Source organism: Diplotaxodon limnothrissa, linkage group LG8 (assembly GCF_057381915.1).
Source record: "Diplotaxodon limnothrissa isolate DT_005_m linkage group LG8, D_limnothrissa_male_GT1.1, whole genome shotgun sequence".
Classification (NCBI taxonomy): Eukaryota; Metazoa; Chordata; class Actinopteri; order Cichliformes; family Cichlidae; genus Diplotaxodon; species Diplotaxodon limnothrissa.
The window spans coordinates 10598041-10742219 of NC_140603.1; the positions used below are offsets into that span (position 1 = coordinate 10598041).

Here is a 144179-nt window from a genome sequence, read left to right on the forward strand (position 1 = left end):
TTGTTGATCAATGGTCATGAGAATTTGCATAATTATGATTAAGGAACTGACCTCCCAGCCCATTGTCCCTTCAGTGGGCTGGTTTCAGTCATTATGCAAATGTACTGTTTATAAGATTGGGGAAACCTGCAGTCAGCTGAGACTGAAGAAGTCACTTGGATGAGTGACAAAACGTTTCTCCCACAAAACGCTACGTCCAGATGAACAGAATCAACTTTTGGAGAGAGTCTATTCAGTCTTTTAAATCACGTCTTAAAATTCACTTTTTTACTTTGGCTTTTAATTCGAGTTCAGCATGAGTACCATCAGGCCTGTTTTATGTTTTTATTGTTAATTCACTGCCTTCTTATCTACCTGTATTTGTTTCTAATTTATCTACATTTGTTTCTCTGTCATTTGCTCTTGTGTTTAACCGATTGTGAAGCACTTTGGTCAAGTCTGTTGTTTTTAAATGTGCTATACAAATACATTTTGAATTGAAACACAAACTACATGAGAAAAATAAATAACATAGAATAGAAGCATATAAATGCAGTGAGAGTGGTGGCAGTCAGTCTAGGCTTCACCTTAACTTTGACTACAATGGATTTATTTTGTCACGTTTGTGAATTTTAGAACATTTTTAAAGCAACCATATAGAGGGATAATGTAGTTTTGTTGTTAATTGTACAAAGATTTTTTTCTTTTTAATCTAACCAAGCTAGCTAGCATTAGCTGATAGGCTAGCACCCAAACACACACACACACACACACACACACACACACACACACACACACACACACACACACTACTTAAAAAAAACACAATACCCATCGTAAAAGAAGCAAAGATCTTAAACTCAAGGTTTAAAAGTGCTCTCCACACAGCTACTTTCATCTTTTATATACAGTCAATGGCTCTGATGCCCTGTTAAAAATTTGTATTCCTCAATCATCTGATACAAACTAGCCACGGCGGTCTACATCCCACCCCAAGCGGACACAGGTATGGCTTTGTCCGAATTACATGATGTGCTGAGCTCGCTTCAAAACAAGGACCCGGGCGCAGCCCTCATTGTAGCAGGAGACTTTAACAAAGCGAACCTCAGACAAGTCATGCCAAACTTTTACCAGCATGTCTCGTGTCCAACGAGAGGGGATCGGATTTTGGATCACTGCTACACGCCATACAAGCAGGGCTACAAAGCTGTCTCACACCCGGCTTTTGGGAAGTCTGACCACAACGCCATCTTCCTCATTCCCCAGTATAAACAAAGCATACGGAGGGAAGACGTGACCAAGAGGGAAGTAAAACGGTGGACTGCCCAATCAGAAGTACAGGACGCACTCAACGACGTAGACTGGGACATGTTCAGAGCATGCGCAGTCGACATCAGCGAGTTTACGGAAGTAGCAGTATGCTTCGTCAATATGCTAACGGAGGAGATTATCCCCACTGCGACAGTCACCACATTCCCAAACCAGAAACCGTGGATGGACAGATCGATCCGCACTGCAGTAAACGCCAGGACCGCCTCCTACAACGCGGGTCTCGCCACTGGCGATATGAGCGCCTACAAAGCGGCCTCATACGGCGCGCGGCGCGCGGTGAGAGATGCCAAACGCCGGTACCGGGAACGTGTGGAGTCCCGCTTCCACCAGGGCGACACACGGAGTATGTGGCACGGACTACGCACCATTACGGACTACAAAGCCAGGGACACTGCGCCGATCAACGCCGACTCTGCATTCACCAACGAGCTGAATCGGTTCTACGCCCGTTTCGAGGTTAGCCAGGCGGCTAATGCTATCTACCGCCTGACTACCGAGGACAGTGACGTCATCAGCGAGAGACCGGTGACCAGCATCGCGGAGCATGACGTCCGAGCGGCACTGAGGAGAGTGAACACAAGGAAAGCGGCGGGGCCAGACGGCATCACCGGCCGTCTGCTGCGCTGCTGTGCTGACCAGCTAGCAGGTGTGTTCACTTACATCTTCAACGAGTCCCTGGCGAAGTCTGTGGTCCCCACATGCTTCAAAAGATCCACCATCATCCCTGTGCCCAAGAACAGCAAACCCTCATCCCTGAACGATTACCGGCCAGTTGCACTGACCTCGGTAGTAATGAAGGTGTTTGAGAGGCTGCTGAAGAACATCATCTCCTCCTCCATCCCAGACACCACAGATCCGCTGCAGTTCGCCTACAGATCCAACAGATCCACAGAGGATGCCATCGCCCACGTCCTACACACCACTCTCAGCCACGTGGACAAGAAACAGGGTAACTATGTGCGAATGCTGTTTGTTGATTACAGTTCAGCGTTTAACACAATAGTGCCCTGCAGACTGTTCACAAAGCTGAGGGATCTGGGACTTAACAGCCGTCTGTGTGCATGGGTGTTGGACTTCCTCACTGGCAGAACTCAGGTGGTGAGGGTGGGCAGGTGCTTCTCCAACAGCATCACCATCAACACAGGAGCACCTCAGGGATGTGTCCTCTCGCCACTGCTCTACTCCCTCTACACTTCAGACTGTGTGGCCACCCATGGCTCCAACACCATTGTGAAGTTTGCTGACGACACAGTGGTGTTGGGTGCCATCTCCAACAACGATGAGGCGGCCTACATGGATGAAGTGAAGAATCTGGCATCGTGGTGCCAGGACAACCACCTCCAGCTGAACGTCAGCAAGACCAAGGAGCTGGTGGTGGACTTTAGAAGGGGTCAGCACAGAGACTACAAGCCCATTATCATCAATGGAGCTCCAGTGGAGAGGGTGCAGTCCTTCAAGTATCTTGGTGTCCACATCTCCTCAGACCTGACATGGGCTGCCCACATTCAGGTCCAGACCAAAAAGGCTAGGCAGCGCCTGTATCACCTACGACAACTGAGGAAGTTCAGGGTCTCTCCAAAGATCCTCAGGATTTTCTATACAGGCGCTGTGGAGAGCATCCTCACACAGAACATGACATCGTGGTTCGGGAACAGCTGTGTGAAGGACCATAAAGCTCTCCAGAGAGTGATCCGTACAGCAGAACGCTGCTGCAGGATTGCTCTCCCCCCGCTTCAGGACACCTACACCAGGAGATGCCGGACTAGAGCAGCGCAGATACTGAAGGACCCGTCCCATCCTGGCAACAAACTGTTCCAACTTCTGCAATCTGGTAGAAGGTTCCACATCTTCCGGGCAAGGACAGAGAGACTCAAGAGGAGCTTCTATCCCCAAGCCATCCGTGCCCTAAACACACACACCCGCCCTCTCACATCATCTATAATTGACTGAGACAGGACTCTCTTCCAGACACTCTAAACCAAGGCACAATGTACATTTCAATTCCTTTAATTTTAAATATGTTTATATTGTCTATCCTGTAAAATAGTCAGATGTCTATTCATATTAATGTACAGAATTCACCTGCTTGCTGCTACTACTGCACATTCACCCATACTATATGTATATATATATATATATATATATATATATTAGGGGTGCAACGATATTTGTATCGATATTGAACCGTTCGATACAGTGCTTTCGGTTCGGTACGCGTATGTATCGAACAATACAACATTTGTAATTTATTTTATCAACTTTCCTTCTGACGATGCTGTCTGTGTGGAGCGCTCAGTGAATCTGCGTTCGACTACTCCGCCTAGGCTGCACTGTCGAGCGCAGATCCACTGAGCGCTCAACACAGACAGCATAGTCAGAAGGAAGAGCGCAGGGCACCTCCCCCACCCTCATTCAGATCTGGCGTTTGGAATTATTTTGGTTTTCATGTGACGTATGACCCTGAAGGTAAGCGAGTCATGGACTAAAGTAAAACAGTATGTTGGATGTGCCATGCAATGCTCAATTACATGGGTGGGAACTAGTGTGTTAGCGCAGTTAGCTCGTTAACGTGTTGGCCGTCTAGCCCCATGCACGGGGTGATCGGCGGTAGCTCGTTAACGGAGATTTGCCATGTTGTGGTGTTAAGGTCATTTCAACGAGATTAACCTGAAAGCACTAGTGGGAACACAACGAATATGACTGCACATTTACGCCGACATCATCCTAGTGCAAAGACAAAAACAACAAGCATGCTACTAACTTTAGCCGAGTCATTTAGACAGCTGTTAGCACATGATTCTCCTTATGCTGCTGAGAATATAACCCAGAAGAAGCGGATAGTATAGCTTTTATTTTGGAAAGAGACATTTCTCTGTAATAAACTCTCTTTTCCAAAGATGCATGATTCCTCAATCAGATACAGGGCTTGCAGTATCGCTAGCCTGACGTCCTGGGGCTAGCGATTTTTTCAGTCGGGCTACCAAAATCTATCTCTTCCCTGCCCGTCGGGCTATTGTAAGAAGGAAAAATATATGTCAATGCTTTTGCATTCTTTCAGAAATGTAGCTGGGTAATTATGTCATTGGCATCGGTGAGCCACTGTCAATATGTGACATATTGAAATCGTGTTTGAATTTGTGCTTGTTTTTTTGCTTTCACTTTGCAATCGTGCGAACTGTGTATAGAGAGCGACAGCACTGATCTGTGAGTGATGATAATTTGTGCACCAATTCCTCTGACATCGTCTTATTAATCGTTAGCTTACTATGCAAACATGACTAGTGAAATCTCCCGCAGCTTAAACATGTGAGAGGTTGATCGCGCAGAGAATCGCTGAGCTTATGTGAGTCCGTGTGTAAAAGCAGCAGGATTTATATTTGACTACGATGACCTGGATGACTGAGGACCTTCACAGACAGATATATATTTTAGTTCTGCTGAGCCAAATAAGACAGGTCAGGGTGAAGTGACAGCCAAAGAAAAGCTTACCACAAAACGGAGAAGTTATGACAAATCAGACTATAAGGCAAAAAGAAAGTGCAGCTTTATGGTTTCATGGACAAAATAATTTCTGTGGCTGCAATATGACAAGCTAAATAACCAGGGCTGCACATAAGTGGTCCGCAGGTGCGCATTCGCTGTCAAAATAAAAAACACGCACAAGGGTTAGGGTTAAATTTAAAAACTGTACTTTTGAGTTAAAATATATATTTATAATTTTAATAAATGACAAATTAAAAAGGCATGAACATTTTTTTTGTATCGAAAAAATATCGAACCGTGACACCAAAGTATCGAACCGAACCGTGAATTTTGTGTATCGTTGCACCCCTAATATATATATATAATGTTCTTCCTCTACACCCCCCCCCCCCCAATTTCTGCACATGTCGAGGAGCGTGTCAGGCTACATTTCACTGTGTGTTATACTTGTATAACTATGCATGTGACAAATAAAGAACCTTGAACCTTGAACCTAGCTCATAAATAAATAAGGTCTTTAAAAAAACCTGTTGTTTCCATCTTGAAGCTCTGACTGCCATTTTTCCTTGGTTAAGTGGAATTTCCTACAATCCACAATCCCAGAAAACACCAAAAGAACCATAAAGTTACATAAAGGCATTGAATGATTTCTGTTTCATGGCTGTTGCTCCTGCTGAGTTTAAAGCATTTAATTTCAGATCCCATTCACCCCTTTTCTACTGTTTCCATCTTCATCTTATCTCAATTCATGAGATTTTTTCTATTTTACTGCTGCTTTTTTAAATACTTTGATAGTTTGATTATTTTTGTCAGACAGCAGAAGAAGTTTGCAAATAAAATGTGTTTCATAGCAAAAGTAAACCATTCAAAAGTGGTTATTTTCCTTAAATATGGTGGGTTTTTTTGTTTTACTGGCAACACTAATCTGCTTTCTTGTTAATTCTCCTCTCAGCTGCTCTGTCATCAGTGTCATGCTGGTTTGCTTTACAACAGAACCTGCCATTGTGGCCAAACACTGATTCCTTTCAGTGTAAAGCAGAATTACAGTGAACCTATCAGCCGCACTGACTTACAGGAACTATAGAGGTCATTCTTGAGTCATCAGGATGTTTATCAGAGGAGTGTCTGCACTCCCTGTGGGATAAATACAGGGAATTGTTATGCAAAGCAGACTTTCATCCAGAATAGATGAAGCTCAATCCTCTCAGCGCAGAGCTTGGTGGCTTGTGTGTGTTTGGCTCTAGGTATTGGAGGTTTTAAATCAAATCCCTCTTTAACTGGACCCTCATCCACTTACCTAACGCTCACCTTGCACACACAGCTCACGCCTAAACCTCCTCTAATTCTATGTTATGTGTGTGACTCACCTACTATTGCGAACCTGGTCACCCCATGGCCTGACAGACACGTCACAGCACCCACTTGGAGCAGAGTCAGCGAGAGGTGTTACAAGATGACGAAGGTTTCCAAAGCTTAGCGCTGTACGAAGCATTGAACGATTACTGAATGGGTCGTCATAGGCGCCATGGGTCTGGGGATCTGGTCCACAGCCTTTGTTGGAAAGTCAGTAAAAACTGCAGGCAAGCATGTAGAGAGAGGGACATAAATACAAATAAAAAATCATCACAAATGACCACAAGCAGATGATATAAGCGACCCTCGAAGACCACAAGCAACCACCATCAGAGAACAAATGGCCGCAGAGATATAAGAACAGAGAATGTCCACACATGCACAAAACTATCCAAAGAAAACAAAAAGGAAACATCCGTAAATATCCGTGAAATGGCCACAAACATACAAAGTATATTTAAAAAGTCTGCAAAAAAATGCAAAATGTCTACAACCAAATTCAAACAATCACAAACATACACTTGCTTTATAAAGTACACCTGTCAAGCTGCTCATACCTAATGCACTAGATATCTAATCGGCCAATCACATGGTAGTCAATGCTTTTAGACATGTAGCAGTTGTGGTCAAGATGGCCTGCTGAAGTTGGTCTGAGTATTTCAGAAACTGCTGATCTGCTGGGATTTTCCCACATCTCTAGAGTTAAAAGAAAGAATGAAAACATCCAGTGAGCTGCACTTGTCTGAGTGAAACAGCCAGATTGCTTCAAACGGAAAGAAATTTGCCATCAGCAGCATGAAAGCACGGATCCATCCTGCCTTGTGTCAACATTTACGTCTGGTTGTGGTGGGGCGAGTATTGTTGCTGATCATGTCCATCCCTTTTTGATCACAGTGTACCCATCTTCTGATGGCTACTTCCAGCAGGATAACACAACATGCCACAAACCTAAAACCATCTCACACCTGTGCTTTAAACGTAACATTAAGTTCCCTGTATTCAAATGTATCTCCACAGTCACCAGATCTCGATCCAATCAAGCGCCTTTCGGATGTGATGAAAAAAGAGGGTTCACGTAGAGCCAATAAATCTGACCTGCAGCAACTACGTGATGCTATCAAATCGACAAGGATTAAAAGAACTGTTGCATCCACGTCACAACAAATTTGCTCTGAAGGCATGATGTGTACTCAAAATGACCTCAAAAGAGAATATCCACCAAAAAGATGCAAGGAAGTCACAAAGACACAAAAAAGCCACATCAAAAGGAGCATCACGTGTGGTTATCTGCATTGCCAGGTCATTGAAAATTGAGATTGTCCATCCATCCATCCATCTTCATCCGCTTTATCCGGGACCGGGTCGCGGGGGCAGCAGCCTAAGCAAAGAGGCCCAGACCTCCCTCTCCGCAGCCACCTCCTCCAGCTTATCCGGGGGAATACCAAGGCGTTCCCAGGCCAGCCGAGAGATATAAGACTGAAAATTGAGATTGTTCACAAGGAAATCATTTCTGACAGCTTATGTCACCTGCACATGTAGACTTCTCACCCCATAAGTAGAGCTGGGCGATAGAACGATAACGATATGTATCGCGATATAACTTTTACTCGATAGAGAAATTAAGCTATCCGATAGACCTCACCGCTCTTGTCCTCTTAAAAAAAAAAAAAGGTCAGCCAATCCAAATTAAGTAGCGCAGAGCCGAACCAATCACAGCCGCAGCATCACGTCGCGTGGCTTGTTAGGTACAGCACAAGTGCCAAGCCGCACGTGTGTTTGTTTGGGAAGCAGCCAGCGGGTAATGGAGCCAGCGCGTAATGGAGGAAATGAGTGTGCCGACTAGAAAAATCAACCGAGCGTGACCGAAGAGAAAACAGATGATGGTTCCAATGCCGGAGAGATTGTCAAACAGAAGAGCCATAGAAGTTCCGTAGTGTGAAGGTATTTCGGCTATTTCAAGTCTGACAAAAAACAGAGTAGCATGCACTGTAAATTGTGCCGAAAGCAAGTCTGGAAATACAATAAACTGGTGCATGCATCACACTGTGCGCCACGTTATTGTTTCGGTGAAATGAATTTCTACAATACTGTTAATTCTACTCTCTGCAGTGTTTAAATGCTTACATATACACACAGTTACTGTCCCTCCACACATACGACTCTGTTCTGCTTCTATGCCCCAGCTTTGTTTACTTTTCCCACCGAGGCTTCTAGACTTCTGATTGGCCAACATTTCTGCACGGTTAGGAATGTAGCGCCACCTGCTGCTTTGGCATGTTCATAGCAGCGTTTTCCTTCATTTCTGCCTTTATGTGTGGACGGGATTATTTTTTAAAACGAAAACGGAAAATCTCCGTTTTCAAAAACACCCGTGTACGTGTGGACGTAGCCTCAGTCTCTGACTGGAAGCGCTAATTCATCATTCGGCTTTTGTCAGACTAAAGTAACTGTTACAACTGTTTGAAAAGCTCAGCTATACAACAAGGAGAGATTGAGAATTTCCTTTTAGTTCTCAGTTTATTTGATATTGACAAAAGTTAGTCAGTTTTGTCTGTTCTTCTGTAAAACAAACTAAGATTTATTTTTAGAATTAATATTTTGTTTCTAAGTGGAATTGACAATTTAGTCTGTTTCGTTTGTTCTATTTTGAAACTTAAACGCTTTAGCGGCTGCCTTTTGTGTAGTTTGCAATATTTGCCTTTATTTATCTGAAAAAGTCTCATGTTCCTTAAGTACATCTACCCTGTTGAACTTATTATGGGAAATAAATATTTAAATAAAAACAAGCTGCTGATTATTTCACATTTTACTTGTGAGCAACGGCACATTTAAATCTTACAAATATAGTTATTTGGCTTATATCGTGATAGATATCGTTATCGCCTGAAATGAAAAAAACATATCGTGATATGAAAAAATCTCATATCGCCCAGCTCTACCCATAAGCAGTGATGTTTGTGGGATTCATGGAGCTAAGTTAATGTTTCCATAATGTGTTGTTAGTGTGCTCATTTTAAAAGTGAAAATGTGTTTCTTGAAAACCCTGCAATACCAAAATCAGAGGCCTGGGTGAAGTGAGACGGCGGCAGATGGAGTGCTGGATGTACATTCCCACATATACAGAGCACATAAGGACATGGACAGCTGCACATGAGCAGGCATGTTTGTAAAGCCAATTAGGCGTACTCTGTTCGCAGAATCAACACACTGACTAGACCAGCCAATAAACCAGATCCGCTGTAATCAGCAGACTGTCAGAGCTCTGACTGTACCCGACTGCAGCTTAGGTGAATCTCCCGTGGAGCCACAGGGTATTAGATGCTGATATGAGTTCTGTCAGAGGAAGATTTTCCCAGACCTTTGACTGGAAGTCTGGGGAGTTTGATTTATTTTCTGAAAAATGAAAAACAGAAATGTTTCTCTCTAATATTTAAGAACCTCAACCTGTGTAATTGTGTGTTTTTGAAGTTAGTCTGTCTTTGCACTGATGTTCTTTAAGTGAACTAGGGTGCCATGATAGCCTGGTACTCAATGATAACTGGGATATTGTGATAGAAAAAAGGAAGGAGAAAAAGATACATGTGTTTATGAAACTCAAGTTTCAAGTCTTTCAAGTTTTCTGTAATAATTTTTACAATATTATACCTATATTATCAAGTTAGATTTGCTGTTAGCCAAATTTTACTTACTCATGTTGGTTGGAAAATAATCTGAAGTTTATTTTTCCCCTCATAACAACTGTGCACAGGATGATTTCTTCAGATGACTCTTCATTTAAAAGGCTTCGATGCTTACAGTTATGCAGAGTCAGGCTTGGAAAGGCTGCTCTTTGTGACAGGTGGGTGCTCTCATACATGGGTGTAGCTGCCAGATGTCATCTAGGCTTCACCTCTGCTAAACCCGTGTCTCTGAGCTGGACCTCGTCAGTGTTTGTGGCCTCATAAGCTCTCCTGTGATATTCAGTTTGCATACTTGGATTATTCAAATGAATGATTAATATAATATGCTACATCTATACAATTTTTCCCACATTGGATATGACAGTAAGAGTTTGTATACCTCTATTAAAGTCTCCCTCTACAGCCTGTTGTTTCTTAGATTGTGCAATGAAACTGAATTTAAAACAAAACATAGATCGTCTGTCGTCTAGGCAACCACCAAGATCCCATTGCCTACAGACATTCAGTAAAATGTGCTGGTCATTGGAGAGTGTTAATAAATATCTTTAACTAAATATAAAAGTTTACATTATGGAAGAAGTTATGAATGAGAAGGTCAAATACTTTTCCACTAAAAAGTCATCGTCTACTTTGACTAGGGTTGTTTTTAACAACCATTTATTAAAACCTATGTTTTGCTTTTATTTTATTTTTTACTGCAATTCTGTTCGAGTAGCTTTTATAGTTTTAATTCAACATATACTAAAAATAAAAGTCTTTCCTTACAGTGGGTTTGTGGGCATATTATTTTGAAATGTATCCAATCACAGCACTACAAAAGGCACAAAACCTGTGATGTCATCACATGGACACAAAGCATTTCACTACATGTTGTACCCCGTATGATTTTGTATGTGCCAAATAAAGTTTGTTTATATGTTTTTTGTTGTTTAAATGCATAAAGTGGGGAGAAATTCGGCCAACTTAAACAACTTGGTTGTTAAAACAAAGATAAGGCAGACGCAGAGAAATGCGGACGCAAACGCTGAAGCATCTAAAATGGCAGAAGCAAAAATGGAAACGGCCGTCAGACCAAAAATAAGGATTTTGCAAAGACCGAAAAATTAGCATGAAAACCCCAAAACCCCAAATCCTGAAACATGTCCTGTGGCACAAGCTCAAACACAAGAAACACAAGAAAAAAAAGTGTCTGAAGAACCCAGAAGACCGATTACTCGGGCATATGCTCAGGCTCTTCTAGAAGCTCAAAACAACACGGCTGATGGAACAAACCAGAGGAATGAAGAAATGCAAGAAAACACCGAAGCAACTTCCGATAGGGAAGACCCTGAATCCCTCACAATTTCAGAAGCAAAAAATGAATATGGAGACAAAGGGAAATGCGAATAACCCCAGCCGGCAAAACCCTGGGCATAATGGATGGACTTGGCAACATCAGCCCAATCCCAGATTTAGACCCCATCAGGACAGACTCCAGTTTAATCCATGGAGTGAGATTGCTGCTCTCAGACATCAACTTCAAGCCTCCCAAAACCATCAGAACGAGCTTTATTGGAAACTGGTAGCTGCTAATAAGAGGGCTTCTTATTATCAGTCTAAGGTGAACAAACGTCATGCACAGACAAACTACGACAAAAAGAAAGCATGAAGAAACAATTAAAGAGCTCATAGAGCAGCTGGAGGAGGCTTTGTAATAATAAGCCTGATAACAGGGAAAAATAGGTTTGCACAAAATACAACCAAGCAGTTGTCATACTGGATGACATTATCCGTGTCCTGCACGAAGATGTCGGCAACCCTACCACAGAGCAGTGCGTGGATTCTTCAAAGCAAAGCACAAAGGCTTCACACATGGACTCCGTAGGCCTGAAGGAGGCTGAATTTGAGGTCCAATGCAGGACTCAACAAGAGCAGATAGAAATGCTCCAACAACAGCTCCTAGAAGCTCAAAACCAACTCAAAGAACAGGCGGTTAAACATAGGCAGGACCAGGAGACACTGAACATGGAAATCAGTGAGCTTAAATCCCAGCTCTGCTGCAACAAGGCCCTTCATGACATGAAGGTAGAGACTGATCGAGAGCTGAAAGCAGCCAAAGCGTCCTACCTTAAAATCACACAAGAGCAACATGAACAAAATTCCACCATTGCAAATGAAAAATCTGAGCCTCTGGTGGAAAAAGACGCTGGAAAAAAGGACAAAGAAGAAAAAGAGGACTCCCTGCCAAAGACTGCAGTGTCTGTACATAACTCTTTACAACAAACAGAAGACAGACAGAAAATGACTACTAGCAAGCCAGCTGAAGTCAAAACTGAAGCTAAGACTGTGCAAGAGAAAAAACCAATATCATCTTATATCCTTCTGCCTTGCTTCACATATTTACTGCTGCTTGGCTAGCTTTACTCATGCTTGCATCAGCAAAGGTAGAAACAGCCATGCATCGGCCAGTCTAAATACAAAACATTAGCTAAGTTATTGGCTAATGAGTGAGATGCTAAACTGAGGGGTAAAAGTAGAACATGTAATTTAAAAAAGAATGGTTGTAGCCACCAGACGCTAACAGTCCTCCTAGTAAAGACCAAACCAAACAAAAAAGCCTTTGACTGTTTTTGAGAGGAACATCGCTGTTTAGTAATGGGATGCAGAGTCATGATGCACTTCACTCAGTTTTATCACTCTCTGTGTTTATGCACCACTGTGCATTAGTTAATAATAACTTATGATTAAATTAGTTAATATTAATCTCTGTCTCTCCTTCACAGTGCATCTTTATCCCATGTTCCTCCCCTTGTGCTCAACCGGTCGTGGCAGATAGGTGCCCCTGTCTGAGCCCAGTTTTTCCTGTTAAAACTGAGTTTTTCCTTCCCACTGTCGCAAAAGCACTTTCTCATAAGAAGTCATCTGATTGTGTGATTTTCTCTGTATTATTGTAGTTTCTATACCTTACAATTTAAAAGTGCCTTGAGGCAACTGTTGTTTTTATTTGCTGCTATATAAATAAAATCAAATTGAACTTAATCTTTCCATAATTTATAGAAAGCCTCTCATAGGAACATGACAATTTATGAGGAAAGATGAGGTCCTATCGCTTTGCCCCTGCTGTGTGTTTTTGTCATTCTGTGGTTTGTGATGACATCTGACTGTCACTGTGGATTTGAAGCAGAAACGGTATACTGGTGTTTCTCCATTTGTGCATTATTAACATGAATCTTTCTACATCTTCACATCTGACTAAAAATTTGTCAATCTTCTTTCACAGGAAATGATGTAGGTACAGTTTGAAGTTCCAGTGAAGTGTTAAATTAGATGCAGGAAAAAAACCACAAACTTCCTTCCTTCCTTCCTTCCTTCCTTCCTTCCCTGGTTTTATTTTATCAAGAATTTTGGTGGGTTTGCAGGCATCTTTGTTTTGTGTTGCTCATTACTTCATTGCTCACGCTTCCCCACTGCTGATAATACCGACACTACAGCTCATGGTTTCTTGTGAAATACATTAGTGGTTATGTCACGGCCAGAATGGCCAGTGTTTTTGTGGAGCAGACCTAAAGGCAGACAAGCGAGAGACGGAACTGAATCATTAACAAAAAGTGAGCCGTTTATTTTGGGCTGATGTCAAAAACAGAGAACAAGGCTAAACGTACTGGGAGCAGCTAAATTACTATGATAACTGGAACATGAAACCAAAACTGAACAGGTATATGCGAAACATGAACCTGAGCAGTAGAAATAAAACTCTGTGACCAGTCGTGACTTGACGTGGAGACAACAAACAACCTGACAAAGAACAGAGAAGGAAAGAGGACTCAAATACACAGAAGGGTAATAAGGGAAGTGGAAACACCTGGGGAAACACAGCTGACACAAATGAACCTGAACACCACAGGGGAAACAAAACTAAACACACTGAACATGGAATACGACACACCTTCTCATTTAATGTTTTTTCTTTACTTTCATTCTACATTATAGATTCTCACTGAAGGCATCAAAACTATGAATGAGCACATATGAAATGATGTATTAAACAAAAAAGTCTGAAATAACTCAAAGCACCCCATCACTCTCCTTCCTGGTCAAACAGCCTGGAGGTGTGTTTGGGGTCATTGCAAACCGGATTGGATGGTATGTCGCTGCAGGATGCTGTGGTAGTCATGCTGGTTCAGTGGGCCTTCAATTTTGAATAAACCCTCAAGGTGTCACCAGCAAAGCACCCCAACACCGTCACACCTGAATTTGCAGTCTTTCTGCTTTTGCTTCAAATACAGGGACCAGGTCTGCAACCACTTGCAGTCTTCAAAGCAACTTTGGTGACAGTACTAAAAGTCCTTTGTGATTATAGGGGGATTAACCATAGAAGAAAAAATCCACTGATGAAACAACCCAGACATTCAGTATGTTCAGATAGCTTCATTTTTTTGGACTCATAATGTTGGACCAACTGAAGGAGCCCTGGATCTTAACGATGACATCATCGGTTTATATAAGGTAGGCACTGGGCATCACTTCACATGCCTTTTTTCCTACCCAGGAACAGAGTAAATCTGGACTCGTCAGATCACATGACCCTTTTTCCATTGCTCCAGACACTAGTCTTTATGCTCCCTAGCAACCTGAGGCCTGTTTCTTTTTTTCCAGATTAGCCTCACTGAGAAGTGGTTTTCTTGAGGCTTTTACTTTCACACTGAAGACGTTGGTTCACCACTTTTCTTTCTGCTATTCATAGTGTGTTGGGCTGTTCTTAATCTGGTTTTAGTAGTTTCAACAACCTCATTAGTTGTCTTCTTTGCTTGATGCATGCCAGTAGTTTGACCCTGAGATGGTTGCAACCGAAACACTGTTGTTTAAACATGATCTGAAACCTGAGACTCTTTATTATATCAGCACTGATTACTTCAGTTAAATGTCTGGCAATGACTTCTCCATTTGCTTTCTAGGGGCATGATGATAGGATGTGGGGATTTGTGCAAGCAAGGCTTCCAGAAAATATGGAAAAGTGAGGGACATGAGTGCATTTGAAGCATGAGAACGGAGCAAGCCTGTGTGTGTCCTGGCTGTGCAGCTAGCTGAAGTAAATGCTGTGTAACTGTGAGAAATGTATCTGATCCCAGAGTTTGGTCACATCATGTCTCCTGTGTCTTTATACGTGAACTCACCCGCTCTTCCTTCCAGTGATGTGAAGCTTTTATTAGGAAGTGGAGGTCACAGTGGACGTAGATTTATTTAGTTACTTATTTTCTGAATGGAGAGTATCAATGATTTCCTCAGAAGCAACATTTTATTTTCCCCACGATCTTTAATCAAAAGAATATTTTTAATACAAAAACTATTGTAGTTGAATTGAATGTAAATCATTTTCATATTTCAAAAAAATGAAAAAATATATTAAGATACAAAATGACAGCTACTTACTTGCATTCCTTAAAAGAAAAAAAAAATAGTTTTAGTGGTTGAATATTAAATTTGAAATACATATTGCTTGTCAAGGAAATACACAGACTTTAAAAACTTTTTAAAACTTGCTTCACCCAATTAGTGTCTTTTCTATGAACATAATTTTTCAGACATGTAACTGGTCAGTGAGCAGTAATTTCATATCTACTGATCTTTTATCATGAACCTGATCCAGTGCAGGTTAGGTCTGCAGTGTAAGTTATCATTACACTGGTTTTAAAATGCTAAAGACGCAGGCTTAAAGTGACCTCAGTACGCTCAAATCTGCTGTAGTACAGGCCTCTGATGAGGTCATGCAGTGATAACACACATAAATATCACATTCAACAGCTGAAAATAACATGTAACCCATGAGCAGTACAATAACTGCTATTTTTCAACCCTTTCTAATTGCACCTCTGCAGCACAATTCTGTTGCTCTATGGCAGCTTTTAATGAAACCGTCTTAAAAAATAATCTAAATGCACACAAATGATTTACTCCAACCACAAATGATGTCAAATCAGAATCAGCTCTTTGCACATTCACTGGTGAAAATAAATTTACAACGTTACTGTACTTAAATCCAGTTTTTAAAGTATTTTATTCAAGTGCTTCTATTTTACTCTTCTTTCTTCTAGTATATCATTATGGTGTATTTTACACTATTGATACATAACATATAATATTAAAGTAATCCTGCAGATTGCAGACTTCATTCTGCTTTATATGTGCTAACAAAATGTCTGGACATTTGTTTGTAGTAGCTTTGATACCATGTATTTGTGCTTCTTCCATCACTGGTCAGAGACCTTTAAGAAAACAACTTTAGAGAATAGATGATAGTTTTTGAATTGCTTCACCGCCATCCTCCACCCCCCCCCTCCCACCATCTCATTTTAAAACCAGGCCACCCTCATTTCTCTTGATCCCTGAAAACAAGCTCCATGTGTGTGCCTGAGCGTGTGGAAGGAACACGCTGTGAGCTCTGTTTATGCTTCTTGTCGGGGGGGTTGCAGTGTAATAAAGGGTCTAAGGTACAATCAAAGCCTACTGGAGACAGTCTGGGTCAGACCAACCTGAACACAATGTAACAATGTTACAGTAGCAATCGTTTTATAACTACACTGTGACTGGTGCTACATGAAAATATTATTCTATAAGTTTGCTGGTTTGGTGCTTTTTAGAATCATTACAGAGAACTTCCATAGCTCATACAGAGCTGTTATAGTAGTATAGATAGTGGTGAAAGGTAATGGCAGAGTTAGACAGACACTACAAGATCGCGAGCACATGTAATGTGTATAACTGAGGTGGTGGAGGTAAAGGAGAAGAGGTGGAAATGGAAGGGGAGGGTAGTCTGTGCCACACAAGTTGCCCCTGGGGCCTGAGCGGTCATGTTGGCTTGGCAGAAGGAGAGAGGAAGCACAGAGGGGGGAGTGGGGCATGTGGGTGTGTGGAGGGAGGGCAGCTCCGGGTGCCACGTTTGCATCACAGGACTGTATTTCCTTTCACCTCAGAGCAGAGCCGGCACAGTGGCTGCTTCACTTTTCTTCTTTTTTTTTTTGACTTACTTCGACCAGTCGTTGCTCAGCTGACACCCACAGAGGGACATTTTAACATCAGAAAATAGCTTTAGCATTTTTAGACTATGACCGACAAAAGTGGGCTTTTCTTTTTTACCCAGTGACCGTGAAGTTTGCCATTTAAAATGACTTGTTCTAAAAGTTTGCACGTGGGGTTTGGACAACCAGGTGAATGATGGGAAACTGAGGTGCGTGAATGTGATTGTTCTGAAACATGTACAAATGTGCAGATGCTATCAGGCTAATCTTTGTTTGGCGGCTGATAGAAATAGTGAGTTGTGGGGGTCAGAATTTGCTTCTAAATTGGGGCAAGCCAGAAGGCGTTTGAGAACCACGTTGTTCACAGGAGCTGAAAACATATTTGTTGCTTTCAGCTGTGCGTAGGAGTCTTCCCTTCCTTTGGTAATGGTAAATGGCCTGTATTTATATAGCGGACCCCAAAGCGCTTTACATATCCAGTCATCCACCCATTCACACACACATTCACACACTGGTGATGGCAAGCTACATTGTAGCCACAGCCACCCTGGGGCGCACTGACAGAGGCGAGGCTGCCGGACACTGGCGCCACCGGGCCCTCTGACCACCACCAGTAGGCAACGGGTGAAGTGTCTTGCCCAAGGACACAATGTCCGAGCCGGGGCTCGAACCGGCAACCTTCCGATTACAAGGCGAACTCCTAACTCTTGAGCCACGATCGCCCCATTTGGGGAGCAGGATCCAAAGCAAGAGACTTGCACATGGCACAAAAGTGGGAAGTTTGATAGTTATTCATAACTATTAATTATTAGTATTAGTTTAGTAATAGCTGACGGTTTTTATGTTACAGTTGTAGATTCTTTGTAGAGCTGAGGACTGACCCATTGTGAGTTATGATAACAAACACAGCTTAATGCGACAAAAGTACATTGGAAACGAGTTTGATGTATTTGTGGTTGGTGGAAAGCGAGTGGACCCACACAAACACATCTGACAGGATGTTCCTAACTGTCATTTCTGTTGCTACAAAGACGGGATATTGTACGAGCTTGCAGCCATCATATCTTGATTAATATAAAGAGTGTGGAAGATTAAATTTAAATGCATTCAGGACGTTTTAGTAAACTGAAGGTAATATACACTAATATATTACTTAATACTGGGTTGGAGCCTCTGTTGCCTTTGGAACCGCCTTTAATTCTTCCCGACATCCATTCAACAAGGTGCTGGAAACGTTCTTCAGAGATTTTGGTTCACATTGACATCACAGCATCACATAACTGCTGCAGATTTGTCAGCTGCACATTCATGACATGAATCTCTTGTTGCACCAAATCCCAAAGGTGGAGAACTGGACTGAGATATGGTGACTGTGAAGGCCATTTGAATGCAGTTAAAAGAGTGAATTGGCGTGTTCAAGAAACCCGTTTGAGATCATTTAATGAGAACACTGTGGTCATAAAGGGCTGGACAGCAACAATAACTCAGGCAGGCTGATGCATTAAAACCATGCTCAGTTGCTACCATAGTGTGCAAAGTATATCCCCCACACCATTACACCTTCACCACCATTGTTACAAGGCAGGATGGATCCATGTTTTATGTTTAAGTATGCCACATTCTCACCTTAACTTCTGAATGCTACACAAGAGATCGAGACTTATCCACTCTTACAATCATCCAGTTGTGTGTGATTTGTAATCTCATTTTCCTGTTCATAGCTGACAAGAGTGGCACTGAGATGCTCTTCTGCATCTCTGAAAAAAGTTTGATGTAATTAATGGTTACTTGAGTTACTGTTGCCTTCTGACCATTCTCCTCTGATCTTTAATATCAGTGAAGCTTTGTCACCCAGAGAACTGACACTCACTGTTATTTTCTTCTCTTTTTCTGATTGTTCTCTGTAAACCCTAAATATGACTGTTTGGGAAAATCCCAGCAGATCAGCACTTTCTGAAATACTAACACCCGCCTGTCTGGTCCTAGCAACAATGGCACTTTCAAATAGTGATGGGATTTCCGGCTCTTTTTAGAGAACCGGCTCTTTCGGCTCGGCTCACTAAAAAGAGCCGGCTCTTTAGGTTGTTTTGTTGCTTTAATTAATTTATTATTAACAACAATATAAAATTATGCACAAAAGGAATTACTAATGTAAAAAAAGTGGTTTTATTTATATATGTTTGTATATAAATATATGCATTTAACTATTTAAATTTTCAGCTTTTTCCTTTTAAACATATTTAAAATGAAACAACACAAAACACTGCAAACCACAACACAATTAAATATAAATTAAAATATGAAAACAAACAGAAGATGCATATTCTCTATCATATGGACCTGCATGAATAAACTTTCTGAATCGTTTATCATCCGCAACTGAAAACAGTTGTGGATGATTACTATACCTTTCTAATGTGACGTTGTTGTCCCTGGCTCTCTTTCTCTCTCTCTCCCTCCTGCTCTGTTCCTGTGCTACTGCGAGTGTAACTACGGCCCCTCCCCTTCCCAGTGCAAGCACAAGGCTCGTGTGCGGAGTGAAGCGGGACAAAGTGCGAGAGAGAGGGTGAGAGAAAGAAGAAAAAAAACCACACAGCTCGCGATAAGGAGCCGGCTCGCGTCGTTCACGTCAAAGATCTGGCTCTAAGAGCCATTTCGTTCGCGACCGACACATCACTACTTTCAAAGTAACTTAAATCACTTTTTTTCCTCATTCTGATGCTCGGTTTGGACTTCAGCTTCCATTAATGCATTGAGTAGCTGCCATAGGATTAGTTTATTAAATACATGTGTTATTGCTGAACTTGCTAAGTGCTAAGTGGCCAGTGAGTATATATGATTTGGCAGACATAGATCCAGACACTGGCAGTTGTTACTGTGGGGCATGATTAGGGATTAGTGTTAATACAGTAAGTATAAATGAAAAGAGTTGAATGAAAGCCTGAAATCAAATTGAAAGCCGAACACACACACACACACACACACACACACACACACACACACACACACACACACACACACACACACACACACACAGTCTTGTAGCAGTATGAGTCAGCAGTAGCTTCCAGTGGAAGGTTGGAGCAGCCTTCTGTGACACTTGGGGTTTTCCAAAGTCCACAACATCACCAGTGCTGGAAAACTCCTTCAGAGTTGACGGCCAGGTGGTCTTTATTGAACCGATCGCGGGATGGCTGTCGCGACCTTCAATCTCAGGCTGAAAGCACAGATATTATGACCCCAGCAACGTGCACTTTTGATATATGATTCATATTTCCAAAATCGTGCTGGAGGTCTAAAATTTAGCTTTTTTTTTCCTCTTTACGATGCAACTCAAGTTGTCAATGCTGAGTAAAAAAGCGACATTAGAAATACGCTATGGCTAGATCTTTGTAACAAATGTATCCCCACATGCCCGCAGCAAGAATTGTGATTTAATGGGAAAAAAGAGATTCTCGTGTTGCATTAACATTTTCAAGTGACTGTGCAGAAATATTAATAAAGTTAAAATTAACATTCATGCGTTGTAGTCATGTGTGGAGGTTCAGAAATAGCAAATACGGTCATAATGAACCACCGCAGTGCTAACGGGACAGCTTTCTATCTTTCCAGCCTGCTGTTTGCACTAACACCAGTTACCATGGATACTAAGGGCATCAAAATACAGGCACAATGACAAATACCAGTGTGTGTGTGTGTGTGTGTGCGTGCGTGCATGCTGGGTCAGTGAGGTTCAGTCTTGGTGGTAATGTGAGACCAAGATGAAACCCTCAGCCATCAGCACATTCCTATGGGCCTCGGTTTTCTTCAGCCTCGAGAGAGAAAGAGGGAGGGAGGGAAAGAAACAGCTGTAAACATGTCTTGGACTATAAATGATGCAGCTGCCATTTAGTCACAATCATAATCATATGGCAATAACTCATCCACCTCTCATTACTCTGTATGTTGACTTAAATTTTACATAAAGAAATGTTTCGCGGGAGCTTTATGCAGATACATTGTGGTGTTTTGGGGGTGGATGGGTGGGTTGCCGAATTTACTTGCCACAAATATCGTCTGAATATCTGTGAGCCAGACTATAAACAGAGAGCTATCTTGAAAATTATTGTTGTGGTGTGGCTGCAGAGCCGCTTAATTCCCACTTGTAACCCTGTGCAGCTTTGTTAAGAGTAAATTAGGATGCAGAGAACTTTTTAGCTGTCAGCTGTAGGTTTGAGAAGTGGAAAAATATGTTTCTTTTAATCAAGGCCACAAAGTTTAGTTAGAGCACTGCTATAAACCTGAGATATACTCAAACTGTGCTTTGATAGAGCATTCTGGCTGAGCTAATCTCTCAGTGTGTGTCCAATTATCCAGGCGGGATTTATGGTTTATTATTTTGAACAAAAACAAAAAAGCAAAGACATAAACATTTAAGCAAAAGTGAAGGATGACAAGGACGGAGGATCGGGAAGGTGATGCGACAGGAAGGGAGAGTCCCACCTGCTGTTATTCTTACTTTTCTGCTTTCTTCAGCTCTCCCTCAAGTCTGTTTGAGGACCGACTGCCTCATTTTCTCCATTCTTTTCTCCATTTTTTCTCATTCAGCCCTCCCCTTTCAACATCCCACATCCTTCTCTCCTCTGCATGCAGAGGGGAAAAACGCAGACTCCACAGTAATTATCCAGCTGGATCTGCTCATGGGGACTGTTCAGGCTGTATTAAACTCATTACCAACCAAAGACAAAGAGATTCTGAGTATGCTCTAAGCGCAGATTGTGTCTTCATATATACTAATTTATCAGTGTTACATGCAGGGTTGTTGGCAATTTACTGAGCAGGAAGGTGATGCTCTGATACACTTGAATTCAGGTCTTCCTGTGACATCATTTCCTGACAATTAGGGAGGCAGAGGTTGACAGGTTACCAATAAGCTTATGATAAGATAAGATAAGATAACCTTTATTAGTCCCACACGTGGGAAATTTGTTTTGTCACAGCAGGAAGTGGACAGTGCAAAAGTTATGAGGCAAAAATTAGAATACAATAAGAATAAATACAGTACACAACTGTACAGAATAGAATAAAATAAAATACTATATACAGTAGAATAAAATAAAATAAATATACAATAAGATAAAAATAGAATACAAATACAAATACTATATACTATATATCAGGAAGGAGCCAATGGTGTATTCCTGAAGTATTCAGGAAAATTAAAGGGAAATCACTCCATCTGAAATAAAGAAGCCACAGGAGAATGAAGGCATGTGGAAAATCCTCTCTGTTCCTCTCCCTCTCCCTCTCTGTTCCTCTCCCTCTCCCTCTCTGTTCCTCTCTCTCTCCCTCTCTGTTCCTCTCCCTCTCTCTCTGTTCCTCTCTCTCTCTCTCTCTGTTCCTCTCTCTCTCCCTCTCTGTTCCTCTCTCTCTCCCTCTCTCTCTCCCTCTCCGTTCCTCTCTCTCTCCCTCTCTGTTCCTCTCTCTCTCCCTCTCTCTCTCCCTCTCCGTTCCTCTCTCTCCCTCTCCGTTCCTCTCTCTCTCCCTCTCTGTTCCTCTCTCTCTCCCTCTCTGTTCCTCTCTCTCTCCCTCTCTCTCTCCCTCTCCGTTCCTCTCTCTCCCTCTCTGTTCCTCTCTCTCCCTCTCCGTTCCTCTCTCTCCCTCTCTGTTCCTCTCTCTCTCCCTCTCTGTTCCTCTCTCTCTCTCCCTCTCTGTTCCTCTCTCTCTCCCTCTCTGTTCCTCTCTCCCTCTCTGTTCCTCTCCCTCTCTGTTCCTCTCCCTCTCTCTCTGTTCCTCTCTCTCTCTCCCTCTCTGTTCCTCTCTCTACCTCTCTCTGTTCCTCTCTCTCTCTCCCTCTCTGTTCCTCTCTCTACCTCTCTCTGTTCCTCTCTCTCTCTCTCTCTCTGTTCCTCTCTCTCTCCCTCTCTGTTCCTCTCTCTCTTTCCCTCTCTGTTCCTCCCTCTCTGTTCTGCTCTCTCCCTCTCTCTCTCCCTCTCTGTTCCTCTGTCTCCCTCTCTCTCCCTCTCTGTTCCTCTCTCTCTGTTCCTCTCTCTCCCTCTCTCTCCCTCTCTGTTCCGCTATCTCCCTCTCTCTCTCCCTCTCTGTTCCTCCCTCTCTGTTCTGCTCTCTCTCTCCCTCTCTCTTTCCCTCTCTGTTCCTCCCTCTCTGTTCTGCTCTCTCTCTCCCTCTCTCTCTCCCTCTCTGTTCCTCTCTCTCTCTCCCTCTCTGTTCCTCTCTCTCTCTCTCTGTTCCTCTCTCTCTCCCTCTCTGTTCCTCTCTCTCTTTCCCTCTCTGTTCCTCCCTCTCTGTTCTGCTCTCTCCCTCTCTCTCTCCCTCTCTGTTCCTCTCTCTCTGTTCCTCTCTCTCCCTCTCTGTTCCTCTCTCTCCCTCTCTGTTCCGCTCTCTCCCTCTCTCTTTCCCTCTCTGTTCCTCCCTCTCTGTTCTGCTCTCTCCCTCTCTCTCTCCCTCTCTGTTCCTCTGTCTCTCCCTCTCTGTTCCTCTCTCTCTCTCCCTCTCTGTTCCTCTCCCTCTCTCCCTCTCTGTTCCTCTCCCTCTCTCTCTGTTCCTCTCTCTCTCTCCCTCTCTGTTCCTCTCTCTCTCTCTCTGTTCCTCTCTCTCTCTCTCTGTTCCTCTCTCTCTCCCTCTCTGTTCCTCTCTCTCTTTCCCTCTCTGTTCTGCTCTCTCCCTCTCTCTCTCCCTCTCTGTTCCTCTCTCTCTGTTCCGCTCTCTCCCTCTCCGTTCCTCTCTCTCCCTCTCCGTTCCTCTCTCTCCCTCTCTGTTCCTCTCTCTCTCCCTCTCCGTTCCTCTCTCTCCCTCTCTGTTCCTCTCTCTCCCTCTCTGTTCCTCTCTCTCCCTCTCTGTTCCTCTCTCTCCCTCTCTCTTTCCCTCTCTGTTCCTCCCTCTCTGTTCCTCTCTCTCTCTCTCTGTTCCTCTCTCTCTCTCTCTGTTCCTCTCTCTCTCCCTCTCTGTTCCTCTCTCTCTTTCCCTCTCTGTTCTGCTCTCTCCCTCTCTCTCTCCCTCTCTGTTCCTCTCTCTCTGTTCCGCTCTCTCCCTCTCCGTTCCTCTCTCTCCCTCTCCGTTCCTCTCTCTCCCTCTCTGTTCCTCTCTCTCTCCCTCTCCGTTCCTCTCTCTCCCTCTCTGTTCCTCTCTCTCCCTCTCTGTTCCTCTCTCTCCCTCTCTGTTCCTCTCTCTCCCTCTCTCTTTCCCTCTCTGTTCCTCTCTCTCTCCCTCTCTGTTCCGCTCTCTCCCTCTCTGTTCCTCTCTCTCTCCCTCTCCGTTCCTCTCTCTCCCTCTCTGTTCCTCTCTCTCTGTTCCTCTCTCTCTCCCTCTCTGTTCTGCTCTCTCCCTCTCTGTTCCTCTCTCCCTCTCTCTCTCCCTCTCTGTTCCTCTCTCTCTGTTCCTCTCTCTCCCTCTCTCTCCCTCTCCGTTCCTCCCTCTCTGTTCCTCTCTCTCCCTCTCTGTTCCTCTCTCTCCCTCTCTCTCTCCCTCTCCGTTCCTCTCTCTCCCTCTCTGTTCCTCTCTCTCTGTTCCTCTCTCTCCCTCTCTGTTCCTCTCTCTCTGTTCCTCTCTCTCTGTTCCTCTCTCTCCCTCTCTCTCCCTCTCTGTTCATCTCTCTCTTTTCCTCTCTCTCTTTTCCTCTCTCTCCCTCTCTTTTTCCCTCTCTGTTCCTCTCTCTCCCTCTCTCTTCCCCTCGCCCTCTCTCTCTCCCTCTCCGTTCCTCTCTCTCCCTCTCTGTTCCTCTCTCTCCCTCTCTCTCTCCCTCTCCGTTCCTCTCTCTCCCTCTCTGTTCCTCTCTCTCCCTCTCTGTTCCTCTCTCTCTGTTCCTCTCTCTCCCTCTCTCTCTCCCTCTCTGTTCCTCTCTCTCCCTCTCTGTTCCTCTCTCTCTCCCTCTCTGTTCCTCTCTCTCCCTCTCTGTTCCTCTCTCTCCCTCTCTCTCCCTCTCCGTTCCTCTCTCTCCCTCTCTGTTCCTCTCTCTCCCTCTCTGTTCCTCTCTCTCTGTTCCTCTCTCTCCCTCTCTCTCTCCCTCTCTGTTCCTCTCTCTCCCTCTCTGTTCCTCTCTCTCCCTCTCTCTCCCTCTCTGTTCCTCTCTCTCCCTCTCCGTTCCTCTCTCTCCCTCTCTGTTCCTCTCTCTCCCTCTCTGTTCCTCTCTCTCTCCCTCTCCGTTCCTCTCTCTCCCTCTCTGTTCCTCTCTCTCCCTCTCTCTCCCTCTCTGTTCCTCTCTCTCCCTCTCCGTTCCTCTCTCTCTGTTCCTCTCTCTCCCTCTCTCTTTCCCTCTCTGTTCCTCCCTCTCTGTTCCTCTCTCTCCCTCTCTCTTTCCCTCTCTGTTCCTCTCTCTCCCTCTCTGTTCCTCTCTCTCCCTCTCTGTTCCTCTCTCTCTGTTCCTCTCTCTCCCTCTCTCTTTCCCTCTCTGTTCCTCCCTCTCTGTTCCTCTCTCTCCCTCTCTCTTTCCCTCTCTGTTCCTCTCTCTCTCTCTCCCTCTCTTTTCCCCTCTCTGTTCCTCTCTCTCCCTCTCTCTCTGTTCCTCTCTCTCCCTCTCTGTTCCTCTCTCCCTCTCTCTCTCCCTCTCTGTTCCTCTCTCTCCCTCTCTGTTCCTCTCTCTCTCTCCCTCTCCGTTCCTCTCTCTCCCTCTCTGTTCCTCTCTCTCTCCCTCTCTGTTCCTCTCTCTCATTCTCTCTCTCCCTCTCTGTTCCTCTCTCTCCCTCTTTGTGCTGACAATCAAGCCAAACACCAACATCATCAAATATACAGTGGAAACCAGATATTTACTCTTCAGGTAAAAACACTTTTTAAATTGTAACATCAAATCAGACTAAATGTTTATTTTTTTAGATAAGTAAATATAAAAACATATTTGTTAACTTCAAGAGTAAAGAGAGAAACTATCTGTATTTCTTAATTGTAAATGGCACCAAATTGTATTCATAATTGAGCCACACTTATGGAGCTCCACAGTTGTCTTCCTGGTGTTTTGGTTGACATCTCTTGATTTTCCCATGTCACAGAAACAGGCTCTGTGTTTACCTTATATGCATCCACAGGTGTGCCACCAATTTACTCACATGGACTCTACTAACCTATCAGAAGCTTCTTCAGCTCAGAACAGAAACGTCTGGAGTTTCTTATTAATTAACAATAAACTTAGTGTACATGTACTCCTAAATTTGATGAAAGTGATAAAAAATAGACAGCTCTGTCTCTCTTTATTCTGACATTTAACTAATTCAAAAGATATTTCAATATTTATTTATCCAAAACAAAACAAGTTTACTCTAAATTGATGTTGTACAGTAAAAAAAATGTTCTTGTGTTTTCCATAAAGTGTATGTAAATATCTGGTTTCAACTGTGAATATACTGTTGTGTATTGAAATTCCTCTTGTTTTGCATAGAAAAATACTGAACAACATACAAAACATAATATATAAAATAACATTTACCTGAGTTTTTTCTTTGAAAGAACCCTCTAATGTCCATTCTTATATTTCAGTACATAACTGAAACCGATTTATTTAGCCGTGGAGGGAAACAACTGAAAATATGAAATAAACACATGTAAGCTAAGACTCTCTAAAGAAACAGCATTGTTGTTGTTGTTGTTCGGCTTTTCATTTCGCAATTTGTTGATTCACTTGAAGAGCAAGTAATGTAATATGGGTCAAGTGATCAGTTTGACATCAATCTTTCGTGATGCACCGTCATATTTACATTATTTGTACAGTACGAATGATTTGCTTTGGTACCTGCTCAAACTTCAGTTCTCCTCTGTCTGCCTGGCTGCGCTTCTCCAACAGCGCACTCGCAGGCAGCAGCTCCACCCGCTCAGTCGCTTAGTGTCTGAGCTCGGATCGTACCAATATTAGGGGGGATTTACGCACAGTCGTAAATTCCCACAGTGTGCGCTATGTGCCTCGAATATTGTGTGTAGTTTTTGTTTTATACAGTTGTCAGCCAGGCATCTAACTATGAAAAAATTACACTCCAAAAGACCCCGGGCTTCTGACAAAACAACCCGGGCTTAAGCCCAGTAAGCCACCCCCCCCACTGCTTTGGATGACAGTTTGCCAGTAGTTCTCATGATAGATGCTGATCTGTCTGCAAACACTTTCCAACTGCTGACCAAATGATAAAGAAACTGTTCGAAAACTGCAAGAAAGAATAAACAGTTAATGTTTGCCTTCTAACGAACTTGTGCCTTTTACATGTTGGTTTCAGTGGTAATGCATTAGTTTTTATTTTGGTGGCATTCTGTTTACAGAGAGGCGCAAATTACAGGTGAACTCGTCCATCTGCAAATGACCAAAGCAATCAAAAGGAATAGCCAGCGACCACATGCCAACTGATCAGCAAATAAACATTTTTCACTAGTGACTGGAAATAGTACATACATCTTGGGCCTATGAGTGAAGTCAAAATGTATATGGGGAGTCAGCTGGGAGAGTATGAAACTGTCCAAATCAGTAACGCAGGCATTTATATGAATCTAACAAAGATCACAAAGATGAAACTTTCTTTAGAAGCTTAGGAGTCAACCTTTATTGATACTGTTCAAAAAGTCACATCAAACAACAGAAAATTATATACGTCTTTCATATTTGCTTCAGTACTGCTGTTTATACTCGTATGCTGCATTTCTTATTTCTTATTACAGTTGAACTCAATTAGCAGAATATAAAAAAATATACCCAGTCTGCAAGACATACAAAAATCTGTAATTTATTGATGCTCCAGCTCCATAAAGCACAATGTTTGGGAGTCTGAAAACAATTAACATTTCTAAGGCAGAATCTTATTTTTTGCAGTGGCACATAAAAACAAAAAGGTAACAGTAATCCATAGCAGGATATCAAACGGAGCCATAGAAAACAGGGTGGCTGGTGGTATAATCTCCATTTTCATCCTCTTCCCTGATGTATATACTGACACCTTGTAGGGCCATACAACACCTCCAAGCAACAGGCAATGCAGCCAAATACGATGCTAGAAACTGCTAGCAAAGCATGTGTTTGTCTTGCTAATGTTACATTTTGTTTATGGACATTACAACAAACCAACTGGTTTGATTTAGCACGTTGACATCAAAGGTATGAACTACAATGAGCTAATTGGAGTTTTTCAGCTGTTACCAATGCATGTAGCAACACAACGGTACAGGACACAAGTGAATGACGTACATTGAAATTGTAATTATAAAAAAAAAAGATGATGAAGAAGAAAACTTGAAAGGGCATCGGATATAGGAGGAATACCAGCAGTTTCAACCTCTTTCCTAAACCAAGAAATCTAAATGTTTTTGCTAATTTCTGGCAGGTTTGATCTCAATTACGATGAGTTAATGCTAGGCTAAAAAATTGTCTTTTTATCTGCTAGCTAGAACGATTTTCTAATGTAGACAAAATCTTTTTCAGATTTACCAAAATGCTCATTTTTAGTGTAGCTAAGGGGCTGATAAATGCTGGTAAGCCTAAAATGACCTTTAAATGGTTATCTGTTGTGTTTCCTAACTGTTCACACAGTGTTCATCTCGGTGATTGGACACCTTGTCAATATTCAAGTACTCTCCTATATTTCTGTCGGGGAGTAAAATAAATTAGATACGCTTTGAACTGCCCTGCAGTTGCAACGTGACCGGTGATGATATAACTGAAGACATACAATACACATAATAATGGTATTAAAGTACAGTATCAGCATTGTGTATAAAAATGTGAGGAGAGACATGAACCTGATTTTTGAAGATTGATTTCATCAGCTTCACTGCTAAAAAAAGCAAATACACATTGTAATTTCCCAGCAGTCTATGTGCGCAGTTACAAAAAAAACCAAAATCAAAACAAACCAAAAAACATAAATTGCTGTAACCTAAAATCAACTACATGAAAATGCGGTTAAGGACAAATTCCAAAGCCTCAAGATATCAACCAACAAAGTATTTAAAACACATCTCAAACATATACTGTAAAAACACACCTTCCACATAACCTCCGTACACTTCCCTGTCACAAAAGGTACAAAAACCTGACCACAAATTATATAACTGGATCATCTCTGGACTATATAGTCGGGATTTGTTACTTTGGCACGTTGTTGTTGGGTAACAAAACAGCACCAAATTGCAAATCTTTTTGAAGAAATTTAGAAAAACATATGTTTCTTATCAGTTACGTAACACCATTAAAAATATGATCAGCTAAGATTACTTGGAAATCCAGTTCTGAAAAACCCTTCATTGGTCACACAGCAATGGAGAAATAAGCCAATTGATTCTACCTAGCACTTAATACAGTTACTGTGATTTTAACTTAACAAAGGCCTAACTCAGTAGTTGATAGAGACAACAAAGAACTTTCATCCATTGCAGTAATCTTTCTTTTTGGACTTTTCCGTTCCCACATGCTTTGCTGTCCAGCAACAATCCTCCCTGATTTCACAAATGCAAAGTAAAATACTTTCCCAAATAGCCCCATTCACTTTATATGAGACAGAATATTAAGTTGAACTGCTATGCAAAATAATTTTTTTGCTTATCAGCAAATAGTCACATAGTCTTTTTCACAGCCATATGAAAAAGAAAGGTTTACCAGGACTCTAATCAGCTCTGTTAAAAACTCCTTACATCCTTACTGGAGTTCATAAAGTAAGTAGAAGCAAGTCGCATCATCACAGCAAAGTCACGCTAATGCCAGACCATGCAATGCTCAGAGAAACAGCAAAAATCTCAAGAGCTACATCTCAGACTCAACAGGCCTCGGTTAATATGTTAAGTACTAAAATTCACGACAGTAAAGTAACAAAAAGACTGAACCAGTATGGCTTGACATGACAGCACGAAAGCAGGGCTTAGGTTTGTAACGTTGCATCTGAACAAATCACAAGTATTCTGGAAGAACAATGTCCTTTGGACAGATAAAACCAAAGTGGAGTATATAAAGCATATAAACATAAACTTCCTAATACCAACTGTCAAGCACTGTGGTGGAGGGGTGATGATTTCAACTTGTTTTGTAGTTAAAGGACCTGGACAGCTTGTAGTCACTGAGTCAAGTGAACTTAAGCAATGCCATAAATATCCATCCATCCATCTTTTCACGTTATTGCTGCTAATGGTGGTTCTACAATCCTGGGTTGCACTTTGTTTTTCACAGAACTGCACAGAGGCCTGTGAAAACTTTTTCATGTGACTATATTTTATTTTTTTGGAGGTTCAATCTTAAATTGCCACATAAAAAACTACATACAGAGCACAGTTAGATATCCTGTATTAAAAAGGCTTAATTGTCAGCTAACAGTTTCACTTGATATGCTATCCCATACCAGATGTGGCACACAGAACAACTGGGATTCAATATACTGCTGATCTTTGGCTTATAGTAGGAGTACCTTTGGCAGTGAGGCCCACAACCTTCAAAGTGAAAGAACTAGTCAACAGGACGGTAATATCAATGTGATATCAAAGCAGGTGCATTGGTAAGGTGGGAGGAGTTTGTCTGTGTGATTTAGGGTCGAAGGCTTGGGGGAGGACGCGATGGCGGTGGACAGGGAAGCCCTGGGGGAGTGCGTGATGGCGGTGGTCCTGGGGGCACCTGGCCTGATGGTGGAGATCTGGCAGGGGGGCTGGTGGCAGTGGTAGATGGTGGAGTGGTGCGAGTTATGGGGCGGTAGTCTGGTGGTGGTGGCGAAGGGGTGTGGATAGGGGTACGAGGTGGGGCCTTGGCTGCCGCTGACTCCTCTTTCACTCTTGTGAAGTTTATGCATCGACCCTAAAGGAAAAGAAAGAAAAGTGGGATTAAAAAAGCTTTAAAATAATTTTTAAAATAAACATAAAATAATTATATAATCCTGTTTTCAGGTCTTTCATGTTGGTTGGACCCCAAACTTAGTCCAGACTGAAGTATTAGCAGATAGTCACGGTGATGAATGATATCTAATGGCGCCTAGCATTAGCAACCACGATGCTAATGTTTACAATGAAATATCTAACCAGCTGTAATAAGGCTCATCTTGAAATGATCTCTTTGTCTGATACAAAGAAATCTTGTAAATAGAGTCATGCAGAGAATACATGTAATTTTTTTCCTACCGGCTAGCATGCTAACAGGGCTTTGAATGTAAACCACACAGCCACAAATCTGCACAGTCAGCATATTACCATGCTAACTAAAACCACCATATGACCATCCTCACAGAGCCTTTTGCTGCAGACTCCGACCCCTTCCTAAAATAACACAAATTTTATAATTTACCCTTCTATGCGTTCACACTAAAAAGCACAGCTGCATGAAATAAAGAGTAAAAATAGGACAGCAACCTATAAAACAAAATTTCACCCTGCTCTCCAGCGCATTTTTAACTCCCGAATGTTCAGGTTGTTGTGGTGACCAACAGATCGCACAGAGGTTAGGGATGGAACGCCCTAAACTTCTGAGTCATTTTGATTACAAGGCAACTGATCAGGTTACCTTGAGTAGATAATCCTTCTCCAAACAATCACAGTTAAACTCAGATTCACTGCAATCATTCTCAGACATACTACCAACATGGTTACAATCAATCTCTGTCAGTCTGTCTGTACCAATGAGCTCAACTCATCTGCATCTCTTTGCAACTGGTCACAAAGGACCTGTGTCATTTTGCTGTTAATTTAGGGTAAATATGATCTTGGAGCAGTTTCCATCCATAGGATCACTGTAGCATAGCAACAACAGTAGTTTTCAGTCAGTGATGGTACGTGAGGTGGGTTTTTTTTGTGTGTTTATGCATGTTACGTTCTCATCTTCAGGATAGATAAATATAATATTACTTATGTTCAGCAAATGCAGCAGCTGCATGGCATTTGTGATCCAATGCTGCTGTACCCATTTCCAGTCATCACACTACCTTGCCAAAATTCAAGCATTGCACAAATAAATTAATAGAGTATTACATGGAAAAGTACTGAATGAAACATCTGAATTGAGACACAGAGTATGTGTTGTTAAACGTGGTATTTTTTTAAGATAACATGGAAAATACTACAGATAAAAAGCATCTGATGCAATATATAATACATAATCTATACATGAGAGTTGTTTTAGATTAAAAAGAATCTGGAGGAAAAAAGTGTCTAATCTAAAGTAGGCTACATCTGGGCTAAGAAGGCATCCGAGCTCAGGTCATGGTACAGTCACTGCTCTTTGTATGCTTGTGTGTGCCAGTCTGTGTGTGTGGCCAGCTGGTGTTCCAGATTATGCTTAAATCCCCGCTTTTACGCCCCCACTCCAAATTATCCCTGCTAGTCCAATGTTCTGTACCGAGAACTGTAGGTCCGAATGCCGACGGTCCATATGGAGAGAGAAGATTAGGGTTAGAGGCTGGGGCTGAACTGTGCCAGAGGTGGTAAAAGTTAGCAGTGAAGCTGGAATACTTTAACAGGTTGACTTATCAGGGCGTAAAAGCAACAAATTTATTTAGACAGAAATCACATTTTAGTTACTCATAAAATGTTACACCAACCACTGGTTTCAGCGAGTTCACAGAGGTCACTGTTACCAATGAAACTCTACCCGCTGCATAGCTGCATGCGGTTGGCAGTCAGGGTGGAATGAAGTAATGTTAATCTGCTAATAAGCAGTATCAGCGACTTGAGCCGCAGGTCCCTGGTTTTACATAGTGGAAAACGAAGGAATGGGAAATGATGTCACTTGTAAAACTCTAATGAAAAAGACCTTAGGCACAAGGGAAGATAGATTTTGATCTTTAATGTTAATATAATGTGACAGTGTTGCAGATAAAGCACGACAGTGAGTAAAAGTGAGACACAGAGAAAAATAGCCAGAGAAGAAATGAAAGACAGAATAATCCAAACTGAACTGAGAGAATTTCCCATTCTTAAGTTTTTCCCTTTATTCAAGCCAACCAACCTCTCCTGTCTTCTTCCATTTAGCAAGAACATCTCTGGATCTACAACAGACTCCACTCTGGCACTGATGTTGACGTTCATCAGAGTAACTTAAAGCTAAGAGATACTTTAGATGTTAAAAATAAGGTAAATATATAAAAAATGCATGATGCAGATTAAGCAGTGTCTTTTTCAGCAACACATACATACACTCATCAGCCACTTTGTTAGGTGCACCTGCTCAGCTCGCAAATATCTAATCAGCCACTCTCATTGCAACAACTCAGTGCAGACATGGTCAAGACTACAAGTAGGGTTTGATCCACCATGCAATACCAAGAAAGTGTTTGATTTGCAATGGATTTATTTTTCAGCATGACAATGATCTCAAATACTCCACCAATAATGAAAGCACACCTGGACGGACAAAAGAAAACGCAATGAAGAACTATCAGTCGTGGATTGGCCTCCCCAGAGCCCACACCTCAATGAATCAATCTGGCATCATTTTAACAGAGAACAGAAAAACGCAGCCAACATCCAAAGAAGAGCGTCTTTCAAGAAGCCTCGAAAACTTTTTCAAAAAAGGTGTTTGAAGAATAACAAAAATCATTAAACTAATTACACTGTGGGGGGCTGAGATAAGTATTTAACTAAGAAATGTTGACATTAATTGTATGTGAATTTTGTTTCAATTTCTTCATCCTTAATCCATCTTTGCTTCTTGAACGTCACTCTGTTAGCACCCAGCTGTGGTTTGAACCTCTCGACATTTTCCTGGATTAAAGAAAGCCACACTCGCTTGGTCTTTTTCACTGACCTCCACCACTGTCTACAGTCTTACCAAGGTCATTAAATTGTCTAGGACAACGCAAAATGTATGTGTGTGTATGTGTGAGAGAGTTTTGTTCAGTTGGCTTCTGAAGACGGGCCTGGCAGACATCTGCCAAAGGCATTACCTCGTGTCCTTCAGCCAGCTAAATGGCTCCCTGTAGAGCTCCGTGTTTATGTCAGTGAAAGACAAAGAGGGGAGGCACTAGCTCTGCTTCATACTGTACACTCTGACGTCAGTGTAATGGATGTGGTTTGGTGACACACATTCGCATAATGGCTAACTCCGTTCTCCAGTTTAGAAACTTTTACTGTAACTCTTCAAGTACACACACACATTCTCACACACTGCTGCTGCAGTATTTTTCCACGGTTAAAAACAGGCTTTTAGGGATGAAAACTCACATATGGCAAAGAGTCAATGCTACTGCATTCGACAGCAAGTCAAATTTGTGTTATTTCTGATTATTCGACAAACATAAATGTCTGTTATAGTTGAAACAAAAAAATCAAATACCAGCTGAATAAAATGCTTAAAAACAGAGTGATTTATTGTCACGCTGGAGATTTAGCTATGCTGCTGTCTCTGGCTGAAACCTCTTTGGGAGCACCAAAAATTCCTCAAACATCCCTTTGATGAACAATTTAAAGAAGCAGAGATGTTAGTAGGTTCATTGCTGAGCGAGAAACAGTGTAGTCATTGCTCTATAGAACACTACATATTTTTAAGCACTACAGGATCCTTAAGTAAATTTACCTGACGCTCAGGAGCACAAACACACTTCCTCTCTTTAACCCTGGACAGCTCATCTGAATCACAAATGTGGCTCTGGTATCGCCCACTTGCTAATTTAAATGGCATCTTCTTTCAGGACCAGCTGTCCCACTAACAGAACAGATGCTGGTTTGGGTATTTTTTTGGCAGAAGGTCGTTCCTCACCAAATGACCTAATTTTAGTCAAGTCAGTCAATCCAAGTCTTTTGCATTCATTACCATGAATCCATCATCCTATATTAAAAAAGCACAATCATGTTTGGTGCTGTTATCTCATTCAGTCGTGGCCGATAGCCGCCCCTCCCTCAGCCTGGTTCTGCTGGAGGTTTTTCCTTTCCACTGTCACCAAAGTGCTTGCTCATAGGGGGTCATATGATTGTTGATTTTTTTTCTCTGTATGTATTATTGAAGGGTTTAATTTACAATATAAAGCGCTTTAAGGCGACTCTTGTTCTGATTTTGTGCTGTATAAATAAAATTGAATTGAACCGAATCGTCATACTTGATCATCACTGAATGTCCTCTGACTTTTGTTTTAGCAAGGGAAAGTTTTAGTTCTATCTTTTTTATACACTGAACAAAAATATAAACGCAACACTTTTGTTTTTGCTCCCATTCCCCATGGGATGGACGTAGAGACCTAAAATTCATTCCAGATACACAATATAACCATCCCTCCCAAACAGTGGTCACAAATCAGTCCAAATGTGTGGTAGTGGGCACATCTGCTATATTGAGATAATCCATCCCACCTCACAGGTGTGCCACATCAGGATGCTGATCTGACATCATGAGTAGTGCACAGGTGTACCTCAGACTGCCCACAACAAAAGGCCACCCTGGAATGTGCAGTTTTTTGCGCTATTGGGGGTCTGGGGACCCAGAACCGGTCAGTATCTGGTGTGACCACCATTTGCCTCATGCAGTGCAACACATCGTCGCATGGAGTCTATCAGATTGTCAATTGTGGCCTGTGGAATGTTGGTCCACTCCACTTCAATGGCTGTGCGAGGTTGTTGGATATTCGTGGGAACTGGTACACGCTGTCGTATACGCCGGTCAAGCACATCCCGAACATGCTCAATGAGTGACATATCTGGTGAGTATGCTGGCCATGCAAGAACTGGGACATTCTCAGCTGCCATCTGCCCTGAACAATGTGAACCATGATTCATCCGTGAAGCGCACACCTCTCCAACGTGCCAGACGCCATCGAATGTGAGCATTTGCCCACACAAGTCTGTTACGGCGACGAGCTGGAGTCAGGTCAAGACCCCGATGAGGACGACGGGCATGCAGTTGAGCATCCCTGAGACGGTTTCTGACAGTTTGTGCAGAAATTGTTTGGTTGTGCACACCAATTGTTCCAGCAGCTGTCTGGGTGGCTGGTCTCAGACGATCTTGGAGGTGAACCTGCTGGATGTGGAGGTCCTGGGCTGGTGTGGTTACACGAGGTCTGCGGTTGTGAGGCCGGTTGGATGTGCTGCCATATTCTCTGAAACGCCTGTGGAGACGGCTTATGGTTGAGAAATGAACATTCAATGCACGGGCGACAGATCTGGTTGACATTCCTGCTGTCAGCATGCCAATTGCACGCTCCCTCATTGCTTGTGGCATCTGTGGCATTTTGCTGTGAGACAAAACTGCACATTCCAGGGTGGCCTTTTGTTGTGGGCAGTCTGAGGTACACCTGTGCACTACTCATGATGTCAGATCAGCATCCTGATGTGGCACACCTGTGAGGTGGGATGGATTATCTCAATATAGCAGATGTGCCCACTACCACACATTTGGACTGATTTGTGACCACTGTTTGGGAGGGATGGTTATATTGTGTATCTGGAATGAATTTTAGGTCTCTACGTCCATCCCATGGGGAATGGGAGCAGTAACAAAGGTGTTGCGTTTATATTTTTGTTCAGTGTATAATCGTGTTATCAGTGAAAAGAAAATGGAACAGCCAAAAAAGATTGAGACTGTATCTGATCCTACTGAGCAACTGCGTGGGTGTCTGATAATACCAGTGTTTCTAGTAGAGTGATCACAATCATTTCGTTACCAAATTAACCGTCAATCAGATACTTTTGGATAAAAAAACCCCCAGACATACACATTTGCTTTCTTATTTGTTTTGATATAATAAATAGTTCTTTCTTGGTCAGAGTTTTTGATTGGTCCACTGCTGTGTGAGGACTGTAAACATCTGTCTGTGCAGTCTACAGCGTACAGGTTTAGACTTTGTGTCTTAATGACAGAAAATAAACCAATGAGCAACCAAGCAAACTGTGAGTTTTCTGACAACAATAGGAAACAGCTTGTGTACTGCTTGATTATTAAAATATTTTGGGGTTTTTACCATCATTAAAAAAAACAGGAAGTTGCATTACCACAAAATGAGTTCACTGTTACAGGACTGCAGCTGAAGTCAGTCCCCAGGGTGACAGTCATGCTGTTGCAATTAGCATAAAGAAACATGCATGCGGGAATGCAGATGGAACTAATTTAGAGAGTTTTCTTATGGATTTGAATGTGTGCCAGCTTTGCAGTGTGAGACTGTAGATCTGAAAACCTCAGGATGAAATTGAAAACCACCAGCTTTTCAGGTAACATAAAAGGGAATGAGGTGTCTGACTCTTGTTTCTGCTGTTTCCTCTTTAATAAAAACATATTATTCTGCCTGGAAACGAGCCGGCACGCTGGCCTGTAGGCCTGCTTCTTTTGTTACAAACCACAAATGACTGGTGGAGGCGACATCGTTGGAAAGAGAGGATTTCTTCAACAAAATAGGCATTGCGTCATGTTGAGCTTGCCCGAGCAATCATCATTAAAAAAAGCTTTTCTGAGTAAGAGAAATTTGTCATTAAGGAAATCTCTTTTTATCTGTGTGCCAGGTTGTCTTTGGTGAAGATGGAATTCGAAGCTGAGGGTGACTTTTTTAGGTCTTGGGGAATCTGAATGTTTATGTGGCTGCAAATTCTATCGCTGTACATGTTCGTTGTGCCCAGAAAATAGTCTTAAATGTGGAATTCCTGCTAAAGAAGATCACTGGAAATTTTCTGCTAATAAGGCCGGATTTTAACTAGTGCTTTGGATGGGTCCCGATCAGCAGGAGAGTGAGCTATGGAGAGGAAAGAAAAGAAACAGGGAGGAAACAACTGGCAAAAGGAAAAAGGTGGAGAAGAATCAAGGGAGGGGAAAAAGGAAATGCTAACAACTGTATATGTCACCAAAATGGCTTTGAGTCAAACCATAGAGAATTTGAGGGTAGTGCAACACAGTTATGATCTATCATTGAATTACAAAGTTGCCTTTAAGACCAACAGAGATGAAAATAATATGCAACACATTTAAACATTAAAACAGTCTTTGCTAAGATTGTCGGCGGGATTTAAAGCATCCCTAGAGAGCTTCCTCTCCCAACATTCAGCCCAAACTCTTATCTAAGGCTTTTTGATAGAAAGGCCTCAGGCGTTAAAACTAAACCATGTGGCTTATCTGCTCTGAAGAAGAGAGACTTTTTACCAGCTTACGCGCACGAACACATCACAAAACTCTCCCGTTGAGCTACAAGGATGTGAGCTGCGGTTTGGCTTAACATCCGATTTATGGCGTATAATGTGAAGCAGGTGTGAGATCGAGGCTAGCTCAACAGCATGGAATGGGCTAGCTGAGGTGTCAGCCAGCACAGCCACACCAGGAGTGAATGAAGTGCGCTCCCAGACGGTGGAAGGGAGGGCAGGGTGAGCAAACAGCACAGATGAGCTGGACACTTTTAAAACTGCACCACTTCTCAGCCTATAGTGGATCACCGCTCATCTTAGACACTCAATACGCACTTGGTCAAAACTGTGCAAGTAAATGGATACATCCATTATTAGTGAGTTAGATTTGTTCCTACTAATTGATGCACTTTTATTGCAGCTGACCAGTCACAATGTTGTGATGTCATAATTTTGCAACAATCAATTCCAGTTTCTTTATATAGTACCAAATAACAAGACAACAACAATTGCTTCAAGGTGCTTCACATTGTAAGATAAAGACCCTACAATAACAGAGAGAAAATACTTGGCAACAGTGGGAAGGAAAAACTCATTTTTAACAGGAAGAAACTTCCAGCAGAATGACGCTCAGGGAGGGGCAGCCATCTGCCATGACCGGGTGGGGGTGATGGAATACAAATTTAACAGGCAAACTTCACATGAGAGCGGCTAAATTAGGCTACTTCTGACTGCCCACTGATCTGCAAGCAACTTTGCAACCCAACTTGACCATAGCTCCTCCTTTTATGCTGAATGTGACTTAATGAACAGTGTAGCTGTTGTCATTGACGCCTGCTCTCTGTGTTAGGGTGTTGCTCTTCCACCTCTGGCTTTGCATGTGTGTTTAGTTGCCTTGGTAACTAGTGATGATTAAATCTATCAGCAAGTGTTTCAGTTGATTTATAGTTTTGAATTGAGACGCTTGAAAACCAAGGCTTTGAAATCAGGGGTTCATTATTCCTGAAAAACTCCCTTGATTTATGTGCCACTCGTATTACTATTGGATGAAAAATAAATCTTTCTTACTTTTGAATTCTCGCTGTCCAGTGAAAAAAAAAAATCAACAAGATGGCACATATGAAACGAACATATAAAAACATGACATATAATTTAAGATGGAGAGAATGCAGTGAAGGAGGGATGACCTTGCAGATGAATTCTTAGACATCTGATGAAACAGAGATACTTACATGATCACCGGGCTGGGGTCTCATTAGAGAGACCTGGTCATACCCACGGCGGAACAGAGCCCAGATGGCGTCCAGTTTCCCCTGAAAAAGAAGCAGAGGAGCAAGAAGATAAACAGCTGGCCAGATGTGAATTGCACACTTCTCCACACTGCAATCTATCACCTAATAAAAGACTGCTCATACTGACTTTTCTATATCAGCAAACATTTGGTCTGTGGTTCTTTTTCAAGGCTGAGACCAGGTTTTAATCCCAAACAAACACCACGGCAGCTGATTTGACTGATTAGTTCCTTCCCCTCTGGATAAAGCTGCTGAATCACTGATTAGTCACAAAGACTGCTGGATATATTTTAGTTAACTCCGGTCATGAACGCTTTAACCTTTAGCAACATAAAGCAATTAATAAAGCATGATAAAACACACGATCTGCCAAGAATCAGAGCGTGGGCTTACTTCTCAGAGACAGGAAAGAGCTGATCCCAGCTAAAACAACTGTAGGAATCCAGCGTGTATTTTACTGTAGACAGTATTTAACATTTGACAGAGCTGAAGGGCAAATGTTTTGAGATAAAATCTTCTGGATTAACCGAATAAAAAAATGCTAAAAGATGTTGCATTTGCTTGGACAAATAAGCAGTGGTGGCATGGATCCTAAACAGAAGTGCACTCACACATCAAAAAGTTTTAGAAAGATGGGGCCAGCCACAGCCCAATTTCCACATTCAGTGATCAATTTACAGTATTTACCCCACAGTTCAGTGTTCACATTCACCTTCTGTACATGCTGTTAGGCTGCTGTGAATGAATTATGAATGCAGCAGTGTGTACAGATAACAGTACGCTTACTGTATGAAAAGCGTCACACAGAGTGGTTTTATTTTAGGAGTAATATTTATGCTGTGCTGGCAGTCTCACTATGGGCATGTGTTGGTGCTATGGCACTATCAACTAATTACATGTATATAGCATGTATATACATGTGTGCTGTGTGCTGGGAAACTTCTGCTGCCCTCATGCCTTTAAAAAAAGTCGGTGGGTGAAAATTCAAAAATGCAAAGTGGTCTGAGTGTAAACAAAGCACATTTTTGACTTTCTAAAAAAGGAGGGTTTTTATGTAAGAGTGGTGAGCGTGAATTCCTGAACTAAATGCAAACAGTACGAGCGTCTACACGGGATAACAGAGTGTGTGGGTATATTTTACATTACAGTGTCCCATTGTGTGCTGATTCTGTGAGGCTGTGTTTACCCGGATGGGCGTGTACCACTTCCGGCTCTGAGGTGGCTTCTTGTTCTGAGGTTTCTTAGGTTTTGGCTCATAGGGTTCGTACTCCTGCTCTGGCATTTTCACCACAGCGTTCTTTGGCTTTTCCAGCTTAGCCCCCTCCTCAGTTGAACCCTTCCCTCCCCAGCGCACCTACAAGACGGTAGACCATACAAAAACAGAAAAGGTCACTGTAATCTGTTGTCTACAGATTTAATCGTGACTTTATTTCAGCAGCGTAAATGCATCGTTTTGACACCTCCATCCTCTTGATTCCCCCAATTCCTCTTCCTCCATAATATGAGGCATCCACAGTGGGCCACTTCTTTTTGGGAAGACCGTCGTCGTCGTCATCTGACTCCTAAACACCGGTACACAAAAGAGTTTGTCTTTCACAGATGAAATAAAGGTGCAGGAAAGTCTTGGGGTATTACTTAGTTAGGCTGTATTTATGTGCGTGTGTGTGTGTTTTGACTCACAGGCTCAGGAGGAGGTGGAGGAGGAGGCTCTTTGATCACCTTTAGACAAATAACAGATATGCCATGATTTTAAAATAACATAACATCAATGCAAGTGTTTATTATTTGTGAAACTAGTCGGTGTTTCTTACCACAGTGCAGCAGAGCGGCCAGAACCACCACAGGAAGAGCAGAGCAAGGAGGAGGAACAACGCCAGCAAGGTGATCAGGAGAATGGTGCCATCGAACTGGAGGGCAGACACAAACACACGATGCTAGAACATTACGACAAGTGCACCGTGCACATCATGTTTCACAGGCTGGACATAGATGCTAGCTAAAAAAACATGCAGGCGCCGTATCTCCAGGAGATAGAAGGAAGATGGCAACTGGCACAACACCTGATAAAAGTAGTAGTACAAGTAAAAAGGGAAAGTAATGCTGACAATTTTAAGATACTTGTAAATTATTTTAAAAGTACCTCAACTACCAAATTTGTGGCATGTATACATCCATAGCTCTGATCTGGGACCTCGCTGCCCTTCTTCACTCATGCATAAGGTGCTAGCCTTCCATGTATGCGCATAGAAATCTTGACTTACTTGTTGTGTAGTGAGATAGACAACACATATATAATAAAAACGGTGATGTAGTGACTGAATGCTCGTATTATCCACAGTGGTAGTGCTGACAAGAAGAAGTAGGACAGTATTTTCAGCACTAATAGCAGTAGCGACAACAGATTAATCATAGCTGTGGTATGACTGATTTGAAGGAAAATAGTAAAAGCATATAGGCTCTAATATTCATGTTTTCCTTTCTCGAGGACAGTGGTTAATGTGAGCTTTTGCCATCCCTGACTGAATCCTTATGTTGACATTTCTCGCTTTAAGCTAGGCAGACGTCCGCTGGCCAAACATGGTTCTCATTAGAGACCACAGATGAGGATCACATGTGGTTAGACTTTCCCCTATCTATCTATCTTGTGGCAAAGCTGTGGAGGATTTATCTGAACTCAGCAGTGGGGCCCGCTGCAGAAAGCACGTCAGTGGTGCCAAATGATTATTTATTAAAAATCACCCGGATTATGATTTCCTGTGACAACAACTTAATTTGCAGAAAAGTTAAAACAATAGATGGTGGGGTGGGGGTGATGGGGCAGGGTTACTGCTAGCAAACAATGCTGAAAATTTTAATAGTGGCCACATCTGCATTTTGCTGCTTTTTCACATGTGAAGTGTGCATTTTCTCCCATGCAATATGGGTGTTTTTTGTGGGCTAAGTACAAAGGCTGAAACCCCTCAGTGTGACACTTTGACAGATTCTGGGGAAAGGATGCAGGGGGTCAGTGGGTTTGTGGCTTTTGCTTTCAGCTTTGATTCAGAGACTCCAACTTGCACGTTGTTTATTGCACCAGGCCCTCCAATCTCCAGCTGACAACTTTCCGTGCCTTCTCGAGCCTGGTGTGACTTCAGTCTATATGTTTTAGTTTAGTGCCATGAGGCAGCTAATTGCAATGGTATGTCTAATTGAGGTCTCTTTATCGTGAACCACAACACAGTTGTTTAAATTTGCAGCGTCTTCGTGGATATGATGCTGTGTGGATGGAGGCGGTGCAGCTTCAAAGACTGCATATCTTTTTGTTTTTTGGGCCTATTTAATATGTTCCAACATACCAACTTCATTTAGTTAAACTGCTTTAAATTGCATTTGTTAACTTGTTTTCATGGACTGAAAAGCTGCTCCGTTTCACACATGCACCACCTCTAAATAGCAGAATCAAGAGTGCATCTGTCACAGATGTTTCACCCACAAAACTAAAATATTAAACCGGGAACTCCAAGGTCACCAAGCAGCTTCTTTAACCTTTTTTTGTGCCCAACACACGGAGGTTCATAAGGTCTTTGTTGGGTGGCTCACTGCTACCAACCTCTGTGGTTTGGCTACCAAAAAAAAAAAGGAGAAAAACAAAACTGAGAGTGGAGAAAGTGAGACAACTAAGAAAAGAGAGAAATGTTGGAGAAAGCAGAAGAAGAAGCAGAAGAAGAGTACAAACTACACAAACGTTTTTTCTTTCTATTTTTTGCACAATTAAAATCTTTGCAGTGTCCCTGCGTGGATACATGAAGCTTCCACTTACACACTCTGTGGTGGTGATGTGAACGTTGCTGCTGATGAAGGACAGACCGTCGTTCATGCTCACTTGGAGATAAATCACCCTGAAACAACACACACACGCACACGGATGAAGGAAAGGAGAGTAGATCAGTGTTTGGGTATAACATTATCAATCCACGCTAAGCGAATTTAGATCGGTTTATTTAGTCTGTCTGAAGTTTTTCCAGCTCAAGCTCGACTTTGTTTGATGGGAATGATGTCATTTAAACTTGGGTTCGTGCCAAATAACGTCACCGAACTGTCTGCGAAAGGCGAGGTGGTTCGCTACATGTGAGAACGAAATCTGAACTAACAGGGAACGACCACAAGAGCGGAGGATTATGAGCTGAAAGTGACAGATTTTTAGCTTAGGAGAAAACTGAAATCTGAGCAATTTCTTTTCTGCAGTAACTCGAAAGAGGTTGCTTTTGACTGTTTCCAGCTGCGAAAATCTCAACCCAGCAGGAGGAAATGTTATTAAAAACTCTTCCTAATAGATGAGGTATGCGCTGAGTCGTGTGACTCTTGTTTACGAGCCCCGTATCACTCGCAAATTGTGCAATCTGACTCCAAATGAACCAAACCTTTTTTTTAAAAAAAGAAAATAATCGGCAACGGTTAATAAACAAAGACAGAAAGTTTAGAGTGTTTTCATGTGACTGATTGTGCAACACAGCAGGCACGGCAGCCAATCCAGGGAAGAACTGAAAACACAACCTGCTAGTTCAGGCTATTTTTTTATGGTTCTGGACAGGTTGTGTGTGTTTTTTTGTTTTTTTCCAAGAAATGACAACATGCTAAAAGCATCACGAGGAATAACAACAACAACCACTTCTCCTCTTTAAAGGCAGTTCATCATATCTACTTGGAACTACAAAATAATTTGTTCAACAGATCTCAAGTAAATATTTTTCTCACTTCAAAAATGTATAAACTTGCCAAAAAGAGTACAGAGTACAGATTTGTGTCTGTATTCCAGTGGAAACCATGTAGGTTTTCCTGAAGGCCTGAATCCCTTCTCCCTTTGAGAGGTGAAAAACAATTCAAGTGACCCCCAGAGACCTCTCCGAAGCCTGTTGTTATTCACTTCATAAAAACATGGATGAAAAGCATGCCTGGATGTGAAAGAGGTATGACAGATGGAAAGAAGGTGGGTGCAGACAGAGAGGTGAGCTGGGTTAGTGGGTGAAGTTCATGATCAACATCATACGGATCGTGCCGACGACAGACATCTGGACACGAGTGGATCGAAACCTAAAGATAGCCTAGACCCGAGCATGCGTTTGATCACTTCTGCATGGATGCCGACTCCGTCTCCTTAGTTCAGGTCTGGACATCTGTAGACAGAGTGTGGTATTAATAGCATCAGTCCACGTATGCATCCTAGCTGATCTCAGTGGCTGACTGACGGCATTTTAGTTTCCATATTACCAATAAAACCAATAAAAATGTCATTTATATAGCACCAAATCCTAATGCTAACTAGCGCATCTGTTAAGGGCTAAATAGAGATTAAGTCCTTTTGATATGTAGCCATGTCATCAAGTTTACTGCAGCAAAAAATGCCAATGGGAGTAAAAGGCCAATGACCATCACTGATCATAGTGGTCTGTAGTATAATGTAGTGTCTCATAAAAGGAAACTATTACAAGAAAACCTGGGGAGGAAATGTAGGCTGGTGTAATAGACAGCTATTAAGTAAGGAAGTGAAACAGACAGGAGAGATAAACACCCACTCACACTTTTAGATGTGCAGTATAGAAACGATACACTGATTAATTGGTCAAGAACCTACTTTATTAGTCTGAGTTTCAGAAGAGTTTCAAAACCTCACTAAGAAGTTTTTACACTCTGCTGAGAATCATACATAAACACACATGGCAAGGCCAGGGTAGGCGCTACATAGCTTTGATCAGCCGAAGCTGCAGAAGCAGACAGCGCAGAGGAGTGATGATGGGATCAAATAAGGAGGTAATGATAAAAGACAGAAAAGAGAGAGAAAAATAAACAGATGGGCAGGCAGGAGCTGTGGTGAGGTTCCACAGAAACTAGCAAATAGGTCAAAAAGAGCCAGCCTGGCACTAAAAGCTGCAGAAGTGGAGTAAAAGAGAGAGTCTGGAGGTGGTGTTTAGATTTGAAAGAACTTGAAAGTTTACAAGTGCTAAGGTAAGATCAGAACAACAAACAAAGATCCAAATGAATCTAATCAGCGGGAAGTTGTGGGGTTGTAATGCCACCACATCTGCTTTACAGTCCTTCCACCTTTGACTGAAGTTTCAGCATCGGAGCCATCACTCCAGGTTTCCTAAATCTTTCTCCAAGGACGCAAATCAACTTCTCTCTGCTACCGTACCACAGCCAGCACAAATATTACCTCTAGTGTTAAATAAAGGAATTTGTAAACAATTATAGAAATACAAGAAGTACCCTAAAAAAGTCAAGAAAGAAAGCGTGAGAAGAGAACCTCTGGTATTAGCTGACAAGGTCTCGCCTGCCTACTTTGTGTGTTTAAAGTCTTTACCACCATCCACTCAACCTTGTATTCTGTGGCCCAGTGTACTTTTCTTCCCATAAAGACTTAGGTTAGAGAGGTTTGTGGATTGTTGATGTTGGAGCATAGTTGGGCTCTAAAAGGAGAACACAGCTAGCTGATGAGAAGCAATTCTGGCCCCTTCTTAGGTTACACCGAGAACTTGTGTGACAGTCATGTGGTCAAAGTTCGAGTAGGCCAACCTCAGTTGTCTTAGTTTTCAGAGCCCTTCATTGCCCCTTTGAATACTGACAGAAACACTTCTTTTTAATGCCCTGTGATCCTGAACTTTAAAATGCAGCTCATTTTTTCTATTGTACTGTTAATCAGCTTCATGAACCTCAACAAGCACAGATCCCTGATTTGAATCTCATCTAAACTTGGACTACAATAATTTGAAAGTCATTATACCAGAACTGATTCATTTTTGGACACTTCAGAGCAAATTTTAAACAAACTATTGATGTGGTATCAATTTACATGCAGATGTGGAACAGTGTTAGCTTTTATTACGTTTTTCTTCTTGAGGCAGTACTTTCTATCTATGTCTACCAAGAATTTGCTTTAGTTTTCACTGCTCTGTTCTAATTTACGATAGAACTAAGACGTATTTATGAAGGGTTTACCACTGAATATGCTGCCACAGTGAGAGAGCCTCTTTTATTTTGGTAAGCTCTACTGGGATCGAGAACGGAGGAATCTGGCCTCGGATGGGGATCATAAACAGCTAATGTACAGCAGGCGTCTTATGGTCTGTGCACATATACATGCGAATATATTTATGTGGTCTAAGATGCACATGGACGGCACTGAAGTATGAGCACTTTTGCTTGAAAGGGTGATGAAAGTGGATCTGCATAACTAAATGAAATCATGAAGTTATAAAGAAGAGGGACTTACTTTCCAACTTCATCGATAACAGGAGCTGGACACAATAAGAATGTGTCTTCTACATCAGCTGGCTTTTCATCTACAAGAAAAAAGAACTGAGCTATGTGGCATATATGTAGCATGTACAGACAACATACACGAGTGAAAAGTGAATTTTGTTTCTTTGTGAGGGTTTCTACTTTTTCCTCATAGAAACTGTATACTAATAACACATGCATCTGTCACAATTCAGCTTGATTTATATTAAGGAAACAAAGCATAGGTGTACTCACTGATGGTGATGGTGTCATTGATTTTGAAGCTGCAGAGCACCTGGTCGATGTTTCTTGCATGGAGAAACCCATTCCCTTTCACCACCACTTGAAAAGACTCTGGTTACACAAGGTAATTTTACATTTTAGACACTTGGCAGACAGTCTTTGCTAAGAAAAATCTGACACTTTATTACTTTATCCTAAACAAAGCTCACTTTCCTGTTTAATGTGGCACAGTTGCACACCAGCATGGTGTGATGTCTCTCTAATGATGTAGTATTATTTCAGAAAAGCCAAGAAGCCTCCAGCTCAGCTCAGCTTAGCTTATCAGTCTCACACAGGTCGTTCTATTTAAGCCTCTCCACAGTTGCTGCGCGTCTGCAAGCTGCCTTGCAACCCACCCTTATTGCAGCTCCTGCTTTTCTTGCTGTTTCTGACTAAATCAGTGCCACAACTCCTGTTATTAATGTCCTCCCTGGCTTGCACTTATGCACCTTTGCAAATACAAGGGATTTCTCCATCTTATCCATGTCATAAGGTGGATGAGAAAATAACAATATCTTGACTGTAGTGGACCTGAGTGAAACTGAGCTTATTTTTCCACCATTGTCATGTAGAGAAAATAGCATGGGCCTTAGTCTCCTTACATTGCTTTAAAATACAATAAAAATGAATAATATAAAATAAATAGAACTAATGTCTCTGCTGGACCTTAAATAGTTACAATGTTGCCTGTCAAAAATTGAAACTACTGTTATATATCAGCCGTATACGTATATAATAAGGTTAAATCTGTGAGGCAGCTTGCTCTAGCAGCAGGCCATGGTATAATATTCAGTGTGAAGTTAAATAATTTCCCTCTTTATGGGTGAAAGTAATTCATTGCTTCATAAAAGGCAGATGTGAAAAACAGTCAAAGTCCTTCTGCTATTGCCAGAAACTTTTAATCCAACCCTGCTTTTATCTGTTCATTTGTGGCTTTTAATGTCCATTTATTGTTGCTTTAACTGTCATAATCTTTCTCTTGGCAGGAGAGTAAAGAATGGTGTCTACTTTACATCATATCTGCAGGAAATCTCACCCCTGCCCCCCGTCTCACGGTCCCTCCTTTTAATGAGACTCTAATATTTAATGAGACTGTAATATTATTCCCTCCGTGTTACCCCATCCCAGCAGATTTCCTGTAAGTAACCTGGATGGCCATAAATGGTCATTTCTTTCAGTCTGGGATTGTCATAATTCAAAGAAGCCGAGACCAGGCACCCACTAATGAAAATGACACAGTGGAAGGAGCAATGGTTTGCTGGCATATGTGTCGATGACTCAGGAGGGACCGAGTTCAGGCTGTAATTGTGAATGTGTGAGTTTTATAGCTCCTCACCTCCTGCACAAACACTGGAAGGCTCAGCTGCCAAAATTTCAATGCAGGATTTCTTGATGATCTGGGGGAGAAAAGACAGCAGTGATTTTTCCACATTTATTTTGATACTAGCCTTGTTCATGAGCCAAGAGCTCAATTAATATGTTTTGAGTATATTTGGGAGTCATCTGATGTAAAATAATCCTTAATAATACTTATCAGTGTGTGTCTAAAAAACAAGTTTGGGTTAAACCTCTTCCCAGAATACTCAAAACTCTCCCTGCTTTGCAAATACAGCTGAATACTTTCATGTTTTGATTTCCTTATTATTTTAGTACAATGATGAGTTTTTCTCCCTGGTGATATTATTATTGAGTCTCTAATTTCTGTCTTTTCTTGACGACTGATTTGTTCTGAGTTTCAGTTTTGCGATCATGTGTCGTGGTTAATGTCTTGATTTTTATCTATGACAGTTGCAGTTCGCACCCTTTGTCTCATTTCTCTGTTTTTGTGTTGGTTCCTCTTTGTTTCCCTGCCTGAGATCTTGCTAAGTTGAGTATTTATGTAAGCACTAGTGCTCTTTTAGTTATTTCCTGTTATTTCCTGCTTTGAAAGATCTTATGTCTTGATTACCTCCATCAGCCTCTAGTTCCCCATTCTGTTTCCAATCCCCAGTTAGTCATGTGCATATAAATAATCCTGTTTGATTTTTGTCACATGATTTGTAATGCTTGCGATTCATTCCCCTCTTTTCAACCCTTTGAGATCTTCAGTTCTCTTTATGGATTTATTTTACATTAATATACCTTTTATCCTACCTTTTAGCAATTAAAGCTTTTAGCTGTTGGATCCTCCGAGTTCTGAATCCTGCCTTTTATGACTCTGACTCTACACTCTGCACATCTCATTGTGACAACTTTATCTTAAATTATCAAAGTGAAGGGACTAGTGTAACTTACTTTCCGATGGTTATGTTCTCCAATCTTAATACTTTTACATTAGAGATGTTTAAAGCATTAATAAAAGCAAGACTTAAAAATGACCGATCCTTTAAATAGGAAGTGAAAATCTTTTAAAAGAAATTCCAGCCTTAGATATTTTTCAGGGTTTTTTTCTTTTTTATATACTCTGCGTAATAAAACAGTGAGACACACAATGCATTCCATTAAGGTCAAGGAAAAATGATTTGGTAATTACATAAGATAATGTTTTTAGCTATTTGACCATTATCAAACTCTTGGAGCTACAACGGATTAAATGTTCAAATGACAATCATTTCAGCTGGAAATGATCTGGTCACTGGCTAACGACTATGAGCCTACCTTTGTTTATTATTCGCCGAAAGGACGACTGCAGCTGAGAATATTAGGCTTTAGAAAATTGTGATTTAGCTGAGTATATTGAGATTTCTCATGTGATGTCATTGCCTAAAATTTGGATGTGATACAGCCACAGATTTCAAGGGAAAATTACATTTTCCCAGACTGATTGGCAGCCGTTCCTGGAGGTTGCTGGCTGTTGGTGGGTGAGAAAGAAGAGGGTAATAAACCAAAAATCTCCTTGTGACAGCTTTGCCTGTAGATTCACGTCTGTCTGCAAACACTTCCAACTACTAGCTGAGTGGTATTAAACAGAAATGGAGGTTTGCCTCAGAGCTTCAGCCAACATGTTTCAAAAGAAACAACTTTCACAATGAAGGTCTCCAATTCCGGTTTGTATTGCAGTTCTTACATTTTCACTTCAGCTCAGAGAGCAGCTGGCCAGTGTTTGTAGACAAGTCCATCACTTCCATGCAAACCATGGGAGACCGCAACAATATCCTAGCGACCAAAGCAATCACAAAGAATGTTTCTGCCGACCAGCTGAGGAACACACATTTTTCCCAACTGACAGGTAGGTTGCTAGGGGAAAATGGGGGTCACTGATCAGTCAACAAGACCATGTGACTCGAGATTTATCAGTCATTTTCCCAATGACTGCCATAAACCTCAAACAACCACTCTCTACCAGTTGATGAATACTAATTTGACCCCCATGACCGGTGGTTGCCAGATGTTCGTGAACAAGTCTCAAACCTGCGCGACTGGTCCTTGATTCACTTGATCCTACACTGTCACTGTGATTGTCACAGATCCAAAACTGAAAAAGCAAAATATTGCTCAGTGAGCTGATAAAAAGCTTTTTTTTCACCATGCTAGCTGTAGGAGAGAACGCAAGTTGAAGTAGCTTACCCTGCTTGAACTGAACTCTGACTGTGTGTGTTTCAGCCAGTATACACAAAGAGTTACAGTTCTGCGTGTTGCATGACAGAATACTGAGCAGAGAGTTGAAACCTAGACAAGTCAGTGCTCCTTTTAAAAGCTTAAAAGGAGCACTGTATTAACTGGTCTGAGAGAAAATAAAATCTAAAATCTTAAAGAGATATTCAGTCATCATGAAATTGTACAATAGTGTTTTCAAAAGTCAGGTTTTGCTTTCAAATAAACAACTGTTTAAAATGACATTGCAGTGAAAAGGGATCTTGTGTTGAATATGTAAATACAGATGTCTGAACGGAGCCTGTATGGGCTAGTTTCTCTGCAAGGAAAAGTGTTTATTTACCGAATCAATGACACCCCGCAGGGCGTGGAAGCCTCCCAACACAGGAAACACATGTTCAATGGTGTCTGCAATGGTGGCCAGCTACAGTGGGAAAGAAGTTCAGACAGAGGTACACAAACAGAAGAGAACAGAGGAAGGATTAACAAACTAAATAATCAAAGGAGGCTAAATAAACTTCAACAATGAAAGATGAGGCCATGACAGGGGGAAAGCTGCCTCAAATGCACTCATACTCATTTGAAGCAATTTCAGATGTTTTAGAGGTAAAGAACTGTACAGTAAGAGAACATTTGAAGAGATCAGAGTTAAAAATCACTGGAGTTGGTTCACAGGGAAAATGATGGGTTACCCAATTTGTAAGATTTCTTCTTTTCCAGAATAATGAGCACATGTGGTAGAGTACATGTCCTGTGGTGAATTTTTGCTTTTTTCTCTAATCAAATGTCTTATATTTGGGGGATTAAAGGGAATAAACTTCCATATACTGCACAAATTTGTTACATCTGAATTACCTGTGTCTCGTTGAAGTCTTTGACACCAACACAGTACACAATAGCTCCCAGAGATCTGGCTTCATTCGCCTGTTTGCACAACAAAGGCAAAAAGTTGAGCAAACTCCAGAAAACTGTCAGTCATGAAGCTAATGAGAGCAATTCTGCTTCCAGTTTAGCCCTGTTACTGAGCTCTAACCAGAGTCCCCTGGAAAATCAGTGTTAGTGTGAATTTGTTACCTGATGTTGTGCATCTCTAAGCTGATGCTCATGTAGCTCTCCATCAGTCAGAGCAATAATCACGCTGGCAGTACCTGCAAATCATATACGCTGTGTTGTAACTTCACCATGTGCTCCATTGTTGCCCAAAAAATGAGATAATTATGTTTATTAATGCTTACCAAAGTTCTCTTTCCTTATCTGCTGATTTGCCTTTAAATAAAGTCATAGCACATTTCAGATTTAAACAGGTAATAGAAGGAGCCTTGAGTAGCTCTGTTCTTAACAGACTGATTTTGCAGTGTAAAAATGTTACACATTACAGCACACACTCACAAGCTGTAATCCGAGGTGCATGAAGGTATCTCCACCGGGAACCTCTCTGTTCAGTGCGTTCAAACCCTTCGTGATGTCGACTCTGCAGAAAGTAACAAAGCACAATTGGATTCCTGTCCTGCCTGTGCATTTCTGGAAGCTAACCTACGGTACTGATTAAACTTTTTTGGTTATTATATATAAAGCAAATACAGAGTTTGTACAATTCTAATGAGCTTGAAAGTCAATATTTGGTATGACCACCATTATTCTTCAACACAAACTCAACTCTTATATTCAAGCTTTCTTATAATTTTTTTAAGTATTCAGGAATAGTTCTCCAGTGTCATTCAATAATGCTGAAGTTTGGGCTCTGGGGAGGCCAATCCATGACTGACAGTGTTTCATTGTGTATTTTTCTATCCAGTTATGCTTTTACTCCATTGGCAGTGCATTTGGGATCATTGTCAAGCCGAAGAATGAAGCTGCTGCCAGTCAGATGCTTTCCTGATACTGCATGGTGGACTGAACTCTGAAACTACTTTTCTGCATTCATAATTCCATCAATTTTTACAAGATTCCTACCACTGACTGAAATACAGCCCCAAACCATGACAGATCATTCACCATATTTTATGGATGGCTCTAGATGCTCATTGTTATACTTCTCAGCTGACCTCCTTCATATATATGTAGGGTGATTATTTGCACCAAAAATTTGAAATTTCATCATTCCACAAAGACCTGTTGCCACTAATTTTCAGTCCAGTTCTTGTATAATTTGGCATACCTATGCCTTTGTATGTATGTAGAGCAATGTGATTCCCAGCAATCAGCTGAATCACCTTGGCATATCTCTGCAGAGTATGCCAAGGTGATTCAGCTGATTAGTGGGTATCCCACTCTTGGTGCAAAAATACTATTTTATATTCTATTTATCCACTAAACTATGTTATCTTTGCCAATTTCTTGTAGATTCAACTAAGGAAATGAGAACAAATAATAAGATGCTAATAACAAAGTGCCTATAGATACAGCTTAAAAGTTACGTGTAGACACAAAACTGGTTCAGAACTTTTTCTCAAAAATACTTTTAAAACACAACAAGACACTTGCACACCAAGCCAAAGGAAATAGTGCTCTGGGGATTCTCAGAGCACCAGTATTTTGCATCAGTTGCTGTTTACATTTTTGCTTATTAATTACTGACTCACTTGGGACTTCCTAGCACTCCTGTTTTCAGTTTTGTCTTTATTAGTTTAATTTACTACTATTAGCTTCTGGGGGATCCCATCTTGCTTACATGTATTCAATATTTGCATTTAAGATTTTTTTTTTAACTGCATTAAAATCGTTGCTTCTTATGTGTTGTGTTCCTTTGAGCTGTGAATTTATTGACAATGACATATTTGGGGGCTTGACCAGCAAAATATCTGAATACTTTCACTACTTAAGGATTATTCTATTCTAAGCTATAGCCACTTCTGTTAGAAATGAAACTTGTTTACACAATAGCAATTATCAGTGCTCTCATTCTCATTCTTGTCTCTTATTCAACAAATGTTATTCTGTGACAGTTCCACAGTGACATGGGCCAATTTTCAGTTTTATCTGCATTGATTCTGATGCAGTGGATTAAGTTTACTGTCGCGTGAGATCACTTCATGCTACAAAAATTTGCACACGAAAACACTCAGCTAATGTTAGCTGTGTCTAAATACTGACATTAAAAGGTTGTATTCATTGTAAGGTTATATAAGAGAAATTAATTCACCTGTTTTCCGTCAGTTTCAAAATGATGGACGCTCTTGAGGAAAATGTTATGAAAGACATCCTCAGCATAGGACTATAAAAGGTAAAAAGAAAGAGCAAATAAAGCATCACACGTATTATTAACGGTTCACCCAAAAGAATGACCAGGAAGTACAGATATTAGTATTCGTCCACTAAGGACAACACCATGTGTGAGCAATACAAACATTTCTATGTCATCTGAGATTGATCAGAAACAGTTATTCTAAGTAATAACAATAAAACACAAACAATATAACAATTTTCCTAGAAAACATAAAATAACTCTTCGTATTCATGACTTTTCTTTCTTCTCTTTTCTTCAACAGATATCTTGCTGGAGACAAACGACTTAACTGATTCACTCCAGCAATCTGTGTTTCTAGCTTGAGATCGATTATTTGTTTAGAGCACACAAAGAAGCCATGTGACATGAAGTTGTTCCAGTGTGCAGGATTTGAACCCTTTGTTGCGTGACAGTGACATAAATGTTGATATTGAGGCTGCATTGCTGAATCTTCAGATGTGGAAAAGTTCTGTTTACTGGTGAAAGGAATTACTCACACTTCAATTATTTGAAGCAAGAATGTGTGTTTCTTGTTTGAGACAGTAAGTTAGCACAGATTTGGATTGTTTAAAACTTTTTGCATAGTTGTTAAAAAACTACAGCTTTGAGGAGGAGCTGTTCTTTGCTATGACTAGGCCACAAAGCTCCAGGTGTTGTGGCCTTCAAACCGTGTGGGGAAAAAGCCTTTCAGTCTGGCTGACAGCTGGCTATTTATTGAAACTTCTTGCTTTTAAATATATGCCATATTTTAAGAATGATATTTCAATTTTGAAATTATAGATGCAATATCTGCATCTTAGAGAGATGAGAGAGATCTTAGAGACATTTGGAGGAAAAGAACTTTAAACTAAAGACAGTCCATCAAACCAAGCCAGCTCACATACATAAAGACAGTTTTGCCTGTAGTCACTGACACAACTACTGGAGACTGAGTGAATCATCAGCCCGGATACTGAGTGACTTAGCATATGGCAAGCTGTAGCTGTAAGGACAGATTTTTTCACTTTACCAGAGTGACTACTCTGTAAAATGTGCTTTTCTCTTCAGTAATTTATATCTCTGGGCTCCAGGAAGTCGAATACGAGGCAACATGCTGTTTGGAGACTGACAATGTTGGTTCCAAATGTTGATCTTGCACTATACGGTGTATATCACCTATATTACCACATTTATCTATGCAAATCTGTTGGCTTAATTGTGTCTGTTCACACACGCTCATTAAGTGTCTCTTACCTTTTAAATTTTTCTGCTAAGTTCTTCACAAACTCATAGATTTCATTCCAGTGATCCTTCACACTGCCAGATCTAGAAAACAGATGGCACATTTTAAAAAAAGGTTATATCAAGAAAAATGTGAGAAATATGACTCTGCTTGATATCATAGTAAGTGATTGTAGCAGTTCAAATAAAAATAAGAAAATGAAAACATAAAAAACAACTTCATAAGTTATCTACTGTATCAGTTAGACTCTAACCTTCATATGCTAGAGTACTCATACAAGAGGATAAGAGCTTCGTTAGCCAAAAATGACAGGGGGTCTAGTCATTAGCTCCACAACATGAAGAACAAGCTGTATATATGCCAGGCAAAACACAACTGCTCAACCTGTTAGCAGTGCCTTTACTGCGTGTCATTTACTTGCAATAAAAGTACTGTTTTAATTTATTTAATTAAAGTAATTTGACTTTCATTCCTGAGCTGCCAAACATAACAAACATGCTATCATACTCATTAGCAAGAAATAGTTAATCTAATACGCCATTTGTTAGTGATCCTCAGAGGGATAAATGTAAAACTTAATTTTGTTATGAATATGGATTATTTTGTAACGAAAATATGTGTGTAATAGTCATTTGTGGCAGGAACGGGAGTATGATTTAGCAAACTCCTGTATCATTAACGTGGCCCTTGAGGATGAGGAAACAGACCGTGGTCTCCCTAGATGATCCTCCATAAAAGTGAACTATCATAAAATGATACCCTGTGGAGCTGCCTTCATTTCCTCTAGCCAGACACCATGTGTGCTGTGGGGCGATTTTATTAAGAGCGATCATTAGGGGAGAGAGTTTTGGGCATAAAGTAACCAGCTAGGGAAGAAGCCAGAGAGATAACAACGTGTAAATGAGCCAACTGATGGTGGTAAAATTGGAAGAGGATGAAGCAGGAATTATTTAGTGTTATTTTCAGTACTGATATGAGTACGTTTTGTTTGTTTGTTTGTTTCAATCTTAATTCAACTTATTCACCTGCATTCATCTATGCAGTTCTCTAAGAAAGAGACAAAACACAAAGGCATGTCATATGCTTAAAGTGGAAGTTCATATCCTTGTGATGGGAGAAAATGGGAAACAGACTAAACATCCACTCTGTTATCCTACTTTCTAGCTGAATGAGTTCCTTGCACACTAATGGTCCATATAGCTGTCTGAGACCTCTAGACACAACAAGGTGAATCAACCATTCCTTGCAAGCAGGTTTCTCATGCTTTAAGCTGATAATAGTCATGTGTATTTGTATTTGTATTACATGGATAGCTAAACTTGCAGGAACCAACTTAGCCTTTCTTATAGGAGTTGGGTGTTTTGGAAAACAGCGCCAGTTGCATGGCCTGGCTTGAAATGGAAATGAATTGTGACTAATGTTATTTTCCTGCAATAGCATGTCAAAGAGGTTTTAACCCCTGGTGTTTTTGTGTTATTGCTTGGAAGCAGAGGGGTAATTATTGAATTTGGCCAGGATTTGGGGAGGATAGAGCCAGGGAATACCAGGGAGTTTCCCATCATGCCTCAGTCATTCAAGACTTTTTATCGTGCCAAACCAGACTCTAAGCCTTCATTAAATGCTTTGTTAGATGTATTTGTTTCATATAATTTTTGTTTAAAGTAGGAAATAATACTTCCACTGCTCATTTAATATATCCAAGAGGTCAGTACAGCTGCCCACGAGCAACGCTGACATGTCTGACTTACAAAGCTCAAGACTTATTTTACAGCTACTGCACAGAAATTTCAAGCGTGGTTTATCAGAACTTCTTTGACTCATACAAAAACCTTATCAAGAGCAAATGCTAAAAAAACAAACCAATTGATTGCTCAAATGAAGCCAAAACGCCTCTGCACTATTATATCTATGTATTATGTAACTCTTAGTGGTTTTATCCTTTAATTCAGAATGGTTACAAACGCCGGTCAACTGGGGAAAAAAGCCTCTTCTAAGCGTTTTCTCTGTGTTTTTGCAGTTCTGATGACATGACTTGCTCCCCCCACATCAAGGCTTACATTCCTGGGAGGCTGACTGAGCAGAGAAAGAGGACAAGACCTACAAGCTAAACAAAATTCTCCCAAAATAAGAAGAAAAAAAAGGTCTGAGGTAGACTGTAGCATTTAGTTCAATAAAAAGTGCAGCGCAAACAGAAAGAGTCCCACATACACATGCAGACGGGTTCAAACCTGAAGGAAAGGCAGCAGCCAGGTTCTTGTGCAAATTGTTCCATTATAGCAACAGAGGAGGGGAGAAAGAATAAAAAGTCTGGTGAAATTTGCAGCTAATACTTGTGACGAAGTGTGGGGATCATTCTTGAGTATTTACTTAACACGAGGGTGAATCTGAGGACATCCACGTTTGGTTTTTAGCTGCTTATCTGTGCTTCTGGACCACTGTGGCTCATGTTTGCCTTGGAGCAGTTGTGATTGTCTGAGGTGGCTACAGTCATGGGATTGAGGCCTAGCTTGCAGTTTCACTCACCTGTCCAAACAGTGCTGGGAGAGGAAGTGGTCCTTTTCATTCTCTGATTCTTGATGACACCATTTTATACGGTGTCTTATTCCCACCACAATCCCTTGATCTAATTTTAATGACCTGAGTTGAACACCGAAGTTTAGCAGTGTGCGGTCTGGACTCAGAAAGCAAAAGTTCAGAAAGGTGAGGGCCGGCCACAGACTGCCGACTAAGTGATGACGCCCAACGGCGGTGTGAAGTTGTGTCATAGCAACTTGTCATAGCCGAGTGACAGCGTTTTCTCTGTACTAATGAGATGAAAACCATGTGTCTTGTTGTAAGCCATCTGAGAGCCGAGAAACAAAGAAGCAAAAGAAAAGGAAGGACAGAGCAAGGGAAAGATGAAGAGCTTTATCAGTCAATTCCACTGTGGGAGTGAGATAATGGGAAAAACCTGTTGGCTCATATCAAAGTGCAAGAAAACATGCCAGTGGTTCAGTGATTTAGTTCAACTCCAAGGCCAAGTTTCTGACCTGCTTTGGTCTGTCTGAGCCAGCATGGCCACTAGAAGACCGAAGCAGCAAGTAAACAGTCTGTTTAGTCACTGTGCAGTTCTCTGTTTTACAGAGACTGGAGATCTGTGTTGCTAAATAGCTAGTTTTCAGTTGTTTTGCCAGATTTAAGACCACTCCTGGAAAAACACTGTAATCCATTAAAAAAAAGAGTAAGCACGCTTAGCTTAACATGAAAAATACTGTGGCAGCCAATTACATAACACTGTATAATTTGACATTAAAAGAACATTGAATGTACTGATCTGATGAACATATTGCAGATAAATCAGATGGAGGAAAAGGTGTTTAATGTAGGTTTTGTGTAGGTTTATAATGAAAATACAGCTACAGGGCCTCTGCCGTTTCACAGTGGCTTTTGCAGTTTTGCTCTCAAGTGCAGCAATGGTTGCTTTTACGTTGTCCTGTAGGGAACCTGTAGGGGTTTTCTTGAATTGTTTGTCTAATAATTTTAGATGCAAGGACAGGAAATGAAGAAGAAGAATGTCGGGTAAGAGACACATTTAAGCTCTTTGTCCAAACTAAAGTGCGATCTCAGGGAGCAGCGCTTCAGACACGCTAGAATGAAGCATTTGAACATCCAAATTACTTGTGGTGCAATTCCATCTGATTTTCAGTAGAAGTAAACTCAATTTCCTTGTTAATACAGAAGATCAAATGTGACAATATGTATTTAGATAATATCTATTTTTCTAAAGTTTTAAGACGCATAGTTTCAGGTTAGATTGCTGAATTTACAATCGGGTGGTCTTGCTTTCTTTTGTCTCTGCAGCTGAGTCACATCATACGTGCTACATTCAGGTTTACATTCAGCCCTTAGACCAAGCTATTGTGCATTATACAGTATTGGGAACATCGTATCTTCTGCAACATTATGCATATGTATGATTATTTGTAGCAACCTTGAGTTTCCAAAATTGCTAAAAGCACAAAGGGAGGTACTATGCATCATTACTAGTCACTGATGCTAAACACACTGTGACTTGTGGGTTGAAGTCCCCCATGGGTTTGAGTAGCCCTGAAGAATAAAAAATCTTTAATCATTCTCAGTAATGCCTTTTTCTGCTGACTGGATAGATTTCGCAGTGAGTGGACCTGCAGAAAATTACTCAGAGACTGTGTGTATATCTCGAAAGCACAAAGTTCAGCAGGAGGGGAAGGGCAGAAGAAAGACAAGAAGAAAAACATTGTAGAGGAGACAGAACAAGCAGGGTACGGCATCAACAGCACAAAGAACTTGAAGCGTTTATGACCTTCTATGTTCATTGGCTTTCTTTTTATTTCCATCCACTGAACAGTCTTGACACACGTATGATTTTTTACTTTTCAGTCATCTCTTTGTAAGAGATACTTGCCATTTCAGTTTAGAGTGATAGACTGCTAATATTTGCTAATTAGTATAATGAGCTGAAAAGCTCAGAGCTTTCAATGGTTAAGTGGGATAAATGACACACTGCAACACGATTAGCATTATGTAAGAAAATACCAGTCTAAAGCTGCTTTGGAGAATATTTCAGGTTTTCACCAAACCCAGATAATTAACACACAGCTCTGCACTTTATTAAGTTTATTAAGTGTTGTAGCATCTCTCAGCTCACCTCTCTGGGTGTATGGCTATTTTGCTTCACTGCTCTCATCAGCCATGCGAAGAAAGCAATAAGCCTGATGTAAAGTACCTATATAGCACCAGTTGACACACAAATTTAGTGACGGGTTTGACGATTAGCTTTGGAGCTGGTGGAAACCGAAACAGACCTTAACAGCTATTTGACCATTAACATACATGATCTAGAAAAGGCTTTCATTTCCTAACAACAAATTAAATTAAGGGAAAAAAAGTAAAAATTATTTTATTGTTGCATCCATTGGTTGCTCTATTACCTCCAGTTGGCTAGGTAATAATAAAATTGCTCAACGTTGCAGTCACAGTGGAGAAAACAGTGGTTGCCGACCACAGTATCACCAAAATTGTTAAGACCATGTGCAATAAACTTGCAATCTCGTCTTCTATCAGTTTGCTAATGAATGGGGTCGAGTACGGAATTGTTTGTGATAATAATGTGAAATTGGAGAAAACCACAAATCTGTTCCTGTCTGTTGCAAATATGTTGCCATCTGCTTCGACAGAAATTCAAATTAAACAGAACATTCACATTAACTATTTACACTCAAATTCCAAGAAGTAACTCTAAAACACAAATTCCATTGCAAACATTGACGCAGCTACTGAAGTATTCTGGATACAACCAGCTGGAATGGGAAGTACAGCTGTGTGGTGGTTAGCATCGTTGCCTCACGGCAAGAAGGTCCTGAATTTAAAACCAGAATGGGACTTTTCTGCTGCAACAACTTGCAATCAGTTGCCAAATGCAAAAAATAGACAAATAAAAATTAAATGCAATCACCAGGGGGCAGCATGCATGTGGGAAAAAGCTCCCTACACCTTAAAGCTTAGTGGTGCGACATTCTTCTCGTGGTTCAAAGTGTTGAAGATGAAAAAACAATCCCCCCAAAAAACAAACAACAAAAAAACTCCACTAAGGAGTCCATCTACCATTCCAACTGGGCCTACCCACACCACCCCAGCCTGCAGCCAATGATGCCGCACCAACTTAACTGAGTGGGAACAAGGATTTGTTTGTTTAAAATCACTAACCTACTTTTACAGCCACTGCAGAAGTCAGAGTCTTTACTGCGTGATTGCTGAGCTAACGCTGCGTGTCTATTCCAAAACCGAGAGGAATCGTTAGGTTTGATACTAAGTAACAAGCTGATGAACATTATGTATTCTTCAAAGCATGCTCTTCTTTCTGCATCAAATATTAGAGCTAGAATGAGATACAGTATATCTACTTTTTATTCCCCCAGTCTTGTTTTTGCAACCCAAATTCTTGAATGACAGATAACACAATATCATGTCAACAGGCATTTGTCCTTGCTGTAAACGTCACAGCAACATTTTGTAAAAAGCCCCAGACAGCAAAACACAGAGTGGGTGTCATTCCACAGCGAGAACGTATTCAGACATTTGAAATGTATTCACAGACTGCAGCTGCACTTAAGGTTTTCCACTGACTCGTCTGGATTCCGGAAGCATGACCCAACGCCCAGCCGGAGCGCTAACTTGTGACTACATTAAAAGACAAGAGAAACATTTTGCAAAAACAACGACAAGACTTGATGAGAAAATAACAGATAAACTGTTATTTTTTTAACACAATTAATAAACTGAATAATGTGTTTCCCCATCTGTAGTCAATAAAAGTAATACTGTAAAATGTAAAGAGGATGTGGAAAAAAGGACTAGTACTGCATAACACTGTTGTAATGCATTTTTGCATAAATTCAATCACCGGATACTGTTGATTTACCATATTTGAATCTGCACCCACCCATCAAAAGAAATGCAAACTTCATTTTGAGGTTGAACATTAACATGTACCCTATATGTGAATTCCTTTATCTGCTATGAACACACCCAAAACCATTCCTCAGGCAATGTGTTCCATATAAAACAGCAAGCTGCGACCCACCCGGTCTGAATCAGCAAATGCAAAAAGTATGCAAACCCGCAGCTATGTAGGACTTAAAGATATGCAACATATTATCACAGAGGTTAAAAGGCTTCATGATTTTAGGAACATCATGCACAGTGCACCAAGCTAACTTAAATGATAAATTCATAACGTCCTGTTTGGAAAGTCGGGACATCATCTGTTGGCTGGTTTAGTTTAGTTTGCACGCTGTTTGTAAGCCTAAGTCTGTAGGTCAGGGCATGTTAGTATTGGTCTTGGGACCCTATCATCCTATGAGATTTATTGCTATTCAAAAGCCTAAATCTAAATCCTTTATTATTATCCAAGGCAGTTTAAGGGCTATTTGACCAAGAAGGAGAGTCCTGGAGTGCTGTGCCAGGTGGCCTGGCCTCCAGAGTCACCTGACCTAAACCCAATCGAGATGGTTTGGGATGAGATGGACCACAGAGTGAAGGCAAAAGCACCAACAAGTGCTCAGCATCTCTGGGAACTCTTGAAGACTGTTGGAAAACCATTTAAGGTGACGACCTCATGAAGTTCATCAAGGGAATGCCAAGAGTTTGCAAAGAGGGTAGCTACTTTGAAGAATCTAATATTGGGGTGGCTGTAGCTCAGGTGGCAGAGCAGGTCAGCCACTAATCAGAAGGTCGGTGGTTTGATCCCAGGCTGCATCCTGGCTGCATGCCAAATATCCTTGGGCAAGATACTAACCCCATGTTTGCCTACTGGTGGTGGTCAGAGGGCCTGGTGGCGCCTGTGTCCGGCAGCCTCGCCTCTGTCAGTGCGCCCCAGGGCAGCTGTGGCTACAATGTAGCTTGCTATCGCCAGTGTGTGAATGGGTGAATGACTGAATGTAGTGTAAAGCGCTTTGGGGTCCTATGGACTAGAAAAGCGCTATACAAATGCAGGCCATTTACCATATATAAAACATATTTTGGGTTATTTCACTTTTCTGTTTACTACATAATTCCATATGTATTAATTCATAGTTTTGATGCCTTCAGTGAGAATCTGCAATGTAAATAGTCTTGAAAATAAAGAAAAACCATAAAATGAGAAGGTGTGCCCAAACTTTTGACTGGTAGTGTACATGCGCAGTTTACTTAGAAAATGACTGTGCCACGAACAGCCCAGGGTTGGCTGTCCACAGCCAGGGGCCCAGTATAGAGACGAACGAAGATTAATACACTGACTTCTGTGGAATTAGCACGAGTTTGATGATGCCATATCGCTGACCTTTATTTCACTAAACTTCTTCTTTTTTTTTGCTAATAGCTGATAAAAACATGTTGCGTTTTGGCAGCATGTCAGCATGCTTACAGCACAGCCTCGCAGAGCTGCTCGTACACTTCTTAGTCTTGTTACTGTGTTAACTTGAGGACCATAAACAATACACCACAACAAAGGCATATGATGTCACATTATTAACTATGGATGGTTACTGTGCCTAAAACCCTTTTTTTATTAACTTTTATTTACTAACACAATTTTTAGTTTTTGTCAGCGAGTACTCTTCTTTCATAACATTTTATCTGGACACCCTTTGTTTTCTACATATGTATACTATAAATCTTACCACCATATGTGTTGGAAGGCATCCATTTACACAACCATCTGTATTATATTAGATGTAATGGCCTGTGTATTAAAGTAGAACTTAGATGTGTGTGGTTTGGGGGCTTAAAATGAGACCCAACATCTATATTTACTGGATTTCAGGCTGTGACTGGACGCTCCTAGAGAATTTCACATACAGATCTTCATGGCACATACCATTTTAAAATAACGTATATTGCTACAGCAACCACTTTTTCCAAACACTGTCCCAGATGTTTCAAATTCAGCAGACTGCCATGCAGCCATTAGCCACCTTGTCATCAGAGTGCAGCTACCCAGATGTCTAAACAAGTAGCGTCTCACAACTTTGAGCCATCACATGACATCATATGCTCAAGGCTGCAATAAACTCCACTTACAGCATGCATCCCTTTTTCTACATTTAAACTGATCCATCGAATTTTCTACAAACTACCAATTTGATCTGCAGTCGATCGATCAGGTGGTTAGTCTGTCCATCACGATGGTGAGGACTGAAACAGAAGAACCTAAACTGTACTGTGTGTTTAGGGTATAAACACTAACATTTACTTGCTAAACACCAACATGTTAGCAATGTCTTTGTGAGGATTTAACTCAAAGTATGGCTCTGCTTAACTAGAGCCTCAGAGCTCCACTAGCACAGCTTTAAGCTTTAAAACTGATCTTTAAAAAGTGAAAAACAACAGAGTTGAAATCTGTGAATCTGGCTTGATCTTACTATAAAGCAACTTAACACTTCAAAAAGAATGAAACACACAACTTTGCACCCAGTGTTGCCTCACATATTTAAAAAAACGAGAATGACTACAGCGCTTATGTATTAATAAGCTAAATGATTTCACCTTTCATTAAGATAAACCAGGGCACAGGGTTGAGACTGTGTCTCATAAAGCCAGCTGAGGCCTCAGGGATCGGTGGTGAGCGACGGCTGTAGGAGGCCGACACCGGTCTCTAATGAGCTTCCTCTCGTTTGAAGTCCGCAAATGATGACTTGTTAGTCAACCTTGGAGTGGGCACCGCAGCACGCAAGAGTGCTAACAATAGCATCAGACACACAGAAAAAATGAGCAGATAAGATAAGATAAGAGAGATAAGATAGAACTTTATTAATCCCTCGGGTGGGTTCCTCTGGGAAATTCGAGAGGATTCTTTATTTGCAGCATGTGTCAGTGTTTACCTCACAGCACAAGACGAACACAGCCGTCCACATCTGGGAAGCAGTCCTGTGTTTTGCGTGTGTGTGTATGTGTGTGTCTTTGCATGTGTTTTCTTGGGACTGAGTTCCAGGAAAAAACTAAGCCTTACTAAGATTCTGTAAACTTCAATGGACGTAGGAAGACCCTTTTACCGTCTTTACATATGGAGTCTTTTTTTCCCCTCTGGAAAAAGCCAATGGCAACGGAGATGCTTTAAATACCCCATGAAGCCCCCCCTCCCCACCAAAAAAAAAAAAGGTGCTGTGTGCAACATTTCCTTCACCAAATTAATACCACATTATCCATAAATGTTGTTGTTTCCTGTCTCCTCTTCTTTCCCCTCCCATTTCTGGCACTGGTTCATGTTCGCAAATTAGATTGTAGGTGCTGCTGGTTAAATGTTTTTTAATCATAGTAAGATTATCTCAAGATAACTGCTGGCAGTCAAAACATGAGAGCAGCATCACTGCTTTAAACAGATTCTCCACAACATTTGTACCATTTGTGCTCTAAAATAAACTGAATATAACTGAATCACAGTCATGTTCATGTCTTCAAAGTAAATGCAGAAAAAATGACATGTTAGAAAATAGCGAGCAGGAGAGAGGGCAGGCACTCCAGAAGTTTCTCTGACATTTTATTTTCTCTCCAGCTGTTGAAGTCCAGTTCAAAGATGTCACTTAACCACAACATTTTTCCTATGTGGGCGTACAGAGTGGAAATGAAAGAGCGAACGGTGAGCAGTCACATTAAAAAAAAATCCCTTCGGAATGGATGGGAATAAAGGAAACTGCTTAAAAAGTTGTATTTCTTTATAAAAACGAATTGCCAGATATAGAAGACGAGGGTTAAACAATTTAAGCCAACATATATCGCGGGATTTGCTTCCAAAACCCCACTCGGTGTTTTCGCTTATTCAGCAGCCTGAACTCTGACAGTCAGCCTCCTCTCCAACGTCATCACGCGCGCGCACACACGCGCAGATGCTAATCGGCTGCAAGCTCTCGAGCCCGACTTTTTTTTTCTTTTTTCAGTCTTTTTTTTATGTCAAAAGTTAAACTTTTCTATCATTCCCCTTTCCTTAAAACAGCGGCGGCTAGTTTGTTCACACTTTGAGAATGACATGCTTAAAAAGAATATTAAAATATAATAATAATAATAATAATAAAAAACCTCTGACAACAACAAAAAGTTAGCTTATTTGTGGTGTATTGCTAACAACCTCCACTTACTTATCAAGCACGAAGTACAGGTCAAAAGCACCCTGGCAGGAGCTCTCCTCCTCCTCTTCATCCAGCAACCCCGGCTCGGCTCTTGCAGATGGAAAAGAGAGCAAAAATAATCCGAACAAAACCAAAACGAGACTTATGTTCAACAAAAATCTTGCCATAATCTCTCCTCCCGGCGAAACAGCGTAATTCCTTTATGGAGAGGGGGAAAAAATGCCAAAACAAGCCAAAGTACTTCAGCGGGTCTTTACATCCCACAAACAATATAAGTGGAGAGACAGGGATGCTACCGAGACAAAAGAAAGGATGCCGGTGATGATTCAACTATTTTGAGACCAGTGTACAATCAGGACCACCCGCATCCCGGCCTGATTGCAGCAGGAGAAGTGTTTTGACTCAGAGAGGTTTATTTATTTTTTTTAATGCTGGTGGTCTTCAGGCTCTTTTTCGGATAGTTTTGAATCCACATGCAACTGACAGGCAAAAAAAAGAAAGAGAAAAGAAAAAAAAACCTGCAAAAAATAAAAAGTTAATTGAATGGGTGGTTCGTAAAAACGGATAATATTTTCCTGTCAGTGTGTCAAAAGTGATTTAGTTCTAAAGAAGCCAAATGGAGCTGGGTGATGCAGAGCTGTGTTTGAAGCCGGAGGAACTGAGAGCCCGGGGGACAGACTTGGCTGAAATGGCCCAGGTTTCAAATTTCATCTTGAGGAGGAGAGAGGAAGGGAGGCAAAAAGAAAAAAAAAGAAGAAAAAAATGGCTCAAGATCCCATTTTGCGCCTCCCTCACGTGGCAGACCGGCGCATGGGTGACAACAATTTATATCATTACAATTATACAAGGTATATGAACTTCACTGTGGCACTGCGTCCTCAAGCCACACCAGCGCGTTTATTTATCGAGCCTAGCATTTTAGCACTTTGTCCTCATTTGTTCGTTTACTTTCAGCATGCTGCTGATGGTTAACTATAAGCAGCAATATCCACTGTAATTACAACTCAGTGAAGCAAAGACTGTAATGAGTGTGGCAGATATGGTGAAGGGCACATTTAAAGAGTAAAGCAAACCCTCACATGAAGTGTGAGTGCTGCCATACATCAATCACATGAGGTAATCTCTTTCTTCTAAAATATGTTTTTAGAAATAGGTGTACGATTATTTTGAACAGCCATGAATACACTTAAATGATGACTTAATTAGAAATTATGGCGTCCTATTTTTAAATGTGTGTTTTGCTTTGGTTTGGTTTGTTTTGAATAAATAACCTGTTTAGCTTTTCTTTGAGTTTTGGAGCTTGAATGCATCTTGTCATCTGAGCTTTCATTAGCTAATAGGTAATCATTCACTCTATGATCAAATATGGTCATTTGTTGCTCCAAAATACCAATATGACCAAAGGGTTTTTGACACACAAAAGTGTATGCCAGGAAAGACTGACAAAATCAGCTGCTACCCTGATAACATCTTGAACAAATAACATCTGAAAGAAATGAGAAATGACAGTTAATAGAAACAGGACAGAAAACAGGAAGAGAGATGTAACTGTGAAGCTGAAAGGAGTAGAGTTAGTGAAGGTAGATGAGTGGAAATACCTGGGATCAACTATCCAAATCAACTGACAGTGCATGAGAGAAGTGAAGAAGAGCATGCAGGCAGGGTGGAGTGGGTCAAAACAAGTGTCAGGAGTGATTTGCGACAGGAGGATAGCAGTAAGAGTGGACGGCAAGATTTACAAGATGGATGGTACACCTGCTATGATGTCTGGTTTGATGATGGTGGTGCTGTCCAAAATACACGAGGCCAAGCTGGAGATGCTAAGAATGACCAGAATGGACAGAGTTCGAAATGAGTACATCAGAAGGACAGCTCAGGCTGAGTGCAGCTAACAAAATCCGACAAAATCTAATCTAGTTGTTTTGTTCTTTCAGCTTACTTTCTACACTGATTTTTGTAGTAATTGCCAGGAAAAAGTCCTAGTTTTCTGGCTCTTTTCATATTTCCTCTTCCAAAGCCATATTTGCTGTGATCTATTATGCTGTCACTTGTACAAAAACCAGGCAGAAAAATAGATTCCTGAAAAGTAAACAGCAGCCTTGTTGCATCACTTGGACACTCTCCCTTTTTTCCATTAATCCCGTGGCCCCAGGCTCAAAACATGTGCTCACTTATCTATCCAAGGCAAACATAGTTCTTCAGTTTCTCACATAACATGGTGTAATCTTCCCAACTGAAATATCACTGAAGAAAAAAAACACACCATCTGAAAAACTGCACATCATCCCTTGAACTAAATGTGCATTGCTCTGCAGAGCTAAACATCATGTAATGTATACTTTATTGATCCCCGTGGGGAAATTCCTCTCTGCAGTTAACCCATTCACTCAGTGAAGCAGTGGGCAGCCACCAATCAAGCGCCCGGGAGCAGTGTGTAGGGACGGTACCTTGCTCAGGGGTACCTCGGGGTAGCCGTTCACTGGATTCGAACCCCCGACCTTCCGATCATGGAGCCACCACTCTACCTACTGAACACCATCTGCACATCAAGTAAAGTCTTCTTTCTCCCTTAATCTGTAAATCTTGCATTTTATACAAAAATAAACCAAATATACTGTTAAAATAATGAAATAACTTTTGTAGTGATGAAAAAACATTTTATCTTATGTCATGCTATCCAAGGGGCGATCGTGGCTCAAGAGTTGGGGGTTCGCCTTGTAATCGGAAGGTTGCCGGTTCGAGCCCCAGCTTGGACAGTCTCGGTCGTTGTGTCCTTGGGCAAGACACTTCACCCGTTGCCTACTGGTGGTGGTCAGAGGGCCTGGTGGCGCCAGTGTCCGGCAGCCTCGCCTCTGTCAGTGCGCCCCAGGGTGGCTGTGGCTACAATGTAGCTTGCTATCACCAGTGTGTGAATGGGTGGATGACTGGATATGTAAAGCGCTTTGGGGTCCTTAGGGACTAGAAAAGCGCTATATAAATACAGGCCATTTACCATTTTACCATGCTTTAAAAAATGAGCACAACACTCTCCGTCATATATTTCAGTTTGTTTTTTATTGTGTCTGATAAAACCCAGAAATGTTCACATGGCACGAAGTTCACTACATAGTGGAAAAACGATGCATGTTGTATCCACAGTAAGAACATCACATGTGATAGTTTCTTCATCAGAGTAACAAATTGATTATTATACAGAGCTCCTAATTATAATTTTGCAAAGTTTTGTTGATGTTTTTTCCAGACGTCTTTGACAAACACTAACTTCACAAAGAACTGCATAGGCTTTTGAGAGCCATTCATTCTCAACCACCTCAGCACAGTAATATTTGACAGAAATGAAAACTACAGAAAACTTTCCTCTACTTTAAGAACAGACTAAAAAGGCTTAGTTATGAGCAACAGATTATACTTTATTTTTTACATAAAACCTACGTTGTTCACTTCTTAAACAAGTCTAGACTCTTGAGATTATTTGGCTGCCAAAACAAAGAGGTGATTGTGTCCCCCATGACTTTGTTCAGGACTTGGTTTCTTTAACGGTGCTTGTTGAATATGCCTTTGGCGGTGTCGAGGGCAGCATCAGCTGGGACGGGAATGTGAGGTGCAATGCCGGCTCCCTCCCAGGCTGGCCCTGCAGAATTGTCGGAGTGAACAGTGGGGATGCTGAGGAAGATATCGGTCTCGCCGACCTGGAAGGTCTTGGGTGGGTGGGACGCCCCAGCTGTAGTTTCGCCAATGATCATGGCGCGGCCCAGCTTCTTCATGATGTAAACAAACTCTTCTGCAGCACCAGCAGTAGCTCCACTGGTCAGGATGATTACGCTTTTCTTGGAGCCATACCGTACACCTGAATAGGAGAAAGGTAGATAGAGATATGGCTGAAAGTCAAGTAAACAAGGGAAGTAAGTTATTTCTGAATAATGGAAAGGATTAAGTTTGAGCATGATAACAAGCTGGTAGAAAAGGGATATGGATAACTGTATGCCAGAGAGGCTGGATTATATCGTGGGGTTCCAGGTGAGGGTACAGATGAGAAAATAGTTTGATATATTCTAACCACAGCTGCCCTGCAGATAACTTTGAAAGACTGGTATTAAATTCAGAAAGCATTACAACCTCCAGCACAGGGCCAGCTGGTCTGTTCGTATTAAAAAGCAAAGGTGCCTTTTTGTCTGTTCATAAATCTGCGTATCACTGTTTCATCAGACTTGCAAATATAAATATATATATAAATAAATGAATATATAAATAATATATATATATGAAGCAATGGGAACAATTTGGAGACAAGTTTCTGGATACCAGATGAACGTCTCGTTTCAGCTCTGGTTTTGAATCTTTACCAGATTCTTATTGAAACATCTGTCTTCTACTGAAATCTATTGCACATATTCAAAAAAATACACAGACTGGATTTTTTTTAACTACCGGTGAGTTCCTGCAGAGTTTGGAGCTCTGTGATGGTTCCAGATGATCTGTCGTAAAGCTTGTCCAACACAATCTGCTTGTCCGCGTCAAAAAAGTAGGAACAGAAGCCTGCGATAGCTGTTGTTGCCCCCCCAAGATTGTTCCTGCAAATTCATTCATGGAAAGGTTTGATTCTTAGTTAAATTTAATGGTCATTTGTGATTTCTTTTTATTGATGGATGTCAACCCACATTAGGCTATCTCTGGACATCAACCTGACGATTTGAGGAAAAAGCATTCTACATTCTTCAATAATGATCAAATGCACTTTATTAAGAGCTAGACTGTTGAGCTATAGCAGCTTTAATGACTGATGTAGACACAAGGAACGTTTTTAATAGAAACTTGGACTGTCATGTCGAGTAATATTACTCACCTGAGGTCAACGATCAAAGCATTAGTGTTGAGAACTTTGTTCCAGACATGTTCAACAATAACCTGGGCAATAGGCTTCACCTCCTCAAAGTCTCCAAACATGTCAAAACGCAGATAGCCGATGTTGTTTTCAAATACGTCAGTATGGAAGGAGACTTTGATCAGTTCAATGTACATTTCTGGGGTATAATCCTGTGGAAATCAACAGGCACCAACTTAACATGTATCATAATTGTGACCAATATTTTGCATTATATTTTAAATAGCTCACCAGTTCATTTGCTTAACAGGAACTTTTGTCCATCAAACTGAAACAAAATAACAACCTCAAGTCTGAGTGTCTTACCATAGGTGGTAGGGCTGGAGTGTTGCTGGTGGTCTTCAGGCTCTTGTCCCCAGAAAGGGTCTGCAGATCAGCAGACAACTTCGATTCCAAACTCTGCTTGGAGACAACCATATTGTACGTGCCACTTTCCAGCTGCTCTTTGAGCTTTGCTGCAACATCTGACCCAATATTTTCAAAGGCATAGTTGTCAGCGATCAGGGTTGCTGATCCCTCAATGATTGCTGGAACTTGGGCACGGAGGTTGATGATCTTGATAGCGGTAGCAAGGGCATCCTCAGCATTTACCTCCACATCTGGGGTGACACCTGTGACCTCCCAAGTGGAGCCAGTAACGGGGTTGATAGACTTAGCAGTTGGTACAGTGACATAGAAGTCAGAATCACCAGCTTTAAATTTATCAGTTTTCACCGAGCCTCCCGCTGTCTTCTCACCAACAATGGTGGCCCTTTTCAGATTCTGAAGACAGTAGGCAACATCTTCGGCAATGCCCTTGGTGTTTTTGCTGGTTAGGACAATGATGGATTTAGTTGCACCATATCTCTGCCCAAGCAGATCCGGCATAGTAAAAAATGGAGTGGTGGTGTTCGAGGGACGGTCATAAATGCTGTCGATGTGAATCAGAGGCTCAGCTTCGGTGAAGTAAGACACAATGTAGGGGATCCCAGTGACTTCCCCACTGCCAGTGTAGCGCAAGTCAAAGATCAGGGCAGATGTAGGCAAGATTTTACTCCAGACAAGGTCTAGAAGCAAAGGACCAACCTTTTCAGCTGCCTCTTCTCCAAGGATGTGATCAATCCTCAGATAGCCAATGTTGCCCTCCAGGATATCAAGCTTCATGGAGTTCTGGATGACTGCGATGAGCTGCTCAGGGGGCAGGGGAGGCAACTTTGGGGGAACTGCAGGAGCGTAGTTTGGCTCATAGGAGACCTTCAGGCGTGGGTCACTGACTGTGTGCTGAACCCCACTGCTGAGGACATTCGCCAGAGTTTCGGCATCTGGCATGTTGAGAATACCCGTGTTGCTGCTGGCTGCTTCGATTGCCTCCTTCATCCCCACCAGCTTCTCTGGTGAGCAGTAATTGTTCAAGATGATTGTTGCTATGTCTACGATGACACTGGGGGAAAAGGAGGCATGGCTAAAGAAAACATTTCCCAAAATTAGCAGAGATGCAACCAGAACGAGAGTCTTTGCCATTTTTTGCCAGTTCAGCCTGACAAAAAAGCGAGCAGACACAAAACGCACGTTGTTGAACCAAACCTCTTTCCCCAAAGAGGTCTTCTCTCAAATGGCACTGTTTTGGCTGCAAGGTTTCTGGTTAGTACACTCATAAGAGGATTTATCCCACATTAAACCTCTAATCGCATTATCCTGAGTGCTTCTGCAAGGTAATAACAACCTAGCTAAGTAGATGTAGTAATACAAGGTGCTGCTAAAGATACTGGTGCTAGAGTTACGCAATGTATCCTGGAGTGAAAGGTTCCTGTGTCAAATAAGGTCAGTTTTATAATTGATAAAGGCATTAAGGGTAGTGAAGATATGACCTGGGGAAGTCACTACCTGCAAATACAATATACAAATGGGGGTCAACATTATATCTTAAATCTTACATAATATTTGAAGAAGGAAAACAATGGAAATGGAGAATAACTGTAAAAACATTAAAAACCCAGCAAATGCCGAATACACCATCAATAATGTTCCATCAATAACTGAGAAACACCTAAGTCTTTATTATTTTTAGAAATTATACACATTTAACAGCAAAGCATCACAAATGAAAACTAAAGAGGGAGATCTGGTTTAGGTTTGTTTGCTTGGTACTTGCTCCCTCTGCTGGACTGTTCTTTTGTTAAAGACCAAAACAAAAAAATAAAAATAAAAAATAGAGCATTATTACAGTAAACTAAGCAAAAGTACACTAAAACAAGTAGGCAAACTCAAACAAAAAACAAAAAGGGATTTCACGTGACAGGGTCGAAAGAATATCCACATTATTTTACATATAATTTAAAATGTGATAATTTTAAAGAGTAACACAGAGAAAACAAGTAAAGAAGAAAGAAAAAATACGAAAACCTTTCCTATATTATGAATAACTGGAAGTTGTTTTACTTACACAATATTCACACTTAAATGGGGCAAATGTATTGTAAAGGAATCATCAACTATCACATGCTTTTCACAGTTAAAATGTCCACAGCTTATACATTCCCTTCTGTAATAAGATCAAATACTAATTCATGCTACTTAGTTACTCAAAGTCTCTCTAAATGGAATAACAAGCAAGTGCTCTTGGAGCTTAAAATTTCATATTGAAGTGAAGTTGAGTTCCTGTAGAAAGGCCTTCGAAAAAAGTAAAAAGACTAGATTACGTGAAGCCTAATGCCAAAAAAATATAAAACAAACCAACAACTGATGACAGTTTGGTATAATAGAAGACCTTCTTTGTTAAACTACTAAAAAATACTGCCTTTAAATCAGGGTGTCAAACATACCATTTGGTCAACTCTGTCCCACTGAATATCTTTGCAATATCAATTGTGAAAACAGCAGAGAATTAATTAAAGTTTCTAATTTTTAAATAAAATCTTCTTGTGATTAAGCAAGCTTAACTGAACAGGAGTGAAAATGTATGGAAAAAGTTTAATTTTATTATAGTTTTATTGTAGTGTACTGTAATATTATTTGAGGGCTGGATCTTTAAAAATCCAGTGATTTTCAATGCATGTAATAAAAGTGAGCTGAAGAAATGTTGAGAAACTGAGACAAATCTGTTCATCAGTTTTGTAAATGAACGGTGTGCTAAATGTGAAGCTTTCCAGCATATACTTGTTTCTTTACCCCTTTTTGATCTTTAGACTGTTCTGTTATATTGCAGTTGCTTGTTCTTGCAAGATCTGACCTCTGAATGATCTCTGATCCTTTTGTGCTGCATATAAGATCACTCCTATGCTATTTTACTTATTGACTGTTTTAAAGACCAACAGGTGCCTGCATCTGTGGGAACATAGGGAAAAGTGCTGGAAACACAGACAGTTCTTTTGAAAGTATCAAGGTCCCCATGAGTTTCAAGATTCTCTAAAACCACTGTCTTCATTGAGTTGACCCACAATTTTGGATCTAAAATCAATCTGAGGAAAGTACCCATTGACTAAAATGAGTTTGACACCCATGACTTAAAATAAAATTACTTTAGGTGCCAGTTTAGCTCAGTGAGCGAGCATGCCCATTCATTCAGTGGGTAGCTACCAATCTAGCAACCGAGGAGGAGTGTGTGGAGACCATTTGGTGGATTTGAACCTGCAACCTTGCGTGCATGGGGCAAACACTCTACCTATTGAGCCATCCCTGCACTTTGCTGTCAGAGCCAAAGAAATTAAATAAAAAACAAAACATCTAATTACAAGGCCACACATGCTACACATGGAACACAACAACACACACATTTACATTGAAGTGGTGCCTAAGCAGAAAAACTAATTAACTAGTCATTTTAGTCGCATTTTTATTGTTTACCTTGCACTCTCTTCAGCAACCTTGACTCTAGGATTTTCTGAGCTACAGATAGAGCCTCATTTGCCTGGACAGCAATATGGGGCTCAACCCCCGAAAAGCTCCACATTTTTCCAGTGATGGCACTAAAAACAGCTTGGTTAGGAATGGAGGCATACAGGACAGTGTCTCTGATCTGATAGGTTCTACTTGATAAAGACCCACCAGTTGTTGGCTCGCCAACAATTGTGGCCCGATTTAGGTCCTTCATTGTGCAAGTGAATACTTCGGCTGCTGACCCAGTCATATGACTGGTCAAGATGAATAGTTCCTTGGAGGATCCGTATCTTTGACCTCTCACCTGTGGAATTGTCATGACTTCTGTCATTGTGGTTGTTGTTCGGTCAAAAACAGAGTAAAGATGGTGTAGAGGTTCTGCATCAAAGAAATAACTACACAAAAGTGGAATCGCGGTTGAATAACCACCACTGTTGTACCTCATATCAATTATGAGGGCATCTGTATTTATTATCTTGCTCCAAACAGATTTTATGAGATGCGGCCCGATGGCTTTTACCACTTCTATGTCTGCCATCATATCAAACCTTAAATAGCCAATGTTACCTGGTAGAAGCTCAATTTTAAAAAGAGCATCAATTATATAGCCCACTTCCTCTGCTGTAGGAATCTTTGAGAGTTCATGAAGTGACTCAGGCTCAACCTCACAGTGGAAAACATGCAGTCGGTGATCACCTGAAGTCTCTTGGAGATCTGCTGTCAGCTGTGATGCCAAAGACTCAAAGTCAACCACCGAGCGGTATAATCCGTCAGCCCATTTACTTACCAGCACCTTGCTAACCTTTAGCGCGACTTCATGGATTGCGTAGTGATCTTCTAACAAATCTCCAGCTCCTTGTATGAGGGAATTTAGTCCTTTGTGAAATTCAGCAATCTCATGAACATGGTCCACTGCTTCTTCAGCAAGCACAATGGCATCAGGTACCACCCCACCTCCCAGCCAGAATTCTCCGTTGTTGTCGATAAAGTTTATGAAAGGAACAGTGATGGCAATATTGGTCCCCTCTATTTTAAAGGTCTTTGAGTGCATCAGGGTACCAGATGTTATTTCCCCAATGACTGTGCCACGATGTAATGACTGTATCAGATAAGCAAACTCTTCGCCAACACTTGCTGTGTAATAACTGGTTAACACGTAAATCTCCCGCTTTGAGCCATACGCTGGTCCTGTAATTTTAGGCAAAGTGTTGTGTTCTGTTGTACTATTCTGAGTTCGGTCATATATTGTAAAAAAGTGTTGCTTCTGTGATGTGTCCTGTAGATAAGACAAAATAATGGCTAGAGAGGTAGAGGATCCACCGGTGTTATAGCGCAAATCAATAATCAAGTTAGCAGTATCTTTGAGGGGTACCCATACCTTTTTAGCCATGACCTCTTCTAATTCAGCAGATGACTTGACAAACCTGTCAAAGCGGACATAACCAGTGTTGCCTGGGAGAATTTCCACTTTGAGCAATGTATCAATGTATTCCGTTAATAGTCCAGGTTCGTCTGGAACTTTCTCATGTTCATGGCCTTCCTCTACATTGGCTGCATATTCTGGCATGTATTTGATTGTCAGTCTGGGATCTTCAGACACAGTCTGGAGCACTTGGTTGAGTCTGATTGCTAGACCCTCTTCAGATATGACAGACACGAAGTCTGTAGATTCCAAGAATTGAAGAAGAGCTGGAACTCTTTCAGTAAACGTGTAGAACCGGTCGATTTTGTCAGAGATTCTTTGGACAACTTTTGGAATAGAATTCCTTATAGCCAGAAGTGATTTGGCTTTTGCAACAGCGTCCTTGGCAATGATGTGGACATTTGGAGAAACACCAGTGACCTCCCAGCTCTGACCTGTAATTGGACTGACAGATCTTGCCACAGGAACTGTTATGTAGAACTTCGACTGAGCAATCCTTATTTTTTGGACTTTCACCGACCCACCAGCAGACTTTTCTCCAACTGTGGTGGCCCTCCTTAGGTTTTTTAGAGCATACGCCACTGCCTCAGCAGCCCCCGTTGTGGATCTACTGGTCAAAATAATGACATCTTTTTTCTTTCCATACCTTTCCCCCACTATAGATGGGATGGTCCATAGTTCCCTGGTTGAATTTGAAGGCCTGTCATATACAGTGTCAATATGAATAACGGATTCAGGGTCTGAGAAATAGGAGATAATAAAAGGAACTCCAGAGAGCTCTCCAGCTGTGCTGTACCTTAGGTCAAAGATTAGTGAGGATGTGTGAGCAATATTATCCCAGATATTTCCCATGAGCTGCGAGCCAAACTTTACTGCTGTTTCCTCCCCAATGATCCGATCTATCCGTAGATAGCCAACATTGTTTTCCAAGATATCCGCCTTGACAGAGCTTTTCACCAGCCGGATCAGCTGTTCTTTTGGAAGAGATGACAGAGTTGGTGGCATCACTGGGACAAAATTAGGCTCATAGGAAATGGTCAACCGAGGATCATTCAATGCTCCTTGTACTCCAGCTGTGAGCACAGTTGCCAGGGTCTTCCTATCTGAAATCTGCAGGATTTCTCCACTGTTGATAGCTTGTTGGATGGCCTCTTGCATCCCAACCAGGTTCTCAGGGAAGCAGTAGTTTTCCAAAAGAATCTTGGCCATTTCTAATACTAGAGCAGGCTGGAATGACGAGTTGCTGGATAGAGTAGATAGAAAAAACATCAACAGAAGTGGCACTGTCGTATGCGCCATCTCTAATATCTTCATCAACGCTGATAGAAAGAGAACCACCTCCGTCTTTGCTTTTTCTGGGTTGTGTTAGTTGATTTGTGTTCAGAGACTGTGGATTTCACTGGAAGGAATATGTCATTGTCAAAGGTTTTTCGGGCAGCAACATCAACATAAGAGGCTTTTGTCTACAATAAACCTTTAATCGCATTATATGTAGTGCTTCAGCCTGCAGACGATAGCAGACAGAATGAAAAATGATAAATGGGAGGTACAGTTTCTCACTGTTTTTGACACAAATGTAATAGAGGTTTGGGTTCTGGTACCTCTAGTTTTAACACTTGTAACTGAAAGACAGTTTACTGTTTATTATTTTTCTACTTATTTTTCTATTACAGTCTGCATCATTTACCAAATTCTCCCCGTGGAATACTCAGTACTAAAAAGGTGATAAATGAGGCTGCACTGATTTGTGCCAAAGCCCCAACTGAAACACTCCCACTCCTTTTTACCTCTTTCTTCCTTGCCTGTTACGAAAGCTGATGGTGGTGTATTTTGGTGCTGTTGGTAGCTTTAGTGGGTCATGTCTGGGTCATTTCACTGGTGACATGATTACACAGTTTACAGACAAAGCCTTCTTAAAACACATCCAGGATAAGAACTGGGTAACAAGTTCCTTAATTCAAAGTGTGTGTAACACCCACACTTTGAATTAAGGAACAAACAGTTGAGTGGAAAGTTTTTATGTCTATTGAATGCCTTATTTTCACAACAAGGACAAGTTTGGATATAATAGAAAATTGATAGCTGGTAACTTTCCATCGTTTACTCAGATTTAAACAGCAAGACATCATAAGACCAGCTCACAACTAATAGTGCCAGACATGAGCTTATTCCAAATACTAGACTTGCTAATCTTAACGTCTTAGCCTTTATTACGGCCTCATACCTTACATAACAAATTCCAGTCTCATCCAATTCCCAGGGTGCTTATCGAGAACTTCGAAACACTGAATACTTCCTGATGTTGTCACTTTGTGTCAAATAAAAGAACAGATTATATCATTTTCGCTGATAATAAAATACCTAAGGGTTAACATTGATTCAGAACTGATTCAGAAAGTAGACTGTAGAAATGAAGTGGCGTAAGAGTTAAGATGTTAGCTGTGATAGTCACGCAACAAAACGTATTAATGTCAGCAAGATTTAGAGCTGAGTTCCCAACACACATTCAGGAATGAACAAACACAAGAATCATCAGTGTCCATTTCATGTTGCCTTTCGTGGCTGTTCTAATCGCTGTTTTTAAATGATAATATTAAACAGTAGAAGCAGAGACTTAAAGGCTCTGTTGTCCCATGCTGTTGGTGATTGAAGGAACACACTGTTATGAAGCAAAAAACTAATGGAGCTTTTTCCTTGGTTCTCAGGAAACAGGAATTCTGACCCCGACACTGATGTTATTTTAAAACAAGATCAGTTTAGTGCTACAGGACATGGAAGTGTTTGCACAAACTTGTCCCCTCATTGATTTCAACATGGTGGGTCAAACTCAGATAAGACTATGTCACTGACATTTAATATTTACACAGCTGACAGTATAGATTACTGTATGATGAGTGTGTGTAAGGGGGATAACTAATTGTTTTTTCCACATAGTCATTAGTTTATACAGTCATTTTTCCACGATTACATTAAAATGTAGAACCTCACTTTCTCTTTCTCTTTGTTGTTTTCTATAATTTGTGGACTTTTGGAAAATAGCATTCATGGAGACGTTATACAGGCTTTTTTGTAACGCTATTACTCTGTGCAATAAAAAGTCAGCATTGCACAATGTGAATAACTGTGATATTTCTTATTTCATCACCTGCCTCTAATCATCTTATTAGTCTTCCACTGTATAGCAGCTGTTTCGGTACCTAATGAATAATTGTCTTTGTGGATCAGCCAGTCTCCCCAACTGTATCTTGTGTTTTGAGTCCAATTGATATCGGATTTTTAGGAGCAACGGTGATATTTAATGATTAAAAATCTGATATTTTGGCTGTTTTTTCCTTTCATATGCATGTAAAAGACAGATTTCCCTGATTTGTTATATGTATTTGTTTACAGTTGTTTTAGGAACATATTAATTAATTCATGCTCTGGACAGCTATGGTCAGGTCAGCTGGTTAATGTGCTTGTGGTTTTCCAGACTCACGGATGTTGCCAAAAGGGAAGTGGCAGAGTGCCCTCTAGTGGACAAACTGTGCCCTGTTGACACTCACAGCATTTCATTTATTGGCCATAAATATCAATAACAGGTGAGGAGGTGAGTAAGTCAAAAAGGAGACTTCTGGCTGAGAAGAGCCCAAGAATTTTTTATTAATTTCAGGGTTGGAATGCCTTAGAAACAAAATGATGACATCATGCTACATATAGGAGAGTAAAAATCTGCACACTGAGAGCAAATATTCTAATAATTATTATTTCTTTTAAATATACATTTTTCTGTAATTTCTTTCTCTCAGGGATCATAAGTACAGATACACACCTATCAATTTTTGACTTCTGCCCCTCTGTAGTAGCCCATGGTGGGCATGTTTATGCTGTCAATGAATGTAATGTTAATAATTTACAGACTAATACCAGATATATATCAATATAAATAATTTATACTTACAATATCAATATACAGATGTGTTATATCAGCAAATGAGCAGTGATTATATGTGAATTTATGTTTCACCAGCTTATTACAAACAATAATTATACCTATTTTACCTGTAATAGTAAACTCGTTTAACTTTGCTTTTTACATGCTTTTTATTATGTACTCCACACATACAGGGAAAACCTTTACTGTACACATAATGAGAATTAAATACAATAAATGCAAAATGTGTCCCTTTCCTTTGCTCTTCCACTATTCTGTTGGTCTGACAAACCGTCACGCATATCTTACAATGAACTCTCAAAAGCAGCAAGTCTGTCATGCTGTTAGCATTGGGGTATTAATTTAAGTGATTGCCAGTTTTTTTTTTCATCAATTATGCATAGTACCTTACTTCTGACAAAAAATAGGTGCATAGTTTAGAGCAATTCTTTATTCCTTAGTATTCATTTATTTAGAATATTTGCTAGAAAAGTTCTTATCTTGAAGTTTAGCTTCTTCCTAGCTTCACCTAAAATTGAACCTAGGGATGGGAGATATTTTTAGCACAATCAACATCTTGTATGACATCTCTTTTCACGCTGTAGAGAATTCTAGTCCACAATGATAGATTAGAAATACCCCTTCTAGTCTAGAAGAGCTAATCACAGCTTTTTTCACAGTAAAAATAAAATAATATGGAGAACTTAAAGCTAAATACAGGTGGTGCGCGTTTATTATGAACTTTCACGAGGGAGGGTGGCGTTTAACTCCCACATGAAGCCATAGTTTGCTACTGAACTTTTTTCTACATATAAGTCATGTGCATATATCAGTTGAATCAACAGATCAATAAAAAAAAATCAGTAGAATTAATAGAAAAGACTTTAAAAAACAAAACAAAACAAAAAACTCTGGAATATTTTACAACCTTTTGGACCAATACAGGGCATGAAAGTTGCCATATGACCTGTTATCCTTGAACATTGAACTAAATGGAATAAAATTTAAATTTAGGATGATCATTACCTTTGCTAGGGTAAGGGCAAACTACCTGCAGCCACACTCTGCTACCTTCATCTCTTCATACAGATATCTTATAGTGATGCGCCCATTCTCCTGATACATGACTGTGATGGGGTCAAGTTGGATTGGGACGCAGCATGCCATGTTGGCCTTCTTGGGGTCCCTGATGTTCATCAGCGTCTGGATAAGGGCGTGTTTTGATGGAGATGACTCATCCGTCAGTGGATGGTAACACTGGCCGCGACATTCAAAGGCATCATATTCCCGAGGCGCCACGATCCAGCTGTCCCAGCCAATGTCTTTAAAGTTGACCTTGAGCGAGGTCCGCCGGCAGTATTCCCTCGGTGCTCGTCTTTTTGTTCTCTGTGGGTGCTGAGAATCAGGGATCTCGTTTGGTAGCTGATATCCTCTGTTCCAGTCAGCCCCTGAATGTAGGATGGTTTCTTCTTCATGAAGGATCATCTCTCTTAGTTCCTTCTTCATCTCCCTCCTCCTGTTACTGAGGTCATTTGAGAAGACAATCAAAGCCGCAGAGGTATTATCGCCGACGGACACGCTCATGTTTAAACAGCTGGCCCCTGCCGCCCCGCTTCTAGAATCCCCACAATCTTTCATATCCACCGCTACGTCAAAAACAGTTGGTGCAGGGCCTGACTTGATCCAGCTCTGAATAGCCGTGGTCACATCAAACGTTGTCCATGTGCTCTGAGAGCCTGCCACCTCTTTGCCCACCAGCAGTTGGGCCGAGGATGTGAAATTGTTCGTATCGACTTCGTAGACTTTAACCATGATCTTGAAACTGTGGGAGGTGACTCTTGGCCTGAAGTTTGGGAAGAAGAAAAGCTGCAGCTCAGCAGTTGTGATCTTTTCATGGCTGGGGATGCTGATGTTGAACTGCAGCCTGTACTTTGACTTTGTCCCATTCGTCATAGAGAGAGTAAAATCTGTCAAAGAGAAAAAACACCCTGATCACTGATACATCTGAAACAGCAGCAGGGATTGTCATGGTCGGCCACGGACTGTGTACCTATTACAGTCAGAAGTGAAATCCGAGTCTTATTTCATTTTCTGCCGAAATAGTACCCTAACATTGACAATATTATGTTATTTGATAGATTCGATATCTGTCTGTCGAGACCAAAAACAGTTCACGACCACTAGAGATCCAAAGACCACACAGGCAGTAACCATAATACAGAAACTGATGTGTAGTTCTCATTGGCTAATCAATCAAAGGAAATCATCTGGGGATACTTTCGTTGGTACTTTACATCCTGCATCTTCACCAGAATATATAAAATCATGTAATAGCAAAGGAAAAGCCACTGATGAGGGCTTAGAAGTAAATATTTCTCTATTTCTAAGAAGTTTCAGCTCATATATGCTAGGAAATGTTAATATTACCCCAGCTGAACATTTCAAGAAACAACAAAAAAAATAGCAATGTGGGTTTATCAGCTAGTTGTAGCTCTGAAGAGGGAAACCTGTATTACCTGTGTTAGCTGCAAAGATCTAAACCAGATATAACACAAATGTGCATTTCTCAAGGTGGCTTTTCCAGATATGGTTCTTGATTTGGAATACTGGAATAAACAAGACTCATTTTCATGATCCATGAATGTCCCTCTGCCATCAGCTACATGTAACTCAGAGTGTACTTTTGCTGTGTCCAGTTAAATCCAATTCAGATACCTTGCACAGTGAAGCTTCGTATGACATCAGACTGAGGGGCTGCCGAGGTGTCCGAGGCATACTTGTTGTACAGTTCCATCATGAACTGAGGGGGGATGATCTTGCTGTGCTCCTGAGGAACATCTGACAAGTTGAGCTGTCTCAGAAAACCCTCCTTCATGGTTCCCAGGAGGTTCTCCATCCTCGAATCTGTCTCTTCCTCTTCCAGAAGGTCCTCTGAGAGCTGAGAGTAGAGTTCCTCCATGTTCCTTCTGATGTCATTGTTGATAGGTTTACAGTGGCAGGAACCAATGGTAGCCACCAGACTTAAACACACCTGGAACAGGGAGCTTCTGGAGAGCTGCATTTTGAATGTGACTAAACTGGTGAGAACTTCACCGTCTCCCCTGCTCGAAAACAGACTTTGCTGTGGCAAATTTTGAAAATGGCAATTCTCAGTACACATATCAGACTCCTGGTGTCCGCTCCCATGCTCCCAGAGTAAACAGGGGGACTTGTGTCAACTAAAATAGTAGCTTGGCCATGCTTATCACTGCAGCCGATGCCTTCTTTAAAGCTTTGTTATCATTAGAGGGGTGTCTGCTAATGAAGACACTGTAAACAGTTGACAGGGATAATGAAGGGGGTGCTGGAAATTGCGAGGTTACTGAAAAACAGACATTTATAAAATTACTTTCCCCAACTCGGATGTGGCTTCATAACGAAACCAGCCAAAAGAAAAAGAAAAGAAAGAAAAAGTGATAAAATGTCAGCTTGAAGGCGTAACAGCCTTGCTTGTTAAAATCTGTAGCTAGATTAGCATTGTAGCTCTCGTGGTTTCAGTGCTGTGGTCAAAATGTCAAGAAATTTCTAATTAGACAGCAGGATCCAACCAATCCTATCAGTGTGCATATTTCACATTTCACATCTCTGGCATCAGTTTTCTAGCCCATTGCTCAAACACTACTTGTTTTTGCAAATGCAAAAGTTCTTTACAATGACCTAATAATCCCATTATTTACAACCATTATACTCATGTTAAACTTTTGCTAGTCCCACAGAGTCCACTGAGGATACACATTTTGGTGATTAAGTTATGTACAGGCAACACAATGGAGAGCATAACATCCTATTCACAGGGGGATGATGAAATTAACATAATATACACGAAAAGCCAAAGAATTTGGATTGATGTTTCTTTTTAAACATATAGATATTAATAATCACTGTATGTGTGATTGTGTTTGTTTCATTCAGATTGTCCCAACATTAAGGAGGTGATAGAGTATGTAGACATATATGCTACAATCATATTTATACTGATAAAATATTAATAATATAATCTGTGTTTGATTTCAAAATGTATTTATGTTGAGTTTCTTGTCTCAATGGAAACTCTTCCATAAAATGAAAGAAACTAACAATGAGATGTGACCCTATGTGAAGTTTTGGAGCAATTTAATAGCAGTAATGCATTACTGTAAAAGTACAGATAATACAAAAATAAAATAAGAGATTGCATATCAGGCAAGTTCTATATGTTGTGGACTAATCTTAAAAAAGTGTGTGACTGTATCTCTTGTTGTGCACTTCTTCTGTGCGAAGAAGAACCAGACACAAAGCAGCATATGGAAGAATGGTGACGAACTGGTTGAGCCCAAACCACAAGCCAGTGAGTCTGGGGACGTTGGCTTACATCCGACCTATAGTGGAATTTCTTTCTTCTTCTTCTTCTCAATTATTCAGTCTCTTATTACTTGGTTCACACTGGGTTTCATAAAATGGTTTCGCTGTGGCCCTTTCATGGTCTAAAGAGGTCTGCTCTATGGAGTCCATCAGTGATGAAAGACGAGGAGCAAATGTACTGGCATGGGTACAGCAAACAGTGTAGGCATGCAGAAGGAAAACAAACACGATGAGAAAACTTTAATATGATCTAAACCTGATCAGTTGGATGAACTTGTGAAAAGAAAAGAGAAATAATAAAAATGTTTTAGGGTAGTGAGGACTTGATCATGTGTCATACCAGCAATATGTTTTGGCCCAAGCTTTGTTTTCAAGGCATTTGTCAGTATGCTGCATGTTTGTTCCAGATTCTTTTCTCATCAGGTAGCAAATCAGTCTCCAACCTGAATAAAAACATTTTTAGGCAATAAAAACAGTTAGATTAAAGACCTTAATAGTCTCCATGAGGTCTACGTTTGTTTCTGTTATGTGGTGATATTCTCTGTAGCTTCATACAAGCGACTCCTGCCCTGTGACAGCTACTCTGAATCTTCAAAACATACATTACATTAACAATTTGAAGTTTAAGTCGTCACTGGTGATGAGCCTAATCGTAACACTATGCTATCAAAAAGTGCTTTTTAAAAAAAAAATTATTCTCCCAATTATTGGCAATTAGGGGATAAAATAAAATAAAATGTATTTTTAAATACTTTTTTCTTGTCTCCAGACAGCAGGGTTGGGATTTGGAGCTGGGATTGTGGTTATCATCAATAGTGACTCACATATCACATCGATTTATATAAAGTACCAAACAAAAACAAAACTTTTTTTAATCAAATGTATTTACAGGTCATGTAGACTAGCATTCATAACTAAAAAGCACTAACCTGCCACTATTTAAAAAAAACGCAAAAACCTGTAACCTGCCAGAGGGTCTGCAGATGGACATTAGCCAAGGCTATAATCTGGCATATTTACATATGTTAAAATGTTCATTAATATGTATTGTCCCTCTTTCTAAATAAATTAAATAAAATTAAATAAAATCAGTAAACCTACAGATCAGACCTAATGTCCCAATTTGCTGAATAAAACATCAGCAAAGTTGGAAATTAAAGGAAAAGTTCACAAAAGTGTCTGAGGTCAGCACAAATACCCTTTGGCACTGGTTCTTTAAGTGTCTGGAAATCTACTGGAGACATGGAAACCATGACCTCAAAATATATTTCCTCATTTGATGATGTTAGTAGTGTTGAGAGCATATTCATCCAAAGTCTGTAGTAGGTTTTAAACTGGACTGACATCTGCTGATTATTAAGGTATATGATTCAAGCATTATCATCCTCAGGAAATAAGTATTTATAAAATGAAGGTGAACAATTTTGCACTTCCTCTAAAGTGGAATTTAAATGTTTTCCCTCCATCTTTATATATGAAATTTAATGTTACATGACAAGAGGTACAGTGTGTATAAAGTACTGCATGTTATGGTTAGGTATACATACTTTAATACATAAAAACCTACGTTAACAAGTGTTTTTGACAGTATGTACAATTCAGTTTATTTTTACACCAAGCATACACCAAGTCTGTGGTCTATTAAAGCACACATCAGCACATCCCATTAATATTTGATTACAGTTTAGCAATATCTCCTTTAGTTACTGTGGAAATCTACTTTCATTACTGTACACATTAAAAACTGTACATGTCTTTATGGATAAATAATGTTTTAGTGTTTAAAGGAAGTGGTGAATAAACACAGGAAGTACAGAAAGTCATCCAAGTTTGACATCCTTTCAACTGAACAAAATGCACAGCAGGTGGCAGCAGTGCATTGGTTATGTGTGATTGGTGAACGGGCTTAACCCTGCTTTCAATGCATTAACAGTCACCATATGGCAAAATACACTCATTATATACAAGATATAAACAAATAGTTGCTGAGATATAGTTTGAAGAAGATATGACCTCTCATGCATGATAAAGGGCTAAACTCACTAAGTACCACTTAATGTTCGTGTGTAATGATTTCCATGACAAATGCTGAGTAACAGAGAATATGAATATGCTGCCATGTAGCATCTGTGTCCAAAGTTCTTCTTATCAGTTTGACCACAGTTCAGAACATTTGATTAGCCTTTTTTGAGCTCTTTTGAGGAGTCTGAGCAGATTCCCAAACCAAGTCCAGTTAAGTCTGAGTCCAAGGTGATGGTAAAACAACATCCTTCTAAAAACTGAAACAGAGAAAAAACTTGATAAACTGCTCCAAATAAATAAATAAAAAAGCTTTTTAAGGATCAGTGGGAACTTGATCTACTTGCAGGAACTTGTAGATTAAAAGTAATACAAACACGTGTTTCTTTAAGGGCACCCAAGCATTTTCAGAAAATAAACTTGGATGAAAGGCATCTATGAACACTGTTAGACAAGCAGAAAAATACTTAAGGCAATGTCCAATCCTGGCAGACACGAAACAAGGCCATGATCTCGGAAGAAAATTCTGTATGTATCAGTTATTCTCACTGTTTCTCTCTACAACTGTTCTTCCATCTGACACGAGCTTCCTGTTAGGCGCTGAAGCTACACTTTCTTTGTATTCATTGTCTCCTATCTTCATTGATCACAGTTTCCAGCGGCTCATGCAGTGGCCCTACCGGCAGGCGCATGTATCCACAGACATGTTTGGGTAAACCTTTAGCACCATGTTCCTGCTTGGATCCAGGTAAAGGACGCTGAGGGGGCTCATTTTGTCTGGAACACAACATGGCTCAGGCACACCAGGGACAATTCCCACAGCTCTGACAATGCTCTGGATAGTGGCGTGATTGGAAGGACGTGCCACCTGAGGAAGTAAGGAGTTGTAAAGGACTGATTATTAGTAAAATAACAAGAGAACTTTCCTAACCCTTAAAATAAAGTCATGTTTTTATAATAGTTTTAATAGTTTTTCTACTTGTGGATTTGGTAAAATAATGAAGTATTCTACTGACTGAATTAAAAAAAATCAGCTAATGGTTGGAGTGACAATAAGAAGGTTTTCATGTCTTACTTTAGGTATGGGGAATCCACAGGTCCCAGCGCAGTAGTAGGCATCAAAAGCCTTTGGTGCCAACACCCACTCGCTCCAGCCGATGTCTGCAAAGTCTACCCTGAGGTAGCGCCTGGAGCAAACCCTGGGCTCACTCCACTGTCTCCTCCTGGCCTTCTTCATCGTCCTCTCATCAAAGCTCAGCACTTGTGGCTTGCTCAGGCCCTCGCTGCTTACCAGGCCATGCTTTCTTCCCGTTTTGACCACAGTTTTTGCTTTTGCTGGGAAATATGTGCTCTGCCACAGTTCGTGGTTCTTCAGGTTATTGAAGTGCGCCTCCGGTATGTCGTTGGTTTGGATCTGTAGATGAAGCTCCCTCCGAATCCTCGAGGCTGACGTTGAGGCGGATGAGTCATCCCCTGCTGGAAAAGGCCCATACCTCTGTAGTGACATGGCCACGCTGTTTGGTTCATCTATAGCTCGATCGTCGGCATACACCAAGATATACGGCAGGTTGGCTGGTGAGAGGCGTTCTTGGCCATGAGGGCTCCTCTGCTGTACCCGAGCCCCCCCAAATCCCATATCAAACTCCACCATGACCACAAGCTCTTTGACATCTCTGGCATGTTTCAGCACTGCAGTTACGTCCTGCGTTTGCCAAGAGCTTTTCTTGAAAGGAGACAGAGTTACGTTTCCCAGAGGCGTCAGAAAAGCCGAGTTTAGGGACGACCCATAGAAGAGGAGCCGCGAATGAGCAGGATCGGGATGCTGGATGCCTCCAGACGGGTGGCGAGGCGTTCGGAAACGCCACGCCGGTCTCTGGTGGTGGCGGGGCCTCTTGTAGAGGAAGTGAAAAGAGGCGGAGAGGATGAGCTCGGCGTTTTGGATTGAGGACAGGTTGAACTGGAACATGTCTCTGCCCTGTGAGACTCCTGGGGAATATGAAAAGGAATCAGGAGACAAATGAAAAGCTTGGCAAGAAAAAGTTCTTCAGGTTACAAAATGTCTGAGAGAAAAACATTTTCATCCCGCGCACAGTGCTTTTTATGATCCGAATACAGGAAATACACACATAAACAGTGATGTGATGAGCTCAGCTATACAGATCTTTTGCTGAACAGATGCTACAGCCCTGAGGGAGCACCTCTCTCTGAAATGAACAATAAAGACGAGTGAAGTGATCGCACTGCTGCCTTGACCCTTTCCCCTTCTCTTCTTTGCAACTCCTTTATCATGTCACGCTGGCACGTTTGATTCAACTCAGTAACAATGTCAATATATCACTCGCAAAATGTTGCTCAACACATCTGATGGACATAAGCAGCAGCACCAGCAGCATGGAAAACATTAAGCACGGCACGGTTAAATGCCTGCCTCGTGCATGACCAAAAAACCTCACCCTCGAAAGCTACACTATTGAAGTTCAAATCTTGTCTCCTGCACTTCCACCGCAGCCTGAAAGACAAACATTGGGTCGGACCAGCAGGTCTATCATTGACATATGGAAATGCTTATAGCAGAAAGAGCTCCTCTGAGGCTTTATGCGGTGTCTGAGTGTGATAATGGGCTCTTGTCTGACACCTAGGCTGTTACAGCTACTGGGGAAACAACAGTGTTTGAGACATAAAGTTTTCTCAGTTCAGTAAATCACAGCATAGACAGAGGTGAAGACGTTTGGCACAAAGGGAATCGAGGTCTGCTGGGCGATTGACAAAACACCTGTGCTGAGGATGCTAAGGATAAAGAAATGAAAAGTTAAAATTTGAAAGATTAAAAGTAATTCAGATCTTTTAGTCTCTTATCTTATCTACTAAAGTTTAATTTGGACATTTTTTTCCTCCTGTATTTTTTTTAAGTTAATATTTGGTGAAACAAAAATGAAATTAACCGTACAGTGAGAGAACTGCACTTTTATAAAGATAAATACATACATGTTGGTATCCAGATCCACACATTATTAGTTTTGTTGCTTCTGTAATTTCCCCCCTTTTTTGCAAATCGACCAATTGCATTAATACGCTGACTTAGTGTTCGACTACAGTAATTATGATATCAGCAACAACAAACCTGCTTCAATTTGTGCTAAAACATTTTAACATGTTTACCAAATAATTAACGTCATCCAATAAAAATGTATAACTGAATATTTACTTTGTAGTTTTACACATGCAAATCTTGTTAAACAAAACCACGCGCGGCTCTGCTCTGACATATTTATCGGTGAATTTAAACAAATATAGGTGTTGTCACTCACTCGGAAGAGCTTTAAAACTTCTCACGGTGTTTCCTTCCTTCTGGCTCTGCGGCTCTTTACTGTATTTCTCGTACACTTTGAACATGTTGATGGTGACCATGTCCCGGTTCGCGCTTTCTTGCGCAAAGACGCGCTGCTCTGCAGAGACTTCGGCACCTTGACGCACGGCTCTTTCCAGACCTTCAGATTGAAAGTAACTCCAGCTGGACTCCAGGACCGCCAGTAAACACAGGGTGTAAAAAATCCGGTTCTCCATCGTAGCTGATGTGGAAGCAGATTCTATTAAAATTATCTTCAATCAATAAAATTTTTTATTTGTCTATTTTTAATAATTAATTAATTTTTAGTTGGTTTTTTTTTTTTTGTAAAAATCTCTTTCTGGTCCTGCCAGTTTGCTGCCCACCCAGACTTCAAATCAATGCCCAGGTTATCCGTGTCAGATCCGAACTCCACGGTTCATGGTCTACAGCTGTTTCTACAATGGGAGGAAATCCGCGCAGACGCTGCTGCTGCAGGATGACAGATGGTGACGCCTCAGAGCGCGCAGCCAACGAGAGCCATGCAGCCCATTATGTGAAGTGCTCATGAGCACTGACAGGCTTCACAATCCAAAACTTCTTAAGACAGTGACCTCTGACAGAAAATGCATCAACACTAAGGACTACATGCTGAACACCATTCTGCGCTATCACTGAGAGTTTTATGAGGGCGTTTAAAAAATAATTATGATGGAGTATAATAATAATTTTGTTTTATCATGCTGCACTGGAAGACTACTTTGAAAATCCAACTAAAACTCATCCATCCATCAATTTTCTTTACCACTTAACCAAATCAGGAACCTATCCCACCTGTGACAGGGCAAAAGGTGATGCACACCCTGGACTAATTACCAGTATACTGCAGGTCTACACCTTTTGTGGTGTCACCATTAGGACTGGTTAAGCCTTTAAAATGTAAATAAAACATATACATGTTGTTACTGTGACATCAGACAGATTTCTCAAGTTCTGATGCTTTAACTTGAAAAAAACAACTGACATCATCAGCCTCAATCTGACTGACAAACCGAAGAAAGCAAAATACCCCCATCAAACAATAGTTTACAAAAATGATCATCATGCTGTATTAAGTGGGACTTAGAACTAGTGATCAAAACTATAAACTCATCAGGAAAATGTTTACTGTGGTCATAAATAAACCGAGAAGCAGGGATGTTTTGTCAGAGATTTAAATAAACCTGGACTTTTTCTGCAATTAGAGGTCTGGTGGTCATTAGCGAGAATGCAGCTTTAAGGCACTTCCTTCAGCTGTATTGCGCAGACCGTGAATACATGTCCATGTTTTCATCTGCACTCTACAGTCAAGCCAAACGCACACTGATCCTGGCTTACAAGTCATCCCAACATATTCATATATCGTCCATGTCACTCTTTAAACATTGCCCATTATTACAATTCAATAATGACCATGTAATTAACTTCTGTACTCTAACTATCTGCAAGCCATCACCCATTTTGCAAGCAGTTTATACTCAAACAAAGGAGAGGCAATAAAAGATGCTGCAACAACACCTTCTTCATTTCTCCTTCCCTTTGAAGTTTGCCTGAAGGAATTTCTTGGATGACTCCACCATTACAGCACAGAAAAGGTAAAAAGTCTTGAAAAGGGTCAAAACCCCAAGACCTCTTGGGATTTTTGCTTGCTTCAAACAACAACTGCTTGAGGCAGATGATCACCCCTCAAGACTGTGGATCTGCTGCAGATTTCTATCTGTCGAAAGGGAGAAGGTGCCAAGTGCTTTCACAAAGAGAGGTATTGGAGTTTTCCTGTTTAATACTGTAGGGACTCGACCTTACTATATAAAGTGCCCTAGAAGACTTGTGTTGGAGCTATCCTAGCAAAACTGCATTTTAAAACAACACTTGCACTGTTGCTAATATACTGCAGGTTGCTTGTTCAACCATGAAAAACACATATTTGAAACAACAATCTTGTAACACAGAATTAGATATTACTACTGTCTTAGTGTTTACCCACATAGCAAACAGGTCTGGCCCAGATCTGGTTTCAAGCCGGATCTGCTGGCTGACTTCTGGCATGATAAGACGTATGTCATCCAGATATGGGTCAGGCCTGGCATAAATGGCACTGTCTATGCAATGGCATGCCATATCTGGCCCGATTGTGGTTTGGTGTATGTGGCCCAGGCCCATAGAAAACAGGTCTTCCCTGCTGGCACTTTCTGACGGACTGGTGTCGTGGCAGGGTGTATGTCAACCAGATGTGGGCCAGGTCTGGCAATGATGGCGCTATTTATGTTCCTATTTTTCTATTTTAGTTAGAAGACCCAAATGCCATTTGCAATACTATACTGCTGTGGTAGCCAACGTTTCAAATGCAGGTTTGACAGGTTTGTGAGTGTACACTTCCAAAACCTAGTAACGGTTTGCTCATCTTTGCCAGTGGGTGGCTGTAGCTCAGGAGGTAGAGCAGGTCACCTATTGCTCAGAAGGTTAGTGGTTCGATCCCTGGATCCTTCAGTCACATTTGTCAAGAGTGTGTATGTAGTTAGGAAGCACTCAGTTAAGAGAAAGTTTTTGGTTGGGAGAATGTGGCATGTTGTATAGAGCACTTTGAGTAATCCGGGAGAGTAGAAAAGTGCTATATAAGAATTAGTCCATTCACTGTCTGAACAGAGTTTTGTCATGTAACTTTTGCACTGTTTTGCATGTTTTGGCACATGTTGTTATTGCATGGCTTGACTAAGGTACACATTAGGCTGACATCTGGGGCCAGCACAGGGCCAGCAGTGTGTCTACAACTGGGCCGTGGCTGCACACCACTTACACATGGCCCACATACTGCAAAGAATGACGGCCCTTCTGTGGCCCAGATCAGGTTTGCCAGAGGTAATCCACACATGGGCCAGCACAGGACCACTAGCGTGTCTGCAACTGGCCTTGTGTCTGGTCCATGTGTGGGCCACCTCTGGCACACCAGGTCTGGGCCACCAAAGGGCCTTCATTCTTTGCGGTATGTGGCCATGTGTAAGCACATTGTGTGGGCCAGATCCAGGCCATACCAATTTTGCTATGTGGGTATATGTTCGCTTCAGCTGCAGTCAGTTAGCCCTGGGTGATCAGAAAAATGTTATTTTTATACCTCTGGAAGCTTTATTACTAAAGCTAGATCTTCCAAGCTTAGAAAAGCTGAACCATGATGAGTGTTCAGACAGGAGCTTCACTGACTGATGGCCGAGTCTCAAGGTGAAACACGTGTCATTTTGTTGCCTGACAGTTTCTTTTAGGCAGCGAGTAGCAGAAAAAAAGGAGAGCTGCTTTGTGTGTTTCTGCTGTAGCACAATGGTTTCCCTGTAAGAGACGTGCTCTCACCACCACGGGTCAGACATCCATTAAAATACCTCCTGCTGGTCCTTGAGAGGGATCACAAGGCACTCTTTGACACCACTGTGTCCTACATCAGAGATAAAGGACTCTGCTGGGACTGGGATCCCCTTCAGTAAAACAGTGGCGTGTTAAAAGGTCGTGCTGCTTCAAGGAAAGAGCCAGATAGTATCAGCCTCCTCCCAGAGAGTAATCAAAAGATGTTATCACTCAGCGTGGGGCAGTCTAATTGGTTATAATAGGGTTTGGAAAAGTAACATTGCTCTTGTGAGTCTTCTTTTTGTGGTGTTGTGGTTTTTGTGCCCCATTTCAAAGTAGGCATATGTGACTGTGAAAACGATCAGCACAGTTGTGTTTGTCCTCATCAGAAAAAAAAGGTAAAAACATTAATAATTTGACCAAACACTTATCAAAACCCTTAAGGTGAAATTTTTTTTTTTTGCCTTGGCTGGATTACTATCTGCCCCCTCTGGGATTTGTAGCCCTGGTATTATCTGGAAGTTGTTACAGTGCCACAAAACTGATGAAGAAGCAGATCAGTTAAGATGAATGGGGGCACAAAGTGCATGCTGCTGATATTCGAGACCACCATTCACATTTAATCTGTTAGAAAGAAACAGCGGACCTGTGGTTTCTTTGAAAAATGACTACAGTCGTTTCCGACTTTTGGCCTCATAGTCTTGGTCGTTCAAGGGCTGTTTTCCATCAGGTGGTTTTTGGGTGGCCCCAACCTTTACGTGTTTTCTCACCGTGAGGTTGCCTGTTGAACTTCTTACAAGGCCATCTAAAGGTTTGCCTGAGGTTTGCTTTTTGGGGGATGTGATTGGTGGGAATAAATCCCTTTTTGCTAAAACTTGTCAGATGCTCCTGGCTGCTGCTTTTAACTTAGATTAATGAATAATATAAAATATAACCCATTTCCAAAAATGGAAAAGAGTTGGTTGGTTTTTGTTTTTTTAAGTTAATGGAACTTCATAATAACACTTTATTCTACAGCGGAAACTTTCCCTATTCTGATAACAATATATCTAGAAAATTCTTGCTTTAGGATAATGGTGTTTATTTATTTCATGCGTCATGATCATTGGCTCAGGGATCTGGTCGATAGTCATTTATCGTCCAATATTTTTTCACAAACTCCAGCAGTGTCATCAGTTTTCTTTCACCTGGCCAAAGAACCGACGAGTTTGCACCATGGACAGGCACCATCATTCACCTGCCCAAAATTCACTACTCCAGTCACTTGTCACTACCCCTCCTTCAGTGCTGATCAGATTTCAGTGAAACTTGCACACAATGATAACCTAATAATGGGTTTTCATATAAACCCTGCTCAGGGTCAGTGTCAGATGATTTCTTTTTGGTATAAATAATGTCTTAAACTCGGTTAAGGCTGCCCAAAAACAGGGCTGTGATATGATTTACATAAGATTGTCAATGTTGATACATTTTTCCTACACAAATGATAAAGAAAAAACTTCATAAAATACAAAATCATATAATACTTGAAATATCAATTGCCACATACTACAGAACATGCCTACAGCCTGCAGAACAATTGATGACTATACACTAGAGAAGCACTAGGGGAAAAGTCTACAACCAGATGCAAGTGGTTTCTCGGGGTTTCTAGCAATTGCTGTAAAATTGATCGATAAAGCCCTGATCCCAGGCCAAGAGATCAGCAATTGACACTTTGATAACCGGTTGCTTGGGAAAAGTGTTCTGCATCTGCCAGGTTGTAAAGAGGTGTACAATGCTGCACCAGTAAACCTCCTTGCAATAGAGCAGATTTTATACAAGCACCAGTCCTTTTAGTTTATATGTGGAAACTCTTGTTTACCTTCAAAGTAAAAATTGTGCCTCACTGCTGGAACCAACACTTTTTAAAAGGCATAACTTTTACTTTGACGCAAATGTTCTCTGTTTCCTGTTTGCGTTGCACTTTTATCAAGTTTTACTACAGCTTGGAGATTAAAAGGCAACTGTTTGCAGAGTAGTTTGCATCTTCCATGCAAAATACGTGACTCTGGCAATTTAGTAGTGACCACATCAATCACTAGAAGCATTATCTTTGTGACCAATAGTGACAGCCATATGACATATTTTCCTTCCTTTCCTTTTATGGCCATGGTTTCTACGGGCGATGTACCCTGTGCATGACAAAAAAGCCTTCTTTCTTTCTGTACTACACATTTTATGTATTGTGAGCTGGATGAGCTACTACATAACTGATATTCTATTTAACTTTATGCTTTTGTCAACTCATGGTCCTTTCAGGTACAATAATACAAAGAGAGAAAACTCCACACTGTCATAGAAGCTCAGTAAATTGTGTTTAATACTCACCTGTGTTATTACAGAATCTTTCTCTATCTGCTGTCTTTCACGTCATGATTTGTGCCTTCTTACACTGAATACAAGGTGCTCATTGTGCTCCTCTTTTTATTTCTGGTGAACGCTGAACACAGAAAGTGAGTCATTTCTTCTGAGGAGAATTTACAGTTGATGTTTTGACAGTTTTTGACTATGAAACTTTAAGCTCTATATTGATGCCTGTGCACTGAGCCAGGACTGCTTCAGCACAGTCATTAGCCACATGTTTAAAGGTAATTTAAACCCCCGCCAGTATTTGAGACACCTCCAGCAAAGTCTGTAAGAACCCTCATTCAACACTTTACTGCCATAGGAGAATTAAGAAAATCTTAGAGAAGACATACCTCGTCATTTTCTGTATTTCAAACTGTTCTATCCAATGAGCATAAATTCTCAGTGATTATAAAGTCGCCTCGTTATTGTGGATTTGCTGCCAGACGTCAAAGGCCCAGTGTCCCACACACGCCATCCATATTAGCAGTAAGGCCGCTAATAATTAGGTGTTGAAGCAGAAATATTAAATGGGTTGACACTCTATATTCCACAAGGACTTATTTGTACTTGATATATGAATAAAGCAGTGGAATAAATGTCCAAAATGTAATTTCCATTCTTTGTAGTTGTGGTTTTGGCTAAACAGAGGAATAGCTTGAGTTTTTTAGGAAAAAGGCTAATTGGCTTTCTCACTAACAGTTATTTTAGAACACAGATCCTAGTTTAACATCGATAGAGTGGTTCCTTGAACATGCTTGTGTTTTTCAGGAACATGAATGAAAACCTTTTTGCAACAAAAGTGCGTGAAAGGGAACTAACATGCATGGTGAAGGTAGCTAGTTCAGAGTCATAGGGGCTAAAGCCTATCACAGGGTGAGCAGTAGGGTTCACTCTGGAGAGTTCTTCAGTCTGTAAGGATAGCTTCCGTTTAAATAAAAAAATCATGTTGTGCTAAACTGAAACATGTTGAACATCTATGCACTCAATATGAAGCCTAAAGCCTAGATTAGCCTAAAGCCTAGACTGGCCTAGCTAAGCATAAAGGTTATGTGTGAGGTAACAGCTCATCTTGTCAAACCTGACAAACTGTGCCTGTCAGCCTATATGAAGTCCAATAAGTATGAATTTATATGTCTTTTAATTTATTTGTGTAAAAACAGAGATGCAGAAATGTCCAACTTCATTTGTTAAGGGTACCCAAGACATGTCACTCAACATGTCTGACAAAAATCCAGTTCTACATGTGCAGGTGGTTCAGCTAAACTTTTATACACTATAGTATAGCATATTCTGTTTCTTTTTTACAAGCATGTGGGTTATTTTTCTTTCTGTCCTGACCATTTACCTTCTTAATCCATAAATGTGGATTGCACTAACTTAGTATACCCTTCTACATATACCCTGTAGTATAAATGTAATCATGTTCAAAGTCTGCATTTTATCCATACGTTAAATAGCCTTAGAATAGTGCTAGGCTAGCTTGTCCTCTTTTCAATCTTCTTGCTAAATTATGCTAACAGCTTTAGCTTGCAGACAGAGAGCAGTATCAGTCCTTTTATCTAGCACTCTGAAAGACCTCGAATAATCGCCACCTTAATGTTTTGCATGTACCTGTGCATTGTAAGGGCCTTTGGAGGTTTTTCAGCAATATTGTAAGTAATAATTGTACAGCAATATAACTACCAGATGAATAAGCAAGCCAAAATTCACATCCTCTATTGCACACCGAGACTCATTTAACATTTTTCATTTGTATGACATCATCGATGAATCACCTCTCCGCCACCTCCTCCTCTTTCTTCTGTGCAGGGTGAAATTGAAGTGTAGCTCGCACAAATATGCTCTCATTCACAGAATATTTGCCTGGGGTGCTCATCAGGACACGGGGAGGAGGACAGACGAGCCCACCATGTTTTTTTTGGCGTGAGACCCCATCCTTCATCCTCCCCCTTTTCCTCCCCTTGACTTGTTTTCATACTGCTGGCTGGTGCTGAATGACCATTCATGCTCACCGATGCTGGATGTGGCTGTTTGTGTTCGAGTGTGTGAGCATCCCTTCATCTCATGTCTGCCAAGCCACACACAAACACACGCATTCACACACACAAACAGCATAACCCAATCCAGTCTGGGCTCTGTGTCATACCTCCCTCATAGCCAGCCAGAGTCATGCCACTTCAGCTCACATCAGCATCACTCAGACAAGAATGACAGGTCCACACACACACACACACACACACACACACACACACACACACACACACACACACACACACACACACACACACACACACAGAAACCTCTTGCTCTCTGGGAGATATCCGGTTGTCTCATGCACAGTGGTGCAAGTAGGTGCAGCAGTGCCAGCTGGAGTCAGAGGGGAAATTTGACCATGACAAATTTACGACTGCAGATCGTGGTACTTTGCCAAACTTTATGGTAAAAAAATAAAATAACTGCGGACATGTGAAGAGGTTTAAATGTAATTTGCGCATTCCTGCACCACCTTGTATCTTGACAGAAAACCAAATCCACAAAACCTGCGTGCGAGTCTGATGTTCACTGTGCATCCACAACATTCAGTTTAACTGTGTTTCTTTGACTGCTGTATTTTACAGTGTAGTCAGAGAGAACATAAAGGAAATCTTAGAGTAGGCGCAGTTGGAGGGGAAACAAATGGGATGGGGCAAAGTTACATGATCTTCACAAGTTCAAAGGCTTTCAGTTTAACCAAAAGATCTCCCTTTTGAATGTCAAGAGAAAACAGAAAACATCAAGCGACGGTGTTTATGCCATGTTCTCTACTCAGGGATAAACTATAAGCTGAATAAAACCCAGAAGAACAGGGCACTGTTTTCCAGTTTAAGGTCTAATAATCAAAAGGCGATACGGTGAAAAATTTAATTATATTCAGTTTTATTTATATAGCACCAAATCACAGCAGCACTTACCTAAAGGCACTTTATATGGTAATGTAAGGACCCTGAAATAATAGAGAAAAAACCCCAATGATCAGACAACCCCCCTGTGAGCAAGCACTTGGCAACATTAGGAAAGAAAAACTCCCTTTTAACAGGAAAAAACCTTCAGCAGAACCAGGAGGAGGGGCGGCCATCTGCAGTGAGAGTGAGGGGAGGAAGCCAGGACAAAAGCCACACTGTGGAAGAGAACAAAGAGTTATGTATAGCTCCAAACTGATCGATCGATCGATTGATCGATCGATCGATCGATCGATCGATCGATCGATCGATCTATCTATCTATCTATCTATCTATCTATCTATCTATCTATCTATCTATCTATCTATCTATCTATCTATCTATCTATCTATCTATCTATCTATCTATCTATCTATCGGGTGCTATGCATAACAAATGTGTGTCATTACATATTTTCTTTTTTAGCTCAGCTGTATTAAAAATACTATAAGACGTCACTAGTGAACCAAAATTGCCATCCAGTTTAATTTGAGTTGCTAAACCAAAATAGCTACCTAGTGCAAGTGGCCTAGTTTTGCCAGTTTAAACCACTTCTGCTGGTATATATTTACAAAACAGCTGTATTTAGCTTACCAGGTTTATTAGATAAGCTAGCAAATAGTTCTTACCACTAATTTAGGCCATTTTTCATTCAAACTTCGCCTACCTTAAAGGAAAATGATGGCTTTGTACAATGTGGACTGTGATTATACAAGTAATCTGGCAATTTTGCCAGATGAGCTAACACTTACAGAATATTACACAAATCATATTACATAATCTAGACCTGTTTTGGCAGTTTTTTTAGTAGTAATGTGATAAAGTAAATATAAAGTAAAGGGTAATGGGTTTTTTCAACATTTATCAAAATACCAAACTGCTCATTCACAGATAACCAATGAGCAGTTCGATGTTAAGCAGTCAAACAACCTCTGCTGCCAGAAAAGAGTCCATTATACTGACTAAAAGTTATGCTTGAATTCCCAGAAAGTCCTCCCATCACAGGTTCTCTGAACTGTGGTAGCTTCTTGTTCAACCTGCGCCCCACGATCAGTGTCAGCTTAACCCTGTGCCACGGGTCTGTCAGAACTACACATGCAGACAGGCTCATTCATCATCCCACTGGAGACAATGGGCCTGATGACTAACCAAAGTAATGAGCAGCTCTCGGCTGCGCAAGGGCTTCCCTCCTGAGATCCAACTAGCATGTGCAGAATCCAAAACCACAAGAACCCCAACACACCCCATGCAGCACCACCGCCATGTGGCTCCACGCAGACAAGGTCAGCAATCAGCGTGATGGATTTAAGCTCTGACACGCTTTCCCTCAAGCGACCCAATTAGAAAAAAAAATACTTTTGCGGGTTGTTTTTCTCTTTTTTAACAAAGCTCAAAGTTCTCATTGTGTCTTCCTGTTTGATCCGGTGATAAATGTCCTGTGCTGGAGGAAGATGGATTGATTTTAAAGAGGAAATTAAGTTTCATTATGGTTCAGAATAAGGAGTTGGGGAAATCCCTTTGCACAAAAGGAAAGTGAGAAAGCAGATCTTAAGCTAGGTGCTGAGCTCCAAACCAAAGAAAGACAGGCACAAAAAGGCTTGAAAACTCGCAGACAGACCAACATGCAGTTTTGAAAAATGAGTCCAATGTGCCGTCCAACAGCAGATTCCCAGTGAGGAGTCTCTGGGATTCACTCGCTCTCACTAAGAAGACATGTCATAAGGAGTCCCAGACCTTACAAACTTTATCTAAATCTAATCTCAGTCTGTGACTGCGTGACAGACGAAACTCAATGTCTCCCCTGAGAAGACCGCTCATTAGAAAATGATGTTCACTCTTCTTGAGTGTTGTCAGGACTGCAATTTTCTAGAAGGGAGTTGTTTTGGCAATTCCTCCTCAGAGGCCCCTGTCTGAGAACAATCATCCAAGATGTGTTTGTCAGTTATTTGAAAAATTCACAACAATCTCAAATTGGACCTATTATTCACATCTTAGACTTCTGCACCAGCTGTATAAAAAAACAAAACAAAACAGCCATGATTGCATCTCTCTCTGTGTCAGTAGGGATGTTTGGTACCATCAAGCTGATCTCAATCTGGCTCCACCTTCATATTAAACTGTTCTTTTGTCAGTAACAAAGATAGGGATGGTTAATCCTGATGGAGCTTACACACTGTGAAAGCCAGTAATGCCTTATCACAAAATTTGGTTTGTGATATATATTTTTTTACATCCTTTGCATAGACAGAGAGGAAAAAAATAAATAAAGATGCATAATCATTGAAGTAAAAGTGGAAATAAAATATACACACAGGTGAATAAAGCATGCTTTTTGAGTATTTTAAATTTTGTTTAATTAATAATTAGTCCAAAAACGCTTTAAGTTAAATTTAGATTATTTAGTGTTTCCCAAATGGTGGTACAATCAACCATAAGCATACTTATTTAGTGAATGGGGTATGTACAATTTGTAATGTTAAGTTAAAATCTGAAAAACACCTATAACGAGTTCAATAATAAAAGTGTAAGTCAGATAAAGTTTACTTTCTATCAAATATTCCTGTTTTCAGTTTAGTAATTAAGTGATGCAAATGATTTGTGGTTGAAACGTAAAACATGAAACAAGTGAAAATCTGAACAAAGAAGTTAAAAAGCAAAAATATAGAACAAAATATAGTTTTTTTGCATTCATGTGATCATGTTGATTCAATGGATTTTAAAGACAACCCAAAATTGTTTGACATGCAAAATCCAAACTACATATATATCAATTTCCTGCTAAAACAATTACATTAAATCAAGTCCACGCAGCTCTAGCTGTTTATTTGACATCACATTAATGGTAAGACTCAATCTCAAGTTACTGTGGCAGTAGAAACTCAAGTTGCAGGTTGTTTTGTCTACCCTAGTTAGGCACCAGTTTTCATTTGAGATATTTGGCTGTACTTTATATGTTTCCCCTCTGAATGCACTGGAAGTGAGGACAACCACATACATTTCCTTTGTGATGCACTGTGATTATTTTGGATTCACCCCGTGCTGTTTAACTTCTAAACTGGCTCTGGATGTTAAATAAGTGTTCGTTTAGAGGCAGTGTGCTCTTTCTTTGCAGTAAGATGATGAACAACCCAGGATATTGGAAGTGTGCTACTGCTTGTTCAGCAATCATCAGTTAAGAGGTCTTTACACAGCATCCCAGAGGAAGAAAATATAGGAATTAGTTAATGGCTGAAATTTATCTTTGGAGACACTGGTGTCCAGTGCTTAAGGCCACAGTAGATAAAAACCCTTTTACTTTTTTCACATACTTAGACATAATCATACCATGATGAAACATTCTACTCAGGTCTTAAATGTGTAACACCATACTCAAGTTTAGAGACTATGGTGGAGGACAAAATGGCAAGCACCTGGCAACCACTGGTTGCTAGGGGAAAATGAGTATTCCCTCACAGATCACGAGCAGCTGCTGTGCAATTGATTGCTAAGCCCCAATTGAGACCAGCCTGTGACCTCCTTGTAAGCACCAGTTGTTAAGGAAAAATGTGCACCCCCGACTGGTTGTTGAGTAGTTGCTGAAGGTTGCTGTAAGAGAGTCGGGAGAGTTGCAAAGAGATATATAGTCCTAAACCAAAAAACAAACAAACAAAAACCCATGCAATTGCCCTGGTTGCTAGCCGATTGCTGTTCAAATTTTGCATGGAAGATAGCAACTACTCACTAAGCGACAGTGAAACAGTAAAGAGTGCAATGAAGATTGGGCAATTGGCCTTTTGAGTATAAATTCCACCTTTTGAAATATGTTAGTCTTTTACTTTAAAGGTGAATGTTTTCAGTTTCCGGTTTGTGCCACACCTTTCCAAGTTTTTTCTAGTCTCATTTCACTAGCAAGTTTATGAAAAGCAGTTCAGAAAAGCAGAAAAGCAGAAAACCTCCTCAACTGGCTTCTTGTAGAGAACCAGTGGCTCTAGAGTGAGTCCTGAACAGCCACGCTCCTTGCCCTATCACAAAAGCTGAGCCCAGACAACATTTGGTGGAAGCCAGTTTCCACCACTTGTCTCCATGATGTCACGACCCACAGGTTGTGACCACAAATGACGGATGCTAGCTCTATATTATTTAGTTCTACTACTTTCTTATTTTGGAGACAGCAAGTCATGCATGTACACACGTACTGTGTTCAGCCACTTAAGAAGTAAATGGAGGTTTTGTTTAGTTTTTCCTGTTTGATCAATAGCTAGGGTAAGGCTGCTGTTTAGTATAGCTTTCTCACTCATATGGTGCAGCGGTTAGAGAGCTGACTAACATGTTTGAGGTCACTTGTCATGTTCTAACAAAAGTGTGCATTAGTTTTATCCACAAGGGCAGAAACAACAGCCTATATTAACTTTACATTGGTGCAGTGACATTTTCATCCTGGGCAAACGGACTGAAGCAGCAGCAGTTTTAACAGACAAATGTAAAGTTATCGGGCTAAAACAGTTCATCCACTTTGTTGTGTTTGCTTTGGCTCGGTATTGCGAAATTGTGCTGTCTTTACCCAAAGACCCCGCGATGTTTATGCAACTGATGAGCTGAGAAAGAGGGAATGCTGCACTCTATCCACGCTTCTATACATCACTTCGAGGGCTACCCTACCGAAAGGGGCCATTTTCCCATCATCTCTCAGTCAGTGAGGCAGTTACTCTCCACATTAATGGACCAAACGGACCTGACGACTGGCACCAAGAGCTCTCAATCTTCCTCTCTCCCCCACTCACTGTAATACTCTATCTTTGTATACTTTTTCTTTCTTTCCCAGTCTGCTTATGGCTCTCTGCCCCCCCCCCCCCCTCTCGCATTTTCTCTTTGTCCTGTTTTCAGCATTTTGGGCCTGCTGTCCATAAATCACTTGTCATATCACTGTGACATACTCTGGCCCCACTGAGGCAGCCTGTGGTGTGATTTAGCCTCAAGTTGATTTTCGTGCCGAGTGATACTTTGTATGTCAGTGCCTCTGTCAGTCGCACACAATTCGGACGCAGCGAGTTTTCCAGCCAGCGCTCAACTTTTTATTCTCTTTTCATGCGAGAGAATGGAATTAAGTCGGTGCATTACAGACTTCAGTTTTTCTGGCCAGGCATATTGTTTTCCTTGGCCGCTGCACTTAAAGTCTGTTGAAACAGGCCTTTTTTTCATGTCTATAAATGGGCTCCTTTCATGAATCCATGAGGGAATGCTTGCTTTTTGAAGCAGTTTAAGAGGATACTGCACCGTACTCAGTCAGGGGGCTTAGATTTGCGCTCGGTATTCACACACTCCATCATATTGAGGTTAATATAGTATGGCAGGCCCACTGTATATGAATTGTCATGGTATTTATCAAAATGGCTTGCCAAAGTGCTGGAGACAGGAACAACTGGAGTGGTGATGAGAGGAGTTAGTGAATTGCTTCCTGTCTTAGAGAGCTGATGAGTGAAAGATAGGAGGAGGCACAGAACACAGATAGCAGGGACACAATAGCTTTACATGTCCTATCGTTAAAACAAATACCTCGGCTTGAAACAATATGAGCCACAGTCTATTGTTTCTCCGACTACAACTGTATTCATTGTTGAGGCGTTTACACCAAAAAAGAGCTGTGGTGCATTACTTACTCTGAAGAAAGTAACTTGTTACACTACTAGTTAAAATATTTTGGTAATGCTGTGTTGTGTTGGTCACCCTCTAGTGGACCCGTAGACCCATGGACCCCAGAAGGTGTGCTGTGGTATCTGGTACTAAGATTTTTCCAATAGATCCTTCGAATCCTGTAAGTTACGAGGGGTGGCCTCCATGGATCGGGCTTGTTTGCTCGATTAGATTGCGATATGGAGACGTTGGAGGCCATGTCAACACCTCAAACTTGTTGCTGTGCTCCTCAAAGCGTTCCTGAACACTTTCTGCTGAAGGAGGATACAGCCATCAGGGCATACTAGTTCGAAGATAGAGTGCACACAATCTGCAACAATGCTTGGGTAGGCAATACATGTCAAAGTAACATCCACTGAGTGATCTGTGGCTATGCAGCCCTGTACTCAAAAACTGCATTTTGACAACTTTCTATCAGAACCAGCGTTGGTCAGACTCACTAAAATCCTTACATTTGTCCATTTTTCTGCTTCTATCAAATCAACTTTGAGGACGAAATGTTCACTTGCCCTCTAACACAGCGGTCCCCAACCTTTTTTGCGCCACAGACCGGTTTATGCCCAACAATATTTTCACGGACCGGCCTTTAAGGTGTCGCGGATAAATACAACAAAATAAAACTAGACATTTTTGATACTTGTTTCCAAACAGGAATAGCAACACACCTTAGGAGGAAATCAATATATAAAACACCGTAGCTGCTTACAATAGTTACTGATTGTTTCATGCTAAATTAAAATGGCCATAAAATGGCTTTTAGTGCTGCAAATACCGTACAGAAAGAATCCCCTGTCCAGGCCTGCATCAAAGCTGAGAATTTGAAAGAATAAGTAAAAACGATGCAATAACAAGACATCTTTTAAAGAAAAGACAGAACAGCAATGACCCAATCCTGTATGGGGGACTTCTCATATCATTGGCAGCTATTGTTGTTGATTTTTACATATCATTGATCTACCTGTAGATTAATTGACACATTAGTATCAATTATAGGGGCTTTTAATTCTAAACATGGAAATAAAGAGGGAATTGAATGAAAAGGTAAGGAAATACTTTACCTCACAGGAATAAACGGCCACGGTTCTTTGGGTGTAGCATACAAATGCCTCTCTGGTATCTTCTGTGACTTTCACCCTTAGCTAATTGTGTAGAATAGTATAGGTTTACCAGACAGGAAATAAAAACTTAGCTACTTGCTTAAAACTTAAACCCTCTAGTCACTGTTAAGATGTGCTCGTCAAGTCCATGCAACGTCCACGTTCACGTGGGTAAAAACTGTGTAGCTTCACGACCTGCCTTGATCTTTTTATCTTAAGTAAATATTTTAATCAATTATCACATACATGTTTCGAGTTTCATTTAGCACATTGTCTAAGGCAGGGGTGGGGAACTCCAGTCCTCAAGAGCTGTAGTCCTGCAGGTTTTAGATATTACCCTGGGTCAACACACCTGAATCAAATGATTAGTTCATTCCCAGGCCTCTGGAGAACTTCAAGACATGTTGAGGAGGTAATTTAGCCATTTAAATCAGCTGTGTTGGATCAAGGACACATCTAAAACCTGCAGGACACCGGCCCAAAGGGGAGTTTGGGAATGAACATAGAGCCATGCATGGCATTATAGTATGACGATTGAAGCACTATAAATAAATCGAAACTGGAATCTATTCTCATGACCCTTTCCATTGAAAACATACTCAAATATATACAGTACATATTGCTGGATTTACTCTTTAACCCCACAGGCCCTCATTCATTCTGAACTATCTCACCAGAAAGGAAGAGGGGCAAACAGCCAGCTCGGCTTTCTTCTCTAACGACTGAGCAACAACTTGGCACATATTCTGGGGCTTTATGAATTTCCCCCATAAACATACATAGAGCTGTGATAGACTGGCAACCTGTCCAGAGTGTACCCCACCTTCTGCCCTGTGTTAGGTGAGACAGGCTTCTACCACCTTGTAAAACCCAGAATTAGATAAGAGGTTGTGAAAACGGATCGATTGGATGGAAATACACACAAAAATAAGTGTTGCAAAATGTGTTTCTGATAAGCTCTCAGTTTTTCTGGGAGCTATGTTTTAGTAAAAGCACTCCACATTTAATGTTGTGGTAGAATAATTAGAAAAATTATTTCCAAAAGGGGCAAATGAATGTAAACGCCACCACAAATCTGAACAACTTGGAAAGTCAGCAACACCTTTGGGACCAACTTTGCCAAGTTGATTAAATGTAAAATTCACATATATTGTTTGCTAACATTTCATTTGCAATATGGTGTCAGGACCGCACCATTCACTGGATCTGAATCAGAAGAGCTATCGACGACACAAACACGCTGGTCAAAAAGAATTACTGCTCGTTGCACAGCTTTTAAATCTGGACAAGTGAGCTAATAAGTGTATTTTTTACCAAACAACAAGCTGTTCCTTTAGGGAGAGCATGCCACAGTGCATGAAAATGTCTAACATTACATCTGTCATCTTTATTGTTGAGCTCCACTGTTGGCTGGGAAAAAAGTAACTTAATACTTTTAATAGCCACATTCCTGCTGGGACTACTCCAATTGAACCTCTCCACAGAGACATCATTTAAGTTGCTGTTATATTAAGATGGGATGAACAACTGTAAGTCTGGCAGCGTTTTGAGCTTTTGGGGGAGTTTGTTCATCTCCACGTGCACAAAGTCTGATGTGATTTTCCAGACTTCCTGTTCCTGTTGTCTGTCTGTCTCTCTTTAGACACTGCCTTTAACTGCTATGTATGTTCATTTTTATAAACTATTTGAATTATATTACTTACAATTCACAGCTAATGGGTAATATTAAAGGTTTCCATATTTTCTGTAGTTAAAGCTCAAGGATTGACCCTTTGTTATTGTGGCATAATAGAGCATTAGTTCTTGCTTTATTTGAATTTGGAAGATTGGGGTTGGGGACCGCTGGTCTACTTGATTTTGTACTCTACCTGAGCACTCAAAGTGCCAAAATATACTTGTCATGCAGACTGGAGCAGCCACGGTTCAAAACCACCAACAATACACATCTGAGATGGTACCATTTGAAGTAGGTACTTGCTTATCACATAAAGACTTGCTACTCAACTCTTTAGCATCTTTCAAAAACTTTTTCTGCGACTCTGCTGCTTTGTTTGACTGCTACACCAACTGCAACTCTTCTTTCATTCAGAAAATACTTTCTGAATCTGCAGCAGAGTGACAGTATTTAAGGTGATATCACTGTAGGGCTGTTTGTTGCCTTCTGCATCTGTAACTTTCTTTTTGTAGTTACTGTTCTGCACTTTCACTGACACTAATTAGCCAGTGTTGCTGTTGTCGTAGATGTAATAGTATGTAAAGGAGCCTGAACACATAATCTAATCCTTAAGCCAGAACTGACTTCAGCTGAGAGACATTCTCGTTCCAACCAAACTCGTAATCAGACTTCAACTTCACAATGCTGCTCCCTCTGTTTCTCTCTCTGTCTCTCTCAGGTTGCCATTAATGATCACATGACCCCGTCCTGAACCTTTGATACTAAATACTCCAAATGCAGTGTGATGGGGCAGTAAAACCACAGCAGACTTTCCCTCCCTCCATTCTCCCCCCGTCCTCTTTCTTTTCTTTCACACTTCCTGTCAGTCACTCAGTTTTCCTGTGCGTCAAGTGTGTGTTTACAAGTGAGGTCAACCTGCCGCTTTCTGCCAAACACCTTTAATTAAGACATTTGATATTGCTACCTCATATTACTGTGGGAGAGTGAAGAGGGACTTAGCTTAATGTGTCATTTCATAATTTACCCCACTGTCTGTCCCGTCACGAGACGAAGGCTTGAAGGAATGGAAAATTCCATCCGAAGCATTAAAGACTAACATGTGTAACGAGTGTGGTTCAGTCTAAAATGGTCAAATATGATAAAAACACTAAACATAAGATTAATTAAAAAAATAAACACAAGTGTTACCAGGTAACATAGTATACTCTGCCAGCTCTTCGATGTGGTAAAAAGGACACAACTGCTAGAATGCAAATAAAATCACGAGTGTCCGTTTGATGTTTAGCTGTCATCAATTAAAAAACTTAACAATAGCTACAAATATAACAGATTTTATCTCTAACACCAAAACAATTTTCATTACCTTTTAAAGTTAGGATAAAATGTGATTTGACACAAAACAGAATCTTCCAAGTGTTGAAAACAGAAATTTGTGCACAAAAACTACAGCAGAGTGTGTTCTGATTTAAACTAAACAGGAAAATCACAGGTTTTCCACTTAACACATTAAAATGAGCAAACCAAGGCAACAGCTTACTATGATACATGAAATCTCAACCCCTATATCCTGTATGCACACAGTGGTTTTAGATATTCCAGCTTTGCCACACAAAAAAAGACTTCATACAGTAGCAGAAATTAAAGACTTTTTTTGCAGTCGTGATCGGCACCTTCATAAAAAGATAGAACAAAGACAGGGGGAGGCTTTGAGAACCAGTAAGTAAAATTATAGGACCTCCTGGTAAGTTCTTAAAATATGCTGCTGTAACTTGATCCCAAAGATCAGTTGTACTCCTTCTTCTCTCATTGGCTTTTATGGGCAAATATTTGAGGTTTTCCAAAAATGCACCAGCAGCTGTATTCAGGAGTCTGAACACAGTGTGAAGGTTGATAAAGCATACCTAGGAGATTTTATAAAAGGTTAATAAATCCTTAGTGAATGCTTTATTAAACTGTTATAACCCCATTGCCAGATTATTAAAAAAATCTGAATATAGTTACATTTCTGTTAATCAAGAAATTATTTAAAGCCAATTTTAATGGATATCAGAGCATGAAGTAAATATTTCTGTTGGGAGTTATCACTCGCATTTTCCCCCAAAACCTGAAAGCTGACAGGCCTACAGAGAATTACCCCACTCTTCACACCACTTTAGCATCTTTCAGCTCAATGTTTTGGTTTTATTATCCTTGTTTTCCAGGCAGCAGGTAAAGAAAAGCCTTACCAATGTGGTGAACAGCTTATTTATCAGCTAAGGAGCCAGGGAAGACAAAACTGAATCATGCAAAGGGCAGAAAAGGTTTGCTATCATGCACCGTTTGCACCAATTCAATTTCAATTCAATTCAATTTTATTTATATAGCGCCAAATCACAACAAAAGTCGCCTCAAGGCGCTTCATAGATACAGAGAAAAACCCAACAATCATATGACCCCCTATGAGCAAGCACTTTGGCGACAGTGGGAAGGAAAAACTCCCTTTTAACAGGAAGAAACCTCCAGCAGAACCAGGCTCAGGGAGGGGCGGCCATCTGCTGCGACCGGTTGGGGTGAGAGAAGGAAGACAGGATAAAGACATGCTGTGGAAGAGAGACAGAGGTTAATAACAGATATGATTCAATGCAGAGAGGTCTGTTAATACATAGTGAGTGAGAAAGGTGACTGGAAAGGAAAAACTCAATGCATCATGGGAATCCCCCGGCAGCCTACGTCTATTGCAGCATAACTAAGGGAGGATTCAGGGTCACCTGGTCCAGCCCTAACTATATGCTTTAGCAAAAAGGAAAGTTTTAAGCCTAATCTTGAAAGTAGAGATAGTGTCTGTCTCCCGAATCCAAACTGGAAGCTGGTTCCACAGAAGAGGGGCCTGAAAACTGAAGGCTCTCCCTCCCATTCTACTTTTAAATACTCTAGGAACAACAAGTAGGCCTGCAGAGCGAGAGCGAAGTGCTCTAATAGGGTGATATGGTACTACAAGGTCATTAAGATAAGATGGGGCCTGATTATTTAAGACCTTGTATGTGAGGAGCAGGGTTTTGAATTCAATTCTGGATTTAACAGGTAGCCAAGCACCACTTTTCCCCCTCATAATTTTAAGTTTTCCACTGGAGCTCCAATTTCAAAAAAGTATTAAGACGTTAGGGGAGATTTTTTTTGCTCAGTATATCAGATTCAACCACGGTGTTGCTCTCTAAATCAGTTTTTCTCTTGAAAATGGGATCATTTTTTGTATCCTGTGGACACAGGTTAAAACCCCCCCACATCATAAAATATGAAACCGAGTCGCTCAAGATATGCAATGTAAATGTGGTGTGAGGAACCCCTAGAAGCCATCGCCGTCTGCCTCCCCCTGTTAAATCTGTAGCTTATCCTTATTTATGAGCACAGGTAGAGGTGGGTTTAGGAGATGACAGAATATGGATATCATATATGGACGCCGAAGCTACACTCGGCAGACAAAACCGACATCCACGCGGAAATGTCCCAGACGCACCCTCTTCATCAGATGTCCAGGATGAATCCCACAAGCAAACATCTGTAGGAAACTGAGCATCTGTGCGTGTGTGCGTGTGTGTGTGTGTGTGTGTGTGTGTGTGTGTGTGTGTGTGTGTGTGTGTGTGTGTGTGTGTGTGTGGTGAGGATGAGAAAGAGAGTGATAGCGATTACAGGAATGTTTCTGATTCATCAGCAAGGCTTATTTTCAGGTTTCAGATGCCAAATAAAATATTTGGTTATTGTGTTTCAGTGAAGGAGACTGACAGAGTCAAACACAGTTATGGTAAAGAACGAGAGAACATAAAAAGAGAGGAAAGAAGGAAGAGAGATGGAGAAACAGAAAGGAAAAAGATGCAAGCAGAGGCAGAGAAAGGAAGTCTTCCGCTCTTGCTTCATCTCATCAGTCAGACAGGTTCATGACTGATAGCAGCCAAAAGACCAAGCAAGGAGCCTGTCCCCGCCGTCGTCCACCCTCTGCTTTATTTCATTGTGAAAGTTTTATACGTGGAAAAATAACAGGACGTGGAGCCAAGCGGCTCAATGGTTGAAAGAAAAGAGGAAAAAAAAAAGTCTGAGCCCTGTGAAACAAAAGGCTTCTGTTGTTTCTAAATCAACGTTAATTTTTAACTTGGCGATCCCCCGCCTGGAGGAAGCTTGCGGTAAAGAAAAGAAAATGAGGGGGGTTATTTTCCTCACATTTGCCATCTGAGGTCCGGGGTTGTTTTTTATGCAAACCTTGTGGCTTAGCCTTAAAGTTTTGAATTTCACCTCTGTGCCCTCTAACGCCCACGCCCCTCCAAGCCCAAAACGGCTTTTTTGACCATGTGGGAACGAATGTAGTGATGGCAATGAATCAGAGCGAACGCTCATCCTGGGATTTGTCCACATCACGACAGAAGCCTTGGTGGAAACCTTTGTCCTGCATTTGTCCTCCAGATGATTTGTTCTTAAAGGCCCAGAAAACAGACTGAAGTCAGTGTATTTTAAATTCAAACTCTCGGGCGCAAATGTACGGTAAAAGGCAGGATTTGAGCAGTCACAGAACATTTAACTTTATGGCTCTTGGTAGGTTTCACAGAAGCAACAATAACAAAGAAAAAAAAGATACGCAGAAGGAAAACTCGAGTGGTGAAAGCGAGACGTGAAATGTGCATATTCCATATCTACATCTGTCCCTGGCAATGAGTTGGCTGCTTTGGCTTTCAAGCAGGAAGCATTGCTGTTTTAGTTGGAAAGTCGGTTTAAGTTAAATTAACTGGATTAATACGAGCTGTAGTACGGGCTGGTATGTTAATCTAACACTTCAGATGGGTTTGTCCAAGTCTTGCTGCTTGCTGTACCAAAACAAAGCAATGAAGATCATAAACTGGGAAAACTGACTGAAAGAAGCCAAAATGAATATCTGAACTCAACATTGTCTGAATTTTCAGTTAACATTATTCAACTTTCTGTGATGAAGAAGTTAATAATTTTACATATTTCCGTCTTTCATGAAGTATAAAGATAATATACCAAGATACAGTTATCATTACAAAAGAGGAAGGAACCTCACTTTTAATATTCTTTAAGCCCCCTAAGTTGATAACCGCTGTCACTAACCTCTGCTTAATTTCTGCAAACGGTCAGAGAAAAGAATCAGATGATAATTGCCTAAAGATCTGCATTCTGCCTCCAGGTCACTAGATGGCGATAGGTGTGGCTTTTTGTCTTGACATTGGGGAAACACAATCACATGATAATACTGGAAAAAAAAAAAGTATGACTTAAATCTTGATTGCATCGTTTTCCAGAAGGAGACTCATCGGTGGCATGAAGCTGCACAATCAGTGGTTAATTAAATGTCAGTCACAAGTCATCAGCCAACAAGTTTGAGGTTTCAGAGTCAGTCTTCATTCATTGTTTTTTTTTTCTGCAAACAAGATGGCGACGTACGTTGAGGCTTCCAAAGAGGACTTTAAAATAATTAAAATGAGCATTCCTCCTAACTTACTGTATCTCTTTCTTGCTTTACCTGTACCGATTCCTGTGAAGCAATTCAGGCAATGGAATAAACAGCTCTCAAGATTCATTTGGCTCAACGAAAGACCAAGGATGAAGTTCTCTACTTTGCAGTCGCTGAGGGAAAAAGGGGGCTTGGCTCTACCTTCTTTAAGGGATTTCTACTTGTCTGCTCAGTTGAGATCTTTGGTGTGTTGGTGTAACCCATCTTATTGTGCAAGGTGGATGGCGATTGAGATGTCTCTCTCGGAGACGCCGATCCAGTCTAGGCTTGGTCACACAGCTTCTGAGTTGGGCAATATTTTGACAACCAGCCAATGGGTCAATTTGACATTAAAAACATGGAGGGGAGTGGTCAAGCAGGCACAACTTCAAGAGGAGATAAAACTTCTGAGGTGGCCAGCATACAACCCTGAATTTTTACCTGCCTCCCATGACAGCAGATTTAGACAATGGGCATGGCATGGTATTACTGCTGTGTGCACAGTTATCGCAAAATCTAAAATTATGGCTTTTGATACTTTATGTAAGACTTACGACCTTCCAATACTTGCAATTTCGTCATTGTATTGGTAAAAAAATAAACAGCTGTGTCCTTGGAGACTTCTCGATTGTTAACATCTTCATTGACGCTTATGACTCTGGGAGTAACAAAGCCCTGATAAGTAAACTGTACAAATGTATGATTAAGTTTAAAAAGGACTCAACAAGTTACATAAAACAGAAATGGGGAAAGAGAAATGGAGATTGAGATTACAGAAGATGGGTGGACAAGGGTTTGGGAAACGTAGTTCACCACAACTAATTCCAACACGTGGCGGGACTTTTGTTGGAAAAACATTATACGTTTTTTCATAACACCTAAACAAAAGTCTAAATTCAGTGCTACAACTGCACTGTGCGGAAACTGTGGGGAAGTCATGGCAGATCATGGACACATATTCTGGTCCTGTCCGGCCGTACGAACCTTCTGGTTGGAAGGAATGTATGACTTTCACCCTGCGACTTCAGGGGGACTTGGGAAGGAGAAAATGGCTGGGCTTTACAAACTGTGGCAGCACTCTTTAATGCATAGAACTTACAATATATCGTTTTTATGTATGCATGTATGTGCAGATGTATATACGTGCATATATTTGTCTTCCCATGACCTCATTTTTTTTCCCTTTTTGCTGTATAAAAATTTTTCTAAATAAAAACTATTAAACCAATAGCTGCCTCCACTTTTTTAAACTGACTAAAATTTCATGATATCGCCTATTGATGTATGTATATCTTAATTTAGCTGTTAATCATTTTCGATCGTGGCTCAAGAGTTGGGAGTTCGCCTTGTAATCGGAAGGTTGCTGGTTCGAGCCCCGGCTTGGACAATCTCAGTCGTTGTGTCCTTGGGCAAGACACTTCACCCGTTGCCTACTGGTGGTGGTCAGAGGGCCCGGTGGCGCCAGTGTTCGGCAGCCTCGCCTCTGTCAGTGCGCCCCAGGGTGGCTGTGGCTACAATGTAGCTGCCATCACCAGTGTGTGAATGGGTGGATGACTGGATATGTAAAGCGCTTTGGGGTCCTTAGGGACGAGAAAAGCGCTATACAAATACAGGCCATTTACCATTTTCAATTCAGATTTATATTATTACTGTTACACAAACTTAAATTACAGAACTAAATGTGGCCATGCGAAGTCATGCACGACACATTTTTAACATCAAACCCTAAAACTCACTGGATTTAAAATTGGGCAATTTAGTTTAACTCAACCCAGCTTACAGTTTACCAGTTTGATTCTAACCAGTTTTGGTTATTTGACCTTACAAAAGGACACTGGGGTAAAATGAGTGTTGGGCTGATGGATTCCTGGAGGATCGAGGTAAAAGCAGGGGAGGCACACAGTCCTGCAGGCTTTGGCAACTCTAGTACTCTGGGAAGAAACCATAAAGAATTTACATATTTTTTTTTTTAACAACCAGAAATAAAAAGTCACATGTAATAACAGTTGTAAAGAGTCAAAATTATCTTGGCCCTCTATACAAGGATATCCTTTAAACTTCGTACAGTCACCCTGGGTATAGCTCTTAATATAATCTCCAGGTCAATGACTTTTCAGTATTTGGAAGATGGAAAGTGGTATTGGCCATTTTAAAACTTTAATTTCCTAATGACTTCTCAACATCATCATCAACTCTGTTATAAACTGACCTAATTACATTATCACTGTCGTCATACTGTTGGGTAATGTCAATGTGTTACCCAACAATTTTAATAGAATACAATGACTTGGTATTAAGATTAAACCTCAACCATCAGTTTGATCAATCAGATGGAAAATCTGGTTATAAGTCAGCTGACCTATATAGTGTTAGCGCTATAGTGACCTAAACTTAATATGTGTGTATGTAGGTTCTTCTTATATAGATTAGCAGGGTGCAAACATGCTTTAAAAGCTGGACGTTTTAACATGGGATTCTATGGGGACTTGAGCTTCAGGTGGCACCTAGCAGAACTTCAGTTTTTGTCACTTCATCACTGGCTTCATTCTTCAGCTACAAAGGTTGCCCCTAGGTTCAACCCTCACAGCTCCCTTACCTAAACCATAAAGTGTTTCCAGTCATGCAGTATTTGAAGCTGATTGTTTCCTCCTGTGTGAGAAAGGAAAAAATCCCAAACCGATTCTCCCAGAATTTATGGCTGTTCAACAATTTTGAACGTAGACGCTAACAACAAGCCAGTAGATTGGCACGCCAGCTCGGTGAATAAGTAGCCTAATTTATTCCATAAGTGACTGAAGGAAGGACAACAAGATCAAACTTGCTTCTCAGTTATTTCTGCTTATCATATGCCAGCCTCTTTAGACATGATGTAGATGAATATGTATGGTTTGAGAATGAAAGCTAAATGGTAACAGCTCCATGAGAGGTCGCTATCCAAACATACTCTGTGTGAAAGATGCAAAGCATGACAGAGAGACAACAATGGTTCAGAAACGTGAGACAGAGTAGCATGAAAGAAAGCAAATATCTTGCTCTGAGTTCCGCTCTACTTTCTTTAAGCTTCGAGGCATAAAATGAGAAAATTCGACCCATTGCCGACGATAAAGACAATGTTATTGCAAGACTCGCGGTGTTGCATTACATGATGTTTGTCTCCCTGGAAACGAGCCCGTTGGAGAGGCGGATGGGTTAGCAGTAGAGCTGAGATCAAAAACAGGTGAAGACTCTCTGCTGGTCATACTATCTCTGCACCTTCTGCCATATAAATTGGGAGCAATTGCGTTCAATATGGTCAATATGACAATTTTCCTGTCAAAAGCAGATGTGTTCAGTCTGCGTTCTGGGTGAAAAAGCATAAGGAGCAGCATTTACGTCATCACCAAACACTACACTGAAAATCCGATAAAGTTCATATCTGGAGGCTAAGCAGATGTACGGTGACAGAATTCTGACTTTGTGTGACTGAGCTCGGCGACTGAGAGCTTTACCTGACTGCCATTGATCTCCATTTAAAAGCCAGGTCTGGACTTGATTGGGAGGTGAGCGGAGAGGCGGCCAATTTGTCATCATTTGGGTGACACACTCGTTGACCTCTCTGTGCTTTGAACTGATAACAAAACTGCACATGTGCGAGGAAAGAGCGGAAAATGAGGAAAAATGACAACAAGAAGGGAACAGGAGACGTTAAAGAGAAAAGCAGGGCTCCTGGGTTAAATTGTACAATTTCAAACTTTTCCAGACCTTCGTATCATGATTTCCTTTGAAGGTATTGATATTCACCGAGGTCTGTGTCGACTTCCATCGCATGCTTTTCCCCCACAAAGACAGATATGAAAATATGAGATCATTTGCATTTGACACCACATTCAATCACAATTTGGTAAAAATGTTTCACTTTCTAGTTTAATTTTATTTTTGGTCTATTAATTTCCAGACTTGATGCTGTTCCAATTTTTATTTTTAAATTTTGCTCTAATTGAGGAAACACTTAATATGCTAATGGCTTTAGCATTATGCCACATTGGGGCTATGTTTAGACTGTATACAAAAGATGGAAAGAAATCATGACATCACCCTCTGGTTTATGGATATTTCGAGCCAGAAGTGACAATATTTGAATGAGGTGAAGTGCTAAGTTATCAGCTAAGGCCAGCAAGCTCTCTCCAAATTTCACACACTGAAACTGAGGCAGTTTTTCAGCCCAGGAAGCTGCTGCTCAGTGCTACACACAGCTGCGCAGACACACATCGACATGCTGTAACTGGGTGCTGCCACTTGAGGGCAGTATCAGAAATATGTGGGACAATGTGTAGCCTGCTATGTCTGTGCAGTCAGGGAAGACAGATGTTACAAGATATACAAAGGAGTTCTTTACAGTGGATTAAAGCCAAGTGCTAAACACAATTAAAACTGTCCACTGCAGTCACTGCCTGTCCTTTAACACCAGGAATGTTTCATATCTGTTGTTTATGCTCTTTATGGTGATCTCCACTGTTTTCATTCCTTATCCTGTCCAAGCCAACTTCGCAACCAGTCCACAGTGATCCTAAGCATAGCATACAAACAGGCTGATGTTGGCTCACATGTGGAATACACACACTCAAGTCTCTCTGATCTTTGTGTTGGTTGTATTCCATAATGGGGGGGAGGGGGTTTCTGTGTAGGTGGAAAAGTCTACAAATTGATGCCAACTCAGACCATAAATCACCCTTAAGGCAGATAGAGGAGGACTGCGAAAACAGTATTGCAAACGCTGGAGTCCCAAGTTAACCAAAGAAAACAACTTAAACAGAGTTCAGCAATGAAAACTTCAAGTTTGTATGAGTTTGTGCTAATAACACTGTACATTTTAGTATATGAATATTATGAACAACTGATATCTTAAAGGCTGGACACTCATAAATATCCACCAGTTAGTTTTTTAATCACATTTTCCAACAAACACTGATGCGTTCTCATAAAATTGAGTCATACATTCCAAAAATCTCATCATCTTGGAAACAGTGGCTGAGGTGAACATAACCGTTCTGCACAATCACATTTCTTTACCAAACAATTGAAAACATGATGGAAAGAGAGAACACAATGGATAAAATGCCATCTTCTTCATCTTTAGCCTCATCTCCTGAAATGACGTCAGGGCTCTAGCACATGGAAATGTTCACAAATGCGTATTTATTCCAGATATCGTGGCACGTGCTAACTGCCAGCAGATTAGACATGTCCATCTCCGAACAGCTGACAACAAATCGGCTAAACAACAACAACAGCTGGTTATAAGATAACCAACAGTCAGCTGTGGCTGTTAGGAGATACAGGCTAAATTTCACGTTTTTCATCTCTCTGCAGTGGCGACAACAGCACTGTGGACTTGGGAGGATGATAATAAATGATAAAAACAATGTGAAATCAGTTGCCCAGTCAGTCTAAGAACAAAGCCCGTCTGCTTTGTTGGCTTACCATCCTCATCCTCGACCTGTGCCCGTGCTGACAAAGCAGCCCGTCAGTTGCCGTTGGTTCTCCATCAATTTTTGTGTTAAAGGTGGGAGGAAAAAACTTTACGCTCTTCAGCTACTGGTCTCTCACCTTTCAAAGTATCTCTAGGTTTGCCTTGCCTAGATCCAGTCACCCAGCTTGTTTCATTTGCTAGTTTCAAAACTTTTCTTTCAATACAGCACTCTTTTAATACACCATGAAGTTGATTTTACAAATTAAGAGTCCAATTCAGAGTAAAATTTGGTGTCCTTTGTGTAACAAATCATATGGACAGTGTCCTGTTTCTCAGTTAGATCAAAATATTCAAGATTCAAAGTGTTTATTGTCATGTGTCACAAGTGAAAAAAGTTGTTCAGTGTTCAGTTGTATTTGGAGTTACCGTAAGGATCTGAATGTTCAGTTTTTTCCCCCTATTAATATTACCACAGTTAATTGTGTGGATGCTTTAAGCATCCACACTATTGAGTTCCTGTTTCTCTTTATTCTTTATTGTGTGGATGCCTTAATAGGCATCCACACTATTGAGATCCTGTTTCTCTTTCTTCTTTATTATTATTCCGGGTGTTTCCGTACACTTTTTGCCGTGGATCTACTTCCACAATTTTTGTGCTATTTTCACCGTTCAAACTCTAAACTGTTCTGCTCTTTCTGCTAATGCCGGCTATGACTTTTGGTGTTTATTACTATTATACTTTTTAAAATATTACACTTTTTTCCTTTAATTTGTCCCATTGAAATGAATGGGAAACTTCCACAATTCTGCTAAAACTTTCTTGTCTTTGAAACTTAACTACTGCCTCATACTTTCACCTAGAAACTCCATTCAAACTTTAAAATGTTCTCAAATGATTTGGCTATTCCTGTATGATTCAGCTTTTTCAGATCTTCTACCGTTTTAATCTTATCCCTCTTTGAGTTTTCAGTTGCAAAATTGTGATTTTTCAGAAAATATATGCGTTGCTATGGTTGCTATGCAATTAACTCAGAGGGGACAGTGAAACTGTTTGAATTTTCTCTTCATGTCCAAACAACTTCTTGCTACTCGCTCAATTTCCACTCAAGCCCCACAAATTATACATCAAAACGTAGGTATTTTTGCTGGCTTTCAGAAAATGTCACTATCATTGTTGTGGGACTCATAGATATTTTGCAAATCTCCTCAGAGTAACACAAAGTCAGAAAACTCCATATAAACTCAATGGAGAGTTTGTTCAAAATCACCGCTGGATTTCTCTAATGAGAGGCATTTTCAAATTGTCATATCTCCTTAACGAAGCGAAGTTAAGACATGAGGCTTGTCCCCGTATATGTTCAGACACTCCTGACGCTCACAATTCAAGAATTTCTTTCTCACCTATTACCATTCTGAAATGAGTTGGACTTGTTTGAGGGTAGGAAATTTGTCCCTCGCTCAGATTTCATCAGATTTCAATCTCTGGAAATGAACCACTTTTTTCTCTCGTCATATCTTTTTGATGGATTTCCACAGAGCCCTGAAAATTTCCATGACTGTTCACCAAAGCCTGCTGTTTCTTACGGTGAAAGAATGATTTTGATGCTCCATATAGATTTAGAGTTACCAAAGGTTGTTTGAGCGCAAGTCAAGGCAGTTTTTGCTTCGCCTCTACTCAGATACAGTGTATTACAAGTCATATATCTTTAATAATTTATGTTTTATCTCTGAATTATGAAGACCTGAAGATTCCCCCATCTCTTCTGAATAAAACGATGCCTGAATGACCGTTCTAGCCTCTACGGTTAGGAAATTATGGCCATTTGTTCGAGTGGAATCCTGAATGTCAGAAATACACTGAAGAAAACTCACACCTCTCTCTGTGCCTGCGTGTGTAAGGGCTGACTACAGCAGGTGCAGCTAATTTAACTGACCTACATATACCAAGCCCAGACTCTCCACAGCTCCTGTTCCCTTTACTGTCTGTGTATGTGTGTCTGTGTATCAATATTTCTCCTATGTTTAGGTATTACTCCTCAATCATAGTATTTCTGCTAAAGCAAAGTACTTCTACTACATCTTAGTACTTCTGCTAAATCATAGTATTTCTGCCAATTCATAGTATTTTTGCAAAATCATGGTATTTGTGCAAAATCATGGTTTTGGGGCCAAACATTTCTGTTATTTTATAATATATGTGCTGAATATATTATATGTGCCAAATCATAGTATTTATCCCAAATTATAATATTTATGCCAAATTACAGTATTTCTGCTAAACCAGAGTATTCCTGCCAAATCATAGTATTTGTACTGAAACATGGTACTTCTGCCCAATCATAATATTTGTACTAAATCATAGTACTTGTGCCAAATCATAGTATTTATACCCAATCATAGTATTTCTGCTAAATCATAGCATTTGTGCCAAATCATGGTATTTGTGCAAAAACATAGTATGTCTGCAAAACCATAGTATATCTGTTATGTTATAGTATTACTACTAAGGCATAGTATTTCTGCCAAATCATAGTGTGTGTGCCAAATCGCAGTATTTATACCAAATCACAGTATTTGTGGTAAAACATAGTATTTCTGCCATATTGTGGTATTTGTGCAAGAACATTGAACTGTTATGTTATAGTATTACTACTAAGTCATAGTATTTCTGCATTGTTATAGTATTTGTACTAAAACGTAGTATCTCTGCCAAGTCATAGAATTACTGCAATTTCATAGTTTTTTTTAGGAAATCTGTTATGTTATAGTATTACTACTAAGTCATAGTATTTCTGCCAAATCATAGTATTTGTGCCAAAGCATCGTATTTGTATGGAGTCATAGTATTTCTTCTAAATCATAGTATTTCAATCAAATCTCAGTAGTTGTTGTTAAAACGCAGTATTATTGCCAAATCATAGTATTTGTACCCAATCATAGTATTTCTGCTAAATCATAGCATTTGTGCCAAATCATGGTATTTGTGCAAAAACATAGTATGTCTGCAAAACCATAGTATATCTCTTATGTTATAGTATTACTACTAAGGCATAGTATTTCTGCCAAATCATAGTATTTGTACTAAATCATAGTACTTGTGCCAAATCATAGTATTTGTCCCAAAGCATCGTATTTGTATTGAGTAATAGTATTTCTTCTAAATCATAGTATTTCAATCAAATCTCAGTAGTTGTGTTAAAATGCAGTATTATTGCCAAATCATAGTATTTGTACCCAATCATAGTATTTTTGCCAAATCGTGGTATTTGTGCCCAATTAATAATTCTGTTATGTTATAGTATTACTACTAAGTCGTAGAATATCTGTTATGTTATAGTGTATCTGCGGAATATAGTATGTGTGCCAAATCGTAGTATTTACACCAAATCACAGTATTTTTGCTAAAACATAGTATTTCTGCCATATTGTGGTATTTGTGCAAGAACATTGAACTGTTATGTTATAGTATTACTACTAAGTCATAGTATTTCTGCGTTGTTATAGTATTTGTGCTAAAACGTAGTATCTCTGCCAAGTCATAGAATTAATGCAATTTCATAGTTTGTTTTTAGGAAATCTGTTATGTTATAGTATTACTACTAAGTCATAGTATTTCTGCCAAATCATAGTATTTGTACTAAATCATAGTACTTGTGCCAAATCATAGTATTTGTTGCACATCATAGTATTGGAACCAAAACATAGTATTTGTCCCAAAGTATCGTATTTGTATGGAGTAATAGTATTTCTTCTAAATCATAGTATTTCAATTAAATCTCAGTAGTTGTGTTAAAATGCAGTATTATTGCCAAATCATAGTATTTGTACCCAATCATAGTATTTTTGCCAAATCGTGGTATTTGTGCCCAAATAATAATTCTGTTATGTTATAGTATTACTACTAAGTTGTAGAATATCTGTTATGTTATAGTGTATCTGCGGAATATAGTATGTGTGCCAAATCATAGTATTTATACCAAATCACAGTATTTGTGCTAAAACATAGTATTTCTGCCATATTGTGGTATTTGTGCAAGAACATTGAACTGTTATGTTATAGTATTACTACTAAGTCATAGTATTTCTGCGTTGTTATAGTATTTGTGCTAAAACATAGTATCTCTGCCAAGTCATAGAATTACTGCAATTTAATCGTTTTTTTTAGGAAATCTGTTATGTTATAGTATTACTACTCAGTCATAGTATTTCTGCCAAATCATAGTATTTGTGTGAATTTGTATACTGTAATATCACTGTATTATGTAGTGGCTAAGTAGGGGCTGTTTACTAAGTGCATCAGTGTAAATAGGTCATCTCTTGTGTTGGAGTGCCCTCTTGTGGCGCCTTTTGGGTAGTGCCTTAGTAAACGGGAACCCTGTAAAAAGTGGCATCAGACTGATTTGTAGTGGAGGAATTTGTTACCAGTTTTCTTAATCTTTAATCTGTATGCATGTTGTAATGCATACCCTGTTCTTAATCATAGAAACCACACCATATCACCTCTCCACATCCTCCTACTGTATGCCATACCTCCCTGTACCATCCATCTGACCGCAATAAACTCCACCTCGTGGTAATCTAATCCCTGGATGTCAGCCTCTCCTTCTGACCGAGGATAGTTATAGTATTTGAGCCAAATCATAGTATTTGTGCTAAAACATAGTATTTCTTCCAAATCATAGTATTTGTGCCAAAGTATAGTATTTCTTCCAAATCATAGTATAAATGCACAATAAAGGTTCTTGAGCCACATCAGTGTTTGTGCCAAATCTTAGTATTTCTTCTAAATCCTAGTAATTCTGCTCAATGATAGAATTTCTGCTATGCTTTAGTACTTTTTTCCTAGATTGTAGTACTTCTGCTAAGTCAAAGTATTTTATGTAAATCATAGTATTTCTACCAAGTCCCAATGTTTCTGCTAAATCATAAATAATGTTTTAGTACAAATTGTATGATTTGGTGGAACTTTCTGTGTTCCAGCACAAATGCTATGATTTGGCAGGAAAAAAATATTATTTAGCATAAATACTAAGTTTTAGCAGAAATGCTATGTTTAAACTTTAAAAAATTCTGCTATTTCTGCTGATGTGTGTTATGACTTTTGACCATTGAAATGAATGGAACACATTATCAATGTGGTCACTGATTTTGCATGATGGGCTGAGCTGTGTTTTACCTCAGTGAGATAAGCATCCGTTCTCAGACTGGGAGGCCTGGGTTCAAATCCAGCTTATGGCAACATTTCTTTCACTTAACAGTTAAACTTTTTTTAAACTCTTTTCAACACAAATTTCATTTTTTTCACCCCTTTTTAGCAAAATTTTCAGTTTTTTTAACCCCTTTTCAGCACAAATCCAAACTTTTTCAGCTCTTTTTCAGCAAAAACCTCTTTTCAGCAGAATTCTGCTCAGTCACCTCTTTTCAGCAGAAATTCTGCTGATTGAACTCTTTTCAGCAGTTTTTTCACCACTTTTCAGCACAAATACCAGCTTTTCAGCTCTTTTTAGTAAAAACCTATTTTCAGCAGAATTATGCTCATTGAACTCTTTTCAGCACAAATTCTTCTGATTGAACTCTTTTCAGAAAAGTTTTTCAGTTTTTTCTGCTATTTTCAGCAAAAACCTCTTTTCAGGAGATTTCTGCTCATTCAACTCTTTTCAGTAGAAATTCTGCTGATTAAACTCTTTTCAGTAGAAAATGTGCTGATTGAACTCTTTTCAGCAGAATTTTCATCTCTTTTCAGCAGAAATTCTACTTATTCACCTCTTCTGTAAAATTTTCAGCCTTTCCACCTCTTATCAGCCCAATTCTCCGCAGCTTCTGCTCATTTCAGCACAATTGTCAGTCTCTCCACCTCGTCTTCGTGAGAAAGACTGTGGCGCAGTGAGATATGTGCCTGCCTTGAGTACCAGACGGGCCAGGTTCGAATCCTGCTCAGGGCAACATTTTTTTTTCAACCTTTTCTGCTTTTTTCAGCAGACATCTTCAGCGTTAAGGCATCCACACAGCATTTTCGCAGGAAATGCAAATTTTTCTAGTTATTGTGTGGATGCCTTAATAGGCATCCACACTATTGAGATCCTGTTTCTCTTTCTTCTTTATTATTATTCCGGGTGTTTCCGTACACTTTTTGCCGTGGATCTACTTCCACAATTTTTGTGCTATTTTCACCGTTCAAACTCTAAACTGTTCTGCTCTTTCTGCTAATGCCGGCTATGACTTTTGGTGTTTATTACTATTATACTTTTTAAAATATTACACTTTTTTCCTTTAATTTGTCCCATTGAAATGAATGGGAAACTTCCACAATTCTGCTAAAACTTTCTTGTCTTTGAAACTTAACTACTGCCTCATACTTTCACCTAGAAACTCCATTCAAACTTTAAAATGTTCTCAAATGATTTGGCTATTCCTGTATGATTCAGCTTTTTCAGATCTTCTACCGTTTTAATCTTATCCCTCTTTGAGTTTTCAGTTGCAAAATTGTGATTTTTCAGAAAATACATGTGTTGCTATGGTTGCTATGCAATTAACTCAGAGGGGACAGTGAAACTGTTTGAATTTTCTCTTCATGTCCAAACAACTTCTTGCTACTCGCTCAATTTCCACTCAAGCCCCACAAATTATACATCAAAACGTAGGTATTTTTGCTGGCTTTCAGAAAATGTCACTATCATTGTTGTGGGACTCATCCACACTATTGAGATCCTGTTTCTCTTTCTTCTTTATTATTATTCCGGGTGTTTCCGTACACTTTTTGCCGTGGATCTACTTCCACAATTTTTGTGCTATTTTCACCGTTCAAACTCTAAACTGTTCTGCTCTTTCTGCTAATGCCGGCTATGACTTTTGGTGTTTATTACTATTATACTTTTTAAAATATTACACTTTTTTCCTTTAATTTGTCCCATTGAAATGAATGGGAAACTTCCACAATTCTGCTAAAACTTTCTTGTCTTTGAAACTTAACTACTGCCTCATACTTTCACCTAGAAACTCCATTCAAACTTTAAAATGTTCTCAAATGATTTGGCTATTCCTGTATGATTCAGCTTTTTCAGATCTTCTACCGTTTTAATCTTATCCCTCTTTGAGTTTTCAGTTGCAAAATTGTGATTTTTCAGAAAATACATGCGTTGCTATGGTTGCTATGCAATTAACTCAGAGGGGACAGTGAAACTGTTTGAATTTTCTCTTCATGTCCAAACAACTTCTTGCTACTCGCTCAATTTCCACTCAAGCCCCACAAATTATACATCAAAACGTAGGTATTTTTGCTGGCTTTCAGAAAATGTCACTATCATTGTTGTGGGACTCATAGATATTTTGCAAATCTCCTCAGAGTAACACAAAGTCAGAAAACTCTCCATATAAACTCAATGGAGAGTTTGTTCAAAATCACCGCTGGATTTCTCTAATGAGAGGCATTTTCAAATTGTCATATCTCCTTAACGAAGCGAAGTTAAGACATGAGGCTTGTCCCCGTATATGTTCAGACACTCCTGACGCTCACAATTCAAGAATTTCTTTCTCACCTATTACCATTCTGAAATGAGTTGGACTTGTTTGAGGGTAGGAAATTTGTCCCTCGCTCAGATTTCATCAGATTTCAATCTCTGGAAATGAACCACTTTTTTCTCTCGTCATATCTTTTTGATGGATTTCCACAGAGCCCTGAAAATTTCCATGACTGTTCACCAAAGCCTGCTGTTTCTTACGGTGAAAGAATGATTTTGATGCTCCATATAGATTTAGAGTTACCAAAGGTTGTTTGAGAGCAAGTCAAGGCAGTTTTTGCTTCGCCTCTACTCAGTTACAGTGTATTACAAGTCATATATCTTTAATAATTTATATTTTATCTCTGAATTATGAAGACCTGAAGATTCCCCCATCTCTTCTGAACAAAACAATGTCTGAATGACCGTTCTAGCCTCTACGGTTAGGAAATTATGGCCATTTGTTCGAGGGGAATCCTGAATGTCAGAAATACACTGAAGAAAACTCACACCTCTCTCTGTGTCTGCGTGTGTAAGGGCTGACTACAGCAGGTGCAGCTAATTTAACTGACCTACATATACCAAGCCCAGACTCTCAACAGCTCCTGTTCCCTTTACTGTCAGTGTATGTGTGTCTGTGTATCAATATTTCTCCTATGTTTAGGTATTACTCCTCAATCATAGTATTTCTGCTAAAGCAAAGTACTTCTACTACATCTTAGTACTTCTGCTAAATCATAGTATTTTTTGAAAAATCATAGTATATTTGCCAAATCATGGTATTTGTGCAAAATCATGGTTTTGGGGCCAAATCATAATATTTCTGTTATGTTATAGTATATGTGCTGAATATATTATATGTGCCAAATCACAGTATTTATACCAAATTATAGTATTTATGCCAAATTACAGTATTTCTGCTAAAAAGCAGAAATAGTCCTTTTTAGCAGGAATTTCTGCCAAAAGATAGTATTTATGTTAAAACATAGTATTTCTGCTAAATCAGAGTATTCCTGCCAAATCATAGTATTTGTACTGAAACATAGTACTTCTGCCCAATCATATTATTTGTACTAAATGATAGTACTTGTGCCAAATCATAGTATTTGTTGCACATCATAGTATTGGAACCAAAACATAGTATTTGTCCCAAAGCATCGTATTTGTATGGAGTAATAGTATTTCTTCAAAATCATAGTATTTCAATCAAATCTCAGTAGTTGTGTTAAAATGCAGTATTATTGCCAAATCATAGTATTTGTACCCAATCATAGTATTTTTGCCATGTCATTGTATTTGTGCCAAATCATGGTATTTTTGCCAAATCGTGGTATTTGTGCCCAATTAATAATTCTGTTATGTTATAGTATTACTACTAAGTCGTAGAATATCTGTTATGTTATAGTGTATCTGCGGAATATAGTATTTGTGCCAAATCGTAGTATTTATACCAAATCACAGTATTTGTGCTAAAACATAGTATTTCTGCCATATTGTGGCATTTGTGCAAGAACATTGAACTGTTATGTTATAGTATTACTACTAAGTCATAGTATTTCTGCGTTGTTATAGTATTTGTGCTAAAACGTAGTATCTCTGCCAAGTCATAGAATTACTGCAATTTCATAGTTTTTTTAGGAAATCTGTTATGTTATAGTATTACTACTAAGTCATAGTATTTCTGCCAAATCATAGTATTTGTGCCAAAGCATCGTATTTGTATGGAGTCATAGTATTTCAATCAAATCTCAGTAGTTGTTGTTAAAACGCAGTATTATTGCCAAATCATAGTATTTGTACCCAATCTTAGTATTTCTGCTAAATCATAGCATTTGTTCCAAATCATGGTATTTGTGCAAAAACATAGTATGTCTGCAAAACCATAGTATATCTCTTATGTTATAGTATTACTACTAAGGCATAGTATTTCTGCCAAATCATAGTATTTGTACTAAATCATAGTACTTGTGCCAAATCATAGTATTTGTTGCACATCATAGTATTGGAACCAAAACATAGTATTTGTCCCAAAGCATCGTATTTGTATGGAGTAATAGTATTTCTTCAAAATCATAGTATTTCAATCAAATCTCAGTAGTTGTGTTAAAATGCAGTATTATTGCCAAATCATAGTATTTGTACCCAATCATAGTATTTTTGCCAAATTGTGGTATTTGTGCCCAATTAATAATTCTGTTATGTTATAGTATTACTACTAAGTCGTAGAATATCTGTTATGTTATAGTGTATCTGCGGAATATAGTATGTGTGCCAAATCGTAGTATTTATACCAAATCACAGTATTTATGCTAAAACATAGTATTTCTGCCATATTGTGGTATTTGTGCAAGAACATTGAACTGTTATGTTATAGTATTACTACTAAGTCATAGTATTTCTGCCAAATCATAGTATTTGTGTGAATTTGTATACTGTAATATCACTGTAGTATGTAGTGGCTAAGTAGGGGGTGTTTACAGTGTAAATAGGTCATCTCTTGTGTTGGAGTGCCCTCTTGTGGCGCATTTTGGGTAGTGCCTTAGTAAACGTGAACCCTGTAAGAAGTGGTATCAGACTGATTTGTAGTGGAGGAATTTTTTTGCCAGTTTTCTTAATCATAGAAACCACACCATATCACCTCTCCACATCCTCCTACTGTATGCCATGCCTCCCTGTACCATCCATCTGACCGCCAATAAACTCCACCTGTGGTAATCTAATCCCTGGATGTCAGCCTCTCCTTCTGACCGAGGATAGTTACTATTGCAGCACCACCCAGCAATAAACTGACGTACACCATTCTGTACAATAGTATTTGTGCTAAAAAGTAGTATTTCTGCCAAATCATAGTATTACTGCTATTTCATACTATTTAAGCGAAATTACAGTGTTTCTGCAAAAACATGTTTGAGGGGTGGAAATCTGTCCTCCTCTCATTTTTCAAACTCCGAAAATTAAGCCATTTCTTCTCTCGTCATGTCTCCGCGACGGAGATACAAAGAGCTATGTAAATCGCAGTCAAAGTACACCAAAGTCCGCTGATTCACCCAGTGCAAGAATTATGCTTCTATCCCACCTAGTTTTTGAGTACAAATTTATACACTATCACAGACCGGTAATTCATATTGATAATTTATTACAATTCTGCAAAGTTTAATGATTTTAGCAGCTTTTCTAATATGGACCTCAGATTCTTGTTAACAGTCTATGGCAGAAACACATACAAGTACACAGCCTGATGAAGCAGACAGAAGCAGTACCTCTGATTCGTTCAGCATTTTCACCTCTTATCAGCACAAATCTCAGCCTCTTCTGCTGTTTTCATTAGAATTGTAAGCTTTTCCACCTTTTTCAGTTACGTGAGAACCAGTTTGGCTCAATGAGTAGCTGAAAAATATCAGCCTCTTCTGCTGTTTTAGCAGGATTTCAGAGTTCAGCTTTTTCACTTGTTTTAAGCACAAATTTCAGTTTCTTTACCTCATTTCACAACAAAGTTCTTCCTCTTCACCTCTTTTCTGCTAATTTGAGCTTCTGCTCCACAGTGCACATTGTCCCTCTCATCATATCTTTGCTTGTGACCAGAACTCATTTGGCTCAGAGGGTAGGGCATCTGCCGTGAGACCCGGTGGCAGAGGTTTGAATCCTACCTGTGACAGTTGCTACACATGTTCCCTGCTTGCATGCGCTCTGCTTTCTTGTGTGTCACTGCTCTCCAGTGTGTCATTACACATACAGCCATCTTCAGCAAGCACTTCTGCTTCTACACCTCTTTTCAGCTCATCTTTTTGCTTCTTTGCCTCTTTTCAGCAGAAATTCTTCTGATTCACCTCTTTTCTGCCAAATGTTTAGCTTTTTCACCTCTTATCAGCACAATTCTAAGCAGCTTCTGCTAATTTCACCACAATTGTCACTCTCTCCACCTCTTCTTTGTGTGAGTGAGTTTGGTGCAGTGAGGTGAATCGCTGCCTTTAGACCAGAAGGGCCAGGTTCAAATCCTGTTCAGGGCAATGTTTTTTGTTTTTTTTTTTCTCAACTTTTTCAGCTTTTTTCAACAGACATCTTCAGCGTTAAGGCATCCACACAGCATTTTCGCAGGAAATGCAAATTTTTCTAGTTGTGTGGATGCTTTAAGCATCCACACTATTGAGTTCCTGTTTCTCTTTATTCTTTATTATTATTGTGTGGATGCTTTAAGCATCCACACTATTGAGTTCCTGTTTCTCTTTATTGGGTGGATGCCGTAGGCATCCACACTATTGAGATCCTGTTTCTCTTTGGGTGGATGCCGTAGGCATCCACACTATTGAGATCCTGTTTCTCTTTATTCTTTATCCTTTATTATTCTAGTTGCTCCGTTTCTTTGCCGCTTAACTACTCCCTCAGTTTTCAGCCGATTTTTACCATTCAAACTCTAAACTGTTCTGCTATTTCTGCTTTCGACTGCTATATCTTTTGGTACTTATTACTATTATACTTTTTAAAATATTACACTTTTTTCCTTTAATTTGTCCCATTGAAATGAATGGGAAACTTCTACAATTCTGCTAAAACTTGCTTGTCTTTGAAACTTAACTACTTCCTCATACTTTCACCTAGAAACTCCATTCAAACTTTAAAACGTTCTCAGATGATTGGGCTATTCCTGTGTGATTCAGCTTTTTCATATCTGTTACCGTTTTCATGTAATGACTCTTTAAGTTTTCAGTTACAACTTTGTGATTTTTCAGAAAATACATGTGTTGCTATGGTTGCTATGCAATTAACTCCCACTGCACACTCGTCCGTTCTGAATTTTCTCTTCATGTCTGAACAACTCCTTGCTACTCGCTCAATTTCCACTCAACTTCCACAAATTATACATCAAAACGTAGGTATTTTTGCTGGCTTTAAGACAGTGTCACTATAATTATTGTGAGAGTTACGTTTTTTTCACAATTTGCCTCGAAGTGACACATGGTCTAAAAACTCCCCATTCAAAGTCTATGGGGAGGTTGTGAAACTCAGAGCTGAAATACTGAAACTGAAGGCATTTTCAAATCGTCATATCTCCTTAACGAAGCAAAGTTAAGACATGAGGCTTGTCCCTGTATATCTTCAGACACTCCTGACACTCACAATTCAAGAATTATTTTCTCACCTATTACCGTTCTGAGATGAGTTAGACTTGTTTGAGGGGTGGAAATCTGTCCTCCTCTCATTTTTCAAATTCCGAAAATGAAGCCGTTTCTTCTCTCGTCATATCTCCGCGACGGAGATACAAAGAGCTATGTAAATCGCAGTCAAAGTACACCAAAGTCCGCTGATTCACCCAGTGCAAGAATTATGCTTCTATCCCACCTAGTTTTTGAGTTACACGACGTTTTGTAACTCCAAAAAACGGCGTTTTTCGCGTCTCACCGCGATCTAATTCTGACTCCTCATCACCCTTTTTTTCAAAGCGCCCGCCCCCTTAGAGGTGGCGCGATTGGTAATGACACCGCTCTTCAGACCAGAGGTCGTGGGTTCGATTCCACCTTGGCCCACATGTTTTTTTTTTAACTACAAATTTATACACTATCACAGACCGGTAATTCATATTGATAATTTATTACAATTCTGCAAAGTTTAATGATTTTAGCAGCTTTTCTAATATGGACCTCAGATTCTGGTTAACAGTCTATGGCAGAAATACATACAAGTACACAGCCTGATGAAGCAGACAGAAGCAGTACCTCTGATTGGTTCCGCAGTTTCACCTCTTATCAGCACAAATCTCACCCTCTTCTGCTGTTTTCACCTCTTTTCTGCTAATTTGAGCTTCTGTTCCACAGTGCACTCAGCCTCTTCTGCTGTTTTCATTAGAATTTTAAGCTTTTCCACCTTTTTTCAGTTACGTGAGAACCAGTTTGGCTCAATGAGTAGCTGAAAAATATCAGCCTCTTCTGCTGTTTTAGCAGGATTTCAGAGTTCAGCTTTTTCACTTGTTTTAAGCACAAATTTCAGTTTCTTTACCTCATTTCACAACAAAGTTCTTCCTCTTCACCTCTTTTCTGCTAATTTGAGCTGCTGCTCCACAGTGCACATTTTCCCTCTCATCATATCTTTGCTTGTGACCAGAACTCATTTGGCTCAGAGGGTAGGGCATCTGTCGTGAGACCCGGTGGCAGAGGTTCGAATCCTACCTGTGACAGCTGCTACACATGTTCACTGCTTGCATGCGCTCTGCTTTCTTGACACTCTCCAGTGTGTCATTACACATACAGCCATCTTCAGCAAGCACTTCTGCTTCTACACTTCTTTTCAACTCGGCTTTTTGCTTCTTTACCTCTTTTCAGCAGAAATTATTCCTCTTCACCTCTTTTCTGCTAATTAGAGCTCCTGCTCCACAGTGCACTTAGCCTCTTCTGCTGTTTTCATTAGAATTTTAAGCTTTTCCACCTTTTTTCAGTTACGTGAGAACCAGTTTGGCTCAGTGAGTAGCTGAAAAATATCAGCCTCTACTACTGTTTTAGCAGGATTTCAGAGTTCAGCTTTTTCACTTGTTTTAAGCACAAATTTCAGTTTCTTTACCTCATTTCACAACAAAGTTCTTCCTCTTCACCTCTTTTCTGCTAATTTGAGCTTCTGCTCCACAGTGCACATTTTCTCTCTCATCATATATTTGCTTGAGACCAGAACTCATTTGGCTCAGAGGGTAGGGCAGCTGCCGTGAGACCCGGGGGCAGAGTTTCGAATCCTACCTGTGACAGTTGCTACACATGTTCCCTGCTTGCATGCGCTCTGCTTTCTTGACACTCTCCAGTGTGTCATTACACATACAGCCATCTTCAGCAAGCACTTCTACACCTCTTTTCAACTCATCTTTTTGCTTCTTTACCTCTTTTCAGCAGAACTTCTTCTGATTCACCTCTTTTCTGCTAAATGTTTAGCCTTTTCACCTCTTATTAGCACAATACTAAGCAGCTTCTGCTAATTTCACCAGAATTGTCAGTCTCTCCACCTCTTCTTTGTAAGAATCAGTTTGGTCCAGTAAGGTGAGACGCCGCCTATAGATCAGAAAGGCCAGGTTCGAATCTCGCTCAGGGCAATGTTTTTTGTTTTTTCAACTTTTTCTGCTTTTTTCAGCAGAAATCTTCAGCGTAAGGCATCCACACAGCATTTTCGCAGGAAATGCAATTTTTTCTAGTTGGGTGGATGCCGTAGGCATCCACACTATTGAGATCCTGTTTCTCTTTATTCTTTATCCTTTATTATTCTAGTTGCTCCGTTTCTTTGCCGCTTAACTACTCCCTCAGTTTTCAGCCGATTTTTACCATTCAAACTCTAAACTGTTCTGCTATTTCTGCTTTCGACTGCTATATCTTTTGGTACTTATTACTATTATACTTTTTAAAATATTACACTTTTTTCCTTTAATTTGTCCCATTGAAATGAATGGGAAACTTCTACAATTCTGCTAAAACTTGCTTGTCTTTGAAACTTAACTACTTCCTCATACTTTCACCTAGAAACTCCATTCAAACTTTAAAACGTTCTCAGATGATTGGGCTATTCCTGTGTGATTCAGCTTTTTCATATCTGTTACCGTTTTCATGTAATGACTCTTTAAGTTTTCAGTTACAACTTTGTGATTTTTCAGAAAATACATGTGTTGCTATGGTTGCTATGCAATTAACTCCCACTGCACACTCGTCCGTTCTGAATTTTCTCTTCATGTCTGAACAACTCCTTGCTACTCGCTCAATTTCCACTCAACTTCCACAAATTATACATCAAAACGTAGGTATTTTTGCTGGCTTTAAGACAGTGTCACTATAATTATTGTGAGAGTTACGTTTTTTTCACAATTTGCCTCGAAGTGACACATGGTCTAAAAACTCCCCATTCAAAGTCTATGGGGAGGTTGTGAAACTCAGAGCTGAAATACTGAAACTGAAGGCATTTTCAAATCGTCATATCTCCTTAACGAAGCAAAGTTAAGACATGAGGCTTGTCCCTGTATATCTTCAGACACTCCTGACACTCACAATTCAAGAATTATTTTCTCACCTATTACCGTTCTGAGATGAGTTAGACTTGTTTGAGGGGTGGAAATCTGTCCTCCTCTCATTTTTCAAATTCCGAAAATGAAGCCGTTTCTTCTCTCGTCATATCTCCGCGACGGAGATACAAAGAGCTATGTAAATCGCAGTCAAAGTACACCAAAGTCCGCTGATTCACCCAGTGCAAGAATTATGCTTCTATCCCACCTAGTTTTTGAGTTACACGACGTTTTGTAACTCCAAAAAACGGCGTTTTTCGCGTCTCACCGCGATCTAATTCTGACTCCTCATCACCCTTTTTTTCAAAGCGCCCGCCCCCTTAGAGGTGGCGCGATTGGTAATGACACCGCTCTTCAGACCAGAGGTCGTGGGTTCGATTCCACCTTGGCCCACATGTTTTTTTTTTAACTACAAATTTATACACTATCACAGACCGGTAATTCATATTGATAATTTATTACAATTCTGCAAAGTTTAATGATTTTAGCAGCTTTTCTAATATGGACCTCAGATTCTGGTTAACAGTCTATGGCAGAAATACATACAAGTACACAGCCTGATGAAGCAGACAGAAGCAGTACCTCTGATTGGTTCCGCAGTTTCACCTCTTATCAGCACAAATCTCACCCTCTTCTGCTGTTTTCACCTCTTTTCTGCTAATTTGAGCTTCTGTTCCACAGTGCACTCAGCCTCTTCTGCTGTTTTCATTAGAATTTTAAGCTTTTCCACCTTTTTTCAGTTACGTGAGAACCAGTTTGGCTCAATGAGTAGCTGAAAAATATCAGCCTCTTCTGCTGTTTTAGCAGGATTTCAGAGTTCAGCTTTTTCACTTGTTTTAAGCACAAATTTCAGTTTCTTTACCTCATTTCACAACAAAGTTCTTCCTCTTCACCTCTTTTCTGCTAATTTGAGCTGCTGCTCCACAGTGCACATTTTCCCTCTCATCATATCTTTGCTTGTGACCAGAACTCATTTGGCTCAGAGGGTAGGGCATCTGTCGTGAGACCCGGTGGCAGAGGTTCGAATCCTACCTGTGACAGCTGCTACACATGTTCACTGCTTGCATGCGCTCTGCTTTCTTGACACTCTCCAGTGTGTCATTACACATACAGCCATCTTCAGCAAGCACTTCTGCTTCTACACTTCTTTTCAACTCGGCTTTTTGCTTCTTTACCTCTTTTCAGCAGAAATTATTCCTCTTCACCTCTTTTCTGCTAATTAGAGCTCCTGCTCCACAGTGCACTTAGCCTCTTCTGCTGTTTTCATTAGAATTTTAAGCTTTTCCACCTTTTTTCAGTTACGTGAGAACCAGTTTGGCTCAGTGAGTAGCTGAAAAATATCAGCCTCTACTACTGTTTTAGCAGGATTTCAGAGTTCAGCTTTTTCACTTGTTTTAAGCACAAATTTCAGTTTCTTTACCTCATTTCACAACAAAGTTCTTCCTCTTCACCTCTTTTCTGCTAATTTGAGCTTCTGCTCCACAGTGCACATTTTCTCTCTCATCATATATTTGCTTGAGACCAGAACTCATTTGGCTCAGAGGGTAGGGCAGCTGCCGTGAGACCCGGGGGCAGAGTTTCGAATCCTACCTGTGACAGTTGCTACACATGTTCCCTGCTTGCATGCGCTCTGCTTTCTTGACACTCTCCAGTGTGTCATTACACATACAGCCATCTTCAGCAAGCACTTCTACACCTCTTTTCAACTCATCTTTTTGCTTCTTTACCTCTTTTCAGCAGAACTTCTTCTGATTCACCTCTTTTCTGCTAAATGTTTAGCCTTTTCACCTCTTATTAGCACAATACTAAGCAGCTTCTGCTAATTTCACCAGAATTGTCAGTCTCTCCACCTCTTCTTTGTAAGAATCAGTTTGGTCCAGTAAGGTGAGACGCCGCCTATAGATCAGAAAGGCCAGGTTCGAATCTCGCTCAGGGCAATGTTTTTTGTTTTTTCAACTTTTTCTGCTTTTTTCAGCAGAAATCTTCAGCGTAAGGCATCCACACAGCATTTTCGCAGGAAATGCAATTTTTTCTAGTTGGGTGGATGCCGTAGGCATCCACACTATTGAGATCCTGTTTCTCTTTATTCTTTATCCTTTATTATTCTAGTTGCTCCGTTTCTTTGCCGCTTAACTACTCCCTCAGTTTTCAGCCGATTTTTACCATTCAAACTCTAAACTGTTCTGCTATTTCTGCTTTCGACTGCTATATCTTTTGGTACTTATTACTATTATACTTTTTAAAATATTACACTTTTTTCCTTTAATTTGTCCCATTGAAATGAATGGGAAACTTCTACAATTCTGCTAAAACTTGCTTGTCTTTGAAACTTAACTACTTCCTCATACTTTCACCTAGAAACTCCATTCAAACTTTAAAACGTTCTCAGATGATTGGGCTATTCCTGTGTGATTCAGCTTTTTCATATCTGTTACCGTTTTCATGTAATGACTCTTTAAGTTTTCAGTTACAACTTTGTGATTTTTCAGAAAATACATGTGTTGCTATGGTTGCTATGCAATTAACTCCCACTGCACACTCGTCCGTTCTGAATTTTCTCTTCATGTCTGAACAACTCCTTGCTACTCGCTCAATTTCCACTCAACTTCCACAAATTATACATCAAAACGTAGGTATTTTTGCTGGCTTTAAGACAGTGTCACTATAATTATTGTGAGAGTTACGTTTTTTTCACAATTTGCCTCGAAGTGACACATGGTCTAAAAACTCCCCATTCAAAGTCTATGGGGAGGTTGTGAAACTCAATACTGAAACTGAAGGCATTTTCAAATCGTCATATCTCCTTAACGAAGCAAAGTTAAGACATGAGGCTTGTCCCTGTATATCTTCAGACACTCCTGACACTCACAATTCAAGAATTATTTTCTCACCTATTACCGTTCTGAGATGAGTTAGACTTGTTTGAGGGGTGGAAATCTGTCCTCCTCTCATTTTTCAAATTCCGAAAATGAAGCCGTTTCTTCTCTCGTCATATCTCCGCGACGGAGATACAAAGAGCTATGTAAATCGCAGTCAAAGTACACCAAAGTCCGCTGATTCACCCAGTGCAAGAATTATGCTTCTATCCCACCTAGTTTTTGAGTTACACGACGTTTTGTAACTCCAAAAAACGGCGTTTTTCGCGTCTCACCGCGATCTAATTCTGACTCCTCATCACCCTTTTTTTCAAAGCGCCCGCCCCCTTAGAGGTGGCGCGATTGGTAATGACACCGCTCTTCAGACCAGAGGTCGTGGGTTCGATTCCACCTTGGCCCACATGTTTTTTTTTTAACTACAAATTTATACACTATCACAGACCGGTAATTCATATTGATAATTTATTACAATTCTGCAAAGTTTAATGATTTTAGCAGCTTTTCTAATATGGACCTCAGATTCTGGTTAACAGTCTATGGCAGAAATACATACAAGTACACAGCCTGATGAAGCAGACAGAAGCAGTACCTCTGATTGGTTCCGCAGTTTCACCTCTTATCAGCACAAATCTCACCCTCTTCTGCTGTTTTCACCTCTTTTCTGCTAATTTGAGCTTCTGTTCCACAGTGCACTCAGCCTCTTCTGCTGTTTTCATTAGAATTTTAAGCTTTTCCACCTTTTTTCAGTTACGTGAGAACCAGTTTGGCTCAATGAGTAGCTGAAAAATATCAGCCTCTTCTGCTGTTTTAGCAGGATTTCAGAGTTCAGCTTTTTCACTTGTTTTAAGCACAAATTTCAGTTTCTTTACCTCATTTCACAACAAAGTTCTTCCTCTTCACCTCTTTTCTGCTAATTTGAGCTGCTGCTCCACAGTGCACATTTTCCCTCTCATCATATCTTTGCTTGTGACCAGAACTCATTTGGCTCAGAGGGTAGGGCATCTGTCGTGAGACCCGGTGGCAGAGGTTCGAATCCTACCTGTGACAGCTGCTACACATGTTCACTGCTTGCATGCGCTCTGCTTTCTTGACACTCTCCAGTGTGTCATTACACATACAGCCATCTTCAGCAAGCACTTCTGCTTCTACACTTCTTTTCAACTCGGCTTTTTGCTTCTTTACCTCTTTTCAGCAGAAATTATTCCTCTTCACCTCTTTTCTGCTAATTAGAGCTCCTGCTCCACAGTGCACTTAGCCTCTTCTGCTGTTTTCATTAGAATTTTAAGCTTTTCCACCTTTTTTCAGTTACGTGAGAACCAGTTTGGCTCAGTGAGTAGCTGAAAAATATCAGCCTCTACTACTGTTTTAGCAGGATTTCAGAGTTCAGCTTTTTCACTTGTTTTAAGCACAAATTTCAGTTTCTTTACCTCATTTCACAACAAAGTTCTTCCTCTTCACCTCTTTTCTGCTAATTTGAGCTTCTGCTCCACAGTGCACATTTTCTCTCTCATCATATATTTGCTTGAGACCAGAACTCATTTGGCTCAGAGGGTAGGGCAGCTGCCGTGAGACCCGGGGGCAGAGTTTCGAATCCTACCTGTGACAGTTGCTACACATGTTCCCTGCTTGCATGCGCTCTGCTTTCTTGACACTCTCCAGTGTGTCATTACACATACAGCCATCTTCAGCAAGCACTTCTACACCTCTTTTCAACTCATCTTTTTGCTTCTTTACCTCTTTTCAGCAGAACTTCTTCTGATTCACCTCTTTTCTGCTAAATGTTTAGCCTTTTCACCTCTTATTAGCACAATACTAAGCAGCTTCTGCTAATTTCACCAGAATTGTCAGTCTCTCCACCTCTTCTTTGTAAGAATCAGTTTGGTCCAGTAAGGTGAGACGCCGCCTATAGATCAGAAAGGCCAGGTTCGAATCTCGCTCAGGGCAATGTTTTTTGTTTTTTCAACTTTTTCTGCTTTTTTCAGCAGAAATCTTCAGCGTAAGGCATCCACACAGCATTTTCGCAGGAAATGCAATTTTTTCTAGTTGGGTGGATGCCGTAGGCATCCACACTATTGAGATCCTGTTTCTCTTTATTCTTTATCCTTTATTATTCTAGTTGCTCCGTTTCTTTGCCGCTTAACTACTCCCTCAGTTTTCAGCCGATTTTTACCATTCAAACTCTAAACTGTTCTGCTATTTCTGCTTTCGACTGCTATATCTTTTGGTACTTATTACTATTATACTTTTTAAAATATTACACTTTTTTCCTTTAATTTGTCCCATTGAAATGAATGGGAAACTTCTACAATTCTGCTAAAACTTGCTTGTCTTTGAAACTTAACTACTTCCTCATACTTTCACCTAGAAACTCCATTCAAACTTTAAAACGTTCTCAGATGATTGGGCTATTCCTGTGTGATTCAGCTTTTTCATATCTGTTACCGTTTTCATGTAATGACTCTTTAAGTTTTCAGTTACAACTTTGTGATTTTTCAGAAAATACATGTGTTGCTATGGTTGCTATGCAATTAACTCCCACTGCACACTCGTCCGTTCTGAATTTTCTCTTCATGTCTGAACAACTCCTTGCTACTCGCTCAATTTCCACTCAACTTCCACAAATTATACATCAAAACGTAGGTATTTTTGCTGGCTTTAAGACAGTGTCACTATAATTATTGTGAGAGTTACGTTTTTTTCACAATTTGCCTCGAAGTGACACATGGTCTAAAAACTCCCCATTCAAAGTCTATGGGGAGGTTGTGAAACTCAGAGCTGAAATACTGAAACTGAAGGCATTTTCAAATCGTCATATCTCCTTAACGAAGCAAAGTTAAGACATGAGGCTTGTCCCTGTATATCTTCAGACACTCCTGACACTCACAATTCAAGAATTATTTTCTCACCTATTACCGTTCTGAGATGAGTTAGACTTGTTTGAGGGGTGGAAATCTGTCCTCCTCTCATTTTTCAAATTCCGAAAATGAAGCCGTTTCTTCTCTCGTCATATCTCCGCGACGGAGATACAAAGAGCTATGTAAATCGCAGTCAAAGTACACCAAAGTCCGCTGATTCACCCAGTGCAAGAATTATGCTTCTATCCCACCTAGTTTTTGAGTTACACGACGTTTTGTAACTCCAAAAAACGGCGTTTTTCGCGTCTCACCGCGATCTAATTCTGACTCCTCATCACCCTTTTTTTCAAAGCGCCCGCCCCCTTAGAGGTGGCGCGATTGGTAATGACACCGCTCTTCAGACCAGAGGTCGTGGGTTCGATTCCACCTTGGCCCACATGTTTTTTTTTTAACTACAAATTTATACACTATCACAGACCGGTAATTCATATTGATAATTTATTACAATTCTGCAAAGTTTAATGATTTTAGCAGCTTTTCTAATATGGACCTCAGATTCTGGTTAACAGTCTATGGCAGAAATACATACAAGTACACAGCCTGATGAAGCAGACAGAAGCAGTACCTCTGATTGGTTCCGCAGTTTCACCTCTTATCAGCACAAATCTCACCCTCTTCTGCTGTTTTCACCTCTTTTCTGCTAATTTGAGCTTCTGTTCCACAGTGCACTCAGCCTCTTCTGCTGTTTTCATTAGAATTTTAAGCTTTTCCACCTTTTTTCAGTTACGTGAGAACCAGTTTGGCTCAATGAGTAGCTGAAAAATATCAGCCTCTTCTGCTGTTTTAGCAGGATTTCAGAGTTCAGCTTTTTCACTTGTTTTAAGCACAAATTTCAGTTTCTTTACCTCATTTCACAACAAAGTTCTTCCTCTTCACCTCTTTTCTGCTAATTTGAGCTGCTGCTCCACAGTGCACATTTTCCCTCTCATCATATCTTTGCTTGTGACCAGAACTCATTTGGCTCAGAGGGTAGGGCATCTGTCGTGAGACCCGGTGGCAGAGGTTCGAATCCTACCTGTGACAGCTGCTACACATGTTCACTGCTTGCATGCGCTCTGCTTTCTTGACACTCTCCAGTGTGTCATTACACATACAGCCATCTTCAGCAAGCACTTCTGCTTCTACACTTCTTTTCAACTCGGCTTTTTGCTTCTTTACCTCTTTTCAGCAGAAATTATTCCTCTTCACCTCTTTTCTGCTAATTAGAGCTCCTGCTCCACAGTGCACTTAGCCTCTTCTGCTGTTTTCATTAGAATTTTAAGCTTTTCCACCTTTTTTCAGTTACGTGAGAACCAGTTTGGCTCAGTGAGTAGCTGAAAAATATCAGCCTCTACTACTGTTTTAGCAGGATTTCAGAGTTCAGCTTTTTCACTTGTTTTAAGCACAAATTTCAGTTTCTTTACCTCATTTCACAACAAAGTTCTTCCTCTTCACCTCTTTTCTGCTAATTTGAGCTTCTGCTCCACAGTGCACATTTTCTCTCTCATCATATATTTGCTTGAGACCAGAACTCATTTGGCTCAGAGGGTAGGGCAGCTGCCGTGAGACCCGGGGGCAGAGTTTCGAATCCTACCTGTGACAGTTGCTACACATGTTCCCTGCTTGCATGCGCTCTGCTTTCTTGACACTCTCCAGTGTGTCATTACACATACAGCCATCTTCAGCAAGCACTTCTACACCTCTTTTCAACTCATCTTTTTGCTTCTTTACCTCTTTTCAGCAGAACTTCTTCTGATTCACCTCTTTTCTGCTAAATGTTTAGCCTTTTCACCTCTTATTAGCACAATACTAAGCAGCTTCTGCTAATTTCACCAGAATTGTCAGTCTCTCCACCTCTTCTTTGTAAGAATCAGTTTGGTCCAGTAAGGTGAGACGCCGCCTATAGATCAGAAAGGCCAGGTTCGAATCTCGCTCAGGGCAATGTTTTTTGTTTTTTCAACTTTTTCTGCTTTTTTCAGCAGAAATCTTCAGCGTAAGGCATCCACACAGCATTTTCGCAGGAAATGCAATTTTTTCTAGTTATTCTTTATCCTTTATTATTCTAGTTGCTCCGTTTCTTTGCCGCTTAACTACTCCCTCAGTTTTCAGCCGATTTTTACCATTCAAACTCTAAACTGTTCTGCTATTTCTGCTTTCGACTGCTATATCTTTTGGTACTTATTACTATTATACTTTTTAAAATATTACACTTTTTTCCTTTAATTTGTCCCATTGAAATGAATGGGAAACTTCTACAATTCTGCTAAAACTTGCTTGTCTTTGAAACTTAACTACTTCCTCATACTTTCACCTAGAAACTCCATTCAAACTTTAAAACGTTCTCAGATGATTGGGCTATTCCTGTGTGATTCAGCTTTTTCATATCTGTTACCGTTTTCATGTAATGACTCTTTAAGTTTTCAGTTACAACTTTGTGATTTTTCAGAAAATACATGTGTTGCTATGGTTGCTATGCAATTAACTCCCACTGCACACTCGTCCGTTCTGAATTTTCTCTTCATGTCTGAACAACTCCTTGCTACTCGCTCAATTTCCACTCAACTTCCACAAATTATACATCAAAACGTAGGTATTTTTGCTGGCTTTAAGACAGTGTCACTATAATTATTGTGAGAGTTACGTTTTTTTCACAATTTGCCTCGAAGTGACACATGGTCTAAAAACTCCCCATTCAAAGTCTATGGGGAGGTTGTGAAACTCAGAGCTGAAATACTGAAACTGAAGGCATTTTCAAATCGTCATATCTCCTTAACGAAGCAAAGTTAAGACATGAGGCTTGTCCCTGTATATCTTCAGACACTCCTGACACTCACAATTCAAGAATTATTTTCTCACCTATTACCGTTCTGAGATGAGTTAGACTTGTTTGAGGGGTGGAAATCTGTCCTCCTCTCATTTTTCAAATTCCGAAAATGAAGCCGTTTCTTCTCTCGTCATATCTCCGCGACGGAGATACAAAGAGCTATGTAAATCGCAGTCAAAGTACACCAAAGTCCGCTGATTCACCCAGTGCAAGAATTATGCTTCTATCCCACCTAGTTTTTGAGTTACACGACGTTTTGTAACTCCAAAAAACGGCGTTTTTCGCGTCTCACCGCGATCTAATTCTGACTCCTCATCACCCTTTTTTTCAAAGCGCCCGCCCCCTTAGAGGTGGCGCGATTGGTAATGACACCGCTCTTCAGACCAGAGGTCGTGGGTTCGATTCCACCTTGGCCCACATGTTTTTTTTTTAACTACAAATTTATACACTATCACAGACCGGTAATTCATATTGATAATTTATTACAATTCTGCAAAGTTTAATGATTTTAGCAGCTTTTCTAATATGGACCTCAGATTCTGGTTAACAGTCTATGGCAGAAATACATACAAGTACACAGCCTGATGAAGCAGACAGAAGCAGTACCTCTGATTGGTTCCGCAGTTTCACCTCTTATCAGCACAAATCTCACCCTCTTCTGCTGTTTTCACCTCTTTTCTGCTAATTTGAGCTTCTGTTCCACAGTGCACTCAGCCTCTTCTGCTGTTTTCATTAGAATTTTAAGCTTTTCCACCTTTTTTCAGTTACGTGAGAACCAGTTTGGCTCAATGAGTAGCTGAAAAATATCAGCCTCTTCTGCTGTTTTAGCAGGATTTCAGAGTTCAGCTTTTTCACTTGTTTTAAGCACAAATTTCAGTTTCTTTACCTCATTTCACAACAAAGTTCTTCCTCTTCACCTCTTTTCTGCTAATTTGAGCTGCTGCTCCACAGTGCACATTTTCCCTCTCATCATATCTTTGCTTGTGACCAGAACTCATTTGGCTCAGAGGGTAGGGCATCTGTCGTGAGACCCGGTGGCAGAGGTTCGAATCCTACCTGTGACAGCTGCTACACATGTTCACTGCTTGCATGCGCTCTGCTTTCTTGACACTCTCCAGTGTGTCATTACACATACAGCCATCTTCAGCAAGCACTTCTGCTTCTACACTTCTTTTCAACTCGGCTTTTTGCTTCTTTACCTCTTTTCAGCAGAAATTATTCCTCTTCACCTCTTTTCTGCTAATTAGAGCTCCTGCTCCACAGTGCACTTAGCCTCTTCTGCTGTTTTCATTAGAATTTTAAGCTTTTCCACCTTTTTTCAGTTACGTGAGAACCAGTTTGGCTCAGTGAGTAGCTGAAAAATATCAGCCTCTACTACTGTTTTAGCAGGATTTCAGAGTTCAGCTTTTTCACTTGTTTTAAGCACAAATTTCAGTTTCTTTACCTCATTTCACAACAAAGTTCTTCCTCTTCACCTCTTTTCTGCTAATTTGAGCTTCTGCTCCACAGTGCACATTTTCTCTCTCATCATATATTTGCTTGAGACCAGAACTCATTTGGCTCAGAGGGTAGGGCAGCTGCCGTGAGACCCGGGGGCAGAGTTTCGAATCCTACCTGTGACAGTTGCTACACATGTTCCCTGCTTGCATGCGCTCTGCTTTCTTGACACTCTCCAGTGTGTCATTACACATACAGCCATCTTCAGCAAGCACTTCTACACCTCTTTTCAACTCATCTTTTTGCTTCTTTACCTCTTTTCAGCAGAACTTCTTCTGATTCACCTCTTTTCTGCTAAATGTTTAGCCTTTTCACCTCTTATTAGCACAATACTAAGCAGCTTCTGCTAATTTCACCAGAATTGTCAGTCTCTCCACCTCTTCTTTGTAAGAATCAGTTTGGTCCAGTAAGGTGAGACGCCGCCTATAGATCAGAAAGGCCAGGTTCGAATCTCGCTCAGGGCAATGTTTTTTGTTTTTTCAACTTTTTCTGCTTTTTTCAGCAGAAATCTTCAGCGTAAGGCATCCACACAGCATTTTCGCAGGAAATGCAATTTTTTCTAGTTCTTTATTATTATTCTTAGGACTTCCGTACACTTTTCGCCGTGGAACTACTTCCACAATTTTTGTGCTATTTTCACCGTTCAAACTTTAAACTATTCAGCTATTTTTGCTAATGCCGGCTATGACTTTTGCTATTTTTAACTATTATACTTTTTAAAATATTCCACTTTTTTCCTTTAATTTGTCCCATTGAAATGAATGGGAAACTTCTGCAATTCTGCTAAAATTTGCTTGTTTTTGAAACTTAACTACTTCCTCATATTTTCACCTAGAACAACCATTCAAACTTTAAAATGTTCACAAATTATTGGGCTATTCAGGTATGATTCAGCTTTTTCAAATCTTTTACTGTTTTACTTTTATGCCTCTTAAAGTTTTGAGTTGCAAAATTTTGATTTTTCACAAAATACATGCGTTGTTATGGTTGCTATGCTCTTGGCTTCCAGTGTGACACTGAAGCTTTTGCAGTCTTCTCTTCATGTCCGAACAACTGTTTGCTACTTGCTCAATTTTCACTCAACTTCCACAAATTATACATCAAAACGTAGGTATTTTTGCTGGCTTTCAGAAAATGTCACTATCATTGTTGTGGTATTCATAGAACTTTCGCAAATCTCCTCAGACTAACACAATGTCAGAAAACTCTCCATATAAAGTCAATGGAGAGTTTGTTCAAAATCACCGCTGGATTTCTGTAATGAGAGGCATATTCGAATCGTCATATCTCCTTAACGAAGCAAAGTTAAGACATGAGGCTTGTCCCCGAATATCTTCAGACACCCCTGACGCTCACAATTCAAGAATTTCTTTCTCACCTATTACCGTTCTGAAATGAGTTGGACTTGTTTGAGGGTAG

The 144179-nt window shown here is 40.4% G+C and overlaps 5 protein-coding genes across 5 annotated transcripts; all 5 read right to left on the reverse strand.

The window, feature by feature from the left end:
* Positions 1 to 27558: 27558 nt before the first annotated feature.
* On the reverse strand, positions 27559 to 65846 carry antxr1c (ANTXR cell adhesion molecule 1c). The gene is made up of 18 exons (XM_085360456.1): positions 65261 to 65846; positions 54641 to 54712; positions 53324 to 53395; positions 51571 to 51652; positions 51417 to 51447; positions 51256 to 51329; positions 51037 to 51105; positions 50525 to 50605; positions 47945 to 48005; positions 46582 to 46680; positions 46319 to 46388; positions 42872 to 42950; positions 40884 to 40979; positions 40753 to 40791; positions 40533 to 40634; positions 40259 to 40426; positions 39013 to 39093; positions 27559 to 30557 (listed from the first exon to the last, which is right to left on the reverse strand). The coding sequence occupies exons 1-18, from the start codon at positions 65416 to 65418 to the stop codon at positions 30294 to 30296; spliced, it is 1698 nt and encodes a 565-aa protein (XP_085216582.1). The 5' UTR covers positions 65419 to 65846; the 3' UTR covers positions 27559 to 30293.
* Positions 65847 to 68784: 2938 nt separating this feature from the next.
* rbp3 (retinol binding protein 3) lies at positions 68785 to 71633 on the reverse strand. The gene is made up of 4 exons (XM_085361803.1): positions 70440 to 71633; positions 70095 to 70285; positions 69680 to 69822; positions 68785 to 69098 (listed from the first exon to the last, which is right to left on the reverse strand). The coding sequence occupies exons 1-4, from the start codon at positions 71631 to 71633 to the stop codon at positions 68785 to 68787; spliced, it is 1842 nt and encodes a 613-aa protein (XP_085217929.1).
* Positions 71634 to 73944: 2311 nt separating this feature from the next.
* On the reverse strand, positions 73945 to 76725 carry irbpl (interphotoreceptor retinoid-binding protein like). Its single transcript, XM_085360457.1, has one exon. It carries the CDS (start codon positions 76723 to 76725, stop codon positions 73945 to 73947), a length of 2781 nt encoding a protein of 926 aa, XP_085216583.1.
* Positions 76726 to 79892: 3167 nt separating this feature from the next.
* gdf2 (growth differentiation factor 2) lies at positions 79893 to 82500 on the reverse strand. The gene is made up of 2 exons (XM_085360458.1): positions 82040 to 82500; positions 79893 to 81291 (listed from the first exon to the last, which is right to left on the reverse strand). Exons 1-2 carry the CDS (start codon positions 82482 to 82484, stop codon positions 80372 to 80374), a joined length of 1365 nt encoding a protein of 454 aa, XP_085216584.1. The 5' UTR covers positions 82485 to 82500; the 3' UTR covers positions 79893 to 80371.
* A 3899-nt stretch (positions 82501 to 86399) lies between these two features.
* gdf10b (growth differentiation factor 10b) lies at positions 86400 to 89308 on the reverse strand. The gene is made up of 3 exons (XM_085360459.1): positions 89032 to 89308; positions 86799 to 87709; positions 86400 to 86591 (listed from the first exon to the last, which is right to left on the reverse strand). The coding sequence occupies exons 1-3, from the start codon at positions 89285 to 89287 to the stop codon at positions 86400 to 86402; spliced, it is 1359 nt and encodes a 452-aa protein (XP_085216585.1). The 5' UTR covers positions 89288 to 89308.
* Positions 89309 to 144179: the final 54871 nt, after the last annotated feature.

Bases quoted from the DNA above. Each gene is read 5' to 3' on its own strand.
- gdf10b (XM_085360459.1), bottom strand. From the start codon at position 89,287: ATGGAGAACCGGATTTTTTACACCCTGTGTTTACTGGCGGTCCTGGAG. The intron at 87,710-89,031 runs GTGAGTGACAAC...CATATTCCCCAG, and splicing joins AAGTTTTAAAGCTCTTCCGA to GAGTCTCACAGGGCAGAGAC. The intron at 86,592-86,798 runs GTAAGACATGAA...TTACTTCCTCAG, and splicing joins GTGGATTCCCCATACCTAAA to GTGGCACGTCCTTCCAATCA.
- gdf2 (XM_085360458.1), bottom strand. From the start codon at position 82,484: ATGTGTACTGAGAATTGCCATTTTCAAAATTTGCCACAGCAAAGTCTG. The intron at 81,292-82,039 runs GTATCTGAATTG...TCTCTTTGACAG, and splicing joins ACGAAGCTTCACTGTGCAAG to ATTTTACTCTCTCTATGACG.
- rbp3 (XM_085361803.1), bottom strand. From the start codon at position 71,633: ATGGCAAAGACTCTCGTTCTGGTTGCATCTCTGCTAATTTTGGGAAAT. The intron at 70,286-70,439 runs GTAAGACACTCA...TGATTTCCACAG, and splicing joins CTCCAGCCCTACCACCTATG to GATTATACCCCAGAAATGTA. The intron at 69,099-69,679 runs GTAGTTAAAAAA...TCTCCTATTCAG, and splicing joins AACTCTGCAGGAACTCACCG to GTGTACGGTATGGCTCCAAG.
- antxr1c (XM_085360456.1), bottom strand. From the start codon at position 65,418: ATGGCAAGATTTTTGTTGAACATAAGTCTCGTTTTGGTTTTGTTCGGA. The intron at 51,106-51,255 runs GTAACAAATTCA...TTGTGCAAACAG, and splicing joins TTAGAGATGCACAACATCAG to GCGAATGAAGCCAGATCTCT. The intron at 40,980-42,871 runs GTAAGTGGAAGC...TCTGCCCTCCAG, and splicing joins ACATCACCACCACAGAGTGT to TTCGATGGCACCATTCTCCT.
- irbpl (XM_085360457.1), bottom strand. From the start codon at position 76,725: ATGAAGATATTAGAGATGGCGCATACGACAGTGCCACTTCTGTTGATG.